Source organism: Phocoena sinus, chromosome 1, assembly GCF_008692025.1.
Source record: "Phocoena sinus isolate mPhoSin1 chromosome 1, mPhoSin1.pri, whole genome shotgun sequence".
Classification (NCBI taxonomy): Eukaryota; Metazoa; Chordata; class Mammalia; order Artiodactyla; family Phocoenidae; genus Phocoena; species Phocoena sinus.
Window position 1 is genome coordinate 99,036,753 of NC_045763.1, and position 126,156 is coordinate 99,162,908.

Consider the following 126,156-nt stretch of genomic DNA (forward strand, 5'->3'; position numbering starts at 1 on the left):
TTATAATTTGTCTTTCTGGCTGCTATTCTGATTGGATGATTTCCATTTTTTATCTTCCAGATAACTTTTTCATTCTTTTCACCATTTAGTCTGCTATTCATTGCTTCTAGATTGTTTTTTTCTCAGCAATTGAATTGAGTGATTTTGATTGGTTCATCTTTATAGTTTCTAGTCCCTTGTTACAGTGATCTGTATTTCTATCGATGATTTTTCTTAATTTCTTTAGCATTTTTATTACCTCCTTTTTGAACTTGGGGTCTAGTAGACTGGTGAGGTCTCTTTAATCATTTCTTCTTTCAGGGAATTTGTCTTGTCCTTTTAATTGAGAGTAGTTCCTCTGCATTTTCATTTTACAGAAGTTTCTCTTTATGAATTAGGAAAAATGGTTATCTAGTGTGGTCCTGACAGAGTGTTTTTATGTGGGAGTGTGCCTGTGTAGAGTGTGTGAGTCCAACATTTTTGGTGTGAAGGCTGGTTTTGGTATGGATGCCAGCTGCATCTTTCCTCAGAGTGTTCTGGCCATTATCCCCTTGATAGAGGGCGGAATTTGTGTTGTGGTATTCTGAGCATGTGCTGGATAAGGGATGGAACCTTCTCTTTGCTCTGTGGCTGTCAACATCCTATAGGTAAAAATGGCCATACTACTCAAAGCAATCTACAGATTTAATGCAGCCCCTATCAAAATACCCATGACATTTTTCACAGAGCTAGAATAAATAATCTTTTTAAACACAATTTTTAAAGGTTACTTTCATTTACAGTTACTACAAAATACTGGCTATAGTCCCTGTGTTGTACAATACATCCTTGAGCTTATCTTACACCCAACAATTTGTATCTTCCATTCCCCTAACCCTATATTGCCCCTACCCCATGACTGGTAACCACTATTTCTTCTCTGTATCTCTGAGTCTGCTTCTTTTATGTTATATTTACTAGTTTGCTGTATTTTTTAGATTCCACATATAAGCAATATCATAGAGTATTTACGTTTCTGTGTCTGACATTTCATTTAGCATGAGGCCCTCCAAGTTCATCCATGTTGCTGCGAAGGGCAAAATTTTGTTCTTTTCTATGGCTGAGTAGTATTCCATTGAATATATATGCTACATCTTCTTCATCCATACATCTGTTGATGAACACTTAGGTTGTTTCCATGACTTAGCAATTGTAAATAATGCTTCTATGAACACTGGGGTACATGTATTTTTTTGAATTACTGTTTTTGGATTTTTTGGTTACATACTCAGGAGTAGAATTGCTGGGTCATATGGTAGTTCTATTTTTAGTTTCTGGAGAAACCTCCCTACTATTTTCCACACTGGCTGGACCATAGAACAAATAATCATAATTTATATGGAACCACAAAAGACCCAGCACTGCCATAGCAATACTGAGGGAAAAGAACAAAGCTAGAGGCATAACCCTTCTGGACTTCAGTCTATATGACAAAGCTACAGTAATCAAAACAGCTTTGTACTGGCACAAAAGCAGACATGTGATCAATGGAACAGATTAGAAATCCCAGATATAAACCCACACACTTATAGTCAATTAATCTATGACAAAGGATGCAATTATCTACAGTAGAGAAAAAACAGTCTCTTTTACAAGTGGTGTTGGGAAAGCTGGAGAGCTACATTTAAATCAGTCGTAATTAGAACACTCCCTCACACCATATACAAAAATAAACAAAATTGTTTAAAAACCTAAATACAGGACGTGACTCCATAAAACTCCTAGAAGAGAACATAGGCAAAACATTCTCTGACATAAATTGTGGCAGTATTTTCCTAGATCAGTTTCCCAAGGCAAAAGAAATAAAAACAAAAATAAAAAAATGGGACCTAATTAAACTTAAAAACTTTTGCACAGAAAAGAAAATCATCAATAAAATGAAAAGACAACCTACAGAATGGGAGAAAATATCTGCAAATGATGTGACCAATAAGGGATTAATATCGAAAATATACAAACAGGTCAGGTAACTCAATACTGAAAAAACAAACAACCCAATCTAAAAATAGGCAGAAGACCCAAATAGACATTTCCCAAAGAAGATATACAGATGGCCAACAGGCACATGAAAAGATGCTCAACATCACTAATTATTAGAGAAATACAAATAAAACCCACAATGAGGTATCACCTCACAACTGTCAGAATGGCTATAATCAAAATGCTTACAAATAATAAATGCTGGAGAGGGTGTGGAGAAAAGGTAACCCTCCTACACTGTTGGTGGGGAAGTAAATTGGTGCAGCCACCATGGAAAACAATATGGAGGTTCCATTAAAAACTAAAAATAGAGCTACCATATGACCCAACAATCCCACTCTTGGGTATGTATTCAGAAAAGTCAAAAACTCTAACTAAAAAAGATACATGCACCCCAATGTTCATAGCAGCACTATTTACAGTAGCCAAGACATGGAAACAACCCACGTGCCCATCAACAGATGAGTGCCTTAAGAAAATGTGGTGGGCTTCCCTGGTGGCGCAGTGGTTGAGAGTCCACCTGCCGATGCAGGGGACACGGGTTCATGCCCCAGGCCAGGAAGATCCCACGTGCCGCAGAGCGGCTGGGCCCGTGAGCCGTGGCTGCTGAGCCTGTGCATCCGGAGCCTGTGCTCCGCAGCAGAAGAGGCCACAATAGTGAGAGTCCCGCATACCGGTAAAAGAAAAAAAAAAAGAAAGAAAGAAAATGTGGTATCTCTCTATTTACAATGGAATGTTACTCAGGCATAATAAAGAATGAAACATTGCTGTTTGCAGCAACACTGATGGACTTAGAAAGTGTCATAACAAGTGAAGTAAGCCAGACAAAGACAAATATTATATCACTTACATGTGGAATCTAAAATATAATACAAATGACTCTATATACAAAACAGAAGCAGGCTCACAGACATAGAAAATAAACATAGAAATGTTACAAAAGGGGAAAGAAAAGCGGGAGAGGGATTAATTTGGAGTATGGGATTAACAGATACCAACAACTATATATAAAACAGATAAACAAAAAGGATTTACTGTATAACACAGGGAATTATATTCAGTATCTTGTAATAACCTATAACGAAAAATAATCTGTAAACTATATATGTAATTGAATCACCTTGCTGTACAACTGAAACTCACACAGTACTGTAAATCAACTATACTTCAATTTTTTAAAATCTTAAGGAATGCACACAAACTGTCAGAAGTAATAAATAAGTTCAGCAACTTTACAGGATAAATTTATAAAAACAATTGTATTTTTATACTGTAGCAATAAATAGCATAACATGAAATTTAAAAAACCAGTTCCATTTATAATTGCATCAAAAATACTTAAGAATAAATTTAACAAAACAAGTGCAAGACTTGTGCACAGAAAACTACAAAACATTGCTCAAAGGAATGAAACAAAACCTAAATAAATGGAAATGTATCTTATGCTCATGGATTGTTAGTGTGGCAGTGCTCCTGAAATTGATACACAGATTCAACAGAGTCCTTATCAAAATCCCAACTGTTTGTTAGCATAAACTCACAATCTGATTCTAAAATTCATAAGTAAATGCAAGGGACTCAGAATAGTCAAAACAATCTTTAAAATAAAGAACATAGTTGGAAGACTCACACTTCTCAATTTTAAAGCTTACTACAAAGCTACAGTATTCAAGAAAGTATGGTACTTTCTTGCACCATATGGGGATTATCTATCTATCTATCTATCTATCTTTCTATCTACCTATCTGTCATCTATCTATCTCACTGGGAATAGAATTAAAAGTAGAGAAATAAACCCATACATGTATCATAAACTTATTTTCAATGGGGAAGCCATGACCACCCGATTAGAAAAGAGTAGTCTTATCAACAAATGGTGCTTAGACAACTGGATATTCACATGCAAAGGAATGAATTTGAACCTGTACCTCACATCATATACAAAACAATTATTAATTTTGCATGATAAAATTTAAGAGCTAAAATTATAAAATTCTTGGAAGAAAATTTAGAAATCAATCTCTGTAACTGGGTAAGGCATTGATTCCTTAGAAATGATACCAAAAGCATAAGTGACAAAAGAAAAATATAGATAAAATGGACTTCATAAAAATTAAAGACGTTGTGCATTGAAGAATACCATTAAGAAAATGAAAATAATACACTGAATGGTGAAGATATTTAAAAATCACATAACTAATAAAGGACTTGTATCTAGACTATATGAAGGATTTCTACTGCTCAACAATAATAAGAACAACTCAGTCTATAAATGGCCAAAGAATTGAAATAGACATTTCTCCAAAAGGATATACAGATGGACAATAACCTAATGATAAGATATAATACATCACTACTTATTAGGGAAATGCAAATAGGATACCACTTCACATTCACTAGAATGACTTTCTTAAAAAGGCAGATAATACAAGTGTTGAGGAGGATGTGGAAAAATTAAGATCCTAAGGGTGAGTTTTGACAGGGCGAGAGAGAGTCATGGACATATACACACTAACAAACGTAGTAAGGTAGATAGCTAGGGGGAAGCAGCCGCAAGGCACAGGGATATTAGCTCGGTGCTTTGTGACAGCCTGGAGGGGTGGGATGGGGAGAGTGGGAGGGAGGGAGATGCAAGAGGGAAGACATATGGGAACATATGTATATGTATAGCTGATTCACTTTGTTATAAAGCAGAAACTAACACACCATTGTAAAGCAATTATACCCCAATAAAGATGTTTAAAAAAAAAAAATTAAGATCCTAGTTTATTGTTAGTAGGATTGTAAAATAATGTAGCTACTTTGAAAAAAAATTTTGGAAGGCCTTAAATATATTAAACATGCTTACCACATAAACCAGCATACCTTAGTTGTACACCCGAACAAAGAAAACATACATCCACAAAAAAGTTGTATTCAAATGTTCATAGCAGCATTATTTATAATAGCTCTAACATGGAAACATAGATTTCCATCAAGTGATAAATGGATAAACAAATGTGTTATATCTATACAATGCAATATTATTTGGCCAAAAAATAAAGGAAAGAGATGAAGTAACGGGTCATGCTATGACAGGGGTCCCAAATTCTCCACAGCCTTATCAGCACTTTTTGTTTTTTTTTTGGTCGTGCAGTGTGGAGTCTTAACCACTGGACTGCCAGGGAAGTCCCAGCACGTTTTGTTTTCTGTTTTTTGTTAGTAGCCATTGTAATAGGTCTGAGGTGGTATCTCACTTAAATTTCCCTAATGATTAGTGGTGTTGAGCATTTTTTCATTGTTTATTGAAAATATCATATTTCTTCTTTTGAGAAATGTTTATTCACGTCCTTTACCCATTTTTGAATTGAGTTATTGGTTTTTGTTGTTGAGTTTTAGGAGTTCTCTATATATTCTGGATATAAACCCCTTATCAGATATATGACCTGCAAGTATTTTCTAATATTATGTGTGCTGTCTTTTTACTCTGTTGGTAGTGTCTTCTAATGCATCATTTTTTTGAAAAAAAAATTTAAGAAACCCAACTGGTCTGTTTTTTCTTTTGATACCTGTGCCTTTGCTGTCACATCCCAGAAATCATTGCCAAATCCAGTGCTGTGAAGGTTTTGTCCTGTTTTCTTCTAAGAATTTTATGTTTTAGGTCTTACATTTAGGTTCTTGATACATTGTAATTTTTTGATATGGTGTTAGTTAAGGGTCCAACGTTTTTCTTTAATATAGGGATATCCAGTATTCCCAGCACCATTCATTGAAAAGACTGAGATTTCCCCATTGAATGGTCTTAGCACACTGTCAAAAATCATTTGACCATATATATAAGGATTTATTTCTGGGCTCTCTCTTCTGTTCTATTGGTCTGTAAGTCTGTCCTTATGCCAACACAGCACTGTTTTGGATTACTGTCACTTTGTAAGCTTTGAAATCTCTGACTTTGACTTTGTTCTTATTTTTAAGGATTGTTTTGGCTCTTCAGGGTCCCTTGAGATTTCATATAAGTTTTAGAATCGCGTTTTCCTATTTCTAAAAAAAAAAAAGAAAGAAAAAGAAAAAAGCCATTGGCGTTTTGATAGGGATTACACTGAATCTGTAGATCACTTTGGGTGGTATCAACAATTTAGCATAGTTAAGTCTTCCAATCCATGGATATAGGATGTGTTTCCATTTATTGATGTCTCCTTTATTTCTTTCAGCAATGTTTCGTAGTTTTCAGTGTACAACTCTTTCATCTTTTTGACTACGTTATTTACTAAGTATTTCTTTAATGCAATTTCAAATGGAATTGCTTTTGTAGTATCCTTTACAGATTGTTCATTGTTAGTGTTTAGAAATGCAACTGGTTCTTAGGTGTTGGTTTGCACCCTGTTCCTTTGCTAAATTATTAGTTCTCAGTTTTTGTGGAATGTTTGGGGTTTTCTATACATTAGATCACGTAATATTCAAAGCAATAATTTTACTTTCTCCTTTCCAATTTGGATACCTTTTATTTTTTATCTTGCCTAATTACTCTGCTAGAACTCCCAGTACTATTTTGAATAGATGTGTTAAGAGGGCATCCTTGCCTTGTTCCTGACCTTAGAGGAAATGCTTGTAGTCTTTCACCAATGAGTATAATGTTCACTGTGAGTTTTTCATAAACGGCTTTTATTATGTTAAGGTAGATTCCGTCTACTCCTAGTTTGCTGAGTGGTTTTATCACGAAAGGGTGTTGAGGGACTTCCCTGGCAGTCCAGTGGTTAATATTTCTCTTTCCAATGCAGTGGGTGTGGGTTTGATCCCTGGTTGGGGATCTAAGATCCCACATGCCTTGAGGCCAAAGAAACAAAAAACCCAAAATATAAAACAGAAGCAATATTGTAACAAATTCAATAAAGACTTTAAAAATGGTCCACATCAGGGGCTTCCCTGGTGGCGCAGTTGTTGAGAGTCCGCCTGCCAATGCAGGGGACACGGGTTCGTGCCCCATTCCGGGAGGATCCCACATGCTGCGGAGCGGCTGGGCCCGTGAGCCATGGCCGCTGAGCCTGTGCTCCGCAACGGGAGAGGCCACAACAGTGAGAGGCCCGCGTATCGCAAAAAAAAAAAACAAAAAAAAACAAATGGTCCACGTCAAAAAAAATCTTTAAAAAAAAAAGGGAGGGGGTGTTGAATTTTGCCAAATGATTTTCCTGAATCAAATGAGATATTCATGTGGGCTTTTTCCCTTTCAGCCTGTTGATATTGTATATTACATTGATCAGTTTTCATATGTTGAACATCCTTGCTTTCCAGTAATAAATTCCATTTGGTCATGGTGTCTAATCCTTTAAATATGCTGCCAAATTCTGTTTCCTGGTATTTTGTTGAGGATTTCTGTATCAATGTTCATAAGGGATATTGGCCCATAGTTTTCTTGTAGTGTCTGTCTTTCTTTGATATAAGGGGAATGCTGGCCTCACAGAATAAGTTAGGACGTATAGTCTTCTATTTAATTTTTAAAATAAGACTGAGAAGAATTGCTGTTAGTTCTGTAAGTGTTTGATGAATTCACCAGTGAAGCCATCAGGTCCAGGGCTTTTCCTTTGTTGGGAGATTTTTTTTTTTTTTTTTTTTTTTTTGCGGTACGCGGGCCTCTCACCGCTGTGGCCTCTCCCGTTGTGGAGCACAGGCTCCGGACTCGCAGGCTCAGAGGCCATGGCTCACAGGCCTAGCCGTTCCGCGGCACGTGGGATCCTCCCGGACCAGGGCACGAACCCGCGTCCCCTGCATTGGCAGGCGGACTCTCAACCACTGCGCCACCAGGGAAGCCCCTTGTTGGGAGATTTTTGATTACTGATTCAATCTACTTATTACTTTTCGGTCTATCCAGATTTTCTGTTTCTTCATAATTTAGTCTTGGTAAGTTTTTTGTTTCAATGAATTTGTCCATTTCTTTTTTTAAAAAAAAATATTGGAACATAGTTAATTTACAATTCTGTGTTAACTTCAGGTGTACAGAAAACGGAATCAGTTATACATATACATATATTCACTCTTTTTTAGATTCTTTTCCCATATAGGCCGTTACAGAGTATTGAGTAGAGTTTCCTGTGCTATAAAATAGGTCCTTATTAGTTATCTATTTTATATATAGTGGTGTGTATATGTCAATCCCAATCTTCCAATTTATCCCTACACCTCCTTACTTTCTGGTAACCATAAGTTTGTTTTCTACATCTGTGACTCTATTTCTGTTTTATGGATAAGTTCATTTGTCCATTTCATTTAGGTTATCCAATTTGTTGGCATACAATTGCCCATAGTACTCTCTTATAATCCTTTTTGTTTCTGAATCAATAGTAATATCCCCATTTCTTTTCTGATTTTAGTAATTTTAATCTTCTCCGTTTTTTTCTCAGTCCATCAGGATAAAGGTCTGTCAATTTTGTTTTGATCTTTCCAAAGAACTGTTTTATTGATTTTCTCTATTGGTTTTCTATTCTCTATTTTGTTAAGCTCTGCTTAAATCTTATTTCCTTTATTTTGCTACTTTTGGATTTAGTTTTTTTCTAGTCTTCACATTGTAAAGTTAGATTGTTGACTTGTTTTAATAGAGTACTTTATTACATTTTATAATATAAACACAGGTATAAATTTCTGTTAGCACTTCTTTATCTGGGCCCCATAATTTTTTAAAAAATTATCTTTATGTGTTTTCTAATTTCCCCTGTTGACTTCTTTGTAGACCCATTTTTTTAGAATTATGATGCTTAATTTCCACCAATTTGCAAATTTTCATTTTCCATCTGCTATTAATTTCTAATATCACCCCATTGTGGTCAAAGATACTTTGGATGATCTCAGTCTGTGGTATGTTGTTATGTCAGCCCTAACAAACCAATACAGATTTTAGTACCAAGAAGTGGAGTATTTCTACAACAAATATATAAACAAAAAGTGGCTTCGGAACTAATTAGTGAGTGGAAGCTTGACGAGGTTTGAGATTCTTGTTAGAAAATGCCTAGATTGCTTTGAAAGGACTACTGATAGAAATATGGATATTAAAAGGATTTCTAAGGACTTCCCTGGTGGTGCAGTGGTTAAGAATCCGCCTGCCAATGTGGGGGACATGGGCTCGAGCCCTGGCTGGGAAGATCCCACATGCCACGGAGCAAGTAAGCCCATGCACCACAACTACTGAGCCCGCATGCCACAACTACTGAAGCCCGTGAGCCTAGAGCCTGTGCTCCATAACAAGAGAAGCCACTGCAATGAGAAGACAGTGCACTGCAATGAAGAGTAGCCCCCGCTCGCTGCAGCTAGAAAAAGCCCGCACGCAGCAACAAAGACCCAATGCAGCCAAAAATAAATGTGTGTATATATATATATATATATATATATATGTATATATATATATATATAAAGGTATTTCTGAGGAGACCTCTAATGGAAATAAGGAATGTTATTACACTGAAGAGGAAAGATGATTCTTGTTATAAAGTGACAAACATCTTGGCTAAACTGTTTTCTAGTGTTTTGTGGACAGTAGAATTTGTAAGGGATGAACTTGGCTATTTAACTGAGGAGATTTCCACTCAGAGTATTGAAATGGGCTGGTTCCTCCTTATGGCTTATGGTAAAATGTGAGAGGAGAGAAATAAATTGAAGATGATAAGCAAAAAGTAACCAGAACTTGATCATTTTGAATATCCTCAGCTCATCCATATTGCAAAAACAAAAAACAAAACAAAACAAAAAAAAAACCAAGCACGTTTTGAGAGAACTTTAAGGGTATGGCTGAACAGTCATTTGAGAAAGAGATTACAGGTGTGCTATAGAGTGTTTGTGTCACCCAAAATTTATATGCTGAATCCCCAACATGATGGTATTTGGAGTTAGGGCCTTTGGGAGGTGATTAGGTGATGAGGGTGGAGCCTTCATAATGGGATTGGTGTCGTAAAAAAGACAACCCAGAGAGCTCCCTTCCCCCTTCTGCCACGTGAGGACACAGCAAAAAGACAGTCAATTATTAATCAGGAAAATGGTCCTCACCAGACACCCAAACTGCTGGCACTTTGATTCTGTATGTCCCAGCCTCCAGAACTGTGAGAAATAATGTGTGTTATTTATAAACCACCCTATCTATGGTATTTCTGTAGCAGCCTAAATGGACTAACAGCACTAGTGTTATTCATGGATCCAATTAGCTGTCTCAGCAGAAGTCAGGAATAGAGATTGGGTTACACCCAGAAACACTGCTAGCTTGGACTAAGGGGGACAGAGATGGGACAAAATGAAGGCAGGCTATCAGACTTCTGGGATACTACAGAATCGGAACATGTTTTATCCTTCAAGTAAAGGGAAGAATGGCTCTGAAGGTAACTCAGAGATCAGTACAGGGCTGCCACTGCCACCACAGGATCATAGGGTACAGGTCCAGGTGCCAAGGCTGCTTCCTCTTTGATTACAAATGGCAGAGCCACCTCCAGGGTTTCAGTAGGTCAGACTGCTGCCCAGGGTTGTTAAGGGCAGGGCTGACAACTAAGGCCTCAGGCTGGACTACCTCCCCAGTGGGCCTGGAAGACAGAGCATTGAGACAAAAAAATTATTCTCTAGTCTTAAAAATCTAATGGAATGTTCCCTGCTAGGTTTTCAACTCCCTTGGAACCAATGACTCCTGTCTTCTGATTTCTCCCTTTTGGAATAGAAATGACTATCCTATGTCTGTTCCAGCACTGCATTTTGGAAGCAGATCTTATCTGATTTCACAGGTTCACAGCTGGATAAGAATTTTGCCTCAGGATGAATCATACTTTGACTCTTGCCCACCTGATTTAGATGATATTTAGATAAGACTTGGGACTTAGAGTTGATGATGGAATGGTTAAGACTTTGGGCAGTTGTGATGGGGATGAATGTATCTTGCCTATGAGAACATGATTTTCAGGGGTCCAAAGAATCGTGTGTTATGAGCTGAATTCTGTATCCTCAAAATTCATATGAAATCCTAATCCCCAGCTCCTCAGAACATGACTGTTTGGGGATATAGGTCCTTCCAAGAGGTGATTTAATTAAAATGAGGCTGTTAGTTTGGGCCCTAATCTATCTGACTGGTTTCCTTATAAGGAAATTTGGACACACTAAGAGACACCACTGATGTGAATGCATAGAGAACATGTGTGAAGACACAGCAAGAAGGCAACTAACTGGAAGCCAAGGACAGAACTCAGAAGAAACCAAACCTGCTGGCACTTTGATCATGGACTTCTAGCCTCCAGAATCGTTAGGAAAATAATTTGCTGTTCAAGCCACCTAATCTGTGGTATTTCGTTAAGGAAGCCCTAGCAAACTAATACAGGAGTGTATGTCTCTGTTATACCTCACACAAAATTTTGGTTATTTTATTTTTCTACCAAAAAAATTACACATAATGTTGAGGTTCTCTATTCTACGGAAATTGGTTGGTTTAAATTTTCTATTTAAAATAGATCAATTTTGATAAATTATATATTTTTGAGAACTGTTGAAAATATAAAATTTATTTCTATATTATGTATTCTCATTACTTAAAATTTTTGGTTTTTCAACTATTTCTCCTTAATAGTTCTCATTTTGTACACTTGTGCTTTATTTTAAAAAAGGTTAGCTAAAATTTTATCTATTTTACTTTCCCCCCAAATCATCAGCTAATTGTCTTATTTGTTGTTTTTCTATTTTCTTCTTTTATCTTTTCTTATTTAAAATAAAGGCATGTAGATCTTAAGTGTTCAGTATAATGAACTGAAAAGTGTATACACCTATCACACACATCTACTTCAAGATGGAGAATGTCTGCATCATCCCCAGTAAAATTATCATATTAGTTTGCTAGGGTTGCCATGACAAAGTACCACAGACTAGGTGGCTTAAACAAATTTATTTTTTCATAGTCTTGGACGTGAGAAGTATGAGATCAAGGTGTTGGTATGGTTGGTTTCTCCTAAGACCTCTCCTTGGCTTGTGGATGGCCATCTTCCTCCTTTGCCATCCTATGGCCTTCCCTCTGTATATGTCTTTGTTCTAATTTCTTCTTATAGAACACCAGTCGTACTGGATTAGGCACACCTTAATGACCTTATTTTAACTTAATCACCTACTTAAAGACACCCTCCACATATTCATATTCTGGGGTGCTAGGACTTAGAACTTCCAACATATAAATTTTGGAGGGATGTAACTCTGCCCATGACAATCTCTTATGCCCCTTTCCAGTAAATCTTTCCCATAAGGATCACTTTCTGACTTCTATCACCATAGTTTTTGCCGGCTCTCGTGCTTCAAATAAATAGAATTATACTTTATATATTTGTGTGTGTGTGTGTGTGTGTGTGTGTGGCTTCTTTTTCTCAATACAATGCTGTTCTGATTCATCCATGTTGTTGTGCATATCTGTAGCTTATTTCTTTTTACTGCCAAGCAGTAAGCCACTGCATAAATACACCTCAACTTGTTTATCCATTTTCATATTGATAGTCACTAAGGTTATTGTCACACTCAAACTATTATTAAGATTGCTGGAAAGATTCTTGTCCTTTTTTTTTTTTTTTTTTTTTGTGGTACGCGGGCCTCCCAGTGTTGTGGCCTCTCCCGTTGCGGAGCACAGGCTCCGGACGCGCAGGCTCAGCGGCCATGGCTCATGGGTCCAGCCGCTCCGCGGCACGTGGGATCTTCCTGGACTGGGGCACGAACCCGCGTCCCCTGCATCGGCAGGCGGACTCTCAACCACTGCGCCACCAGGGAAGCCTTCTTATTAGTCTTTTTGTGAACATGTTTTTATTTCTCTTAAGTAAATTCCTATGAATGGATTTTTCAGGGTCACTGGGTAGATGTAAGTTTAACTTTAGAAGAAACTACCAAACCATCCTCCAAACTGGTTTATCAGCAAGACAAAAGGTCCAGTTTCTCATAGTCTTATCAACATTTGGTGTTGTCAGTCTTTTATTATAACCATACTAGTGGGTATGTAGTGGTTGTGGCATTTATTTTCATTACTCTGATGTTGTACATCCTTTTCAACTCTATTCATGTATTTTATTTTGTGAAATATCTGTCCTTTGCACACTTAATTGAACATGGACTTTTTATTTTTGATTTGTTGATGTTCTTTATATATTCTGCATACAACTTCTTTATAAAATATACATACTGTGAATATGTTCACCCAGTCTGTGGTTTGCCTATTCAGATTCTTAGGGATATCTTTTGATAAACAGAAATCTGAAATTTTGAAAAAGTCCTTAATATCATTTTCTTTGGTGTTTCTAAGAAAGTTTTGTCTCCCCTGATATCACAAAGATATCCTCCCAGGTTTTCATCTAGAAGCTATATGGTTTGGGATCTTTCTTGTAGGGTTGTGATGAACCTCAGCATGTCTGTACAGGACTGAGATAAATGTTGCAGCTCATCGTTTGGATATTCTGGTGTAAGAGCATCAGCTGTTGAAGACTTTTTCTCATTGAATTTTCTTGGACCCTGGCTGAAAATAAATTGACTATGTATGTGCGGCCTATTTTAGGACTCAATCCCATTCCACTGGTGTATTTATCTATCTTTATGTCAATAACTACATTGTCTTGTTTAATATTATGATACATCTTCAAATCAGATAGTGTGCAACCTTTTCAAGACTGCTTTGACTATTCTGGATGCTGTGAGTTTCTAAATTTTACTATCAGCTTGTCAATTTCTTCAAAATATCCTGCTGGAAGTTTGTTAGGGGTTACATTAAACCCACAGATCAACAAATAGAGAGTGGGCATCTTAACTGTATTGAGTCTTCTGATATATGAACATGGCAAAAATGTTTCGGGATTTTAAAGTTCTTCACAGCAACTTTTGTAGTATTCAGTGTAAAGGTCTTATACATTGATCATTAGATTTATTCTGAGGTATGTGACTTTTATGTTATTGTAGATAGCATTCTTTTAATTTTCAAGTGTTCATTGTTAATATAGAACTGCAGTTTATCATTATTATTGAACTTCTAACCTGTGACCTTTCTAAATTCACCTATTAGTCCAAAATTAGTTTTGAATATTACATAGGATTTTGTAAATATACAACCATTTTTCCTTGTCTCTTAATCATTTTCTTGCCTTTTTGTATTAACTAGGGCTTCTATTGCAATGTCAAAAAAGATTGCCTTCTTGGGCTTCCCTGGTGGTGCAGTGGTTGAGAGTCTGCCTGCCGATGCAGGGGACACGGGTTTGCGCCCCGGTCCGGGAAGATCCCACATGCCGCGGAGAAGCTGGGTCTGTGAGCCATGGCTGCTGAGCCTGTTAGTCCGGAGCCTGTGCTCCGCAACGGGAGAGGCCACAACAGTGAGAGGCCCGCGTACCGCAAAAGAAAAAAAAAAAAGAAGATTGCCTTCTTTCCAATCCTAAGTGAAAAGGATTTAATATTAAACCATTAATTATGTTATTAGCTGTTAGATTTTCATAGATGTACTTTATCAAGTGGTGGAATTCTATTTCTAGTTTGCTGGAAATTTTTAATAAGAATGTTCAATTTTGTCAATTTTTTGTGTCTGTTTTTCTCCTTTATGTTAATGTGGCAAATTATATTGCTGGAATAAACCCCACTTAGTCATGCTATCTTTTTTTTCATTGCTAAGTTCTATTTCCTACTATTTCATTAAGTATTCTTAACATCTATATTCATGAGAGATAGTAATCTTTTTCTTTTCTCTTATTTGTCATTTTTTTACCAGGGCTATGCTGGCTTCATAAAACAAGTTGAAAAACACTCTATTTCTTGAAAGAATTTGTGAACTTAATATTATTTTTTTTTCTTTTTTTTTCTTTTTTTTTTTTTCGGTACGCGGGCCTCTCACTGTTGTGGCCTCTCCCGCTGCGGAGCACAGGCTCCGGACGCACAGGCTCAGCGGCCATGGCTCACGGGTCCAGCCGCTCCGCGGCATGTGGGATCTTCCCGGACCGGGGCACGAACCTGTGTCCCCTGCATCGGCAGGCGGACTCTCAACCACTGCGCCACCAGGGAAGCCCTTTAATATTATTTTTAACTTAAATATTTGACAGAATTCAACAGTGAAATAATCAAGGCCTGGAGTTTCTTTTGGGAAAGATATGTAATTATAAATTCAAAATTTTAATAAATATGGAGCTTTTTTTAGATTTTCTTTTTCTACTTGCATCACTTTTGACAAGTTACGGTTCAAGAGGCTTTTGTCCATTTCATAAGTTGTTGAATTTATTGGCATAAACTTGTCCATAACATGCTCTTCCCATCTTTAATGTCAATAGGCTATGTAGTGATGTCCTTTTCATTCCCAATATTAGTCATGTGTTTTCTGTTTTTTATTTTTTTTAAAGCCTCCTAGGATGTCATGACAAGTCACCATAAAGAGGGTGGCTTGAAACAAAAGAAATTTATTCTCTCATATTTCTGGAGGATAGAAATCCAAAATCAAGGCTCCCTCTAGAGGCTGTAGCGAAGGATCCTTCCTTGCCTCTTCCTAGTTTCTGGTTACTGGCAATCTTTGGCATTCTTTGGTTTGAGGCTGCATAACTCTAATCTCTGCCTCTGTCTTCATTTGGCCTTCTTTTCTGTTTCTTTGTTTCTATGCAGTCTTCTTATAAAAACACAAGTCACTGGATTTAGGGGCTCATTCTAATCTAGTATGATCTCATCACAACTAATTACATCTGCAAATGTCCTATTTCCAAATAAGGTCACATTCTGAATTTCTGGATGGACATGACTTTTGGGGGAATACTATTCAATGCAATGTATTAGTCTTGCTAGGTGTTTATCAATTTTATAATTTCCAACACTTCACTTTTGATTTTGTTGATTTTCTGTTAATTTCCATCAATTCTGCACAAGATCTCAGTCAGTATCTTTCAAACATTTCTTCAATACCATTCTATCCTCTTCTTCTGAAACACAATTATAAGATTAAGACCATTTAATTTTGTCTTCAAAACTCAGATAGTCAATTCCTTTTATTTTTTTCTGATTTCCAGTTTTTATACTTTCAATTACCCTGTCTTCAAGTTTATCAATCCTTTCCTCTGTGTAGTCATATTATATTCAATTCTAGAATTTTCTTTTTTGTTTTTCAAAATCTACATGTCTGCTGAAATTCTCCCTTTCATGCATGTTTTCCACTCTTTTTATCAGCTCCTTCAGCATTTTTATCATAGTTATCCACCTCTGATAACTGCAACACCTGGGCAATCTGAGTTTGCTTCTATTGACTATTTCCTGTCTGGATCAAACTTTTCTGCTCCTTTGCATGTCTTTATAATTTCTTACTGTATGCTGCACATTTTCTATAAAAGAACAGTAGGTGTAAAAATAATAGTTGCCTCTCAAAAGGGTCATGCCTGTTTTTTTGTCACGTTTATAGAATGGGAGGCTGAGTTAATATGATTTGCAGTTGAGGTGGAGATAAGCTTTGTTGTTGTTCTAGTTTGATTCACTTTATTACTTGCTTCAAACATTTGAAGTGAACAGGATTTCCTTTCAGCAGGGATTGGGATCTGGTCATTGTGAGATGCTACTGGAACCTTTGTGCTTTTCAGTTGAGCTGCCAGCTATCCAAACATGGGGAATTTCCCTCTGCACTACATTCCAACTGCATATTTTAGAATTTCTGAGGCATTCTCTTTATACTCCGATCAGGCCTTCTGAGTAGGTGAACTCCCAGGTGAACTCTATTTCAGATTACCATGCCTTTTGGAGGATACAACTGTTTACATTGTTAAGACCCATAATGCCTCAGAAAGAGTTTTCCTTTGTTTTAGGTCTATTCTACATTCTTGTCTTCTTAATAAATGAGCACGCTGTTTCTAAAACCAGCACTCTGGCTGGTTGAAAAAAGGCAAGATTAAAGACAGTAATCCAACATTTACTCAACTTCATTTCACAGTGAATCTGTACAGAACACTGCACAAGAGACAAGAAAAGTTGTCTTTCTCATTCATAAATCCATCGCGCATTTACAATATGACACTATCCTAGAAATATACAATATAATCTTAGGAATTAGGATAAACAAAAACAGAGTTCTTAAATTATGTTAGATCTTTAGTTTGGTATTCTAAAATCTGATCAAAAGTGGACTAGTTTGGGCTTCCCTGGTGGCGTAGTGGTTGAGAGTCTGCCTGCCGATGCAGGGGACACGGGTTCGTGCACCAGTCCGGGAAGATCCCACATGCTGCGGAGCAGCTAGGCCTGTGAGCCATGGCCGCTGCGCCTGCGCGTCTGGAGCCTGTGCTCCGCAACGGGAGAGGCCACAACAGTGAGAGGTCCGCGTACCACAAAAAAAAAAAAAAAAAAGTGGACTAGTTCAAGCTCCTACGTGTGATTCTGCCATTTCCTAAAAATCTTGTTGTCATCAATATACAAATGGTGTAAAGAGAAAAAACTGGGAAAGAGCATTCCTGTTTTTCAAAACCTTAATACGAAAATAGCAAACGCATCCATTTCATTTACATTTCACTGGCTAAAATTTGGTTTTATGCCTATACTTAATTAAGAGGGAAATGCAGTCTTGCTGTGTCTCCAAGGACATAGGAAATATCTGCTAATTTTGTCAGCTTAAAACCTCCTATTCTAAAGGCCAAACATTCAAAACAAAATTGATTGAATTGAACTACCTTAACCATTCATCCAAGCTACTATATCTGACAGTGGTGGCAAGGCATATTTTGAGGTAGGATATGGTTGTCTTCCACTAATTCAGCCTTAAGATGAGGGATGAAGGCACATTCAAAAATCTCTTTATTTATAATCCCTTTTTGAACTTATTCATATTTTCAGCCCATGCTATTTCTAAAAGTAAAAGTTAAATAATGGAATTAAAATACTATTCAAGTAATATTTTTTGTTTTAAAATAATTTAATGTTGTTAGTGTACCTCTAAGTCTAATATTCTAGTATGGATGTACAAGTCCATGTGCTTCCCTGTGCCATCTCCCCCACACATAATTTATAATCTTATCAACTTTGATTCTATCAATTTCCCTCTTACCATACCATGGTCCTTCACAACTTGGAATTACATTTCCTTGAGGGACAGCAATCAGGACTAGATGCTGTTTCCCACATGTGGTTGCACCATGATTTTCTGAGGCATGATAAAAATGTTTGATGGTTTGTACTGACAACTTTTTTCTAGTGATGCCAGATTTCAATCAATGTTTATTGAAATGTCTCCCATGTTCACTGTTGCTTGAAACAGCTAAACAGTATTTTATTCCATTTTCTCTCTTATGAGTCCAGAAGTCTTCAGAAATACTATTTAGAGTCCTATAACTAGCAACCTTTTCATAATTGAGATCTACGTTTTCACCATAAAACCATTTTTCCTAAAATTGCTCCCTCTCACACTTTAAACTTTTTCTTACTATCTTTTATTCTGGCTATGGACCCAATTCTTCTAAAAAGATAAAACTTGTTAATCTTCGTCAGAGATTCTTTTGCAAACCAGTTTGTCACTGGGCACTTCCAGATGAGCATTTTCTTCTTTTGAATTTTATCTGGCATCTATAAACCATTCTCTATCTGCACAGGTAAGGATCCAAGTAGAAGCTATCCAATCACTTGCATGACCAGAGAGAAAGAAAATTATTTTGGTAGATGCATGTATCACAATTATACTGTACCTAGTTTTTCTGGATTGCTGATATTGTCCTTTAGAATTTGGGTTGTATAATATAAAGATCACATCCCATTAAAAAAGTCTCACCATTTGCCTGTTCAAGGCTGCTTTTTCAAGTAATTATAATTTGCTATAAATGAAAATCTTCACTCTTGAGTGCAGTTTGAGGTGACTTTTATTTTAATTATACTTACTGTTATTCACAAACTTCTCAGACTTGTGTAGGAACACTAACCATTGTCTTATGCAAAACACAACTGGAGTAAATTTACTTATAGCTACTTTTCTCATTCATTAGTAATTAAAATCTCATATCAGAGACTAAGCTTCATAAAACTATCACAAGCATGGGTATACACCAGTTAGCATACTATCTGGCCTTGTGGCAGGAATCAAATCAATATCTACAGAATCTCTTGTGCAAAGCTTAAGCAATAAAAGTGCTCACATGAATTCAGGTCTGCTTCCCTTTAAAGTTGGATTCCAGACGAAATAAATTTTATAAAGACTATAAGAAATGTATTAATATGGTAAAACTATTACTTCAAAACCCAATTTTAAAGGAGCTGTTGAGCACTGCTGATTATTTGGGGTCCTGAAACATATCTCACATAAGTGCTCCAAACAAAATATGATTTGTAATGTTTTTTAAAATGTGAAAAGCTGGATTTTGCAGACTGCTTGGTGCACTTCTGGTTGTTTCTCTTAAAAAAGTAGAAAAAAATCTACAATTTTGTAGTCCTTTGGTTTTATTTTCTGGGATAAAAAAGTATAGGCATAAATGTTTTTTCACAGTCCTCTTGAAGATATCCTTTAAAACAACATCAAATGGCTTAATTCATGTCTCTTGATTATCAGGATTCTTTGATATCACTGTCAGCCTTGATTAACTGGTTGAAAATTTCAGAGCAGAATAAGTAACTTTCATGAATATTTCCCCAATCCCTGAGAATCATAATCACCATAGGTATATTTTGTCCTTTCATCATACATCTCTGGAAAGTAGCCGTGTTCGTTCATTGTTAATAGGGCAAGGAGCAGTGTCATAGAGGGTTAATCCATGTAAAGTGGCTTCTACCCGTAAAGAAATTTTCTGGAACAGAAAAGAACGTTACATACAGAAGTTTGCTCCTTAAAGAAAGATCACATGTTCAATATTTTCTGAGGAATACCTTTTGGGATTAGGAATGTAAATCAATTCTAATGAGTAACAAGAGAGAGACAGCTGTTGTACTGCTGTAGTACCAACAGAAATGGGAAAAATAAGCTTCTTTCCTCAGAAGTTCCTTGGTGTTCTTTGGTTTCTATGAGGAATCGGTAAAACTAAATGTTGAGGATGGCCTATGTAAATGTAGGCAGAGTTGATAAAAGTTCTCTGAATTTCTGCAAATTCAGTTGTTTTACAACCCTATTTTCAAGACTGGACCTTGCTAACAAAACACTATTTCTCGAAACACAGAAACAATTCACCTGAGAAGTTCCTCTTCCAGCATCACTGCTTAAGAAGTTAATTTTCGAAAAGGCAAGAGTTGCTATAGAAAGCTTTCTTATTCCACCTGAAGGAGGTTTGACTGCATAAATCTAATTCTACATTTTCTTACCTGAAAATCACGAATATAAGTCAGGAAAAAACCGAAGAAGGAAAGTGACATAGACCATTCTGCTGCAGTAGTGATCATGTGAAGCACATAACCCTTAAGTGACAACAAAAAAAGAATAATTCTATGAAATTTCATTCAAATGATCTATAATTTTTCTCAAATAAAAAACCTGTAATATTTATAAACCAATCTGCGTTCTGAATATCAACCCCTGGTTTATTTAACATATCTCTAGAATTAAAGGCAGACATTAGAAATAGTCCTAAATGATCTATCATAGTTTCATCCACAGCAAATAAAATTTTCATTCGAATAACTAAGACAGGAGAACTTCTACTCTACAACCAAGAAGTTACTACCTTTCCCAAAGCCACGAGTCATTAAATGCCACTAAAAAAAGTTTAAGTAAACGATGTTCATGATAAACTTAGTGCTATTTTTTGAGCATTAAATAATATATGGATTCTAATTAGGAGAACCTAGTAAATTATTTCATTTAGTCATTCTCACAAACATGTCCTATCTAGGGCTGATTCTTTAAAAATAATTTAAAATAAAATGCCACCTGAGTGGTTTGTGAAAACAGATGGACTCATCTTATTACCTATTCAAGCATATGTCCCACCTCGCTTTTTCTCAGTATCAGAGATGCTATGTCCATTCAGATATCCACTATATTGGAACCCAAATGCAGAGTCCATAATAATAAACTTCCAGATAACAAAAAGTAGGAAAAGAAATTTTTTTCAATTCAGAAAACAAGTATTCTACTAATAAAAGATTTCAGTCAGGTATACTGCATACTATATCCACCTTTAGAGGAGTCAATTTCTGAGAAAACTCTTTGCCATCACAATTCTCTTCAGATTTTGAAAATGTTCACAGACCACAAAGTGACAGGAGAATGTGGATGGTTCTACATAAACTCTATCATTTATAGAAAATAATCCTAAGACATCACCGATTTTTCTACTGAAAAACTTTTATTGTTAGTAGTGAAATGAAAAATACATCAAAATCAACCAAAACAGTCATCTTTACTATAAAACTAAGTTTTATAGACTCTCAGTTCTTACTTTGTCCTCAGGATTCCAATGGAGTTTCTGTACTATATCAGCGCCAAAACTGCCACTGTACAAAAGTGATGAACAAGTCAGCACTGTAAAAAAAGTAAGTCAAGGAAGAATCTCAGGGAAGACCTGTAAGTTTAATTTAAAACAAAACAAAAATCTCTTTAAAGATATAAAAGGATTACACATACATTTGTTTCCAAGGTCCAAACCCATTTCTTGAAGACATCATGTTACATGGCAGTAGTAAAATTTAAAATGTGCCCAGAAGATTACTATGATGCATAGTCAATCCCTCTTTGCTCAATAATTCATTAGTTCTATCATAAGCTTTTGCTACATAATTGTTCTCAAGGAGGGCACTAACTAATCCTTCCTGTCTTTGAAGTAAGTATGATTAGGCTAGACATCATCTTTGTTTCTAGCTCAGTCACTAGGTCCCATGTAAAAATTTGAATTTCACGTTTCAAATTCTTTAATTTAGGGTTTACTAAACCCAAGAATATCACCCACAAAAGGCCTACTTATGATATGCCAACAATGTTCACTTAAGTTTTGTTATTCAATTCCAAGTGTAGCCACATTCTACAGCAAAGGATACTGCTAAATGCACTTACTCCACACCAGATAACCAACAGTAGTCTGATCCAGAAGACTTGTTTGCTGTGAATTTTGGGCTGCATTTGGTAGGAAAGGATAGTCTGAACAAACATGTATAATGAGCCCATGCCAAAGGTGAGCACAGCTCCACATACATGTACAGCAAAAAAGGTGGTTTTCTGAGAAGTAAAAGGAAGAAATAAGTAAATAAAAGAAACCCCAAACGCATCGACAACACAATATTTAAAAGCACAAGCCCAGCGATTTCAATAGGACATTCACTGAATGGAAAAGCTCTGCAGATTCTACAAATTATTTCCTGAAGTAATTTTCCCTCAGTACTCAGCATAAGCCTGAGAATTACAGTAATCCATATTACTTCATATGCTACTACTGAAAACATGATAGTAATTATTCATTTACACATTAAATAATAAATTTTAGAAATAAGTAAATTCCATAGTATACTAAATGGTGATATGGGTTATAGAAAGAGTAGAACAAGTTAAAGAAGACTAGGATGCTTGGGAATGCAGAGGGTAGGGAGTCTCAACTTAAACCTAATTAAAATCTAAATGCAATTTAAAGGCTCAAGAAATTAAAACATCCCCCCTTGTCTCTAGTTTGATTGGTTTTGATAAATTATACAATGAGGGATTACCATAAATTGTAGTTATCTTCTCCTTTACCTTACTCTTTGTTTTCACTTTTTAATTTTTTTCCTTTGCCTTACTCTTATCAGTATCCATTTACATTTTACTCTATATGTCCCTGTTTAAAAGTGATGACAGTAGTTCACCAAAAATTCTACTATCAAAGGCCTTTGGTTGAACTGTATTTTTCTAAACTGATGCTGTCTGTATGTCATTTGCTTGAGAAGATACTATGCAGCACTTGGTAAAGAGGGTATGACGAAGGTAACAGGAGAAGACAGGTTAGGTTAGGGGTTGGTTCCCTCCTTCTACAATCAACTGTGCTAATTCACATAGAGTCCACTTTTTTAGTTGAAGGTGCAAGAAATTTCTAGTATAAAGAAATAAAAGGTTATAAAGCAGAAACTAACACACCATTGTAAAGCAATTATACCCCAATAAAGATGTTAAAAAAAAAAAAGAAAGAAAAGGTAACAATTTATTTGCCAATGGCATTGGTTTCCTTTTGGAGAGAGAAAGTGCTACTTTGATAAGGTTTGGGGTGTTTTAACTGGCAATAAGTTATGAGCATTGGGAAGGGGAAAAAAGTCATTGTTACTACCACTCTGGGTAACAAAGAAAAAAAAACATTCAGCACCCATAAAACATAATACAAAATGGTAATATCTTCTTGGTTCATGTGAATTTACCTATATATATAGATATATGGATAAAGGCTGCAAAAAATGAAACTGACTATTTTAGGGCTAAGAGCAAGAACATGGGTGAATTTTTCTCCTTAAAAATATTCTCGCATATATCTGTCGACTGAAGAGAAAAAAAAACACAACCTAGAAGTTGAGAATTATATTTTATTTGGCAGACTTTCTGAAGACTTCAAGCCCAAGAGGCAGCCTCTCACATGGCTCTAAGGGACTGCTTCAAGACAAAAGGGAGGAGCCAGGACATATAGGAGTTTTATAACAAAGAAGATTACTGTTAATTAAAGAAAACCAGGTATCTCAAATTAATTTTGTGCTTTTCTGTTTGGGAAGATGCAAGAGTCGGGGCTCACTGAAATCATTCCATTGATAAGCACCTTAGCTGTCTAGGGCCAGTATCCAGCCCCATCCTGAGTCCCCTCAGGGTGCACCGTTGGTGGGTGGCTGCAGGCCACCCATCTGTCTCCATCCTGAGTTTCCTCAGGGCTCACTGCCCGGGTGGCTGTAGTGGTTTGATGGCTGCAATACCCTTTGTTTACTGAAATGGCAGGCAATGTTTTTCATTCATATATTGATGAAGCTAAGTACAGATATAGCCTGACCAATGCCCACATGTGATCAGTACACAGTTCCATCAACAAAATCCTGTAGTTAAAAAGAAAAATAAAGAATGGAGAGCATTTACTACTGTATTTTTATAATCAAAAGAGAGGTATATAAAACTGGTTTTAACTGCCCAGCACTTCTGCTTAATCCACTCAATTTTGTCATTTTGGAGACTAGGAAAACAGCAAAAGATCTTGAAACGGGCAAGAGATTATTCTTTCAATGGAATATTAGAGCCTCTGGGAATGGTTCTACAGAAGTGTGAATTTTACTTGTCTTTGATTAGGCTATTTTGCAGAGAGACCTTGTACAATGATGGATATTATGTGTCTAGACAAAAGTTAACTTATTGAAAATGCATAATAACACAAATAATCCATATGAATAGAAATGCATATTGTGTCCTATTGAATGAAACTGACTATCACTCTGTGAATAATGACCAGTTTTGCTAGCTTTGCATCTATCTGTAAATTCATTTGAGCATTCATTATCTGACTATAAATGTGTGGTACTTTGATTTCTCTTTTGAAGTGGTTTGTATTACCTACTATTCCTCTCATTAATAAATTAAATACAATCTTTGACATGTACAAAAGTCACGATTTTATCTTCTTTAAAAATATATCATTTAACAAAGACAAAAATGTATTCTTTGACAAAGAGAAATTACAGAGATATGTGTGGTCAGGGGCAAATGTTTGCTATAGAACTTAAAAACTATGTATTGAGTGGCCTGTAATCTTCACCTAAAAGCAGTTAATGAAATTTAAGAACTAATCTTTATTCCTTCCAAAGTCTCCATGAGGATAAATTTTCTAGGAAGGGAGAATGCCATGTGACAACAGAGGCATAAATTATAGAGTTATGCTGCCACAAGCCAAGAAATGTCAAGAATTACTAGAAGCTGGGAGAGAGACATGGAATAGATTCTCCCTCTGAGCCCCCAAAAGGGAACCAACCCTACCAACACCTTGATATCAGATTTCTGGCCTCCTGGACTCTGAGAGAATAGATTTCTGTTATTTTTAAGCCACCCAAATTGTAGTATTTTGTTATGACAGCCCTAGAAAATTAACATAGATTTCTGCCTAGTTATCCCTTTCAAGTTTCCTTGAGGATGAATATCCTAGTGCCAACTAAAGAATGTCACTCGCCATCTGGCCCTACAAGGATTGAGTCATTAGCCACGGTAGTCATTGACCTTCAACATACTCTGAAAGGAGCTCAGGGCAGAGATCAGGAATGAGGCACTCTGCTCTGTGGAAAGTGGCAGAACAGGCCTTCAGACAGTTAGATGTTTTCAGGAGACAATTTTATGAACCCAATTTCTTGCATCTTCCCATACTTAGAAAAGCACTAAAATCATTAACTAAGATATCTGTGCCTTGTGACTAGCAGAGACCTTCTACTGAGATGTGTGTTTGACAGCACGTACCCTTTCTCCAATAACACATATATGCTGACCTCCCCCCTTAACCTCTTTGGACCAGTCTCTCAGAGCTATCTCAGAGGCTACCTCCGGGCTATCGTCCTCAGTAAGTCCCCAGATAAAACTGCAACTCACATCCCTCTCGTTGTACGTCTTTATTTCAGTAGACATTAGGAAGGGAAATATTCCTAGGCACTGAGGACACAGATTTGTTTTGCTGCATGTTTTTTTTCCTTGTGGCTGTGCGGCTTGCAGGATCTTAGTTCCCTGACCAGGGACTGAACCCGGGCCCTCAGCAGTGAAAGTGCGGAGTCATAACCACTGGGTCCCCAGGGAAGTCCCTTGCTGCGTGTTTTTATATACACTTGTTTTCAAAGAAATATGTATTTTTTTAAGTCAGTGTTTTTGTGCTAAGTACTATGTTAGGTGCTGGATATACAATGGTGAACAAAACCACTGAGCTATAATTAGTGGAAATATATCAACTAAAAATTTTTTAAATAAATCTAAAAAACATAGATAAAAAATTAGACTATAAGAAGTGCTGCACAGAATTAGTTTCCAGAGGCTTGGAGAACACAAAGAAAGAAAACCTGAAATATATAGGAGGAAATCTATTGACAAAAAAAGACGACTTCCCTGAGGAAATAGTCTGCCTACATCTATTTAGGCTTGGGGCTGTGGAATGTGCAACAGAAGAAACAATGTATGAAACAGAGTAAACCGGTCTTATTTAAGGAACACAGACCCGTGTTATGTACAATATTAGGAGGGGAATGATGTAGAATGAGGCCAGACAGTAGCCAGATCACAAAAGACCTCTGAGTTAATTAAGCAGTTTGGCAGTTTAACAAATTATTTTTTGCTCTCTTGATTCTATCTCTTTTCATGTGACCTTGGACCTGTGAGCTTTAAACAGCAGTACAAGGAAACAGAATGAGGTGTACATATATTTCCAAAAGATTACTTTGGCTGAGGCATCAAATTAAAGGGAGGTAACAGTGAATGCAGAGGAACTATTAGGGAGGCTAGGGCAGTAATCCAGAGGAGAGGTGATGAAATCTAAACTGGTTGAGAAGGAGATGGTAGAGACAATAGAAATGAAAATAGAGAGAAGCAGATGTTTTCAAGAAATATTTAAGAGATAAAACCAACAAGTCCCTACTTTAAAACAAAGTGCTTGCCTCTCTTCCAAGTTAAGCTCTCTAACTGTAAACCATTTATAGACCTGGTTTGTGTACAATTTTTCCATGTATGAATCAACTAGAGTTTGTCTCTGCAAGAGAGAAGTGGGGACAGGAGAAAGAGACAATGCATTCACCACTTTAAATAAGCAGTGAAAGTTTACATTAGAAAGGAAGGAAGGAGAACTGTTTGATATGTAGGTAATGCTACAGGGTCTGCTTATAAATAGGGTCCAGCAATAATTTGCAATGGGTGCTATTAGGAACTGCCATTGGAATTTACTGGACTGTGTAAAAAAGTATCAGTTACTAACAGGAGTAGTATGCTATATGTGGAGGTCACTTTGGAATCCATTTTTACCATACAGTCATGAGAGATATTGTTAAACTGATCAAGGGATAACTGGAGCAAAGAATCACTATGCATATACTAAAAACCTCCAAGTGCATTTTTTAAACACTGAGCTATACAAACTGATTAGGGAAGGCAGGGCCCTATTTGTGGTAGACAGCTAGCTAGTTGTCCACAAAAGTTTTTGTGTCCCTTCCATAGTATAGAGTTGCCCTGGGAACTGATGCCCAGCAAGATTACATTTCCCAGCCCCTCTTATATCTAGCAAAAAGGAATGTCAGTGGAATGATGCGAGTCATTTCCAGGTCCAAGTTTCTAAGAAGTAGGGGTGAATTGTGCATGTTCTCTTTGACTGTTTCAGGCAGCTAGATGCAGAAGACCACAGAGTTTTAGGGAATTGCAGGGCGCAAAGATGGACAGTGTCTGGGCCTTAAATCACCATGGGAGGAAGGCCATCTATCAACCAAAAATACCTGCACTGGATGCATGTATGTAAGAAATAAACTTCAATTGTGCTGTATGTGTATGGCTGATTCATTTTGTTGTGCAGTGGCGGCTAACACAACATTATAAAGCAACCATACTCCAATAAAAATTAAACAAACTTCAATTGTGTTAAGCCACTGAAATTTTGGACTTTGTTATAGCAGCAAGCATTACCCTAATATCCACTTGAATTATACTTATAGAGTTTACTAGTATTAACCATTACTAAAAAACTGAAAAAGAGGAGCATTCAATCAGAAGCATTATAGGAATGGAGAACCTTGAATAAAAAAGAGAGATGGAATATGCCTTTATACATGTATTTGTATGATGAGGGTGTGTCTGTATGTCTGGATAGTTACTAGATGTCGAAACAGGTTACCAAATGTACAGACTGAAACTCTAAAGGCTGCAGGGATTAATAAAAAAAGCACCATATGCTTAGGATGCAGCTGGTATTACCAAAGACTCCTCTGAAAGAACGTCAGTAGAAAGGAACGTGGAGACTTTACAAATATTTGCTGAAGGCTGACTGCTACCTTAACATAAAGAATTCCCTGAGAAAAAAACTGGAAAAGCTACAGCTCCTCCCTTGACTTCCTCATTTAAGTGGCTGGGCACCTAGGGATGCAGGCAATAAACAGGAACATCTAAACAAGAATATAAAAGAGGTAAATGAGTGTAACTTGTTAGGCATAATAAAAAAAGAGTTTAAGTCTGTAATTGTGTCACTTATAATTTATGTCAATTCTCTCTGGTCTTAGAGTAATCTCCAACTAAGTAGTAATAAAGAATCTAGTAAGTAAAGAGTCCCGAGGATCTTTAAAAAGTTATAATAATTTGTATTTGTTCAGAAGATTACTGAGAATGAATTTTTCTAATTTCTAAGAGGGTCAAGTAATTTAAAGGCAGTGGATTCCATTTTGTTAAGGCAAAAAACAATAACTACATGTAACTGAATCTTTCAGGTTTTCTTTCTTAGCATGTATTTTTATGTACTTCAGGAAAATACCTGTGCTGAGCTAAAACACAAACCTGGAAGTTTGCCACAATAGAAAGTCCTAAACAACTCAGTAATCCAAGTACAAGGCCAGCCTTGTTTAATTTGATGATACGACTCTCTTCAGGATTCAGAGCATGAACTTGCTTATAACGAACATAAATGGTCGCAATGCCTGGGAAGAGATAATTGGAAAAACAACAAAGTAATAAATAACTAAGGAATAAAGTTGCCAATAAAGAGCTCACAAAGGTCACGGCTATCCAGAAACATAGAGTTTCCTTTTAAAGCTAATCTGATAAAAGAAAAAACAATAAAAAACAAACAAACAAAAAAAAAAACGGCTGTAGATTTTAAAGAACTTTTAAGGTTGCATTGTGAAACTACTGCTACCTCTGTGTGACTGAGCAAGTCGTTTGCCTCCCGTAGCCCTCATATTAAAAATATTTAGGAAAGGGCTTCCCTGGCGGCACAGTGGTTAAGAATCTGCCTGCCAATGCAGGGGACACAGGTTGGAGCCCTGGTCTGGGAAGATCCCACATGCCACGGAGCAACTAAGCCTGTGTGCCACAACTACTGAGCCTGTGCTCTAGAACCCACGAGCCACAACTACTGAGCCCGCATGCCACAACTACCGAAGCCTGTGCACCTAGAGCCCATGCTCCTCAGCAAGAGAAGCCACCGCAATGAGAAGCCTGCGTACCACAACGAAGAGTAGCCTCCGCTCGCCGCAACTAGAGAAAGCCCACGCGCAGCAACGAAGACCCAATGCAGCCAAAAATAAATAAATAAATTTATTTATTTATTTTTTAAAAATTTAGCAAAAATTTAAGAGATTAAGTTTGATGTTTTCTGAAAATCTCTAGAAATAAATTTTACATAAAGCACAAAATATTCTATATGATTAGCATTAAAGTCTAAAGTAATTAGTTCTAGAACACGTATAAAATGAAAGGCAAAAAACACCAAAGGATTATTTGCCTTGCTCCCATTTCATTTTATTTCAAATTACTACAACTTGGCTCAATCAGATATAGCAGTCAGTTACACAGAAAAATAAAACCCACTTGACTGTCCTTAATGGTTAAGAATCATTTTTTTAACTTCAATGTTTGACCTGACCAAATAATAAACATCATATGGAAAAATGCAAACATTTTAAACAATCACGATTGATGGAAGAAGTATTATTTTAGTAAACCATTAATAAAAAAATTGGTTCAGGGACTTCCCTGGTGGTGCAGTGGTTAAGAATACACCTGCCAATGCAGGGGACACGGGTTCCATCCCTGGTCTGGGAAGATCTCACATTCCGTGGAGCAACTAAGCCTGTGTGCCACAACTATGGAGCCTGAGTGCCACAGCTACTGAAGCCCATGTGCCTCAAGCCCAGGCTCAGCAACAAGAGCAGCCACAGCAGTGAGAAGCCCGCGCACCGCAACAAAGAGTAGCCCCCACTAGCCGCAACTAGAGAAAGCCCGCGTGCAGCAACGAAGATCTAACACAGCCAAAATTAAATAAATAAATTAATTAATTTCAAAAAATAATGAACAGGAATGTAAAATACTGTAGTAGAACTCAATTTCTTTGGCATTAGAATATCACTCAAAAATCAAAACATGGTTCCACAGCTATTCTCAAACTTCTGAAGTGTTTATCTTAAAGGAATTTTGTTGGGGTCAGCTGTGGTCAGTGTGTTTACAGCTCTTTGTCCTTTATTGGTTGCTTAAGAAATCCACTTAGGGCCTCAAGGAATATTTGGTTATACTTTACAACCTCTATAAGCAAGTATATTTGGTTATACTTTACAAGTTCTATTTCTATAGTAGTCAAATAGCCTTATAGGTATTTTTAAAAGATTTCCATAATTTAGCATTTCTAGAAATTATTTTTACTTTAAAAGAAACATATCTGTGATCAATGATTTAGTGATAACATTCCTTCAATTGTAACTAGAAAGTAAAATAAATAACCCAACAGTGTTGAAAGAAGAAAAGGGCAGTTCAGCTATTAATTTTGATTGTTAAAACCACTCTCACTACTTACATAAAACTGCAGCAATATTTAACATTGCCCCAAACAAGCATTTTTCTGGAGCTACTGTACCAGTGTCACTGAAAGAAAAAAAAAAGGTATGAGGATTTCTCATATTAGATTTAGTATACACATGTATTTCTTCTAAGGGATAAGAAACAAAAGGGGTTATTTCAAATCCTTTATCTTTTTATAAATCTATGAGCTCAACTCTTACATAATTTTATAAGAACATGATAATTTGAGCTCGCAATACCTGCCTTGTTCACTTTTTTCTTATATCACTTAAGGTTATTTCTTTTTCACATAATAGAAATCACTGTGAATTGATAAAAAAGCTATCCTTATTATGTTAAGGCTGCGTTATTAACTTACACCAGTCAGGCGGCACGTTTACCTGTCTCACCTGAATATTCCCTAAACACCAAAGGACCTTTCATGATTCTTTTGGCATCTGTTATTTCTGCCTATAATTCAATTAACACCCAATCGTTTCCTGATTAATTTAAAAAAATATTTATCAAGCACCTACCAGCATTGTCAGACAGCATTTTAGGGACAGGAACACAGTGGTAAGTACAAGAGACCAAGCCCTTACCCTTCTAGAGATTCCACTCAAGACAGCCTTGCTGACTCACACAGCTCTCAGTCCAGACTTCTATGAAAATCACAGATCACGCTGTGCTGCAATGTGTCTGTTACATGCCTGTCTTTCAGCGCAGGGTGAAACGCATAGATCTTGATTAATAGCCCACCATTTACTACTAACTGGGGAACCTTGAGAACATTCTTTTATATACCTAAGATGGTTCCCTATCTATGAAATGGGGCTATCAATTCCCTCCCAGCCTCATCAGATCAACGTGAGGAAACAAAACTGCGGTCGTGCATGTGAAGTGTCTAGCACAGCAGCAGACACACAAGAGACACCCAGTAAATGTTAGTTCCTTCCCCTTCTCTCAAACTACTGAAAAGATTAAAAAGACAAAGTCTTTAGCCTCAAATTGAAGTACTATAGGAAAGAGGTAAGAAGGATCTCAACTCAGACAATGTAATAGGAATAAAAAAGAAATAGAAAGTCATATCCGCTAAGGAATCAATAAGATTTGGCGAACATTTGGATTAGGTTTGGGAAAAGTAAAGCATCAAATATGAATTCTAAGGATTGCTCCTTCCCACTCTAAAATGTTTCTTCAGACACAAAAGATTTTGTTACTCTTTGATCATCTTCAGGGAGTGGGGATTATGTTTCGTTGTTGTTGTTCCTTCTACCTTTCAAGTTTTCAAGAATAATGCCTATGTATTATTCTTATAATCAGAAAAAAAATCCATAATTTTAACAGTCATATTCCAAATGATGCTCCTGTTTTGGATTACCCCATAAGTAAATAACAGCACGCACTTCCAAGATGGCTGGCTAAGTGTGCTCTGGATCGGAATGACAAACTGGCCTATAAGTGAAAACACCCATCAGCATCGCACTTCAACCCAGTAGTCATCAAACTATTTTGATCACACACCGTCAAAAAAAAAATTGTCTGGCATCATTATATGTTATTTATCATATTATTATACATATATTAAATATAAGTTTAAATAGGTTTTTTTTTTTTTGGCCGCACCGAGTGGCTTGTGGGATTTTAGTTCCCTGACCAGGGATTGAACTCAGGCCCTCAGCAGTGAGAGTGTGGAGTCCTAACCACTAGACTGTCAGGGAATTCCCAAATGTAAGTTTAAATATTTTGAAATAAAAAATACATAGAAGTTCTAAAAAATTCTTCTTATGCCCCAGTGGCTAGCCTCATGCACCCTACTTGAGCATTCACTACTTGAACTAAGAGAACACCTGAAGCACACTTGCAGTGGAATTGTCTTTGAATTGTGAATTGTCTTTGAAGTGAAATTTATATTTGGTTATGTCTTTTGGGGACTTTAATAATTAAGCCTTTTAGGTAGGGTCTATGAACTGAAAGGAATTCTGCAGAGTATCTAGTCTAACTCAACCATTGAATTTAAATATATTAGAATGTTGGAGAAAGTTCCCCGTGCAACAATACTAAGTTCATTTGCAAAAAAGTTAAAAGGTAGAAGGACAGAGACAGAAAAGGAAGTGCCTGGGGTCATATCGATCAGAGAATCACATGCAGTACCATTAGAGAACTGAAAGTGAAAAAGAACTCAAACAGACAAGTTCTCTAAGGGGAAATAAAAATGCTGAAGGATGCTCAGGAATATGTATGCTCTCCTGGAGTTACTAAAGAATGAACTGGCTCCTTAAGCTGCATGTCCCTCTAGCAGAGTGGTAAACAGAGGTGACTACTTATCAAAATTATTCCTTGAACTGGAAACTTAAATTCTAAAATATCTTTGGATTTTGTAAATCTTCCCAAAGTGGACTCAATTTGTTGGTGTCCTTTGTGCTACGCCATACCATAGTGGTAACAACAAATGTAATGGCAATGCCCTGACCTCTTCTTGACATTTAAAAAAGATAAATTTAGCCTTTTGGTTTATCATCCTTTAAAAGTTCACTATTTTCTGTGTTGGAAAGGTTATTTTTCAGAAGGTAAACAAATAAATAAATGAAACAACTACAACAAACAACAAAACAAACCAAACTCTGGAAGGAAATCAACCAAACCATTTATCACCTCTGGAAGGGCAGGAACTAGAGGGAGGCTGGAAGAGTCTTTCACTTTTTATTTTTATAATCACTCTAATAGTGTTTAAAATTTGTTATAATAAGCACATATTGCCTTTATAATTGGGGGGGGAAGAGGGTTATGGACATAGCACATGCAATTGAGTACCCATACTTACATCATGAGTAGTTTTGAAATTTCAAAACTATTATCAATAAATTTAGATACTTAATGTGTCAGAAAGATCTAGGCAACATGTCATAGATCAGCTCGGTGCTTTGTGACCGCCAGGACGGGTGGGATAGGGAGGGTGGGAGGGAGGGAGATGCAAGAGGGAAGAGATATGGGAACATATGTATATGTATAACTGATTCACTTTGTTATAAAGCAGAAACTAACACACCATTGTAAAGCAATTATACTCCAATAAAGATGTTAAAAAAAAAAAAAAAAGAGTAAGAGCACAGTCTCTAGAATCTGAATCTTGGTTCCATTAATTACTGAGTCATGTGCCCTTGGACAAACAACTTCATCTCCCTGGACCTTATTTCCTCCTCTACCAACTGGGGGTGATAGTTCCTGCCTCAAAGGGTGGCTGTAAGGATTCAATTATTTAAGACCTGAAGAATGCTTAGAACATTACCTTGTACACAGTAAGTGGATCAATTAATGTTTGTCATTACCATTATTTTTTAATATTATTATCGTTGCTCTAGCATTTTTTAATGGTAAGGGGAGAATAATTCCAATTCTATCTTCTGAGACCTCAAATAGTTATTTGGAAGACAAGGCACTGAGGTGTCACAATTCACTAACTGAACCTTAGCCCTCTGTCTCCACATTTCTCTATCACATAGAAAGAGGCAAATACAACTTCCTTTTTATGTTCCTTTCACTGTTGTAATATCAAACATAAAAGTTGAATTTTAAAATGTTAAAATTGAATGTTGGGTTCAATGTTAAAATATGAATGAGACATACCATTCTCCATAAAAGAATACATTTCACTGACCTGATATAAGGCAAAACAGGGTCAACATGGTGAAGTGTTATAGCAGTGATATATGAAAATATGAAAGCAGCAGCCGTCCAAATTACAAGGGCTGAAGGAAGGAAACTGAGCCCTTGCTGAAACCACCACATCTCAAACACGTCTCCTGAAGCAGAGAAAAACAAATTAGAAAAGATTATTCACGCGTATTTCATCTATTCTACTTTAGCCATCCCATCCCACAACCTTGTACTTATCATCCTCAGCTGTTTCACTTCTCATCGGCCCCCACAACATCTACTGACACCTGCTCTCCTTCGGTTTCTCAGTTAATGGAACCAAGATTCACCCACTTGCCATATCTAGACACTATCTTTCTCCCCCATCTTTCCACACGTAACCAAGTACCAAAGACTGTTTATTCCACCTCCTAAATTTCCTCAAATCTACCCGTTCCCTCCATCTTCACTGCCACTACCCTACTTAAACCACCATCATTTCTTGACCAGATAATTATTATAACCACCTAGACTTGACTTTAAAATCAGAATGAACCTTCTAATTCTAAAATACCAACCTGACCACTTTATTCTCCTCCAGAGAACCTTTTAGTGCCTCCCGTATGCCCTTATAAATTGTCCTTCCTCCTTAACATGTCTATAAGGTCTTTTTTGTTGTCCAATCTCTATTTAACCTTTCTGTATTCCTCTCCCGCCAGTTCTGTCTGCTCCTAGTTCCTTGCCCTAGCTATCATCATCTTCATCATCATTACAAAAGCACAGTGTTTACTGTGTCAGCAACGCTACTAAACACCTTAAATACATGATCTCATTTACTCCTCACAACAGAATTATAGAGGTTAAGAGAATTGCCCAAGGTCATAGGGCTGCAGTAGAGACAAGACTCAAACTCAGGCAGTTCCAGTCTAACACCAATCACCATGCTATACTGCCGCAGAAAACTTCTTTCAGATCGTCAAGTGTGTCATGCCCTCTTGTGCACCTTTGAAACTTGGTGCACGTTGTTTTGCCTGGATGACTAGACTACTATGGTGTCACCCCTCCTGCCCCACTACCACCAGTTAACTGCTATACATTTTCAAGCCTCAGCTCTTCTAGCTTCCGCTGTGTACCTGCTTTGTTCCCAACAGCAGGCTCACTTTCCCAACCAGGTCATTCATCACACTTAACTGTTACTCGCTTGTTTGGTTTTATCTTCCTCAATAAACTTGAAAGGGCCTACATATACACATACCACTTATCACCATTTCCTCCCTTAAATTCCAGACTGACAATGTTAATAAGTAATAAGAGGTCAATAATATGAATTAGAAAATATTAATGTATTTTCATGCATTTAATTAAAAAGAATAAATACAGAAATATTTTCAAATTATAAGAAATTACTCCTACACATGTGAAAATAATTTCGTATTTGGAGGAGTATTTTTTCATAGTGTGATGGACTGAAATTTAGTATTTCCCAAGGACTCTGTAAAAACTTACAATTCTAATCTCCACAATCCTCCAATGTGCTCAGCTTCCTCATCTCAGACTGACCTTCCAGATAATAAAACCTCAGCCATTTGTGACTTGTTACTTGTCATTTACTCTGATCATCTGACTTGCTGCTAAAATATGAACATTTAAATCTTGCCAAATAAGTTTCTTTTCCTTTATCCCTAAAGTCACCATTATACACTTGATTTGAGTAATTTCCTGTCTGAATTGTCATAATCTCCTCTTTTCCGTTTTTTTTTTTTTTTCCTGTCAGCCCTTAACATTCCATCAATTTTACTCTTCTGTTTAGCTAATCATGACAGTTCCTTGCCAAGTTCCTATAGGACTTTCCCCAACATAAGTTTCTGGGACAATAATTCTCAATTTCAATAAATTTTGATTAACTTCTAAAATCTTTCATGTTTCTCCTTTCATCTCTTTAAATGTTATTTTGTTTTTGTTTGTTGTTGTTTTTGTTTTTGTTTTTGCAGTATGCGGGCCTCTCACTGCTGTGGCCTCTCTCATTGCGGAGCACAGGCTCCGCACGCGCAGGCTCAGCGGCCATGGCTCACGGGCCCAGCCGCTCTGTGGCATGTGGGATCTTCCCGGACCCGGGCACAAACCCGTGTCCCCTGCATCAGCAGGTGGACTCTCAACCACTGCGCCACCAGGGAAGCCCTGTTTCTGATAAATTCGATTCTAAAATCTTTAGGAGTCTAGTTCCTTATTTGTTGGTTCTGCCAGCCCTTGTACATGTGTTTTTCTGTTTTTGACTATGAGCTCCTGTTTGGATGATCTTAACTGGGAGTATTCTAAGAGGCTTAGATTAAGGGTGAATCATTCCAGGGAGGGTCTGTATTTACTTTTGCCAAGCACTCTGGCACATTATGAACCCGGGCCGACTTTTAATTTCTTGGCTTCCAGGCTCTTTAGACCATGTAGATAAGTAAATTTGAACCATGAATCTGAGTGATGACAGGCCCTGTAGTTTCAAGTTCTTATGTGGTATCTTTATTCCCCCACCTGGAGCTGTGGTGAAAATGAACAAATTTCTTTGTGATCCCCCTTTGCCAGGAAGGAGATATTTTTCCTAGCCCACCTTTCATTGAGTGTATAGATTTTTGAGCGTCCTGGCTTTGGGGGGAGGTGGTTCTCCAAGGCCATGAGTTGTACAATTTCAAGTAGAAATATTTACATTTTACTTTTTATGGAAAAGTCATCCCCTGACACACAGGCATCATCTACACAAACTGTATCATGTGAATAGTGTCTCTGGAAGTTGTACACCTGGGAGGTCAAAGGGGTATGAATTCTATCTCTCTACCTTGGGTGGTGAGCAGGGGGAGCTTATCATTTACCTTTGATTGTACTTTATTTCAAAGACTCCAAAAGAGACACACTACTGGTTTACTACTCTGGTGTCAGCTCTCTTCGACTTATTAGTCCTGAGAATTTGTTTCTTTCCTACGTGAACTGCTATGCATTTACAAGGCTAATATATTCAGCATTTCGGTGTTTTGGCAAAAGGGATTTTCAAGACATTTTGTCCACCCCATTGCTAGAAGTATGACCTCTTTTTTTTAAAACAAAGAAACAAACACTACAACTCCCAGAATTCTGTGGGTCGCATTAGTCTCAGGTATGTTGGAAGGAATGGTCCCAGCCAGGTTCCAGAATAGTAGATAATGTCAGAGAAGAGAGTAGGAGTGGTAGAGATAGATGTCGGAGGATTTCACTGGAGGGACAAGTAGGCGATGGTTCATTTCAAAGTTGGGGGAAAGCACTGTCTTCCTCTAGGGAGAATGGGAGAGCCTATTTTATTTTATTTTACTTTTTTTGGCCACCCCACACAGCTCACGGGGATCTCAGTTCCCCGACCAGGGATTGAACCTGGCCACAGCAGTGAAAGCCGGGTATTCTAACCATGAGGCAACCAGGGAATTCCCACATGACCTCTTCCTTTAATTGTTTTTTCATGTCCAAATCCTTCCTATTCTTCAAAATCAAGCTGAAATACCATCTTCCACACACAACCTTCCCTAATCCCTTTGCATCTGGAAATAAACACCCCTTCCTCTGAGAACATTTGATTTGCACATCTCTTACAGCTCAATATCTTCTAGAGTATAAAAGTTTGGGAGGGTGTCTGAAGTGGATAAAATCCTTGGTGAGGGATTTCACTTCTCTGCCCAAGCAGAGAAGAGGGCCTTGCTCACAAAAATTACTCAATAACCCGAACCAAGTTCTCATAAACCCCAAAAAGGTTCATTATTTTTCCATTTCAGTACAGGAGACCCCCAACTTAACGACAGTTCAACTTAGAATTTTTCCACTTTATGATGATGCAAAAGCAATAAACATTTAATCGAAATCTTACTTTGAATTTTGACCTTTTCCCAGGCTAGTGATATGCAGTACAATATTCTTGTGACAGCGAGATGCAGCTCCCAGGCAGACACAAAAATCACAAGGGTAAACAACCGATACACTTACCACCATTCTGTACCCAGACAACCATTCTGTTTTTCACTTTCAGTACAGAATTCAATAAATTACATGAGATATTCAGCACCTTATTATAAAATGGGCTTTGTATTAGATGATTTTGCCCAACTGTAGACTAATGTGTTTTGAGCAAGTTTAAGGAGGGCTAGGCTAAGCTACCATGTTCCTGTAGGTTCTATGTATTAAATGCATTTTCAACTTATGATGTTTTCAGCGTACAATGGGTTTATTGAGACATAATCCCATTGTAAGTGGAGGAAGATCTGTTCGTACTACCGTTTTTCCAGGCTATCCAGATTCTAAGGCCTCAGAGTAACCTTAGGTTTTCTCATCCAAAGCCCTCACATGTTGTCACTAAATGACGGCATTTCTACCTTCAGTCATTGGCAACCATTCTTCCTAGTTGCCAGTGTAAACACTCAAATCAGATTCTCAATTCTCTTGGCCTATTTTTTTCTTCCCATTCATCCATTCTATGTGCACTGCCAAATTAACAGTCCTAAAACATTTTTCTGCTCAAAAACGTTTTTTTAAATAAAATTGTGCAAACTTGGGCAAACTTCATTAATTTCTCTGAACCAGTTTCTCCTTTGAAAAATGGCAATAATATTATTGGTAAAAGCTGCACTGTCTGATATAGTCACCACTAGCCACATGTGGCTATTTAAATTAAAATTTCAATTGATTAAAATAAAATAAAATTTAAAATTTCAGTTCCTCAGTTGTACTAGACACATTTCAAGTGCTCAAAAGCCACAGGTGTCTAGTGGCTACCATATAGGATGGTGAAAATATGGTACATTTCCATCATCGTGGAAAAGTTCTATTGGACTAAGCTGGATAATTATTGCAGGAATTACACTGACATAGCACAAGTAAAGAACCTAAACACATTGCTGATACCGGTAACTTTCAGTAAATGGTCTAAAATAATACCCGCTTCAGAGAGGTTTATTCAAGAACTAAATAAGATAATATATGTAAAGATGCTCTCATAGGTGGTCAATAAATGTTTGTTCCTCTTTTAGAATGTAAAAGACAAATTACCTGTTTTACAAGTTCTCAAAATACCAGTCTTCAAATCTGCCCAAAACTGCACCTTTTGTAAATCCTGAAATCCACACACAAAGAAAATAGAGGTTGTTTCGACCCACAGGCTTTTAAAACGTAAAATTTCAAGTCAATGCACCAATATTGTTCATGGATAGAACACTATGCTATAGCATTATTAACGTTTTCTCTTTTTCTTTAAAGAGTTGACACTTGTGTATTTTATAATGATGTACCATCTGGAATTAAATAATATTTTAAATCTGGGATATCAATTTTCTCATCCTTTCTCACATTAGACATCTTTCGCTGATCTCAAAAAGGATAAAATAGAATGAAAAACACTGAGTTCCTTCCCACAGAAGGAAAGACAATAATGAGGAAAGAATGATAGCTTATTATTAAGCCAAATAAAGCACTGACTAGTCCCTGTGATGCAATGGAAGGAACACAGCTGTAAGATCAGATTTATCTAAGTGCAAATCCTAGCTTTATCACATCCCAGCTGTATGATTTCTGGCAAGTTACTTAGCTTCTCTGAGTTTCAGTATTCTGATTTGTAAGGTAGCTCTGTTCCTTAGAGTAGTACAGAGTAAGCATACAATATAATAATGAAAGGTGATTTGTACAACCACAATTAGCCACAGGGATGGGGAATGACAACACTTCATTCTTTGTATATATGAATCATCTTGGATTCCTATCTCCTTAGGCTTTGAGGGTTCTAGTTATCTAAACTGACAATTTAGAGGAAAAGCAGGGCTTGAAATAGTTTACCAGTTTGCTAAGGACTACTGAGAAATTTAAGTGCACCGACTAGGTGAGGAAGACTACTATTGCCTATGTATCATCACACAGGAAAGCTGGAAGCTTGGCTGGCAAACTGCCAGCCAAGCAAAATTAGAATTTTAATGGTTAACAATTTAAGAAACCTTTCAAGATACTTGAAAATATGCAGGAATAACCTTCATATAGTAGTGAAAGTGTTTAACAAAATGTTCTTGCATCTCTCACCTATCTCTGCTTTCCTTGAAGATCCGTGAATCAGAACTGTAGTTACAATTTTCGAATTTCACAAATATTTAAATGCCACCAGTGAAAAGATGAATTCCTTACGCTGTCTCCTCTAAGTGGTGACTGCTTAGGAACAATAAAAAAGTAAATTCTGGATATTCCAAGTGAAGAAATAAAGCCCTAGGTACACAGAATCATGCCCAATGCAAAGCATAATAGTAAACGGTTATTTTTCTAAACTCTAATTTGGCCTTCTAACAAATGTAATATTCTCGTAACGGTTAAAAATTAAATAGTCTAGAAAATTAAGTAACTGTTTTACAAGTTGGATCAAATGTTACAGGGAGAGAAGTCGGGGAGAATCTGATGATGCACGGCAAATTAGAGCTGCATTTGGGTACTGATTTACAAATTTAAATTGGGAGAACTAGGAAAATGTGGTGTTTTGTAAATGTATCCTAATGTAAGCACGGTTGTGAGGATACAAAGGACCAGCCATTTACCTTTCTGTATTGGGCTTCCCGCGACAAAACTCCGCGTAGACTTGAGCTTCGAGTAAACACAAGGTCACCACATATCTCAATTTCAAACCTTCCTCCCCCTTCTCCCCCCCACCCCGCAAAACGTTATCTGAGCCCAGGAGTGACAAAGGGAATGCATACTCAACCACAGTGTTTCGTGGGACTGGGGCTAAGGTTCTCAGTAACCGCTTAAAACAAATAAAACCAAAGAATTATTTACACTCACCGCTACCTTCTTCCGGAAGCGCGAAGCACTTGGACGAAGAGCTGGATTAACGCGTTGTTTGGTGCCGGGAAAAGATGCGAGAGGCAGAGCTCGGTCGGGCTTGGGGCAAACGGGGCGCGGAGAGGAGGGCAGCTGGGGGGAGAGAGCAAGAACCCGGACGTAAAGGTGAGTAGCGGAGACCTGAGCCCAGCCTACACCCACTCCCGCCCCCCCCCCCCCAAGGCCCCCTCGCAGCCCGCCCGCGGCTCCGGCCAGCACCTGGTCCCTCTCCCGCGCGTCGCACAGCGTAGTCTTTGGAGGCAGGGCGAGCTGGCACGCGACTCGCGCGCCCACCGCGGGGGTGGAGGGCTCCCGGCAGCGTCCGCGTCCCTACTCGCCCGATCCCATTCTCTGATACACACCTCTTAGTGGGAACTAGGGCCGGTCCTCATCCCCTTTTTGGCCTACCTTGCTTGGATGTCTGCTCGTACGGACTGCCGGCTCCGGAGCTGCCGGCAGGACAGAGGCCCCGAAGCGCGTACCCGAGCAGCTAAGTCGGCCCCGGGGCGCGCTCACCACTAGGGGGTGCGCGCTCGCGCCGCCGCCTGTTCCGACCCTATATCCCTTTACGGCAATCGCGAAAGTGTCGTGAACGTGCTGCCGCGGATCAGAGTCACTCAGTCGGCTGGAGGCGGAGGTCTGTTTCCAGGGTTGTGCTTTTGGGGGCCGGTGTAAGGCTGCGGGGCTCGGTCTTTGGAAAACGGCCAGGGTGTGAAGGGTATGTCCGGGGACACGACTCTCAAGAGGGCTGGAGAGATGGCTGCAAGCTCTGGGGTGGGGCATTGGAATATAGCTGTGTATGGACTCGCGCGAGGCAAACGCAGTCCTGCCTCGCGCGCGCTTGTGGGGAGGGCGAGGGGCGACTGCTCCTATGGCCCCGGATGGAGAGATTGATATGGGGCATTGCCAGCGGTAGAGTCCGGGGGCTGCTGTGCTGGGAGTCAGGGTGGGGAAAACCTCGGCGGCCCGGACTGGGCGGGCCGAGGGCGCTGCCCGCGCGGAACCGACCTTGGCTCTCAGGTCCACACCCTCCTGCTCAGGTGCTGCCAGGTCCACAAACGTATTACATCCTGTGCCGGATTTGCCTTCCCTTTAGCATACGGTGCTGGTGATTCGTGGCTAGGGCCGCACTTCTTGGTCAGCAACTTTTCTAGAAATTTCAGGATATATTGACAAGCTCTGAGGTTGCCAGCTAGGGCTTATTTCAGCAGTATTCTTGGAAGGAGAAAGGACAGGAGGGTTTGCTAGTCTTTGCCGGTATTCCAAGAATACTGGATGAATGAGATCTTTACGTTTAACTTGTTTTTTCTCCAATTCGGTGCTTGGCGTTTTTATGTCATTTTTGACGTTTTGCATCATTGGTATTAATATATAATTTTGCTTGAAGTCTCAGTTCATTGATGAATCCTTGTTACGGTAGTAGGCAAATTCATAATTATCTTTAAACAAATGTTAGTGTCTTGTATGTGAACAAAGAATAAAGATTCGGTTTCTACTCTCATACTAGTAGGCATGTGTTCAGTGGAGGTGTTGAATTGACTAACAACCCAAGTAAGACTGGTGAAGGCATTTAGGGCGTAAGGACTTTAGAACCATTGGCATTCACGTAAAATTCCAGAAATTGAAGTTCTAAAAGCAGTTTGCTACATATTCGTTTTGTGCTGAGCAAAAGCTAGTCAGAAGCCCCTTATACAACTTGTCTTTACAACCCTGCCATTTAAGAAATAAGCTAGATAAATATGCCTCTTGTATTAACCTGTTCTGACAGAGGTGTCTTTATTTGTTGTCCAGGTAATAGATTATTATTGAATATTTACAATTGTGGTTTCATAACTTCATTCTTCTTCCTCTCCCACACCCAGTCTCTTGAAATTTACGTTATGAACACTATTATATATTTGATATTTAACTGTAAACTTGTTTTATAACCCCAGTTATATTTTATTGCATAGTCAATGTGTTTTCTAGGCAGCAGTAGACTTCTTTAAGCTGGCTAAAGTGCTGGTGATGTTCTTTTTGAGGGTCACGCTGTGCTGTCTCTTTCAAGGGAATAGGAAAATAATCCACAAAATGCTAGGCTTTGGCTTTGTTTGTTTGTTTCTGGAGGAAGTTGCTTCCTTTTTTTTTTAAGGAATGCAAGATTTCACTTCAGCAAAACAGTAGATCTAAATTGTGTTACACAGTACTGTTTTAGCTTCCAAGTCCGCTGAAAAGGCTTTTGTTTTTGCTAACTTGTTCTATGTATCACTTGTTAGATAATGCTGAATGTAATCCTGTGATCCTATTAGTTTTTTTTTAACTTGCTTTTTATAATTTGCTCTGCCTCCCAAATATTGTTCGCCATTAGTATTTTCCTCTAGTTGTGCCATAAAAGTGGAAAGAGCTGTGTAGTCACCAATTCCTGTGAGAGGACTATAAACATACTGCTGAATCAGCACAGCTCAAAACTTGGAACCCTTAGACATGGGAGGATGGGAATTCTGGAATTTCACACTACAGGTTGGATATTGTGTAAGTTTACCTTATGCTCTGCTGAGCAGTTGGAGATTCCTTTTTTAGTGTGATACTTGTCAGGTGTTCCCCAGTGCTGAACGCAGGAATAATGTAGGCAGCATGCTATTATCCTCAGCTGCTATAAGCACAGATATTCTACATCATAGATTTAAGGTCCACGAATTTTGTATAATTTTAGTAAAGGTATTCATTAAATATCTCTGATTTTATTTTTTGTACCTTTGTTGGACTTTTCATATAAATATTCGTGCCTGCACAAAGAAGAATTTGGGTAGACCATATGTGCCCCCTCCTCTGGACTCCCACAACAGTTTGTTCACAGTATAACTTAGCTGTTTACAAGACTCCCCACCACTACTTTGAGCTTGAGAGCATGGATGGCATATTTCAATCCTTCTGTTTCCTCAAGGGTCTAGAGCAACTAGGTGTTCATTAAATACTAGATGAACCATATTTGTTCATTGTTCCACAAATAAGTACTGATTACCTACCTAATGTTAGGTATGGTCTGAGATTCTGGGAAAAGAATATTAAGACATGCAAGGCCCCTGCACTCCTGTGTCTTACATACCAGTGTGGGGAAAAGACCAAAAAACAACAACATCTAGCAAAAAAGTTCAAGATGTGGTAAGTGCTATGAAAGGAGTATCACGTTTGAGCCAGGTTATAGCAGAGGAGGGGAATTTGCTGACTACAAGTGGAAAGGTTACAGTAGGTATAGGACAGTACAATAGGTATAGGATCAGTATTAACATAAACTGAATTCCAGGTGATGAGAATTTTTAAACGTTTAAAATACTCACTTTTACTGTTACAATTTATCAGAACATTTCCTCAGTTAACAAATAGGCTGTGCTACAAAATTATAGGAATCTTTTCAAGCTAATTGATGGCTTTCTGTAACATCAGAATAAAATCTTAACTCCTTGCCAAAGTCTATAAACCTCTGCATTGTCTGGCTTTTCAAACTTTATTTTATCCCACTCTTTCATATGGTTTACTGCTGCCCAGCCATAGTGATCCCAGAGGTATGAATAAGAAAGATAAGCTCACTCTTGGGTCAGGGCCTGTTCTCCCTTTCTTGGACTGTTCTTCCCCTTGCTCTTGGAATGGCTAGCTCCTTCTCTTCCTCTGAATTTGGTATAAATGCTTCGTCTTCATCGTCTTCAACCACCTTATCTAATAAAATGTGCACCCTCAACTATTTCCTGGCTCCATACCTTGTTTTCTCCATAGCGCCCATCACAGTGTGTAATGTTAGTTGCTTGTTTACCTTCTTTTAGTTATTTTCCCATTGGACATGGGAGCTGGGACCATGTCTATCTTGTTTACTGCACTCAGATATTGGTTGAATGCGTTTGAAACTTGGAATCCATTTTATCATAAAAACTCAGGACTGGTGGCTAGGTTTCTAGGCTAACCAGCAATAATTTTAATTTCTTGCATTAATTTTTTAGTTCCTTATAGTGTGGGTAGAAAAATGACATTTTCTCCTCAACCTTTTGGGCATAAGGTTGACGTTAGATAAAAATCTCAAGTGGCTAAAGTAATTTTTGTAATGTTTGTACCTCCTTTCCATATTCCCATCTCACATCCTTTTCCTCTTTCTCTCCATAGAGTCTGCTCTTCTATTGTAGCAACCTACACTGTCCTGCTTCCTTGGTATGCTTGCTTTTCACTTGCTGAAATTCAGAAATGCCTCTTTTCTCCTGATACATTTTTCGTGGCAATAGCCTCCTGGTCTCAGGTGATGGGAGGAAGGAGGAGTGGAGATGGATCTGTGGTAGTGACAGCAACCTCTGTGGCTACCTGTTGAAAGAAAAGTAGCTAACTATATATGTCAGTGGCAACATGTATCTGAATTTTTATTTGAAATCTTGTTACTAATAAGCTTCATGGAGACAGTGTTCCAAATTGAAATATTCTTTTTTTTTTAATGTGTGAATTATATAATGACTAGATCTAGAAAGGTTTGTCAAAATGTAGATTTTTCTGAAAGAGAAATAGAAGGAAAAAAAAAATCTAGGTCAGAAGGGGAAAACACTTAGAAGGAAGGTATCAGTTTATCAAATAGTCCTGCCAAATGCTCAAACTTAAAACCATTAGGATCAGTTGCTTGTAGCTGTTTAGTGCCAAAAGCAGGCCAGCATCCTCAATATGTCACTTTTTAACTATAAGAGAATGGAACACTGCAATAATAAAATATAAATTGAGTTGGCTAAACATTTTATTACCATTTTAAGTGGAAATCCATAAGAGCTGATTGATTATAGCTCACCAAATATGAAAATACATCATTCAATTTGACTTTTGAAAATTTGGCTGCTTTATAGTACAGTATTTTGGTGGTTATCAGTCTGTCATTTCATCTAAAATGATTTTGTAACCAGTTGTTTGACATTGTATAAATATTACTTTAAAACAGTTTTAATCAGTTGCTTTTGGTACAGTTGGGTGTGTGGAAGAATTCTTTGAAATAGTAGGAAATTAGCTTTCATTTGACTTGGCTTGAAAATTATTACAATATTTTTATTTCAGAGCACTTCAGTTAGTTAAATTGGGGTACTGATGATTTTTTATAGATTTTTGAAAATTTATTTAAGTCAGTTAATGACTACAATAACTATTCCCTAAACCAATTATTGAGCTACATGATTGACTGAGGTTTGGGATGCCACTTTAGATCATTCATGACGTTGAAATTTTGGAATCTGTTGTTTTGGGAATAGAGAGAAGGCATGGGCATGTTTTGCTACCAGGTCCATTGTTGAGATGTCCTAGACCCTGTATCACATTCTGTGTTCCCACAGTGCAGCATTTCTGGGAATTTCATATTGCATTCTGGATAGCTTTCTGCCAGGACATCAGAGTACACCTGTGTTGGTTCAATGCCACTACCCTTTTAGTTCCATTAAGATTTTCTTTTTTTTTTTTTCTTTTTTAATCCTTTTATGGCTTCTCTTCCTGCTCACTAACCATGAGTTTCCCACAAGGTTCTTTATTCTTTTCCTTTTCTCTTCATACTTAATGCCTTCAAGAAATTATCTACTTTCTAGTCTTTAACTAGACTTTAGCTTCCAAGTTGAAAACTTGAAATTTCTATCTCTTACCCAAACTCCAGTCATTTGATTTTGTCTAAAACATCTCTACTTAAAAGTTGCATGTATGTCTTTCCTACTCTCATCCCAAGATCCCCTCTCACCCACATCCGCCAAAAGCCAAAATAACAAACTGATTTTCCTTCCAAACTCTCCTTTTTGACAGTAGTACCACTAGTCTTTGACTGTTGATTTCTTTTTTCTTCTACTTATTTACCCCTCATATCTAATTCCTAAGTACCTCCTCTTGATTCTTCCTTCTAAGTAGAAATTACTTATAGATTTGACTGTCTTTCATATTTCCATTTTTACCACCCTACTCTAGGCCCTCACCACTTCATACCTTGGATATCACCATACTGATTTTTAAGTGTTAAACTTGTCATTGTTTTCTTACATTGGTTAATGACTTATGATAATTATGTTATTTCTGATCTTTTTGAAGTCAAGTGCAAGTACTTCAGGGATTTAAGGTTTTTTATGAACAGTCATCACTTAATGCAGTTACAGTTTTTTCTTACTACTTCAATTTATCAGGTCACTGCTAACACATAAATAGTGTCCTCTTAAAGTTAATTTTTTTCATTGTTGTTTATCCCCTCCTGGAATATCATTTATATCCCTTTCCACTAATAAGTCTTATCTTTTAATTTAAACAGAAACCTTGTGTTTGTTTGAACCTTACTTACCAGCTGTGTGAGTTTGGACAAGTTAATTAGCCTCTCCGTGCCTTAGTGTCACTTTCTGTAAAAATAGGGATAATTAATAGTCTTTACCTTCTTTGGTTGTTGAGAGGATTAGATGAGTTAATATATAAAGCTTGCTTAACGTGTTTAGTACATAGTAAGTGCTCAATAAATATTAGCTATTCACATTAAATAAATATCTAGTTTAAGACCCATTTGATTCAAGTCATTCCTCCACTATTAAGACTAATTCGCTAGCTGTCTTTGGGTATGCCTTGGACCTCAGTTTCCATATATGTGAAATGATTAGGTCATTTCTAGGATTTTTTTTCGATTTATACTACTGAAAGCAGTGTGAGATAGAAACAAGAAGATCATGAGCTTCGAAGTCAGGTAAACTATAAGGTAACAGGAAGCATATTACTATTAAAATTCTTAATATTTTTCACTTAAAGGTGAGGTTATATGACTTCTTTTGGCTTACATCATCAATAAGAATTAGAGCTAAAAACAGATCCCTGGTGTTCTGATCCCTGTTTAATATGCAATATTCTGTTACCAGTTTGATTTTTTGTTTAATTTACTGACATTGATATAAATAGTGACTGATGAATATATCTTTTTTTTTCCTCAGGTAAAGACTATCCACAAAAAGCTATAAAACAAGATAAATTATACTCCCTAAATTAAAAAAAGGCAAGATCCATGAGTGGGCATCGGTCAACAAGGAGACGATGTGGAGATTCTCACCCGGAGTCCCCTTTGGGCTTCGGGCATATGAGTACTCCAGGGTGTGTATTAAATAAATTGTTTCAGTTACCTACACCACCATTGTCAAGACACCAACTTAAGCGGCTAGAAGAACACAGGTATCAGAGTGCTGGACGGTCCCTGCTTGAGCCCTTAATGCAAGGGTATTGGGAATGGCTAGTTGGAAGAGTTCCCTCCTGGATTGCCCCAAATCTCATCACGATCATTGGATTGTCAATAAACATCTGTACAACTGTTTTATTAGTCTTCTACTGTCCTACAGCTACAGAGCAGGTAAGAGGAATTTCTTTAATAACAGATATAAACATTTATTGCATGCCAGAAACCCTGTAATTGGGATTTTTAGGTCATTTAACTAAAGGTAAGATAATCTGACAGCTATTTGTCAACTGTTTTAAAGTATCCTATCATATATATCGTTAATAAAGCTCATAGCTACAACCTACTTTATATACACTATGCTTATGAGAAACCAGAAGCAAAGTGTGGACTCTGATCCCAGTAGATAAATTAATGTTAGTTGAGACTAACATGTAAAATATTCCTTTAAAATCAGTAAGTCTTAATTCTTTAAAAAAGAGTTTTATCCCATTTTTTTAAAAATGGCTAGTAAAGTCTTAGCAAAGTTTAAAATGATCAGAGAGGAAAGTCTGTGGTAGTAAGATGGCACAGCTATAAATCAGTCTTATCAAAAGTATTCTCTTGGTTCCAGTAAGAGTTATTGAATATCCCTTTTACCTTCCTGTAAACATATGTGGCTGATAACCTCAGGAGTATCTCTCTTTTTCTAAGAAGGCAAAAGAAGTGTAAGAAAGAAACAGTATAATGTATTTCCTGCTGCAGTATCCTGCTATGGCTGCCATTAAAAAAAGGGAAGCATGGTATTGCTTACAAAGACTCTCTCCACTGCTATTCCCTCTTACTTTCTCTACTCACTTCCTAAAACCAAAACTGAAACTAGAGCCCTTCATCTGAATGGGTAAATTGATGTTTAATTGATTTTAAAATGTTCTTGTCAAAAAGTGAACTGGGTAAATTGATGTTTAATTGATTTTAAAATATTCTTGTCAAAAAGCGAACTAAGGTAGTTAGGTAGATGAAGGAGAATCAAAAACATTTATTGCTCCTGTATTAATCAGAATGATCAGCCACGGGTAAACCAAGAAGATAGAAGGTGATCCTCAACTAAAGCTGTTGAAAGTGACTGAACCATGTAAATCATAATGGCCACAACATTCCTTGTCTTGTTTTAAGCTTGAAGTAATTTTTTTTCAATGTAGTCTTTTCAGATGATTTTTTGAGATAAAATTATCACCATTCAATCCTTTATACCTTTCTATTTTCATTAATTCATTTGTTACCACATATAGCTCTTAAAGTAGCTATTGATGGTCACAGTTACCTGTAAAACATACTTTATTTTTTGTCTTTTGCCAGATGTTTATTTTCCCCTCACAATTGAATACCTTTATCTTAATTCCTCTTTTACTATACAGGTACAGTTTATACAGATTGTATGGATAAATTTCTGGTTTCCCCTCATTTTCTTAACGTCTTGCTTTACATCAATCAATAAACTTAAAAATAAACACCAGTACAATTGTTTAAATATGTCCTGGGATTCTTTATCACATTCTTCGAGCTGTTTTACTCATGGCTTACTTGAGGACCTGACATATACTTCCAGAGGAATCTGGTCCAGATCTCGCACATCTTTAGAGGTATAGAAGAACAGGGAACTGGATTGGTTCCAGTTGAAGCCTTCTAAGTCCTAAACTAGTTCCAGGATGGGGATCAGGGAATGAGAGCAGGGTGGAGGGTAGCTTGGCCACGAATAGTCATTTATTCAACACCCAGAGTATACCAGGCACCATGTTCCCGATAGTACTTTTCCTCATCCTCTCTTCTTAAGTGATTTGGAATTATTAGAGTAACCTTAGAATTAGTTAAGTCTTTGGGGAAACTTCCAGAATAGGAACTACACTAATCACAGAGAACTTTTCAGAATGCTGCTGGGAGGACTCAAGGTGGAATATGACTGTACAGTAATAATTCCCTGATTGATACATTCAGTGTATCAGGCTCTTAATCCAGCTGAGACCAGACTGGCTCCTGAATGAGAAGGCTTTCTTCTTAAAACACCTATGAGAGTTGTGAAATAATGGAAACAAGGAAGAAATATATAAATATTAGTTTAGCGTTCTACAGATTCACCGGAAAAAAGAAAAGTCCAAAGATAAGAAGGCTTTGCTCTCTCATATATGTAATAACCATCTTGCTGTTTTCTAGGATTATGTATATACTAATACTTGAAGTTGTCTCTGTTCCAGAGTAACACTTTTCCCCATTAAAATCCTAAAACCCCCAAGAAGTTCCTTGTTTTCTAGTCCCCTAAAGCAGTACTGATCAATAGAAATTTCTGTGATGATGGTAGTGTTCTGTGTCTGTGTTGTCTGATACGGAGGCCATAGATACTTCTGGCTATTGAACACTTGAAATGTACCTAGCAACTGAGGAACTGAGTTTTGGGTTTTATTTAATTTTAATGAATTTAAACTAAAATAATCACAGATGGCTGGCTAATGGCCATTATATAGGACAGTGCAGCTCTAGAGAGTTACTGGATTCCTCTAAGAGTAAGAAGCAGTAGACCCAAAGTCTAGAAAAGTTCTTAGTCACATAAGATAAATCACTTAGTCCAGTGTGCTGGCATGTAAACCGTGGTTACATAACCACAGTTATTGTTTTCCAGGTTTGTAACTCGAGCCTGGGGGAGGTATGTACAATGATCCTTTTAGCAACCTCAGTGTTTTAAAATATGAGATTCCAAGAAAACGTTTAAGAGAAGATCTTTACCTTTAATAACTGAGATCTAAATAGACCTCTGTCAGAGAGATACCTCTTTGCAGTGCAGAATATACTGAATATTTTTTGCAGCTCTGAGTAGTTTTAATTTGCAGCCCTGAGCATTTAATACAGTTAACTTGATAACCAATATCTGAGAAATATCTTGTGGTTATAAAATTTTTTTCATGGCCTGGGCATGGGAAAATAGTAAAAAGTGATACAAAACACTCTGACACATTCTTACGGAGAACAGACCAAATAGAAGCTCTCCTTTTTTAATTATTTATTTATTTATTTTATTTGTTTTTGGCTGCATTGGGTCTCTTGCTGCACACAGGCTTTCTCTAGTTGCAGCAAGCGGGGGGCTACTCTTCATTGTGGTGCGCGGGCTTCTCGTTGTGGTGGCTTCTCTTGTTCAGTACAGGCTCTAGGCGCACGGGCTTCAGTAGTTGTGGCAGGCGGGCTCAGTAGTTGTGGCTTGCGGGCTCTAGAGCGCAGACTCAGTAGTTGTGGTGCATGGGCTTAGTTGTTGCTCCGCGGCATGTGGGCTCTTCCCAGACCAGGGCTCGAATCCATGTCCCCTGCATTGGCAGGCAGATTCTTTACCACTGCACCACTAGGGAAGTCCCAAAGCTCTCCTTTTTTAATTCACTACATTTAAATTCAATATTAGTGGTTCAATTTCTGTCTGGGAAAAGAGAAACCATTCCTTGAAAATGTGACCATAAATATTTGAAAAATAATATAAGCACTCTGTCTAGTAAGTAGATCATTATTTTCCTAGTGTTGTTTCATGGAACATTGAAGAGAGGCCTAGAGCCCGTGCTCCGTGACAAGGGAAGCCACCGCAATGAGAAGCCTGCACACCACAACAAAGAGTAGTCCCCGCTCGCCGCAACTAGGGAAAGCCCACCCACAGCAACGAAGACCCAACACAGCCAAAAATTAAAAAAATAAAAATAAATAAAATAAATAAATTTATAAAAAATAATAAACAAGTTACATGCTCAAATAAGTTTGGGAAATGGTAGCATGTTGTATCCCCCTTGAATATGCACAGTATGCATTAGTGAATAATCTCAATATGCATTAGCAGTCTTAAGGGCTGGAAGAAGTCCAGCAATTAAGAAATCTGTTTAACATTGTTTAATCCAATGTTTCCCAAGTGAGTTTAGCATGGAAATTTTATTTTCGTGTAATACCTATAAGCGTCTTGAAAGATACAATTTGGGAAAAACTGTACTGGGTTATTCATTAATTGATTCTTAGAATCTAAATGTTAGGAGAGATCTTATAGAAGTTACCTAGCCTAATCTCTCATGGGATTTCTGTATTATCCCTGTGAAGTAGTTATCCAGCATCTGTTTGAGTACTCCTACAAAGCAAGGAATTTTAATTCTCTTATAATTCTGATTGTTTACAGAAGTTTTTCATTATGTAGCACCTGGATCTTCTCTCCCATAGCCTCCAACTTCTCTGAAAAACGAAGATAAAATATCTGCAAGTAAAAATATATTAGCCAGATATAGTAATTAATATGTCTTATTACTCTTGCTTTTCTTATTTTATTTCACAGGCACCTCTGTGGGCATATATTGCTTGTGCATGTGGCCTTTTCATTTACCAGTCTTTGGATGCTATAGATGGGAAACAGGCAAGAAGAACCAATAGCAGTTCTCCTTTGGGAGAACTTTTTGATCATGGGTGTGATTCACTATCAACAGGTATTGTTGATTTTTTAATATTAATGATTAGCAGAGTTAAAAGGAATATGATAAACAGTGATAATAAGATAAATAAGAGGTTCCTGGTGTTATAATAGTTATCAGAGTAAGTGGTTTTTTGTATTACAAGTTTTAGTATTTTCAAAAATATAAATCTGGTTAATATTTGTTCATGATTTGGTGGTATTGGGAAATTTAGAAATTAATTTCTACTTAAGTTATTTTTAACCCTAAATATTATTGTTTTGACACCTGTTGTTTTGAAATTCTAAGGGCATAATTGTTATCATGGAAAAATCTCATAAATTATAGATGAGAGTTCAATAATGCGAGACTAGGAATTTGTAGTCTTTATATTTAAATGGATGTTATGTAGACATGTAAAATTACGTTGTAGACTTGGAGTATAACTGTGATAATGGGCTTGGATGAAAAGACTAGAAAAAAAATACAGTAAGGTGCTAGCAATAGATAAGTTACTATAATTAGATTATATGTGTTATGTCTTTATTTGTACCATTTAAAAAATAATATTTTGGTAGTTTTTTACAGGGGAAAAAGAAATTTAGAAATTAAATGACAGTTTCTAACTAGTCTTCCTTTGAAGAAATCCCCTCACCCTGACTTCCCACCCACCCCCGACACACACACACTTATTTTTTATTTAGCAGCTCAACTGGTTTCTTATCATTTGGCACAGCATTTAAAATATTTTAAAAGACGCAAACAAAAACCCTTGATGGTTTTACCTTGTGAACTCAGATTCACATACGTAGGTGTATGTTAAAATCATTGTTTCAGTGTATCCTGACAGCAGCTTGCTTAGTAGAGGGGAAGGAACAGCTAAGCTCTTATAAAGGCTAGTTGGGCATCTTGAAAGGCTATTATAATTTAATTAGTTGGCAGCAGAATGATAGGTGTCCTGTTTTTTAAGTGGTAGTCATTTTTGCATTAGTAGTTTGAGTTCCAGACTTTTATAGGAAGTCCTTTTTTTTTAATGTGTATTACCCATAATGAAATCTGCTAAATAAGAAAAGACAACTATCTATCTAAAGCTAGTAGGTCCCTTTGTGAATTATCTAGGCCTTTTGTTTTTCTTTCTTTTTGACCTTCTGCCTTGTAATTTTTCACTGCTAACTGGTATTATAGAGTTGGGGGAATACAGACATACCTCAGAGATACTGTGGGTTCGGTTCCAGACCACTGCAATAAATATTGCAATAAAGCGAGACACACAAATTTTTTTGGTTTCCAATGTATATAAATGATATTTTTACACTATACTTTAGTCTGTTAACTGTGCCAGTAGCATTATGTCTGAAAAAACAATGTACATACCTTAATTAAAAAATACTTTATTGCTAAAAGAATGCTATCATCTGAGCCTTCGGCAAGTTGTAATCTTTTTGCAGTAGTAACATCAAAGATCACTGATCAGAAATCATCATGACAAATATAATAATAATGAAAAAAGTTTGAAATATTTTAAGAATTACCAAAATGTGACACAGAGATAACTAAGTGAACAAATGCTGTTGGAAAAAAATAGACACTGATAGACTTGCTCAATGCAGGGTTGCCATAAACATTTAACTGGTAAAAAAAAAAAAAAAAAATGACAGTATCTGGAAGCATATTATCTGCAAAGTGTAATAAAATGAGATATACCTGTACTCCAAAAAATGCTAAAGTATTTTAGTTGCTTTCAAGAAGTTTGGTTACACTAAGTGGTGTAGTGAAAGAACAGATCGAAATTACAGGGTAAATGATGATGTAAAAGATGATATCCTACTTTCCTGTTTGCTTAGATAACTGAGAGAAGATTGTACGTTCACAGCATGTTTTCTTTTTGCCTCATATAAAATCATTTCCAGCTCAGTTAATGTTTGTTATTCAGATTTTTCAGTTTTCATTGTGATCTTTCTTTTTCAGTTTTCGTGGTTCTTGGAACTTGTATTGCAGTGCAACTGGGGACAAACCCTGACTGGATGTTTTTTTGTTGTTTTGCTGGGACATTCATGTTCTATTGTGCACATTGGCAAACATATGTTTCTGGAACATTGCGATTTGGAATGTAAGTAACACTTAATGGTGATTTTGTTTTCTCTTTCAAATATGTAGAATGTTGCTTATAGGTATTTGAGTATTAGGACTTGATTAAATCACTAGTTCAGTAAATAAAAGACGTTTAAAACTCTCATTGTTTTAGCTACTATGTAGCGGTCTCAATCATGTGTCCTTCTGTCACACTTTTTAAAAGGAAATATTAGAACCTCCCAACCAATATTTTTAAAGTAACAGGAAAAACAGTAGGCCCTTCACTCATATCCACTGTATTTCCCTCAGACAAATTCATTTTTCTTTTTCCCCACTGTTATTCACCTTAACACTATGTTTTACTTTGACACATGAAAATGTATTTTCAGGAAAGAAAAGATAGTTTATGAAAGCAAAGAGCAACTCTTATCTCCAAATATCATAGCTTAATTAGATTTTATTCTTTTCACATCGTTTTATTTATGAATCTATAAATATCTAAGCTCTTAATAATTTAGTGGATATGAGCACACCATATAGATTACTACTGCCAACAAAATGCCTAACAATTTAAAAAATGAAATAGAAACTTTCTTCAAACTCCGAAGTGAATAGTTCCTACCTGGTGATTAGTACTTTTCCGTAAATATTAATGAGTAAACCAGTTTTGGAACAATGTTAAGGATGGAATTCACCAACTGGTGTTTAATTAAGTATCACAGATCCTATTTACACTGCTTAAGTTAGTCTTTTATTTTTTTCACGGTGTAGGATTAAAAGATAACTTGAGAAAAGACTCTGAAAACTTCATGGAATATCAAAATAAAAATCTTGATGTCAAATGATAGGAGAATATCTTAACCTAATTTCTCATTAAGGCAAATAATTAATGAATTTTAAAATTTTAGATCACTGATAAACTTAGTTTTCTAGGCCTTGAAAAAGCCAGAATGCATAGAAATTTTTAGCTGTTCCCTACAAGTTCACTTCAGGTGATTTTTGCTAACCTTATTTAAATAGAATTTAAGATTTTCTTATGACAGTAAATGAATAATTATTAATACTTTGGATGTTAACTAAAAGACATGTCTTGGAAGAATTTAAAGATAAAAGGATTTAGAGAACATGTTTAAGGCACATCTCAAGTGACAATAGTGGACATGAGTGTCCAGTTGAAAACTGTATGCCTGTGCATTCATCAGCAGTTTATAAAATGATCTATGCTCAGAAAATATTGAAGATATCTGATATTAGAAAAGAGCAGTAATCGAAAATATTATATGCAGATGTTTTTCCTCAATATTTTCATAGCCTTTACATTATCTCAGTAATGTTTTCATAGTTTTTTTCTGCTTTAGGTAAAAACCACAAATTACGGTAGACTTCTAGGATCACTTGGTTTGTCCTAATTCAGTTTTAATTGTTTGTGATGTTACTGTTTTCAAAAATAGCAGAATTTGTAGTACCTGTTTTTCACATAGTTTATGTTTCATTGGTTATTATCTCACAGTTAACTTTCAAACCCTTATTTTGAAAGCTTATCTAGCCCTAATTTATTTTCTTTCCCTTTCAAGTAAAGCAGCACCAGCTACATGGTGTAGGAACTGAAGGAAGGAAAGAAAATGAACCGTGGAAGCAAGGGAAGAGTTAAATAGACAGTGTTTTTAGCAGTGATTTGCTATCACAACTTTATTTTTGCCAGTCTTAAAATTTTTTCTTGCAGTGTATTCCTTTGATGAAATATATACTTGAAGAACTGAAAGCAGTTCTATATTGTTAAATCATAAGATGCTTATAGGGGTGTGGCAGGAGATAAGGCTGGAGAAGATCCAGAAAATTGAGGGCCTTCTATGTCCTGCCAAGAACTGAGGGCTTTTTATCCTGAATCTATTGAGAACCTTTGCAGGACCTAAAGCAGGGAAATGACAAAAGTACCTTTTGGAAATATCAGTCTGGCAACAATTTGGAGGGTGAATTGGAGTGGGCTGTGACAGAAGTAAGAAGATCCCTTAGGAGGCATCAGCATAATTAAATGTGAGGAACAATGAAATCTGAACTAGCACAATGACAGTGCTATCGAAGAGAAAGGGATAGGTTGGAGAGAGACTTAAGAGGTAGAAACTGTAGGACATAGTCTGTATTTGGTTATGGAGAATGAATGAGAGAGCAGAGACTGGAATGACTCCCAGTTCCCCTCCTTGGATGGTTGGATGGAAGGTGGAGAAAGGCCCTGCAGGGAGAGGAACCTATTCAAAGGAATAGTTTTATCTAGAACACGTTTGTGAGGGATTTTAGACATCCAAATAGAATGAGAATAGCAGAAAACATAGAGAGCAAGCCTAGAAAGAAGCCCATGAAAATTATTGAACAGCCAGAGTAGGAGGAGGCATACCAGAATGAAAAGCCAGTAGAGGGATGAATTTCAAAAGAGAACAATGCTAAGTGCTGCCAAGACTCAAAATGAGGCCAGACTGTAGGGAACAGAAGTGAACAAAATAAATAAGCACACAGTTAATATAGGTTACTTATAAAATGTGTAGCTGGGATGGGAAGGAGCAAGGTATCAGAGGAGCAAACATGGGCTCAAAGGAAGAAGGGGTTTGTATTTTTAATGGGAAAATTTTGAACATAGCTCATACTATGGTAGCTATGAACATTTTGAAACTGACTTAGAAAAGAGATTGAAGACACCTGAAGAAAGGGGGGGGGGGTGATTTATCGAGCTTAGACTGCTAAAAATGCAGGACCTAAAGGAGTAGAGTATCAGGCAGTTGGGACTAGATTAGGAGCACACTCTCCCTCTGAAACTGTAGTGCTTCCTTATAATGGTGTGAAAAAATATCTAGAAATATTGAGATCAGTTGGACTTAATTTCTCAGTTTAAATTAAATATTTGTATTGTAAAGGATTTTTTAAAAATCGACTTTATTTATTTATTTAAATTGGCTGCAGCTTGTGGAATCTTAGTTCCCCGACAAGGGATCGAACATGCGCCCTTGGCAGTGAAAGCATGGAGTCTTAACCACTGGACCTCCAAGGAATTCCCTAAGGGATTGGTTTTGATTTGGGAAAACTGTATACAATTTTCTGAAATCTTGCATCCACATTAAAGCAACACCGAATTTAGTTATTTTTAAAATTAAAAGCAAGCTACAACCTTCATAGAAATATACTGCAAGTGCTTTACATTTAAGGAAATATTTATCAGAATACCAATGTAATGGACGCATATGGAATAATAATAGATATTTCTAAAGTAGTTTTAGATATTTCTAAAGATATTTTTAAAGTAGTTTAAAGTAGTTTAAATTTTAGATTTCACTTTTTTTTTTTTTTTTTTTTTTTTTTTTTGTGGTAGGCGGGCCTCTCACTGTTGTGGCCTCTCCCGTTGCGGAGCACAGGCTCCAGACAAGCAGGCTCAGCGGCCATGGCTCAGGCCCAGCCGCTCTGTGGCATGTGGGATCTTCCCGGACCGGGGCATGAACCCATGTCCCCTGCATCGGCAGGCAGACTCTCTACCACTGTGCCACCAGGAAGCCCCAGATTTCACATATTTTTTTTTAAGAGCAGATATAATAGGCAGATATATAGTAGCTTAAATATTGAAGTAAAGTTTATATGTGTGGAAGAGAAAGTCCAAATTTTATTTATTTAATTAGGAAAGGTCAATTCTCAAATATAATTTGAGAAAAGAAATTTTTAAAAATCACTTGTGTTTTCTTCCTCCTTAGGGGAAAGCAGCCTTAGGCATCTTGGGAATTTTATTTTAAAACATTTTTATTTTAATTGTTTTATTTTGATATTTATACACGAGTGACAAAAAAATCATGAGGTTTATTTAATATATATATAATAAATCCAGGTTGTTATATGTTTAATAACCTTATAAAATAGTATATTTACCAAAGAAGAAATTTTGTTTGTTTTTCTTAGTCTCCTAGGGTCCCTATTTTTAGTTTTTAAGTGTGCTTGCACAAAAATTGGCATAATAATTTATCCATAACTAAATAATTTTCATTCACAGTCAGGTATTGTGAAAAAACCATTGTGATTTGAATACTTCTTCCCTGAAAGTATGAGCTATATCTTTGTTCTGATCACTAAAATCTGATTTGCTAAGAGCTGCCTTGCACAGAGAATTTCAGTACCTGTCACAGCTAGACAGACCTCTGTCCTGACAGTGCTTCTGGACTGAGTAAGTAGAGAGCTGATGGAGATGGGTACTGCTCATGGGGACCTTCCAGACCCAGCTTAGACCTTTAGGATTTTTACTAGCCTGGATATGAAAAACTGAGGGAGGGATATGGGCTTAGAGGCTAGAACTGCATAGAAGGATTGGGGTAGTGGAAGAAGAGAAGAATTATGAGTTGAAACTCATTTGTAAACATTTGTAAAATATTCTCTTAATGTTTATGGATTATATTAAATGGAAGAGTTCACATTTCTTAAGACCTAAACCTTCTATATCCAGATACTTTTAAATATATAACTTGTATATATAGAATCATTTTTATAAATTAAATGCTTAGAAACCCTAAACAATCTATAATAAGACTATATTTCTGTAAGACATAGGTCTTAAAAATTCTTACACACTGTGAAAGGTAAAACTCTTAAATTATCGTTTCAGAAAAAAAAATACTCTTGTTATCTTTTTGGGAGAGAATAAAAGAAAGGAATTATAATAGATTAAACTCAGGCCGGTGTGTCTTGCCTCAAGTGTTATCTCCAGATTATCTGTATATCAGTTTGGGCAAGGCCCATGACTTTTGTGGGCCTCATTTCCCAATTTGTAACATAAGAGTTTTGGATTACATGATATCTAAGGTTCCTTCTGAGAATCTATTCCTTTTATAGATATTATTTCTAGTGTGCTTATTATTTATAGTTATAGCAGGCAGAGTATCTTCACTTTATGACATTTTTCAATTCATGCATCTAGGGTTTCACATTTACATTAGCTAAAAAGCCTGCCACCAACATTTATTCCTATGTAAGTAAATAACTTCTGGCTTTTTCTTTTCTGTAGTTAATTGAAAAAAGTTAATAGGCTGTGTATTTACTAGTAGTGTGACAAATCCAGTTCATCTTCATATCCAAATAACCTCTAAAGAATAAGTATTCAAAGACCTCCTACTTCCAAGTAGTTAAAAACTGTTGTCTGTTACATTGGGTTGGCCAAAAAGTTTGTTCGAGTTTTTCCGTAAGATGTTATAGAAGACCCCGAATGAACTTTTTGGCCAACCCAATACGTAATCCACTTTCTGTGGATTAAGAATTAGGAAATTTCCTATATATAAACTAGATAAACAATAAGGTCCTACTGTATAGCACAGGAAACTGTATTCAATATCCTGTAATAAACCATAATGGAAAAGAATATGAAAAAGAATATATGTTATATAACTTATCTATTTATAAAGTATGTTATATAACATATCCATACTATATATACATATTATGTTATTTTATATGTACATATTATATTTTATTAACTGAATCACTTTGCTACACACCAGAAACTAACACAACATTGTAAATCAACTATACTTCAATAAAAAATAAAAGAATTAGGAAGCTTCCTACTAAATTCCTGTATAGGATCTGCCTATCTTTAAATGTTTAAGATTTATCACATGAATTATTAAATACCAGAGATTTTCCTTTTAGTTTCTAGTTTACCTGTTTTGTTTTTTTCCTCAGCAATGATTCATTCATTTGGACTCGGCCCATTTAAATTTTATCCAATTATTATAGATAATATCCTAAAACAACTACAGCATTTGTATTAATGTAAAACCTAGATTGTAGTTTGAACTCTCAGATCATCGGGTAAAATCATGGACCTCTTTCTATCTCATTAGCATTCCTCAGTTCTTAATCTTGATTATGTAGTTTTTATTTGAAGCGTGTTCTATACTGCTACTCTATTTCTGTCACCATTGAATTGGATGTTTTAACTATTTTTACGACTAATAAACTAATCCAATATAGTAGAGTTATAATGCTGATGGGGAATTAAGGGAAGAGAAAGGAAAAATGATAAGATTCTTAGACTAGAAACAGGAAACAGGATAAGGAAATGACCAGTTTGATTTTTGCTGTGGCCATATCAAAAGAAGTCATACTTTCACTTTCCCTCTTGCCCCTTCCACATCCATGTGGTAATTTTACTGAAATAGCAGAGGTAGGAGCAGGATGAGGTGTGGAGAAGTGAAGGGTATAAGATGATTAGCGGTTTTTCAAGCACATAGATAGATGACTGTCCACTGGGGCTTCTGGGAAGCATTTCTATCCACAGGGAAGTCTGGCACTGAGGGGACCTATGTCACAGACAGTGTGATTATTTGGCAAGTAGTATTCACCATTCCTAGGTAATTAAGAATTGACTGCATTTTTAGTTCCAGTGTTTCCAGCTGCCTATTTATAAGTCATTTATTCAGTGTATTACAGTTTTAAATTTTAAACTTTTATACTGTTTTGATTTGGGTAAGAAGTATACCTGTATGCATAAGGATAGTAATTGTACTGTGTAAATTGTTTCATTGAATCTTTAGATGTCTTTATAAGGAGAATGCTACATTTTAAATCTATTTTTGCTACCTTGTTTTAGTAGGGCTCTTTAGCAAAAGCTCTGAGTAAAGTTATTTTGAAATGTTTGTTTCCTTATGCATAGATTCGATGTTACAGAGTCCCAGATCATAATTATAATATGCCAGCTTCTCACAGGAACCCTGGGTCCTTGGTTCTGGAACTTCACGGTAACTGCTAGAATATTCATGCTGTCCAGTGAACAATGGCGTGAACTCAATAAAGACAGCACCTTTGTCATGCACAGAGTAATTTAAAAACAAAAATTCAAAAGTCTTCTTGTGGTATTTCACAGACAAACAGGTTATTAGAAAACAAATAATTTTAAGATATAGGGCAATAAAAATCCACCCTATTAAACAAAATTTTTTGAAATATAATATTTCTGGTGATTTGATGCTAAAAACAATTCTCTCTCCCATTTACCTACTGTACCTTGTAACATTTTTGCTCTATGAAATATTTTTGAAACAAATACCTTTCCACCATTAAACAGAACTTTTTGGTATTTACATTTTTAACAAAATAAAGCAAGCAGAGTTTTCCTTAGATAGGTAAGTTGAGAGGACTCTTTATAGTAATGTAGGAAAAATTCTGTTTATTCTCTTTTAATATTCTTTAAGAAACCTGGTACTAGTTTTTCTGCTTCTATTAAATGATCTTGGTTTTAAAAAAATAAAAAATTTAATGTTAGAAGCTATTCTCACTTCTATTTGTTTTGTTTACTGTTTTCCTCTCTTAGTTGTGCTTTAAAAACTAAGTATTCTTAGCTTTTCATGTTACTGTAGTTATTCTTTGAATACCCTCCTTTTTCTGTTTTGTTTTGGTAAATACCTATTTCCTTAATTAATGCTAAGAGAGGAAGTAATAGTATCTTTTTTTCTTTCATATTAGAATTGTAATTTTGGCCTTATGACTTTTGAAAGTTCAAAAAGATTTATTAAGAAATGGTTTCCCAGTGGAATTTTCCAGAATCCTTCACACTTTAGTATGATACGGTTTATTTACAAGAAAAATAGATTTTTTAAAAAATTTTGCAGTTTAGGGAGTATTGGGGAACTGTTCATATTACAGATCATTCTATCAGTACAAGGCAGCATTAGATTTTGTGCATTGAGTCCCCATACCCAAACATGCTTCAATAATATGATAGAAATAGTGAGTCTCTGATAGCAGTTCTTTCTGAAAGGTATCTTGTAGCATTATAAATCCAGTTATTCAATGGTAGTAATGATGGCTTTGGGGACAAATCAGTAGTGAGGGATATCCTACATCATGTTTTCAAATAAACTTGGAATATGGAGTATACTAAAAAGTACTATAGGCATGTTTTAGGAGCAAAACTAAAGCCATTTTCAATTGAATTTACAATGTATTGGCATAATTATTTGTGAGATTCCCACCTAGAGTAGAATAATATGCATAGCTCAGGATGTGTCATTCTTTAGCACTCCTTTACACTTAACCTGTTTCTGGTACTTTCTCCAAAGACCTGAAGCTTTATGCTCACTGCAGTTGTCTAGATTTATAATTTTTGATAGCTCACTTATTAATATTAATTAAACTTACAAAAGGTTTTTTTCCACCAATGTTCTTAATGAAATTAATAGTCAGGATACTATTATTTACCTTCACCTTGTCTGTCTATGATAACAAAGTACCCTCTGTTTATAGAACCCTTCCTATTAAAATGTTTCTAGAACTAAAGCATTTTAACATCTTGAAAAATGTTTTGGAAATACACTTTTTCTTCAGATATATTGTCTTCACTTTTATCAGTTGCTAACTTGCAGAGATTTTCCTTTGCTTTTAATGTGTGTTGCTTTAACTGATTTGGTCATTGAAATGAAATTGTCAGATGTACTTTCTTTTTTCTTTACAAAGTCAGAGGAAAATACAAGCTTCAGAAAGAGTTGTTCTTTGTAATGTCTCCAAATTATTTTAATTTATTAGCATCTAAACTTCCTGTGTTAGCTATTGCCTGTGGTATTCTGCCATTTTAGGGAAAACTGTGTTAGAATGCAAGAACCTTCATCCTGAAACATACAGACATCTTAGCGATAACAAGTTAAAAACGTATGACAAATGTTTGTCCCAGTTGATTAGCAGAGTAAAAATTAGAAGAGTTTCAGCACTGTGTAGGAACAACACTAATTCCTTTCAAGGCTCTGCCACTTATCATTTCTGTAACCTTTGAAAAGTCACTTACCCTATCTGACCAGATTTCCTCATCTATAAAATGGTGGTAATATTTCCTAGGATAGTTGTAAAGATTAAAAGAGTAAAACATGTTATGTGCTGACTACAGTGCTTGTCATAGTGTTTATTATCATTATTATTATATTTTAAGACCTGTGTTAGTAATTCCCAGTAATTTCCAGATTTCTTTCAAAATTGATTGTGCTATTTTGAGAGGAAGAATATGTCCATGATCCCTTTATTTAACTCTGAGATTACTACTAAATGAGGTGAGAGGACTGTCTTCTAATTTTTCTGTTGCCAAAGGTGATAAGGATAGGCTGCCCCCTTAAATTTGAGACCTAAACTTTAGTTCCTCTTAGAGGACTTGTTCTATTCTAGCTTTTGCCTATTTTTCTCTTATTCAAAGTCACTGGGTGAGTTGTTGTTTTATTTTAGTCTTCTCAGATAGTCTAAAGATCTGTATAGTCACTCATGTGGTAGATAATACTGTTTTAAATAATTCAGCTTATCTCAAAAATAGATGCTTAGACTTTCTCTATATATAACACTTGACTTTAAAATACTCGTAGCTGTCACTCAGCTGTATAGTTAATGTTATTAACATTAAGCTTGTCATGCCCAGTTTGCCCCTTATGAAGGGTAGGAAGTAAAATGTTGGAAGTCAGTATGTTGAATTTCTAGGTCAATCTTCATTCCGGTCTACTAGTACTTCACCCACCCTGGTAAAATATATAATGAGTGCCATATTCTGCTTATGTATAAGTTCCCTAGAACATCAGATCCATTTACAAATAATTGCAAATCTGTAGTTAACAGCAATCTAATCCTTTACTAGGACTCCAGCTCCCTTCAGTGACTTCCTAAGCAAAATGCTTCTTTTAAAATAGTAGCTAACAAGTCAAATTGTACAAATCAGAATTTCTGTGACATTGCGAATCTAGCCCTAGTGCGTATTCTCTATTAAAACCAAGCTGGTAGCCAACCCAGTTACAACGAAATTATATTTATTATGTATAGTTTAATTTAAAAAATTATGTTTCCAAATTAAATGCAAGTATATCTTTGAAATGCATATGCCATATGTAGATGAAAACTAGATTAAATTGTCTTATTTCTGATATTTAAAATGCTAGGAAATGACGATTACATGCTTATCAACACTCACAGAATGTCAGTTAAATCCCTTCACATTCCTCAGTTAATGCTGAGTCTTGTTGGAATTCAAACCAAATGCATTTGTTAGGAATCTCTCTGAACACTAAGAAATAAAAATGAGACATTCAAAATAGAAATTTTCTTTATAGTTAGCTAACTTAGATGGTTTGGAGTTGTTGCACCCCTTAATCACTTTTAAAAGCTGTACTTCTCATGTAATAGCTGTCCTGATCAGGGAACTTTTTAAGCTGTCTTTCTCTGGTGATGAAGCCTCCCTAGGATCCGCACTGCAACTAGAAAGCTTTTATTTCTTTTTAGTTAAACAAGTTGAAGTTAAAATTACTCATATTTATTTAGGACGCCTTGATATCTTTACCTCTTAATTAATTGACCATTAGGATGTTTTAAGGAGTGATGGGCCCAAGGGATTTGTTATGAGTGTTGAAGGTTATTTTCACTCTGGACTGCCACACTTACAGCTTCCCTGTCAGAAAAATGGGAGAGCTCAATCTCCACAACTGGTTTGCTTTTCTCCATCTTTCTTCTGTGACAACCATTAGAATTGGTTGTTTGTTGCTGGCTTGTAGTAATTTAAGTGTGTTCTGACCAGAGTACTCATGGATTATCCACAGCAGTTGGGGAAGTTCTTTTTATCCTTTGACAAAATCTATACTAAAATAAAGTAGAAATAAGAAATTATTTAAGCAATACCAGTCAAGATATTTAAATACTTTCATGGTTATAGAAAATTATGTTTATTATCGTCTAATTTCCCCCCTCTGAAACTTTTAGGCTGTGAAAATCTAATGCTATAGTTAAGAGATTTGTTTTCCCATGTCTTTTTTTAAAAAGTCACTCTGGTGGTTTTCTACCACATAGCCCTTGTCCCTTGAAGGGCTTATTTTTGGTATAGTTGTGGAGGTTGATTTTTTTGTTTGTTTTTGTTTTAGAGAAATAGTTCCAACACTTGGAAATATTATCACCCATGTTATTTTGAAAATAACAAGTGACTACAGAAATGCCAAATTCCTGCCTTATATAATATTCTGTAGATAATTATGTCTTTCCTGCATAGCCAAAAAGCGTAAAATGAGCCCCCTCCTAATATGTGTTACAGTAAATTCAACCTATATTGAGAGACTTCTTAGTGGGAGGGTGGAAAAATGGACTGTCAGGTAACCACTTCTCTTCTAAACAGAATCATTAACTCTTGTTCGCTGTTAATCATTTCTGCCACCTGTCCCACTTAGCTTGCTTAGTTTCTCTCTTTTGGGACGGCCTCGCACTGCACGTTTTTTCATTGACAGTCAAGATTAGAGCCACACATCCAGAAGTGGTGATAGGCAATTCTCATGATTCAGAGCAGGAGGGCTTTATCCTGGAGTACAGAGTATTCCGCTAAATCAGATAATCACACAGGAAAAAATGTTCTTAACTAACTACCAACTGGTAAGTAAGTTTTCCCTGACTCTCCCTCCTAACATTAAGGCATTGTTGATCTAAATTCAGTGATAATATCTGAACGGTTTACAGAATTCTGTCTTCCAAAATTTCCAAACAGGCTAATCCATAAAAATTTCCCAGGAATCCCAATTTGGGCTTTGTAAAGATCTTTCATGTGTCCTAATCTCTTTTACTTACATTCATCCAAGGTACAAAGATTAATTGCATGAGGTTCCCTCCATTTTTATTTTGTAATTCTATACTTCTGGCCCTTCCCCTCCCAAAAGGCTACTTCACATATCCAGCAAAATGTTGTAAGATGTCTACCCTCCTCCACCCAAGACAGAGTCGATCATCTTTGACACCTGCTTAGTCTCCTGAGTCTGCTACTGAGTGTAATTCCCCTTATTGGCAACATCACTCACCAGGTCAGCTCTACAGATTCTTTTGAGCCTAATTCAGTCCATTTTTTTTTCAATAAATGTGTATATCAAGATAACTACATCACTATATGTTTGCAGCTTAATATGCTTCTATTTAAAAAACATTCTTGAGCAATCAAAGATAATTTTTTTTAGTTGTGAGAGATTGGTCTCAATCTGGTTATTTATTATGAGCATAAAACTTACATGTCTTAAGCTCACATGAACATGATAGATTGTCTGCTTGAAGTATCAATTTTAGAAATGGGGGCTCTATTCTGCTCTGGGATTTGAACCCCCTTGCTGTTGTTGCTATCAGTTTTCTTAGACTGACTTTTTTTTTTAAGTTTACCTTCTTAATAGATAAATTATTCACTTTGTTTAAAAACTAACATTATAAAAAAGGTGTGCAGTGAATAGTCTCCTTCTCATCCTCATCTCCAGCTGTCCAGTTCCCACACTGTCCTCTCCAATAGGTACCCACTGTTCTTAGTTTGTAATGTATCTTTCCAGAAATTTGTTATGTAATTATCGGCAAAAATTAAAATGTAATATTATTTTTCTTCTTTTTTATGCAAAAAGTTCATATACACATTCTGCAGCATTTTTCTTCACCCAATATAACTTTGATATTTTTCCATGTCACCACTAGAGAGCTACCCCACTCTTTTTTTAAAAGCTACCCAATAGTTCACTGTATGGAAGTACCATAATTTCTATAACTACTCCCTCATTGAGAGATATTTTTAAAGTTTTGCAACTATTAATAATGCTGTAATAACCTTGTACAGACATTTTGTGCAAGCATATGTGTAGGGTAAATCAGTAAAAAAATTAAAAGGCATTTGGATCCAGTAATCTGAGAATGACAATCTCAAGATTATAAAAAGTGCTAGTTTACAGAGGGAAAGGAACACCAGTTTTTGCTTTGCTCCTCAGTCTTCAGAATATGCCCATATTCTTTTTTCAGACTTTCAGGCTTCTAATTTCTACTGCCCTGTTTTTGTACCAGGTTTGTCTCTTCTTGACTGTAAGATCGTTTTCAGCAAGCTCAAAGCTAATTCTTGGCTGCTTTCAGTATCTTCTTTCTAGATGTCTTAGAGTAGTTGACCTAATAAGCATAAGAATTTGATTGAGAATGGGGTGAATTTTTTTTTTCACACCCACATCATGGAAGGCATTAAATGAATATATCTAAAGGGCAGTAAGTTTTGCCAAGGTATCAGAGATTTATGTTACTTTAGTAAAAGCTCACCATTTCTTCCATTTGATACTACAAAGCACTTATTTCAAGATCTCATATTATATAGCAGTACAATGCAATCCTCTGCTTGAGCTTCAAAATTTAATACACACACACTTTTTTTCTTTTCTTTTCTTTTCTTTTTTTTTTATTTTTTTTTTTTGGTGAGAAAGGTTAAGCTGTAGTTTCAGCCCAACTTCAATGAGTCAGAAATTTTCTTTAGAAAGGAGGGGTTTTTATTGCTCTGTGAAATTCATCAAATGAAATTAAAACGCTCTGGATTTTATTTGATTTTGCTCATAACAAATTTTTGACACCTCCTTCTCCCCTTTCCTCAATATTTGAGATTTTTTTCTATTGTGCATGATAGAGGAATGCTGCTAAGCTTGCAAGTAATTAACTTGAAATTGTTTTGAGTAATTCTGCTTTTTTGGATTTTTTGTACCTAATCAGAATTGATGTGACTGAAGTGCAAATCTTCATAATAATCATGCATTTGCTGGCAGTGATTGGAGGACCACCTTTTTGGCAATCTATGGTAACTCTGCACATTGTGTATCCCATATAATGCATGTTGTCTTTTGCTTGTGTTTTTCTAATATGGTATAATCCAGTTAAAGGATGATATGTAAAATTATTTTATTCTTTCTGAAAACAAAAAGTCACAGCAATGATAGGACACAAACTTCTCTTTAGGGCATAGTGAATTTTACTACTTGGGGTTATGTTGTACAGTAGGTCCATTTCAGGGTTATTTTTGAAGGCTATCAGAATTATTATTTGTCGTCCTATTTTACAGCTGAGGAAACAGCAGGTAGTGTATCAAGTTAACCAATGACAAGATTAAACCAAATATTTTATTCTCTTTCTGAGCTACATGAGTCTACTGATTTCTCCATTATATGCTTAAAGCTGAGTAACAAATCTTGGTAGTAAATTAACTCTGGCCCCAGAACAGAATAAGTGCTTATTGAAATCAGTGCCTTAGGATTGTTTTCACAAGCCAGGACCTTGATTTTCAACTTGACTTGAAATACAGTCACCCCTACAAACACAAGTTCTTTTCCACAAACTTCTGAAAAAGCGAATATAATATATATAATACGGGGGCCAAGAACACAGTCTCAGGAACCAGACTGCCTGAGTTTGGTCCTGGCTCCACTGCCTACTGTATGAACTTGATCTGTTATTCAACTCTTGTGGCTTAGTTTTCTTCTCTGTAAAATGAAGACAATAATAGTACCTGTCTTATAAGGTTATTTTGTGTATTAAATGAGTATGTGTAAAGCAGTCAGACCAGTGCCTATCAAATAATGAGCCCTCAATAGAAGTTGTTGCTGCTTTTACAGTTGGCATGTTTGCTACTCCTAAACAAACACAGTTCATAAAAATCAGATTAATTTTAAAGTATAAGGGAAATTTACTGAGCAAGATTTTTCCCTTACCTAACTCACTTTATGATAGTAAATTAGATACTTAAGGAAGTGTAATTAACATGCTTCCCTAAGTATCTATTACCAGAAATTGTTTAATGCCTTTTGTTGGGAGGATAGTGTTGTGAGGAGGGAGAAGATGAAGGAATAAAGAAAATCCATAGTCAACCAGGAAAATTCTGAAACTGTTCATTCATGTACATAATATCATTCAAAATCACATCTTTTTTTACACATTAATCTCAAAAGTCAATACTGTCTCTAGTGGCATCTGAGGTCTACAGATACATACACACTGTATACATATAGATCTATATCTATAGATCTTGGAATTCACTAGAATGTTATTACTTTTGCTCTTGTGTAGGTTAAATAGCAGTTATAAATAGCTATAAAACTATTAAATAGTTAATAGTTTTAAACAATTTGGCTGTAGAAGAAGGAAAGAAAAGATTTTCTTTTCCTGAAACTAGGTAATAAAGCCTAAAGCCTACCTCCCACTTAATTTTTTTTTAATTTCTTCATTATATTGATTATTATTTTCATAGGCTTTGTGTTTTATACCAAGATCTCTCCCCCTCCAAAATTATACATATATATATAAATTACCTTTAATGTTTCAGCATATCAGTAACAAAAAAAATGGGATTTCTGGCTTAATCATCCAAAATCAAGTCAGCATCAGGTATATATCCCTAATTATCTGTATCAGTATGGAGGTACAGAAAGCATTGTTTTCACTGCAGTTATGTATTCACGCAGGCTATACACATATCCATAATTTTTAGGTGGTGCCTGGTAGTAAATTTGCTTCAGGTAAACTTGTCACCTTTCTTTATTAGAATTTATATGCACAATCTATACATGAACATAACAGATGTAATTTTTTTCTTTTAAAAGGATCAAATATTTTGTCCTATATTGGCAATTAAGATAATCATTCTTTTTTATTATATGTTTTTAAAAAGTAATCTGAGGAACTCTCAGATCCAAGACTGAAATGGAGGTTGCAGTAGGGAAAGAGATTCACGGGCCACTGTCTTATTATTAGCATCGTTGGTTCTACTGTTACCATCATTAAAATAAAAGGAAAGGACTGGACTTCTCTGGTGATATTCAGAGGCTTAGAGAAATACTCTGGGTTCTTTGAGCAGATTTCAGTACAGATTCCCATAATTGACTTCAAACCCACTGTATTTCTTTTTTTCTTTATCCTCGGCCCTATGGGCTCATTGCTGAATATGCTGTTTTGAATTGCATTGTGTTAGTTCAGGAAAGACTACTACATGCAGTGCTCTGATTTGTGTGCCAAAATGGAGAGAAGATATTTAGGGCCTAGCTGTGAAATTTTTATCTCTTTTGAGGTTGAGGCCATGAAATGGAAATTGCCTTCCAAATCCTCATTAAAAGACTTTTACTGATATTTAAGAAAGCAACTTTATAGTAAAAACAAACAAAAACAGTGCAAATGTCTTCTTAAAGCTGATTTTAGAAAATCAGCTGTTTTGCAAAGGTAAGTGATTTCTATCTACTGCTTATTGATTACCTATTTCTTGCCTTTTTTTTTAATTCAAAGAGGTTTTTTTTTTTGCGGTACACGGGCCTCTCACTGTTGTGGCCTCTCCCATTGTGGAGCACAGGCTCCGGACACGCAGGCTCAGCGGCCATGGCTCACAGGCCCAGCCGCTCCGCGGCATGCGGGATCTTCCCGGACCGGGGCACAAACCCGTGTCCCCTGCATCGGCAGGCGGACTCTTAACCACTGCGCCACCAGGGAAGCCCAAAGAGATGGTTTTTTTACCAAAGGTTGTAGTTAGTTTTTGTTGGTTTTGGTTGGTTGGGTTTTTTGTGTGTGCCTGGTTTGTGTTTTGGTTCCCCCGCCCTTTTTTACGGAAAGAAATTATTTTCATGCACAAAAGTTAGTATATGGTTTACACATTGCAAAAAACAAGACTTTTTTTGTGTATTGCTTCCCTAAAAGAATATATCCTTTTGGGATGTCTTGGAACTATCTTCTATCATATATATAACTCTTTAAAAAAAGAATGTCATCACTTTGGAAGGGACCCATAAAATCCCCTCACAGTTACTTTCACTGACGTTTGATTCTTTTAAAAGTAGTAGCTGAGGACTTCCCTGATGGCGCAGTGGTTAAGAATCCACCTGCCAATGCAGGGGACACAGGTTTGATCCCTGGTCCGGGAAGATCCCACATGCCACAGAGCAACTAAGCCCGTGCGCCGTAACTACTGAGCTTGCGCTCTAGAGCCCGCAAGCCACAACTACTGAGCCCGTGTGCTGCAACTACTGAAGCCAGCGTGCCTAGAGCTTATGCTCCACAACAAGAGAAGCCACCGCAATGAGAAGCCCACACACCACAACAAAGTAGCCCCCGCTCGCCACAGCTAGAGAAAGACCATGTGCAGCAACAAAGACCCAATGCAGCCAAAGATAAAAATTAAAAAAAAAAAAAAAGTAGTAGTAGATTAAATGTGTAATAAACCAGGAGACACCTTCTGGAATCCAGTTAAGGCAAATGGTGGGTGTTACTACAGGTGAAGTTTCAGAATTCATTAGGTAGAACTGAAGACTTGCTATATAATGTAATTTATTTGTATCTCATTCTTAAACTAAAAGACTTAAGTAGTGGCTTTATACTTAACTAAATCAGACATTATAAACAGGCAGTCCCACATTCTTTGGAAGGAAGTATCTAATCTCAAAATGATACTTTCTGTTTCTGCTGAAATTTACAAAGCCTGTAAGAATATTTTATTATGCTCATAAGAAAACTTGTCTAACAGCTTAGTAACTGATACTCTGCATTAATCCAAACGATTAACCCAAAATCTGTGTCCATTTAATCTGGTACACCTGAGAATTTAAGATTTTTTTTTAATCTCTGAAAAATGAACTACATTAAACTGATATTATTTGGCTACATAATTTTATGGCATGAATCCAGAGGATTTTACCCTAGCTGTAGAGCAGACACCATGACCCAAGGGAGTTCTTATTCTTCCCAGTCTCAAAGACCATTGACATTCTGGGTAGGCCTGAGATAAAAGTGTTTTTAGTACAGCTTTCTGGCTGTTTCTATGGAGTGGATGCACTTAGATCACCCTGGATATGTTCCAGGAGGATGAGGACAGAAAGAAAGGTTGGAAAGGACAATGTGTCCACCCTCCTTGATCTTGAGTGTGAGGTGAAAATGGCAATACTTTTAATACTTTTTAAAAGTGATTGATCAGTGCTGATTTTTAAGTGATCACCTGGTGAGACTTGGGGTTGCTCTGACTTCCGCTTTCCCTTCATGTTGCCTCATTTTGTTGTAGCTAACTTCCTTTTTTCTTCTTAACATTACGGCAAGGTGTGTCACGTATTTTGAAATACGGTAGTATTTCAAAAAAAGACATTCTACGTAGAGAGAAAAAGGGAGAACATCTTAATCTATTTGATAAGTTTATACTGAGCACCTACAATATCCAGGGTTCTAAAAATCAATTCAAACGTAAACCTACATTCAGGAGCTTATGTTTTGGTGTATGTAGCTATCATATATGACAGAAGTGAAGAGGGCCCTAAGAATGTTTATGATTCTTTGCCCCTACGTCTATAGCTTGCTTACTTGGTTTGTGGTCCAAGCCATTTACTAATTTGCCTGGCTTTTGTAATGTTGCTGTTTATCCTTTGTTCTTTCAGAGAGCAAAAATTTCCATGATCCTAAAGCATTTTCACCAAATTTTAAACACAGTTGTGATGCAATGCAGTTCAATTGTGGCACAGATTACTGCTACACTAGAGTTGGCACTTGTTTAGTGCCCTGGCCTTAATACAGGCATGCCCCTGTAATGGATTAATGCTTCACTTCTTTTGAAATCTAAGTGAGTGTAGTATTTCCTCCTTTGCCAGACAGGTCCTTTGTCTTTGGAGGGAAAAGGAAACTAGACAGAATATTGAATTTCAGCCAGGTGCATCAGACTTAGATTGTAATATCCTTAGTTTTCTGAACTGGAGCAAAAAAATCTCTTGGAGTTCAAAGCAACCATGGTGTTGATTTTCTCCTTTATTGAAAACAAGCCCTGAATTTGGACTGTAGGGTTTGGAGATCAGTTAGAGAAGGAAGGAGACAATTTAAGATGCTCCGTGAAGTTCTGGGCTTAATTTTTAAGTTGACCTATTTTCATTTTAGAAAATTAAACACTGCCACAGTACAACTTGAAATTTGAATAGTTGATTTCCCTGTTTTTTTAGACTGCAGTTTTGCAAGAGGTCATAGAGTTGTGTAAATAAACTAAGTTCTTGAGAGTTTTAAAGAAATAGAGTAGCTAAACATTAAATTTTATATCTTTCAATTTTACCGGGGTTTTATACATACAAAAAATAGGAAGTGTCACATTCTTATTTGATTTTAAAAGTGTAAGCAGATGGCATCCCTAAAAAGTGTAGACAGCCCTGATTAAAATGTCTTCATTGTAAGAACTCATTGCCTGTTAAACTACTGTGGGCTTTTGGAATCTTATTCCTAGGGTCATTTGTTTCACTTAATAGAATATATCATTTTACTATTCCTTTCTTTTCAGTCCATATTGGACAAAATTGGAGACTTCAGAAAAGCTAAAAAGAGATGTGCAGAAAGAAAGAAAATCTTAAATGATTTTTAGAATTTAGTATTATACAAGTGTATTTAATTTTAAGTGAGGCATATTGTGTTCACAAGGTTAGATACATGATCTCAAAGCACTCAGCCTCCCTTTAGGTAAATCAATTCATATTTTCAGTATAGTGTAAAAATTTATTATTTACTTCTTCTGAAAAGTAAACTTATATGTTAAAGTTTCGGATTCACGATTATAGAGCTGTACCTGCTTGGGTGTGCTTCACATATTTTTCGTCCTGTCCCTGAGTTTGCTCTGCTCCAGTCAGAATCTCTTGACATCAACATGGGAGCTGTTTTTACTCTTATGTGAAGCTACAATTTGAGATTACAGAAGCTCCTTGAATATGAATGCCTTCTTAGTTGCTTTCTACTTTTACTAGCTGCCTGTATTCTAACAGTTTGGAATTGGGAATTCTCTAGTTTGCAGATTTTTTAAATCTAGTTGCAAATATTTCTAGTCCTTTATGCTCCATGCTTTCTCTCATAACAATTAGTAACAAATTACAGATTTAGCAGTAGAGTTCAAAAAATGCACAAAGATAAAGGAAAAGTACACTTCTTTTATTAAAAGGCCAGAAGATAGCCTGGTTCATTATTGCCAGATTTCTGGGATGCATTAGGTGAACCTTATTTAGCTATGACACGAGCTAATAAAGTTGGATGAGTTATTTTTTTTAAGTTGGTATCAGAAGTCAGATTAATTTTTATGTAGTCTCTCATTTCTTGAGACTTTATATTGTTTATAATGGAAAGGTTAGGGAAACTTCCATCAATTTAAGTATTTACTAGACTAGAAGGAATGGAGAATATATCAGAATATGAATCAAATGTTTGCTTTGTTTTCTTATTTTGATTTATATATATATATTAATTGTTTTCTCTCTCTACCCATTAAAGATTCCAGTGCTGAATATTCAAATGAAAATTTTTCCTGCGCTTTGTACTGTAGCAGGCACCATATTTTCCTGTACAAATTACTTCCGTGTAATCTTCACAGGTGGTGTTGGAAAAAATGGATCAACGATAGCAGTAAGTATTTCTTAAGATTTCCAGTGATTGTGCTAGGACTTAGTTTTGTAGTCACTTTGTTTTTCATTTGAATTGTTATTTGAATTAATTAAAATCATTGTTAATTGAGAGTTTCCACTTAGTCTTAAAAAAAACCCTGAAACATCTCAGTTTTATTTACACATGTATACATTTATATGCTTTTATTTGCATATTTTTTGTGCATGCACACACTTTTATACACATATATATATAGTTTTTTTTAAGTGCGATCTGCTTTGTAAAATGTCTGCCCTCTTAAGTAAAATCCTCAGTTTGTGCCTAACTAATCCATGCTGCTGCTTTTCCTTAGCTGTTCTGGTATTCAGTTATAAAAACTGCTGACTCTCAGACACCGTGAGGTTCTTAGAAGTTCAAGTTGATCTGTCTTCCATCAAGCAAATTGGTATAGAATACCACTAACTCCTCACTTCTCTTTACTCTGTACAGGGAACAAGTGTCCTTTCTCCTTTTCTCCATATTGGATCAGTAATCACGTTAGCTGCAATGATCTACAAGAAATCAGCAGTTCAGCTTTTTGAAAAGCATCCCTGTCTTTATATATTGACATTTGGTTTTGTATCTGCCAAAATCACCAATAAGCTTGTGGTAAGCACCAGAGTTTTTGTCTGTTTTCTTTTTAACTTTCATCTTATTTTGGTTTTATGGCCATAGTTTTCATTTCATAATTTCCTAAGCAGTTCTAGAGTTTGCTGTCCTCTAATCAAAATCTCTTGATGTCAATATGGGAGCCATTTTTACTCTTACATGAAGCTACAATTTGAGATTACCAGAAGCTCCTTAAACCTCTACGACTCTTCTTTCTATCCACATTCTTCATTCTCATTCTGTACACTCAAGGCTCCTTGTGAAAAGCGTATTTAGGGGGACTTAGTTGGCGTGGTATATACCTTCGGTGTATAGCTTTCACACCCACTTTTTGTTGTTGTTTTAGTTTTGAAAATTCAACAGGTATTGCTAAAGAATTCTTGAAACTTGATATTTGATCACAATACTGATTTACTGTGTAGTTCACAATTGCTTTAATGTGGAAATGCCTGCCTACATCACCGATTCTCTTTATTCATAGGTGGCACACATGACTAAAAGTGAAATGCATTTGCATGACACAGCATTCATAGGTCCAGCACTTTTGTTTCTGGACCAATATTTTAACAGCTTTATTGATGAATATATTGTACTTTGGATAGCCCTGGTAAGTTTTGTACTGTGTTCTATTTCATGATTTGAAGGTTACTTGTTTTCTGTTTCAGTGGGCCAGTCCTGAGAGATGGATCGTATAATTGTAATGATCTAGAATACTAGAAAACCACATTTATGGGACTTCTTGGGAGTTCCTCATGGCTTCATCTTTGAGTCATTTTTTGTATTATTCTTATTAGTCCTGCCTACATCCTGGCTCATAAATTCCATATTTCTAACTGTAAAGCAGGAGTTGGCAGACTACAGCTTGTGGGCCAATGGCCAGTTTTTGTAAATAGTTTTATTGGAACACAGTCATGGCCATTCATTTATGTATTGTCTGTGGCTGCTTTCATGCTACAGTGGCAGAGTTGAGCAGTTGTGACAAAGAGAGTATGGTCCACAAAGCCTAAAATATTCACTAAGTTTGTTGCTCCTTGGTGTAAAGGAAAAATCTTTGAGGAAATTGAGTTATTAAATTTTATGGAATTGAAGGTGAATTTCAAAATAAGAGAAGAAAGAAGCCTCTCCTCTTGGCTTTCAGGAATCTTAGGGATGGCCTAAGCAGATTCCTGAGAATCTAATAGTATCTCTCTTTTTTTTTTTAGGTCTTCTCTTTCTTTGATTTGATTCGCTACTGTGTCAGTGTTTGCAATCAGATTGCATCTCACCTGCACATACATGTCTTCAGAATCAAGGTCTCTACAGCTCATTCTAATCATCATTAATGATGTAATTGATGTTATAGGAAACTCATGTTTTCTGCCGGAAAGAATCTGAACATATTAAGGAGAACGGGGTGGTTAAGAGCAAATATAATTTATAGTAACCAACGTTATATATAACTTTTATTCTTTGTTATTGGTAACACTCCTTAACTATCCCTGTGTGAGAATGGGAGTTTCAAGTTCCATCCCGTAAATTGTACATGTTGTCAAACAGGGTTGGCCCAAGAAAGCATGCAAGAAAAAAATGCTATGTGTTTGTAATTATCCTGGATTCATAGTAAAATTGTCATGGGGAGCAGATCCGCAGTGGTGGAGATTTCTAATGTAGAATATTTGCAGGCCAAAAGATGGTTGCTTTATAATTTTAACAAATCATCATCTTTTAGTGACGTCCTTGTTTAGTATCTTCTCAAGCTTTCTTTACTGAGGAGCTCAGCTTGTGGCACAGATATATTTTGTGAGGTGGAACCTAGTGATAAAGATCTTGAATTTGGATTGAAAGGTTTCCTATCTTTACATTATTGAGGAAGTCATTTTTTTTATTGCTCAAGAAATGGTATCTCATGGGCTTGGGAAATCCTGTTAGCATGCATAATAATGTGGTAACTTTGTCGATCCATTTTATTTTTTTAAATAAATATATGATCTGAAAGCCAGTCTTCTTCTCAGTTTTATTCAGTGGAAAGATAAACTAAGTTTTAATGTCGTTTTTAAAATTTTTAAGCAAAATTTATTTCTATTCTTTAATAAATGAGGAAATTCAGTCAGCTGCATCATCATTATGTGTCCTGTGACCTTTCTATTTTGTATAAAACTGTTTAACTTAAAACACAGGAGTGCTGGGCCTCCCTGGTGGTGCAGTGGTTGAGTGTCCGCCTGCCGATGCAGGGGACACGGGTTCGTGCCCCAGTCTGGGAAGATCCCACATGCCGCGGAACGGCTAGGCCCGTGAGCCGTGGCCGCTGAGCCTGCGCATCCGGAGCCTGTGCTCTGCAACAGGAGAGGCCACAACAGCGAGAGGCCCGCGTACCGCAAAGAAAAACAAAACAAAACACAGGAGTGCTATGTTCATTTTCCCTCTTGGTAGATTTTTTTGGTTGTGGTTGTCACCCTTGATATTATAAATCTTTTTTTCCCTTTGAGAAAACAGAATCATAATCTTAAAAGTCCAGAGGGGTTTAATAGTCACCTGGTCTAGGAATCTCAAACCCTTCCCCCAGATTTTTAATTAGAGAGGCTTGGGCCTCTCTAGGCAATTATTGAAAATTTGCACTCTCCTTTTCTGGCTACTCAGTATCTGTACAACAGTTTGAATTGAAAACCAGGTGTCCTCAGCAACTATAAACCAGATCTGTTTCCATTGTATATAGTTTAGTTTCTTGAATGAAGAGGGAGACAAGCAGAAAAGGTTTAAGCTATTGACTAAAATGAGGTATCTTACTATTGATTTTTATTTATACCCTGTTTCCATAATCATGGATACACAATAGCTGTGCTGCCTTGCCTGGCAACCAGAACTCTTCCTTGCACTTTTAATGATTTCATCAATTCCATGTAATCTTGATTAGCAATGACTGTGAAACCTTTCATTTCTTTGCTGGAATGTAGCAGGAAGGGGAAGTTTCTCACTGCCTTTGCTTGCTAGCAACTTCTCCAGCATCTGGGGTAGAGAAGTACATACAGGAAAATGCTAGGGTGGATCAAATGTTGCAAGCTAGGACAAAGGAAAAAGAAGGAGGGATAATTAACTAAAGTTACCTCATTGTCTTACTATATTAGATAGAGCAAATGTTAATTCCCTACAGTGGAAATTGAGGTCTGGAGAAGCTCAATGGCATACCAGTGTCACAACAGTTACTCCTTTTCCAAACGGGGACTAGAATCCAGATCTTCTGAATCCTAATCCATTGTTCTCTCCTACACCACACTAGGTTTTAGTGGGCTGAAGCTACCAACTTGAGATTCTAGAATCTTTTTCAGCGTAAAGGAAATCTGGAAGACGTTCAGGTATTTGGTGTGCTCTTCCTTCAGCTCTAGATAACCATCCGCATCATATCAAGGGTATGATTATAGTAAACCTCAGCTGGTCCTAATTCTTCTTGTGATCATATTATATATGATTTTGATACCTGGTTAGGTATCAAAATCATCTGAAGAATTTTAAAAAATACAGGTTCCCAGGTCCTATTGCTAGAGATATTTGGTAGGTTTGAGATGGGGCCTCATATTTTCATAAGCTCCCCAGGATTCCAGTCCTTGTTAAACCTTTTGAGTTACAACTAGGCTTAGTAACCACTGTCATAAACTACCTAAAAAGGTGCAATGACTCTTGGAAGCTGTGAAGAGTAGCAGCATAGTTAGGGGTGGCATGTGGACAGAAGAACATGTGCCACCTGCAGTAGGTCTCTGTGACCCTAAAATAAAATTATATTGGCTTTCACTTCAATTTGGTAACCCTAGTCCCCATCCCACCCTCCAACAACATTTGTGTTCTTTGTACAGAATGCAGGGGCCTCTGAGGGCCACACTCACATACACACATTGAAAAGATGGAATTTTTGAAAAACAAGATGCTTCTAAAAGTTTCCCATCCCTTACAGTGTTTGAACAGAAACCGTCCCTAGAGATACAGAGGGAAGATGGACCAGGTGACTACTAAACTTGTTTGAACTTCTAAGATTTTGATTCTCTTTTCTCAAAGAGAAAAAACGTCAATGCGGGGATCCCTCTTCCTTTAGCTAAAGAGTTGAACTGGGCTTCTCAACATATTGAAGTTGGAAGTAGGATGTCTAACATGGAAAGTTCCAAACTGGAAGTGATGGGCACACAGACCTACTGATGGAAACAATGTAGTGTTCTTCACTGGCTTCTGTCAACTGAAATTCCTACCCTCAAGTTACTCGACTGCAAATGCTTCACTCTGGCTAGCAGCCTTTCCTCCCAAGATTCTGGAAAGCACACCGAACTAGAACCAAGAACTGCTGCTGTGTCCCCAGCGCGGTTGCTGCTTTTACCAGTATCCCTCACCCTTCGTATTAGAAGGCTCTGCCGACCCCTGTAATCCCACCACTCCAAACACAGTCCCAGAGTTCTGGGCACTATTGCCAGGTCCTCTACTTCTAGCGCAGTTTATTCTCACATCTATTGCCTTGTTTTCCTGGTTTTCTCTCCATAGTGGAAGCCAGAGATACACATTTAAAGAACAAGAAGATTTTCATCTTTATTCTTATCCTCACATGTCCACAGACCTCTTCTTTTATGTGGAGAAACTGAGCCTTTGGGCCACAACTGCTTTCTCTGTTGAGGGTTTTGTAAGAGGTTCCTGGAAGAGGGCAGTTACAGCAACTTGTAAGACTCTACAACACCTCTACTACGGTCTCCTGCCCGGTGTCACCTCTGCAGGAAAGGCAGCTTTGTGCCCAGCTCTGTGAGCACAGAGGTCAGAGCCTTCCAAAGTCTTGAGAAAGCTGATTCCAGGGATCCCAAACTCAGGACACCAACTTGAAGCAAGACCTGGTTACCAGGACTCGGAAGAAGGCTGTGGATTCTGGGGGCTGAGAGCTTCACATCCTACCATGCTGGCAGGGGCCAAAGTCCACAAATGGCCTATAGGTCTAGTCACTGCTGTTCACCACAGCTCTTATTTCAAAGTCTTTTCCTTTGGTTTCTTCTGTTTCTTCCGTTCCTCGTATTCAAGTATTTTCTGTTGGAAATAGCCTGTGGGTTCAGATACATGGGTTAGAGACATCTAATCTGGCCAGGCAGACTTAAGATGAGCTCAGGAGTGAGGGTCAGGAATATCCTCTCTGCTGCCCACGCTCCCTGACTACACCCACATTCCTGCCAGGATGCCCAAGCCCTCACAGGCCTTTGGAGATACAGGTATTTGATTTGGCCCCAGAGGGGACCTAAAACAAATAATAATTAGTAGGAATTAGCTCCAGACTAAAACAAAGAGCATACGGCCTCCTGTTGGCTGATGAACAGAGCAACTTCTGCAAAGTATCAGCCCAGGAGGCATTTTCTTAGGCTTCAGGTTCTTTCCTTCCAGCCCCACTTGGTAAGATTACAGCTATTTTTGTGGGCCTCTAGAGAGAAATGCTCTTTCCTCCCCTCCTCTTGATCGTAGGGCCACACCTGACTTGGAGGCAGTGACCCTCCGGGCTTGGATTGATAGGGGCCTGTCACCATATACCTGCAGGAGGGTTCTTGCTCTTCTCAGCTTCCTGGATGAAAAGGGAAAAGAGCTGTGTCTTCACAAACTTCTTCACAAATCGGCGGTTGGCCTTGGAGGTCAGAGCCTTATAGAAGGCCCGTTCTTGGAAGTGGCCTTGCCCATTTGCTTCCCGCTTGATGTAGGAAGCGTAGTGGCCCACAGTCTTGACAAAGAACTGCACAAAAGGGCCTGAAACATGCTCATTGATTTGTTCAGAAGCTGCAGGGAACAGAGACCATCTCAGGATAGTGGAAGGATGAAACTACCCACTCTTACCATCAGTGGCTTTCATTGCAAGCTGAAAGCTCTTGGAGAAGGGGTGAGGTAGGGTTCATAACTACTGATTGACTGATTAAAATGGGAGACTAGATATGGGTTCACCATTGCTTAGGAAGAATAAAATCTCATACTCGCCCTAGAATCAAGGCCTCTGGGACTAGCCCAGGACTGCTGAGTGAATTTGTTTTAGTTCTGGAAGGGAATTACTGGGAATCATGCCCCCAAGCTCTTAGGAGAAAGCCAAAATAAGAGGAGCCTAGGACTTACTCTGTGACCCCTTGATCCCCTGACCAAGAGATTCTAAGATGTCCTCCTGAAGCTTGGGTGGTAGGATGTCTTTTTCATCACCAACCTAGGAGACGACAGAGGCAGCTCAGAGGTTAAGCAGTCAGGGGGGAGGTGTGGAGTGAAGTGTTGGCAGAGAGTGTGAGGTGGGGATGAATTCTACACCCAACTCTTCCCCCCGCCCCCACCCAGATAATTGGCCACAGAGAAGAGAAGCAACAGAAGCTTTGACTCTAAACACTAGTAAGTTTCTCTATCCCTCTGGTACTTGGTTTATATCCTTGCCCTAAAGGCACTAACAGGGACTGCCTTGTGAAGTCATCTGTCTTTGTCATGGGCTCCCTGAGAGAGGAGAGATCTTGTTAGCATGGATTCTCACTCAACAAAAGTACTTAAAGTTTGTTAAAGTAAGTGGAACATCAATGAGACTAGAGCAATTGAATTGGTGGTGGGTCTGCAGGGGATCTGAACCCAGACACTTACTGACATTAAGAAGGTTCCTTCACAAAGATTCACCAACAGGACCTGAAAAAAACACAAAACAGCTTGATCTCTTCCCCTTTCTCCATTTCTGCCTGTGGTTATAACTTTCAGCCCAAGTAGCAATAAAATCAGCACCTTCACTTCTCATTTCCTGTCTGATACTCTCTTCTCTCACCACCCCCTCTTTCCTGGGAAAACGGTGTGAGGGTGTAGGAAGCAGGCAACAGGTGAGAGCTAAGGAAAATGGGACAGACAATATGGGTAAACCATAGCCGGTCACTCCCTTAATAAAACATTGATCATGGTAATGGCTTCTACATATGCAACATTTAGTACATGGCACACATGGTGCTTTGCACATTTTATCTCATTTAATCTGCCCAATGCTCCTGTAGAGGCAGGTACTGTGCCTGTTTTGCAGATGAGGGAAGAGACCCAAAGAAGCTAAGCTGCCTGAGGTGATACTGCTAACAAATAGGACAGTTTCCAAGCCGAGGTTGTGCTGTCCTTGGGACTACGTCTTTCTCCCGACAACTCTCCTTCAACTCCCTTCCCTCTGGTCAGCTTTAGGACAGGGATGGACATCTTTTGATTTTTTTAATGCTCACAACAACTTTATGTACAATTGCCCGGAGTTCCATTTTTAAAACTCCCACAGAGCTTTGGGCCTTCCAGCAGGAAACAGCGAGAGGAGGAAATGAGCCCAGGGTCAACAGGAAGAGGGAAGGAAAGGCAGTAACCTGTGTCTATAGGCTGCAGGTAGGACAAGCACAGGGCTGGAACTTGGGAGACCCGAGCTCTAGTATCAGCTCCATCATTGCCTGAGAGGCCTTCAGTCCAGACTAGAGATGACAAATAGGCATCCTGCTGGTTGGATTCCAACCTACAGATCTGTTTCTTTTTGCCTCAGAGAATTTTTAAATAATTGAATTTAGTTTCCAATATTTAAATCGGAAAATCTCACATAAAATTTGGATTTGGGGCTTCTCCTGAAAAGTCAGGAGCTCTAACACTGATCCACATACAGATGGAACTGAGTTATAGCTGCCCCCTTTAGTCAAGGCCTGTGCTCAGCAGTTTGTCATAATCCCCCAAAGCCTGTGTTGGCCATTTAAATGCCTGCTGGCTCCCTCTTTTCAGTTTGTGACCCTTGGTCTCGACAGGTGGGTGAGTGATCCCTGCATGCTCCCTTCTCCCAAATAAAAAGAAAGAGAGGAACTAGGAAGTGTGCCAAGAGACAGAGCAACCACTGTAATTATCCATCATCAAGGGAGAAAAGTTGAACTAGTTCAGGCCTGAAACCACTTGTATACATAGGCTCAGATGCCTTCACTCAGGGCAGGCTGTTTACTTCGGGGGCTGGGAGGTAAGAGTGTGTGAAGAAATTTTTTGTGAAGTTGTTCCCAGAAGTCTTTCCAGTACTTGGAAAGACTGTCTGTCAAGCGTTCCCTTCCAGAGAGTGGACGTGGGGAGTCAGGGAATCCCCCTCCCCTTCCGTGGCCCCTAGCCCTCTCCCTTCCTCACCCCCTGCCCATTTCACGGGGCAGCTGCAGAGGAATAAAATAGGCCAAGGCTCTTAGAGAGCGGGAGCTGGAGTCTGAGTAGCCTTCGGGTGTCTTCCCGCCAGGCCAGTGGAGGAAGAGCCACAGCTTCTGAGGAGATAGAGCTGTAGCATCAGGAAGTTTCATAACTTCTGGGTATGGGGCATTTTAAGTCATTGCTAAACATGGGGCTGATACTCTGTCCCAGTTAGTCACAAGGCAAATACCGGCTCAAAGGGCATGTGTACTCAGCAGGCCTGAGGAGGGTTGAGCGGGCCAGCAAAGCAAGGAAGGGAAACAGAGCCTGCTTCTTTACCTCCCAGCAGCACTCAGTGGAAGAAAGGCTTTGGTTCTATCTGTGCTAGATTCCATCCTTGCCTGTGTGGCTTCAGATAACTGAGTTATCTGGACCTCAGATGCTTCTTATGTAAATGGAGGAAGTCCTCCCACTAGGGTGGGTTGCAAGCCTTCAATAGCTAACTGCTAGGCCCTGCCTCTCCCCTTGGTAGGCCCTTTGTCTACACAGAGGGAGTCAGTGGTTAGCCCGTGCAGACAAACCTAAGTAGCTCTTCTGGCTTGAAATTATAATCACGTGCTATCTCTTGAAAGTTCCTATTGACAACTCAAGCAAAGCACATGTTTTGAGTTCTTCTTCCAACACTGGAGATAGATTTATGTTATTAATGCCTATTCTCACCACTCATCTTTCTGGTGTATCTGGAGGCACTGCCAAGAAATAAGAAGCTGACAGAGATCAAAGGGAATTTGGACCTATATCCTCATTAGCCAACTGAGCTCTGAGCTAATCAGAAAGATGACCCTTGCTACAAAAAAAAAAAAAAAAAAAAAATCTGCATTTTCAAGGCTCATTGTTTGCAGGAAGGCTGTGTCAGTTCACTTCTAAGCACCGCACCGTGAACAGCCCCCGGCGGGGTGTGTGTTGTATAGACCAGCTGTGCTCATCCATTCAGAAGAAAAATGGGACACCTGGGGCCTGCTCATTAGGACTAGCTGGACTAGGACAGTTGGGTGAGCCCTGAATAAGCCACGTGCCGCCCCTTAAGCCCAGGGAAATCGTTCAGGAGGAGGGAGCAGACACTTATTGAGTATCAGCTATGTCAGGCACCAGGCTAGGTGCTTTATGCAGAATTTTTCCCCCTAGGATCCCTAGGAACTGAACACTGTCATTCCGATATTACAGATGAGGGAGCTCAGGCTTAAAGAGGTTAAACGACTTGCGGCAAAATCACCCAGCTGTTAGTAGCAGAGCTGGGATCGGGATTCAGGTCTGCCTGGCTCCAAATCATGCCCTCCGCTTGCGGCATCATACCTCTTCCATGGGGCTCTCCATAACCTCCTGCCGAAAGCGCATTTGGACTCCAACCATGAAGGGAGTGGGGCAGCAGACAGTGGCCAGAAGGCTCTCGGGGACAACAGGGATGTAGGTGTGGGCCCAGCTGAAGGGGTAGAGCAGCGCCGCAGCAGCATGGATGCACTGAGACAGTGTGCTGGGGACAGGGCACAGAGAGTGAGAGTCAGAGGGGCCTCCCTGCGCCTCCACCCCCAGGGACCCACCCCTACAGCCCACCACTGACAGCAGCTGCTCACGCTGCCTGTAAAAGCAAGTCTGGGAGCCATGCCAGTCACAGAGCTTGTGACTACTTGTAGCTGGGAGGAAAGGTACAGAAACCGGGAGGCTGAGGCTCCCCTCATCAAGGACGGGGCCTCTGTTTGATCCTTCTTTTCCCAGTTAAGTCTTCTCAACTCACTTCCGGGGGTTGGGGGGGCCAGGGGAGTGACTCTAAAGAGGGGAGGGAAGAAGAAATGGCTTCATTGTTCGAGTCCCTTCTCTGTGCTTACCACTGTGCTAAGGATGTGGATACCAGGAAGCATAAGGCTGGCTCTGCTTTTAAGGAACTCAGTGTAGTTAAGGAGACAAACGTGTAAACATTGGGGTGCAGCAGAGAGGTCAAGCCTGTTTCCTCCTTATGTCTCATCCTGAGTCTTTAACTCTCACAGCTCCCTCTGGCCACTAGTGGTTATTTCAAGTTACCGGGTTGGTGCCTGAGTTTGCTTGGGAAATTCCTGGATTCCAGGAACTTCTGACCAGCAATTCCTACCTGGAAAGTCCCACAGAAGTGGCTCCTCCACCCTTCCCAACGAAGCATTCCCTGTGTAATTACTGCCTAAGTCACAACTCGGGCCCAGCTCCTCCCAATCCCTCCCCTGTTTGCCCCTCCAACACACACACACAAACCCCCTTTCTGTCTTCTCTATTCTCCACTGGCTTTCATGGCTCTTCATTTCTCCAAATTACCCCAAAGCCAAAGCCAATCAAAACACAGATGCAGAAACCTTGTTTCAGCTCTTGGTATGGAGCTAGCTAGCACTTCCTGAGTTAGAAAGATGGAGTCTCTGAGAGTCTCGCCAAGGCTTAGGCTGACTGGAAGTCCCCTTCCTGCCTGAGTTGCAGAGATCTGAAACACTCAGTGTAGGAAGGAAGTGGGGAGTGGTAGAGTCTTCCTGAAGAAAGTTAACGCCTGAGAGATGAGTCTTGCCGGCCTTTGCCCATGTCCAGGCCAGAGTCCCCTTCACTTCCTAAACACTGATCTTAGGGGGAAAAGGCCAGAATCCCAGCTCCAGCTGTGACAGAAACTTCTCAGTCCCCTACAGGGCAGAGAGTGGAAGAGCTACTTCCAAAGCAAAAGATTACACCACTTTCCACAAGGATTGGCCTACTACTGGTGCCTTTTTGGTTATCACTGATTTTTACAGAATTTTCAACCCACAGACCCCCATTGCCTGCCCAAGCTTCCTTTCCTCTAAAACCCATGACATTCACCTGGCCCTCTGGCCTAACATTTGGGTCCCTAATATCCTTTTCTTCTTCTTCCCTAAAAGATAAAACCAGGGTTGTCAGCCCAACATAAGCAGCTTTCTCCATCCCAAGACATAAATAGGTCAACCTTCTACTGTCTTACGATTTTTCTCCCTTCTCTATTCTGTCACACATCTCCCCGTGTCTTTCTCAGACTTGAAGCCCCTAAGAGGTAGAGACCAAGACATGATATTATTCTGCTTCAACTATACACAGGGATATAGTCAACTATGAACTTATTATTAAGAAAAACAGCTAGCACTTACCAGTGTGTGCCTGGCAGAGTGCTAGTTACCTAATGTGCATTACTTCATTTAATCCTTACCACACCCTTATGAAGTAGCTACAGATCTCCATTTTACAGATAAGGAGATCACGACTTCAAGAAGTTAAGAACCTAACCTAAGGAACACCCATGTAGCTAAAGGTAGAGGAAAAGAACTTGAACTTTGTTCTGTTGATTTCAATACCTGTGCTTTCTTTTCAAATGGGGATAATTCTACATTCCCTTAAGGTCTAGGACCATGTCTTATTTGTCTGTATCTTCCTGATGTTTGGCATCTGGTAAACAGTTGACACACAATAAGTGTTTGTTGAATGAGTGAATAAACGGACAGATGACATGTGTTTGCCACTAAGGATAGTGTGCTGGACCTCCCTACCACTATATGACTTCCTGCCCTGTCCTCCCTCAGCTTCTCAAGCGCAGAATCATGTCTGCATCCACCCTAACTGGTCTCCTCCAGGGCTGTCACGGGAATACTTCATGTACTTCTCAGAGTTAAATCACAAACCTCCTTCAGGCTTAGGCAGTGATCAAGTTTGGAGGCAGAAACAGGGAATTATCACAGCTATTTTCTAGGCTTAGTGCAGATCAAGGCAGGGTGGCAGGAGGGTGGGGAGTACACAGGTCCTACAGCCTGATTTCCTTCGAGAACCCCCCGGTCTATTCCTTGGAGCCCAGGGATGCCAGTCAGTTCAGGTGACCCCGCTCAGTGGCTGGACCAACCTGAGACCTTCTGCCAGGAAGATGATTCTTCTCTCCAGCACTGCAGAGGCAAAGATCTGAAGAATCTGCTCAAAACTGAGACAGCGCAACAGAGAACTAAAATCCACGTGCTCTAGGTGGGAGTCAAGGGGCCGCGTCAGCGAAATGAACTGTGGGGAAACCAGAGAGAGGGGGAGTCACCACACTGAAAAAATCACACAAACCCCTGAAAGCTGGGTCTCTACCAGCCTCCACCCTATCTTCCCCAAAGGAGTACATCTGACCGTGCCTCCCCACCGCTAAAAACCCACCCATGGTTTCCCTACGCTCTGAGAATGACACTGATGTAATCCCCTACGTGGCCCACAAGGCCCGCCTCTCTCACCACCTGCCTCACCTCGCTTCCCCGCATCAACTCCTTTCCGTTCCTTGAGCATGTCACGCTCTTTCTTGCCGGAGGTTCTTCCCTCCCCTGGCTTGCCTTTCACTCTTTTTCAAAAAAACTGACTTATTGGTTTTTCATTGAAGTGTAGTTGGTTTACAATATTCTCTCTCTTCATTCTTACCCTCCTTTATGTCTCAGAGGCCTTCATTGGCCACCTAATGCAAGGTGTCAACCTGTGATTCTCATCATTTTCCCATGTAGCATCCTGTTTTCTTTTCATCACAATCATACAATTTTTAATTATTTATTTGTGTGTTTACTTATTTAAGTCTTTAGACTTTTAGCTCCATGAAGTCAGGGACCACGTTCATTTTATTTACCGCTTCGTAGCCAGAAAATAGTCTAACTCGGTGCATAGCTAGCCTGCCACACTTATTTTTTGGATAAGTGAACAATCCTAGCCCCTCCCCTTATTCTGATCTGGGGAAGCAGAGGACACACAGGTTATCCAGAGTACCAGGGGTCAGGACTGGAATTCTTAAAACAACGTTCTACTTGCTGCTTTGTATGCTTAGCGTCTTAAAACAATAGCATCCCCACTGTGGCATGGGTGGGGACTCAGGGGTGGGGATGTGTGATAAGAAAAAGACAGGTGGAGGCCATAAGGTAGAGATATAGGACAGACACTGGAAGATAAGTGAGGTAATGGGGAAAAGTGGCAGTTTGGCGGCCGGGGGCAAAGGCCATTCTAGGACCAGGAGCCTCAGCTTACATGATTTATTTATTATAAATAAAAGTCTTGGTGGCTTAAACAGTAAGTAGGTCCTTGTGAGCATCAGGTTGGGAGGATCAGAACATTGGGGTTTGACTTTCAGCTCTGCCGCCAATAATTCGAGCCAAGCCCCAGTGCCTGCCTGGCTCAGTTTCTGGTGAATGGGAGCACTGTGACGAGAGGTGCCCCAGGAACACGCCGCCTGCAGTCAGGGAGAGTCTTGTCCATTTTGCTCACCCACCTCAGTGCCTGAGTCGGGGATGAAGCTCTTGAGGGTGACGGTCTTCCCAGGAGCAGGGAAGGCTGCCTCTCGGAGGCCCTGCATGAATGGGTAGATGACTGCCATGGAGATCTGATGCCTCTTTTCCACTTCATCCAGGATCTGTATGGAAGAGGACCACGGGAAACATGACTCAAAGGGACGCTCCCAGGCTGGTAGCTGAGATCTCGTGTGTGAGGCTGGTCCTGCCAATCCTTAACTGGTTCTTTCCTCCCTGGCAGAAACCAGTCTGCTGTTTATCTCCTGCGCAAGACCCGCTTTTGCTCCTAGCCTTCTTCTTTTCATCTTCTCTCTACCGATCCGTATTCCTTCCTTCTCCTAACCTCAGCACGAGCTACCTTCCCCAGGAAGTCATTCTAGAGTAAACTCGTCATCCCTGATGGTACCATGTTCATTTGTGCTAGATGGAGTGGGAGACTAGAAGCTGGGCCTCTTGCGTGCCACTCTGCCCTCCAACTTCCACCAGAGGCTCCCCAGGTCGACGGATGGCCTTCATCCACAGAACCCTGCACAGATGAACCATCCACCCAAGCCAAGGCTGATGGAGTATATTACCTTCATCCTTCAAGGGGCCTGCCTGGGGCAGCGCGCACTGATGCCCTTTTCTGGCCACTAAGACATGCCGCATCCATTCGGAAGGACTCCTCTCTGATCCCAACTCAGGTGTACTAGCACTCAAATTAGCTCCAGCAGAAGTCCTGGAGACCTCAACTTCCCCCTCTACCCTGGAAGGAGTCAGAGGGAGTCCCCCAAGCCCCACTGTATAATTGTCTTTATATCTGTTTAGTATTCTGTCTTCTTCATGTATCGTGTCATCTGAGCCTCACACCAACACATGAGATAGGAAGGTGAGGGATCATTACATGCATTTGACGGATGAGGAACTGGAACTCCCCACTCCTAACCTGGAGCTGTACCCATGTCCCTCTCCAGCTGCATTCTTACCTGACTAGACGGGGAGCAGTGGGCTTTCTGCAGGGGAGACAGTCCTCTAGCTTCAGTTCCTACTTTTCCCTAAAGCCCAATCACCTGTCTGCCTGAATCTCCCCAGGGTGCCTCGCCTGACCCCGGCTGTGGGGGAGGAGCACAGGGGGCTCAGGCAGGGCAGGCAGCCAGGTGGACCTGGAGGCTCAACAGGCCCAACAGGCCCCGAGGAATCCCGTTCCACCCCTACCTTGGAGAACAAGCCGAAGCAGCCGATGCAGCTGATGATGCAGTACACCCTGGGGAGGCGAGGACCACGGCCGGCGGGCTAGGGAGGGACGGACAGCCTCCTTCAGTGCTGCAGCCTCCCCAGGGCCTCTATGCAACTGGGGCTGATGGGGCACAGGGCTGGTGGCTGAGGCTGGGGGATCCATGGTGAATGGTGGGCTGGAGGGAGAAAGACCTGGCTGTGCAGAGGTCCCACTCATGGGAGAGGCAGCAGGGAGGCCAGAACGGTCACCGAAATCCAAAGAAAGTGGCCTTGAGGGGGCTGGTTGGCTCAAGGGCGAACACTGCCTGCATCAGCACCAACACTATCAGGGGTGAGCAAAGAGGGAGCAAGTGTGTTGTAGAGACGAGGGAACAGCTAGGCAGGAGAGCGCTATGAAAGTGACTTGAGAGCCCAAGGACTGAGCTGCGTTGTCCAAATCCCAGGCCAGGCTGTGGGAGGCAGGGGCCAAGTCAATGAGGCCTGGATAGAGAGGGCGGGGAGCGGGTTAGAATGAAGCTTTCCCCTGAGCTGGGGAGAGTAGAGACCAAAGCATGGCAGCAAAGGTGATCTGGGTGGGTGAGGAGGGGTGTGTGTCCCCATTCTTGCGAGGTGGCACAGGGCACTAACATGGCAGCAGGTACCGGGCTGTGCTCTCTCTACAACCACCTCTGCCAGGGAGCCTTGGCTTTTGCAACTGAGGCCTGAGCAAACCCAGCTGTGGAGCAGAACAGGTTGCAGAGAGGAGGGGCCAGTTCTGAGCTGCACAAACCAAGAGGCGCCTGCAGTATCCAATCTTCCTGCTGCCATCCACGTTGGTCAGAACGAACGAGAAGGTCTCCCTGAGGAAGAGCAGACAAGACTGGTTTACATTTGCTCACTAGGTTCTTTTTATTCCTTAAGATTTATTTATGATTTATTTATTTATTTTTGGCTGCATCAGGTCTTCGAAGAGGCGTGCAGCCTCTTCGTTGTGGTGAGAGGGCTTCTCTCTAGTTGTGGCGGGTGGGCTTTCTCTCTCTAGCTGTGGCACGCAAGCTCCAGGGTGAGTGGTCTCTGTAGTTGTGGTGCGAAGGTTCCAGAGCACGTGGGCTCTAGTTGAGGCATGCGAGCTCAGTAGTTGTGTCTTGGGCTTAGCTGCCCTGCGACATGTGGGATCTTAGTTCCCTGACCAGGGATCGACCCCGTGTCCCCTTCATTGTGAGGCGGATTCTTTACCACTGGACCACCAGGGAAGTCCCTGCTCACTACATTCTAAAGCAGGAAGGCAGTCAGCATCAGAGCAGGGCTGAGGGGGCTGGAGAGGGTAAAGGGGAGCTGCTGATTAATCCTGAGAGTAACCGTAACATCAGTAATTTATTTAAAGTGCTTATTGGTGACAAGCTCTAAATGTAACATCACATTTAGTTCTCAAAACAACCCTTTGAAGTAGGTTCAATCACTATGCCCACTTTACAAATAAAGGAACTGAGACTCTGGGGGAGTGTTTCTCATCCATGGTCATTCAACTCATAAGTGCTAAAGCCAAAACTTGAGCTCAGGCAGTCAAATTCCAGGACTCATGGCGTAAAAGGCTCTGGCATATAAGGGACTCCTTAGAGGCCAAAGGACTTCTTCTAAGTCCATCTTCTGCCAGAGGCCGTCAAAACAGAGTGACTAGCTCCTAGGACAAGTGAAAGAGCCTCGCCCTTCTGTTAGATGTTTAGAAATGAATCAACTCCAGCCCCTCCCCATCAGGAAGGAAGCAGTTGATGGTGGGGGGGGGGTTGGCTGCTGGTGGTGGTGGTGGTGGTGCAAGAACCCCGTGGTTCGTCCTTCTCCTGCAATCCCAGATTCCCCCGTCCCAGGGCTGAGCGATTACCTGGGATACTCAGTGAGTGGGGCCCACTCATTCCCATCTGGGAAGCAAAACAAGGGGATGGCTCCGAGCAGCCGTTCCTCCTCCTCCTGTTGTCCCCGAAGCAAGTTCTCTCGCTACAAGGAATGGGAAAAGAGACAGGTAGATGTGGAGGTAGGAGCAGGTGGAGAGGGCTTGGGGGCTGGCAGGCTACTCTGTGCCCATCACTGCATAGAGACTTTGTTCTGGGTCTGGCTGGAAGAACCCCAACGCTGAAACAGTCCCTCCCGGGCCAAGTCTACATGAACCTGAGTTGGACTTCAGTATCCTAAGGATCTACATAGTCAGGAAGGGGGCCAGGACCATGCTGAGTGCAGAAAGGCCCAGAGACCTCCTGGCTTCCTGGGAGGACCACATCAGAGAGATACCGCATCTGAGAAGAGAAGCAGCCAGCTCAGTAGCCTCACTGTCAGGGTTAATGAGAAAGATGCCCTAACCCCACCCCTTCACCCACTGCGGGACCAGACAAGAAGGAGTCTGATGCTTGAGCTGTGGCCACCAGCTACGTGCCTGCCCCACCCTTTCCCTCCCACCCACCCCAGGGAGGGGATTCCTGCAAGGACCTCTGGCAGAAGGTAAGCTTCTCTACAGAGAAGGGTGGCTGAGCATAGAATTTGGAAGAATTAGGAGGTCCCCCAAACAGCAGAAGAACTAGCCTAGTTTCCCAGCTAGGGAGCCTAGGTCAGTTCATTACAGACCTAGATTCTGCGGGTGATAAGAGAAAACAGGGCTGGACCTGAAGGAAACAGGAGCAGTGAGCTCAGGGCAGCTCTAGACGAGCCCCCGCAGGGTGGGGGGCTGGGGGTGGGGAGACGGCACCCCACCCCCGCCGATCGCCTCTCAAACACCCAAACCCTCTGCCCCCCATTGCCCCTTCCTTCAATCCTTACCTTGGGGAACTGGTAGGTGATTGTGGGCTCATAATCATCCCCCGAAGGCTTTTTTTTGAGAGAAACGACGAGGAGGTATTCAAAGAAGTGCTGCCCTCCAGCAAAGTTGGGTAGACAGTGCTCCTGGGCCCTTTCTGGTTCCTTTACAACTTCCCCCAGATTATCCTGGGGAGGTCCTGAAACCAAGACACCAGGGCCTACTGGTATCTCATTGATCCAGGCCCCGAGTGGAGGATGTGAGGCTCCAGTATCTTTGGCATTTTTAGGCCGTCATACCGACACCGAGGTCCCTGGAGCCTGCCCAGCACCTCAGGTCCAGGCACGGGATCAGAGCCAACTGGGCAGTTTCCGTGCTTGCCTGGGAGATTTGGAACCACCGGGGGTGGGGGGGCAAGAGGAGGAAAGAAGTCACTGATTCGGAAGCCAAGGAAATATACTGGGGAGGTCACCTGGGAGGCCCGAGGCCCCTGGGTAGCAGAAACTCTGCCTAAGTGAAACAGTACACCCCGAGTTGACTTGGACTCAAGAAATCGGAACAGGCCAAGGGCCACGTGACTGTGACCACAGGGCATGACCGGCTCTAAAAACCAACAGGGGAAACCTCCTGGCCCGGTCACATGGGGAACCAGGGAGAGGATGAGATATAAAAGAAGAAGAAAAAGAAGTATTTCAAGGAAGAAACAGCCCCATCGAAGAGGGTCACCCTGGAAAAAAGAAGTAGCTAATCCAGTCCAGACCTGCTCCGTGTCGAGGCAGCCAGTTGCAGAAGCGCCTGAGTATCCCGCCTACCACTTGTCTTTCCATCTTCTTGGGCCTGTAAGGCATGGAGTGCTTGCCTTTCCTCTAACAGACTGGCTACAGAAAGCCTGAGAAAGCGGCTGCCGTTTCAGTCTCCAGCCACAACTCTATGAAGCCAAGCCACGTGCTGTCTTCCAAATAGGGGAGAGCAGTTTCCATCCTATGCACCCAAAAGTTGAGCAAGAAGCCTGTGTGACAGGACCCAGAAAGGCAGCAGAATGCCTGCACTGACAGAGGCAGCATCCTGGCACTGCAGCTCAGACCTCAGCTCCTCCCAAGAGCCCCAGGGTGTGGTGAGAGAAAAGGTCATAGGCAAACACCTCCAGAGCCCAGCTGCTTCTGGGCTAAGGGCTTTTAATTCTGGGCTGAAGGTTGTGCAATGGGTTTATTTACAACCCCTTGACAGTGGAGAATGCCTTGTCAGTCCCAGGACAGGGATCTTATATCTCCATAACTGATTCCCAACCTTTCACTTCCTAACTCAGTTAATGGCAGCAGATAACCTCTGCATGGCCCCCTGCTGCACTCTGGGACTTCCAGGACTTCAAGGCTGCAAGCAAGAGCACAGGACCAAAAACTCGTCACAGCAAGGTTGCCCCTGCCTCCCCTGATTAAAATCAATAGACTTGACCTCATTCATTATTTAAGTGGAGAAATTGTTCTAGCAAGAGGAATTCCTGGATATCAAAATGAACCTAATCCTCTCCTGGTGGTGAAATAAAGAGCAAAGTCCATCTCTGGGTTGGAGAGTTCCTGATATCTCAGCACAATCTACAATGGTGCATCTTTCATCCCCTGCAATATGTCCTAAGGCAAACTTGTCTCACTGGGACCTGTTCCAGGGCTCCAGCAAAGAATCCCTCCTCCCAGATAGGAAGCACTGACTTAGGACAGTCTCCCTGGCCTACAGTAGGGGACTGGTTGCATCAGTAGCCTGAGGGGCACTCAGTGGAGTGGAAAGCATCTAGGTGATCTCCACCCCACCCCCACTCCTGCTCAGTCTTTTTTCCTGGTTTGTCTAGGTCAACAGTTCTGCACAAGCTAAGAGCAGAGCAGCTGGGCCCTGGGGCTCCAGTGGTGCTGTGTCTGGAGGCTGGGGAAGAGAGACAGAATAGCAGTAAATCACCTGGGATTCTCACATAAACCCTTGAGTGTGTAAATGCACGTGGTAAGAGATAAAGACTTTTGCCAGGAGGCTGCCCCTAAGAGGAGCTAGAAGGCAAAAGGGTTTGGTGCCAGTGTCTGCCACTCCTGCAAAGAATTAATAGACCTTTGGAAGAATGTGTGGTGCTGAAATAGGGGGCACAGCTGCTTGCTCTTAATAGTTCCAGACCTGGCTTCTGTGGACTAGTAAAAGCCAGTACTCAGTGGCCCAGCCATGACTCCTGGGGAGATCAAGGATCACAGTAAATGAGAACGTTTCAATCACTGTAGGGACTTCCCTGGTGGTGCAGTGGTTAAGAATCCGTTTGCCAATGCAGAGGACATGGGTTCGAGCCCTGGTCTGGGAAGATCCCACATGCCACGGAGCAACTAAGCCCGTGCACCACAACTACTGAAGCCCGTGTGCCTACAGCCCATGCTCCGCAACAAGAGAAGCCACCGCAATGAGAAGCCTGTGCTCTGCCATGAAGAGTAGCCCCCGCTCACTTGCCTGCAACTAGAGAAAGCCTGCATGCAGCAACAAAGACCCAGTGCAGCCAAAAAAAAAAAAAAAAAGGGAATGTTACATTCACTGCAACGGTGAGAACAGTGACCTGGAACACTCGGATCTGTCACCACACCTTATCTGCAACCTGCGCAGACTGGCTGCACAATCCTTGCCACCAATCTGAGAAACAAGCACCATCTCCGGATACAGATGGGGAAACCGAGGCACAGAGCAATTCAGGGACTATTTGGGGAATACAAAAGAATCTGTCGGGGGTGGGAATGATGAGCGTTTCACGCTGATGCTCCTGCCTTCTGGGTGCAGTACACACCAAACATCCCACAAATGTGGATGCCTCCTGTTTGCAAAAGACCTTGAGAAGCAAAATCTTTTCCCTGGGCATTCCAGAACCTCAGGAAAGGATTTCTTTCCCTAAATCCTTTGGGTTGCATTTTCAGCCCATTTCTTCCTGCTTTATCAGAAGAGCCAAGAGAACAGCAAAACTTACAATCGCAAACAAAAGGAGTTACTGGACTTTGGGACTGAGGACCAAGAAATCCAGAAAAAAGTCTTCCCCCTTTCAAAGGAGGTTATCAACAGAAGAGAAAACCTCCATCAAACACATGTTTAATATGGGTCTTCTCGGTTAATCCCCAGTGCCCTAGGAAGGAATTATTATCCTGAATTTTCAGTTTAGGAGGGAGACGCCCTTTCTAGGGAAGTCAGGAGTCTGGTTGCACGTGTTCCTCCACCAGGAAGTGCCTCCCACAGCCCTCTGACAAAAGTCCCAGAACTAGCTGGAATATAGGTGAAGGTGAAGGGACTTTCTGGAACCTTGATCCGGAAAGCTGGCCCTTCCTCTTCTAGCTCAGCTGCTCTTGACCCAGGACCACCACCACTGCCAACCCTCCCATCAGGATGATTTATACCCATGCATGTGTGTATACACACACACACACACACACACACACACACACACACATCCTCCTACCACACAGTTGCCTTGGGACCAAAAGGACAAAAGAGGGAGGGGGAAATTCCGGGAAAGGTGGAGGATAGTATGGAAGATGAGGAAGGCACACTCTCCTGCCCGGTAGGTGCCAGACCTCAGGACAGGTAATACTGGCTGCACATCTTACAGTCCCTCACTGTCATCAGGCACAGTCATCAGCCCTGTTTTGGGAACACTGGAATGTTTCCTCTGGGCTGCGGGGAGCAGATCCCTTCCATTCACACAGGCTTCTGAGGGTCGAGGGAGACCGTGAAAGACCAAGCCAGTGCTCTCCAGAGAAAAGATGCCACAGCCCCACCCTGCATCTCCTCCTGCCACGGCACGCTCCCAGGCATCTGTCCCAACCCATGGTCTCTGACCTCTCCACCTCAGTACAGGTGGAATGACCAGATAGATACTGGAAACCTGTGTTCAGGGAGAACAGCAAGGGCTAGGGGTGGGGGACAGGGGTAATGGCAGAAGGAGCACTGATTCCCCCCTCCCAGGTCTCCCCAGCTCTGGGACTTGGAGTAAGAGGGGGGTCTCATTCAATCTTTTGATCACCAATGTTAGAAGGGGTGGACTGTCTTGGTATGACCCCTGCTTACTTTCCAATCGGTTCCCTTCTTCTCAGAAGGTGGGACCTCTGGACAAAGTATCTAAGAGTTGTGGCTGCTTAGCCATCGGGCTGGTCAGTGGTAAGCAGCAATAAATATATGTTGAATGAATGAAAAAAAGAATGAATGAATTCCTAATTCCCTTCCTTCCAAAGCCCAGCGCCCCTGCTGAGAAGAAAGGAAGCGAATATTGACTTCTAATTTAATCCGTACAACCCTGTATGGCAGGAATCATTCTTCCTTCTGTAATGGGGGACCAAGGGATAAGGGAGGCTTGCCTTGCCGGGTTCGCACACTCTAAGGAAGCAGCTGAGCAGGCTCTATCCCAGCTCTGCTGGAGGCCACACTCTCCAGGGCTCCTCGCCGCCCCTGGGGGAGGGAGGGGGGTGACGTCGCAGGGGAAGGTCAGTGATGTGGCCGGCGGCTGTGTGCGGGGCAAAGTCGCTGGCTCCCACGAGTGGAGTCCGGGGGCGGGGAGGCGGGGCAGCGCGGGGAGGCGGGGCAGCGCGGGGAGGCGGGCGGCCGGGGGCTGAGGCTGTGTCTCCCGGGCGGGCGCCGGGCCCGGGAGCTGCAGGCACCCTGCGGTTGCCCCACAAACTTCCTGGCTGGTAGGACACGTGGCCCCGGGGCCCCACAACGGTTTCCTTTGGTTGGCGACCTCCCCTTTGCCCCTGCTGGCGTGGCTTCTCCTCTGACCTCCGACCCCTGCCCCACCACCCCGTTTCCACCTCTACCTGCGCCCTTTCTCTCCAGCTCACCTGACCCCTGCCCAGCACCCCCGGCATGCCCCCTCAGACTGCTCCTCGATCGATCGCGACCCTCCGCACCGCCCTGCCTTGGCCCCTTGTCCCCGTCACCGCCTGTCCTGGCCCGCGGTCCCCCCGCTGTGCCCGCGCCCTCGTCCCGGCGCGCCCCGGCCCGGCACTAACCCCCACGGCCGCGCTTCAGTCTCAGGCTGGCTCGGAGGCGGCGGCCGAGCCCATCCATGGCCCCTGGAACACCCGGCGCCCGCTCCCAGGTCCGCGCCGTCCCCGCCCCCCCAATGCGCGACCTCGGCTGGCAGACACTTTCACTTTTCCGCGGGGGAGAGGCAGAGGGGGACGAGCCGGGACGCGACGGCACACCTTCCGGAGTCCGGCCCAACCCCCGGCGCACCTGGGCGGGCCCGCTCTTCCCTGGGCGCCGGGCAGGGCTGCGTGGGGTGACAGAGGGCGCTCAACGCGCGTCCGGGAGGGGCGGTGCCACCTGGCTCCCACCCTCTGTGGGGCGTCCCGGGAAGCTTGACTTTCCGAGCCCCGCGGTCCGCAAATGTTCGGGGTCGCCACGAAGTCACCCTCCGCCTCCGCGGCAAGCGCGGGTTGTGCCCTCCCGGTGGGCATCCCTACACCTTCCAGGTGGCTCGGGGACTTATGCCAGAAGGAGACAGAGTTTTCAGAGTCGGCACAGCTTTCCAACCTCTCCACTTCGCCCCCTGCAACTGCGTTAGCCTCTGGCCATTTCCAGATCTCTTGCTATATTTGTCCTTCTCCTCCGTGGGGCCCGTGTCCCTGCGTTGCTCTTTTCCCTATTCCACTCCCCCGACGAAAGGACCTGGCCCTGTGAGCTCTTGAGGAGGGACTGGAGATGCAGGTTAGGGCCTTGACCCTGCCTTCCATCCAGCCGGCTCTTGGGCAGTTCAGCAAAATGAGAGTAATCCCTGCCCTGCCACCCTGCAAAGACGTGGAAGTCAAGGATTAGACAGCTCTTTGTAAACTCTTAGGTGATACAAATTTAAGGGATGACGATAATAATGATGACAGTAGTGATGATGACAGTTGCAGCTAGCCACACTCCCCTTCTAATCCCAAATCCCCATAGAGCCATTCAGCTTTTCTTCTGCCCTTCTCACCTTCAATGGCTTCCTTACACTCCCACATTTCAAGCTTCCTTTGTCAGAAATGAAAATTTGCATTTGATAAGCCCCTCTTGCTCCTGGGGGATCCGCCCTGGCTCTCCTCTGCCTCCCAGGACCTGTAGGGTGGAAAGGATAGAGGAATTGCAGAGTCCGTCTGAAATTTCTCCATTCACAGAGGTTTTAGCCTCTGTTTCAGATATGGGTGGCAGAGGGAAGAAGACACTGTGGCAGAAATATGTCTAGGATCTATAGAAATGACCCCCAGACCTACACCCCCTTCCTCTCCCATGCATGGCCTCCAGGTGACTCTTGTGTCACAGACTATGGGTGAGCAACAGTGAGGAATCCAGCCCTGGTATTAAACTGTCTAGTCTTAGCCCAGAGGTTCTAAAAGTTGCCTCTACTCTGGGCCTATGCAATTTTGTACTTAATTACACAGTCTGTTTCTGTTCCCTATTCTCTGTGAATTTCCACACACGAGGACACGTCTCTTTCTCAAGTACCTTCTCTTGGCTCTGCATTCATGTCTTCTGCATCTCCGTGTAAGTACAGTAGTTGTTCATGATAAACTTGTCCCACTGGTTGAACATAATTGGGCCTTAATTTTCCCAACCTATTTTGTGGCGGCCTTAACCAAACTACTTCCTTCCTGTAAAAACAGATGAAGAAATATGTGTACAGGTACAGCAAAAAGATATGTACAAGACTGTTCATGTTGAATCTTATTTGAAATAACCTCAAACGTCCATAAACAATGACATGGATGAGTTGCAGCCTATTCTTACAATGGAGTACTATACAGCAGTAGGAATGAATACACCATGACTACATGCAATAGCATGGCGACACCATACAAATATAATGTTGAGCAAGACAGTCAGACACAAAAGACGACATAATGTAAGTTTCCATTTATGTAAAGTTAAAAACAAGCAAAACTAATAGATGGAATGAGAAGTCAGGATGATGCCACGTTAGGGAGGAGGGAGGAAGTAGTGATTGGGAGAACACCACAGGGCTTCTGGGGTGCTAGTAGTGTCCTATTTCTTTTTTTTTCTTTAATTAACATCAGGCCACTTACTTTCATTTATCTGTCACTTTTTTTTAAAGCATTTCATGATGATGTATGTTTCCTAAAGTTTAGGTGTGAATCAAAATGAGCCTTTGTGTTTAAAAATATATACAATACATCTTTTAGATGGTTATTGTCCACCTTTGATTATGAACTATTACAATGAAAATGAAAAATTGGGCAACGTTGGTACAAGCTGTGGCTTTTGCATGCCTTACCTTGCTTCTTTTTATCCCTGTCTTCTCTTCATTTATTTGATGTTTTCTGCCTCACCACGACCATTTCAGTTGGTGATACCGTGATAGTGAAGTTATTTGCCAGTTGGAAATATAAACCTTGCTCCCGTCACAATTTGTTTCGCTGCCGAAGGGCTTAATAATTTTTCTCCACCCAACTTTTTCTGTCTGTGGCAACCAAGGTAGTGTTATGAGAAATTCTCTCATGAATAAAGCTTAACTTCTGAATCTGGGGGCAGGGAGTAGAGTCCTGTCCTGTTACTGATTTCAAGTTACTGATTTCTCTAGTTTATCTTTTTTGGTAACTAGAGCCCTCAGAACAAAATGGTAGCCAACAGACATTTCCCAGAGAAGAGGAAGTCAAAAAGGAGTTCTCCACGGTGTAGTAAGGACTCTTAGGAATTCATAGGACTTTTATAGTCAGTATTGTCTCTCCTCTCTCACCATGACCCTTGCATATAAGGACAATATTGGGCCATCAATGTCCTATTTCTTAACCTGGTGGCAGATACATAGGTGTGGTCATTCTTTGCACTGTATGCTTACATGTACTTCTTTCTATGTATGTGAAACTAAATAGTTTTTTTTTTTTAAGTATCCATTAGGACATTAGGATGACATAAATGGAGGCATAAGCTAGTTGAGAATGAATTGAGAAGTTATTGGGATGTAAGTAAGCAAGTATAAATCTACATTTTTGAGAAGTGTGGATAACAATAGGAAAAATTGGTCCATAGTTAGAGGGAGATTTGGGTTTAAAGTGGTGGGTTAAGATGGGAAAGATGAGAGCATATTTATGGGCGTAGGGGCAGGAACCAGCGGGAAGGAGATGAAGAGTACAAGAGAGTGGCAGGTTGAACAAGATCTGAGAGGGGGGAGAAGGTAGAAGTTGGAGGCTCTGGCAGAAGACTGGCTTTAAATGGGAAAAAGAGCTTTATTTGTGGGAAATGGGTATAGATGTTGATTAATTTCTAGATGAAGAAGTGGGAAGTTAAAAGGATAAAATAAGAGGCCTCAGTTTCTACTAGAAGAAAAGTTTTTTCCTCCTTTTCTTCTTGTAGTTGTGTTACTGAGTCCAAGCTCGCTCTGCTCGCCACACGACAGGCCAATAAATCAGAGACGAGGTGTTGAGGCAGGGAATACGACTTTATTCGGAAAGCCAGCAGACCAAGAAGGTGGCAGACTAATGTCTCAAAGTAACTGTCTTATCTGGCTTTGGATCCCAGTTTCTTTTATAGCACAGAGACGGGGAGGAGATAAGGAAGTAAGTAAAAAGGCCATAAGATTTGCAACTGTCCCCTGGAATGGCCAACCTCGGGAAGGGGATGTGTTCATTTCTTCTTTCTTGCAGCCATCCACAGGTGGACAGGGTCAGGATGTTTCCCTGAACAAAGGCACTCTGGCTTAACATTCAGGCAGAGGGGCAGGGTTCCCCAAGGCAGGCCATTATGTATAGACAGTATCCTTTTAGTGAACAAAAGCAGCGGGAAGCAAAGGTTAAAGGAAAAGAAACAGATCCAACATGTAGTCAGACTTGGCGCTTCCTCCCTCTCTATCCCTCTGCCTGTTCTCCCAGAGTCTGACTGTGGAGTGGGAGAAAATGAGCCAGCCTTCTTTTCTTGAAGGTCTTGAAAGGAAGCCCCCAGGTAAGTTTTATTCAGGGAGGCAGCATGGCACAACAGAATGACCTTGGGTGCATGGACTTAGCCCCAGGATGACGCTTACTTGCCCAGCAGCCTTGGGTTAGGCATTTCCTATACCTTACTCTCCTAAAATAAATAAATCACTTTCAGGGTGCTTGTGAAAACTAGAAAGAATAGATTTGTAATCCAAATGTCCAAACTTCACATATCTCTTTAATGCCCCAAACACTGTAGTCTCAAATCATCTCTTTTAATTATAGAAGTACTGTCTATTACCAGGCTTCTCCTTCTGGGGATTTCCGGGCAACCTTTAAGAAGTGTTTACACATTCCACAAACCAATTCTGGTAGTTGCTTGTCATCAGAGTCCATAGTAGGGATCCAAGCTATTACTTCCTCCTTCCTCAGTTATGCGTTTGTCTCCCCTGTGCCATTTTGCCCAATTTGGACATTGGCCCTGTCTCCAACTCAGGACGGTGATAGCTGAGGTCAGGAAATAAGATTTGTTAGGATTTTGCTGACGGCTTTGATAAGAAAGGATATTACAAAACAGAGAACTTAAAAACAAAGTATCGCTGCTCTTGGGGTCCACAGAGGGGTCCTGTCCTGGCACTTCTCTGCCTGCCCCTAGGGCTGCCCCCATGTTGCAGGGACCAGCAGACTTGACCTCAGTGGAAATGCCCTTGAGTCTAGCCTTGTCTCTGTGTTCACATATTCCAGAATGATCTACGGTGGCAAGGTTTATTACATTCGGGGGGAGCCCTGCCCCTGAATGCGATCCTGTCCTTTGGCACAACGCATCAGAACAAAACAACGACAAACTCCACAAAACACCTCCAAAGAATGGGTCCTTCAGTACAGAATAACACTGTCCATAGTCCTGTACAGTTCTTCTTCACAGCTTCAGGTGCACTTCAGAAGCTCAACTGTCTGTCCTTCAAGCCACCTTGGAGTCTTGGTTTCTAATCTCCTGTGAGCAACAACTTGAACAGTGACCCACGCCTCTGCTAGGAATAATCAACAATAGCCAGGATTAGCAAAGGACCTCTGAGTACTAGGAACAAAGACTACCTTTTTTTTTTTTTTTTAATATTTATTTATTTATTTGGCTGTGCCGGGTCTTAGTTGTGGCATGTGCCTCCTTTAGTTGCGGCCTGCATGCGGGATCTAGTTCCCTGACCAGGGATTGAACCAGGCCCCCTGCATTGGGACCGCACAGTCTTAACCACCGGACCGCCAGGGAAGTCCCACAAAGACTACCTTTTACATTCCCGCAAAGAGATCCTGGAGCCAAAGTTCTCAAACCTCTCTGCTGGACAAGGGTCTCTGCTCTATATTTGGATAATTTTGACCAAACCTTGACCCCTCTCCTCCCCATTTAAATTAGAGCCTCCTGTTACAACCTCAGATCACACTCTTTCCTTTGTTTTCTTAAAAACACTTAACGATTTATAGTTAAACACGGATTTCTGAAATTAGTTGTTCAGCTATTCTCTGCCTTTCTAGAGTCACCCCAGGGGGCATGGATCGTGTCTCTTTTGCTCATCCCTGTGTCCCCAGTGCCTAGCACAGTGCTGGGCACACATTAGATAATCAGTAAACACTTCTCCATTGAATAAATAAGTGAATGACTAGGGGGGTAGTCTACCCTTAGCGTCCACCTCTAAGGAGACAGAAAATTACTTGAAACATTTTTGGTCTTCCAAGTTCTATCAGGGCTAACACTTAGATTGCTTAACGCTCATTCTGACTCTTTCTTTGCTGGATGAGTCTTTGATCAGAGGTGTATCAGATCAGTAGGATCTGATCATGGCGGTCCCAGTCTCCTTTCTTGAGAATGATTTGTAGTGGCCAGGTGACTCAGCTCTGGCCCAGTAAAAGGTAAGGAGGTGTCTGTCCTAGTCAAGGGGAAATCTGCTGGGGACTTCTGGTATAGGTTTCTCTAGAAGGGATGGTATTTTTCTGCCTCTGGACATCACTGAGTTTGGATATGATGACAGGAACTGCCGAGATGAAGCCAGGACATGCAGCAGAACAGGGCAGACCAGCTCTCAGAGTAAGGGGACCAGAGCCAGCTACAGCTGGGCTGGCAGGAGCCTGGAGCTGCCTCAGCTCTGCGCTTCTTGTTACCCAAGGTATCAACTCTTCCTACAGATTAAGGTGGTGAGCTTTCTAAGTACATTTTACATGGCATCCGACACAATACACACACAGGTAATATACAAAAAACACAAACTTCACAAAACAATACCACTCCTACCATATGCAATGTATTTCTGCTTTTTTTCTTCCGTTCTATTATTGCATTAAAAAATATCTTTTTGAAGGCACCCTAAAATGATTTCATCACCCCAAATGTGTGTAACCTGCAGTTCAAAACACTTTGGAGTTTTCTGGTACTTTTAACTGCAGACTCTGGGGCCAGACTACCTGGGTTGGTATCCCAGCTCTGCTAATTACTAGTTTTGTTACATTGGACAAGTTTCTTAACCTCTCTGTGATTCGATTTTCTCATATTTGATGGGAATAAGACTGACCTACCCCATAGGGTTGCTTAAGGATGCATAAATGAGTTAATGCACCCAAAGCACATGGTAAGGGAAGGCATTGGGAGGTCTGAAGAGAAGACTGACATGATCTCACAAAGATGAATAAGCTACGGTCCCTGTCCTCACAGAGTTTACATTCTTGTGGGAAAGATATAACATAGAGGCGCTGAGATTAAGAGAAATACAGAACAGTCAAGAAATATGAAGGAGAAGCATGCATTCTAGCTGTGGAATCAAATCTAATCTCCAGGAGGTAGGACTGGGAGATAAAATGAGTTGTGAAAATTCTACTTACTTAAAAAACAATAGGGCTTCCCTGGTGGCACAGTGGTTGAGAGTCCGCCTGCCAATGCAGGGGACACGGGTTCGTGCCCCAGTCCGGGAAGATCCCACGTGCCACAGAGTGGCTGGGCCCGTGAGCCATGGCCGCTGAGCCTGCGTGTCCGGAGCCTGTGCTCCACAACGGGAGAGGCCGCAACAGTGAGAGGCCCGCGTACCGCAAAAAAAAAAACAAAAATAGACTAATTTTTAGAGCAATTTTAGGTTTATAGAAAAATTGAATGGAAAGTATGGACAATTCCTACATATATCCTTCACTCCCACCCTCACACACAGTTTTCCCTATTATCAATATGTAGTACGTTTGTTACAGTTGATGAGCCAATATCGATACACTATTATTAACTAAATTCCATAGTTTATATTAGGGTTCACTCTAGGTCTTGTAAATTCTGTGGGTTTTGACAAATGTATAATGACATGTCTCCACCATTACAGTATCATATGGAGTAGTTTCACTGCCCTAAAATCCCCTGTGTTCCCACCTATTCATGCCTCCTTCCCTCCCTGGCATCCCTGGCAACCTCTGGTCCTTTTACTGTCTCCATAGTTTTGCCTTTTTCCAGAATGTCATAGAATTGGAATCGTACAGCAAGTAGCATTTTCAGATTGGCTTCTTTCACTTAACAATATCTACTTACATTTTAAAAACCTCTCTGAATACAGAATACATTCAGAAGAAAAAGAACAAAGAGTAAGAATTTGAAAGTATCTTTCATCACTATTCAGGGCTCTGAGCAACCAATAGGCATAACCAATGTCCTCGACAATCATCTGCTTAATAAATATTTGTTGAATAAATATGAATAAGTTCCCAGTGCTATGACTGCAACATTAGTACATGGTTAGTACATATCTGCTGAGGGGAACTACAGTCCTAACACCTTTGATTTTAACTTAGGAGCTTCCCGGTTCTCCTTGGCCATTCACTTAATAGGAACAGACAGTTCTCATGGTTTGAGCTCTTTATATGTTCCAGGAACGATGCTAAGCATTTTACAAATATTATTTCAAATCAGCATTACTAATAATCCTTTGAGCTAGGTGTTACTATCTCTGCTTTATAGATGAAGAAACAGGTTCAGAGACGCAAGGTCACACATCAAGGTAAAGTGAACCTTTCATTCACACTCAGATGGGAACGTTATCTCCAGGTTCTTGAGCCACTGCCAATGAGTCCACCAGCAGTTGCTGTGGAGTCTTCTATGGAGCTGACAAGTGGTCTGGCCCTCAAAGCCTTCCCTGATGTCCTCAGACAGATATCCTGTGTGATTACAGTCAGGTCAGTCTGCTCAGTGCTCCTAAACTGCCCTACCTTCCACACTGAGGAATTCCCCAAAGTCTATGTGGGTTTCATTGTTGTTGTTGCTTTTTCTTTTTTGGGACAGAGGCTCATCATTATCGGTGTCACAGCTACTAAAAGTCCTCAGAGATGCGAATGATCCCCTAGAGATAAGGCAGACAGTTCTACTGAAATGCTAGGAAAATAAGCCCACCATTCACCATTGTATGGGGAGAGAAGGGGCCCTGAGGATCATGTATGGCTTTGTAATTCATCGAGGAGCCTTAGACATTTCTGCATTTAGAAATTTTAAATGACTGAGTTCTCCAATGCTTCAAACTTCTGGCGGGGAAGACATATTAACCCAATGAGCAAATCTTCTAAACATGTAAATGAGTCTTGCAAATCGAACATATCGACCTGCTAAATGTGGCAAGCAGACAGAAGATAACCAAAGCCACACCGTGAAGATAAGTCACTTTACCTGAATGAACACAATTTACCAAAAGTACTGATCCCACTGTCATCTATTTATTGTCTCCTTGCTTATCTGTACATTTTCCCAGAACTACATTTTTTTCTCAGCCAACCAAGAGAAACTTAAAAACACTCAGTCCCATGACTACAGTAACTGACATTTCAGAATCAGAGTTTGGTCTGCGACTCTGGATAACTAAACAAGGCTTACACAGTGATTCTAAGATCATTGTAGATGAGCCATAAATAGGCTGAACTCTTAAGTCTTTTCAATCCTGTACATTTTCTTACAATATAGTGCATCTTCTAACACCTTTTTGATATTTTGAACAGTAACCTTTTATAACACTTTTACTGAGATATCTTCCATGTGAATTTTGATTGACTAATTTGAACTTCTCTTCTCCTTGTCTAGTTTTCAATGAAATGCCTTTATTGCCTGCAGTGAAATCTCTTTGTTCCATACCTTCTTTGTTTCTCTACATCTCATTTGTCTCATTAACCATATTCTGGGCATTTATTGACAGAAAGAACCTAGACTTGTAAAATGTCCAGTTAGAAGGAACTGGATCAGAGGCATTCCTACGCCCCAGGCTGGCCCTGTCAAGGGCTGCTACCTCTGCGGGCACAGTCTCAGCAATAGGAAAATCCCTGCCTTGAGAACTTAGAGTCTGCCAGTCCATGGCCTCCCGGGCCATGTGTGTGCGTGCATGCGTGCGTGCATGTGTGTGTGTGTGTGTGTGTGTGTGTAGCCTTGTCATCATACAGCTATTTAGTGGCTGTCTAAGGACAGGCTCTGTCCAAGCCCTTATCTTCAGCCCAGTGAAGGGATCTGATGGATAACTGTCTTCATTTTTCCCCCCCTTTTCCCTTAATGAGCAAATACCACAGAAAGCAGTGAGCACTCAGCACAGCCCTAGAACACAGAGATCAGTAAATACTTGTTCATTGACTGATTAATGACACTGACCCCCAGCTGTCCACATTCACCCTAACAACGGAGCCTAAGAATATATGAGCCCCACACCCCCATGGGTCTCTTCCTCTCCCCTTACGCCTGCCCAGTTCAGAAAGGAGCTGTGCTGAACAGCCTTGACCATGGCCATCCTGTAGTGGAAGCTAAGGAAAGGATGAAAGGCTTTGAAAGACAAGTATGTGAAGAAAGGGGGAAGGTCACAGTGAGCAGGGACCTGGAGGGAAGAGAGAAAGGTGGCTGGGTAGAGAGGCCGGGGGCAGGACTGTCATCCCCCTAAAAACCAAGGCTGTCCACTTGGGTCTCAGAGACTGCTCTCCTTTCCTTCCCTTTGGCTCCTGCAGAAAATATTATTTTGTCTTATGTCTCGGTCATATTTAACTAGATGGATGCATATAGGTGTATGTATGTACACATACATATACTCACATAGGTGCCCACATGTCTATTTAGCTATACATACCAAATTGACACCTGTTCCCAAACTGGACTCTGCTGAATACAGCCACTCAAACTCAGTGCCCTCGGGGAGCTTGCACTCTTGGGATGACACATCAACTCAAGGATAAGGGCCCGCCTCCCCTTGGGTGGATGCCTATATCAGACTTCTCTAAGAGCTGAAATAAACCACAGCCTACTTCATCATTTCTCCACTTCTCTCCTCACTTTACATCTCACTCCAACATTTCTTCATGCAGCTGTCATTTCCTGAGTGTCTCCTGTGTCCCAGGCACACTTCTGGGTGCTGTGGATTGAACCACACAAACTTGAACCTGGTTCCAAGGAGGTACCCCCCCAGCACTCAGAGGAGTTTCCACAACCAATGCAAATTGCTGGCTTCTTGTGAGGACCAAGGGAGATTGTAGTTATGGAAATGCTTCGAGTAATTGGAACACCCGAGTTAATATTTTTGCCATATACTTCAGTGGTATGTATAACAGAGCTCACTAGTGTTCTTGAAGCTGAGAGGAAGCAGAAGGGAACAGTACTCAGCACCTTCATGGACCACATGAAGGGTGTGAGGTCTGAGCAGCAGTCAGGCTGTGAGTATGTGAGAACCCAGGAGCATCCGGTTCCCATAGTGAATGGGGCCGTGCACTTAAAAAGCACTTTGTTTTATTTTTGCTTTCTTTTTTTTCCTTTTTGTAATATACAAAGGAAACTAAATGCAAATTGGTACTTATTTTATAGGGGCCCAGATACCAGTCCCCCGCTTATCAGGAAATGGGAAGTATCGGTTGCCCTAGCAACAGAGTCCTGGTGGCAACAGACCTGGGGGCAGGAGGAGGGGCTATGGTTGTTTACCAGCTTGTTCTGGGGAAGGAGGTGGAACCCTCACCCACTGCACTAACCAGAGGAAACTGTCTGTTTCCCAAGGTCATTATGGGCTTCCTGCCAGAGCACCTGAAATTTCAAGTCACGAATGAGGTGGGCCTTCACCTCAAAGTCTTTCCATAGATGGAGGTGGAAGTGTGGGTTTGTGAATGACCAACCAGCCGCCTCCCAGCTCAAACTTGAACTCCTTCGTGCTGACTGGGGGAAACTCTAGGTAGAAGGAGCACCAGGCTTTTGAATTCTGCGTTTCAATCCTGGCTCTGCCATTTGAAAGCTGTGTGGGGAGAGGGTATAAAGTCCATTGGCTACGAGGTTTACATAACTATCTCCCAACCTTTTTTTTTTTTTTTGCGGTACGTGGGCCTCTCACTATTGTGGCCTCTCCCGTTGCGGAGCACAGGTTCCGGACGCGCAGGCTCAGCGGCCATGGCTCACAGGCCCAGCCGCTCCGCGGCATGTGGGATCTTCCAGGACCGGGGCACAAACCCGTGTCCCCTGCATCGGCAGGCGGACTCTCAACCACTGCGCCACCAGGGAAGCCCCTCCCATCCATTTTAATTTTTCCCCTTTCCTTCCCAGTTCTCAGGATCCCTTTATCTCTCCTCTTGTGCAGCCAGTCAGAACTCAAAATTCTTCTTACTTTATTGTGCAAAGCAATTTTGTTTACTTTGTTTCATTTTGTGCTCTCTAAACCAGATCCTGAGACCTAATTTTTCAGAATAGAGTGACTATGTAAGTGTTATGCTAACAGCAACAATAAAATTCTTCTCCAAAAGGAATTCTGTCTCCAGCTTTAATATAACATTGATTTTTTTTTTTCCCTCATGGCTACTCTGGTGGTTCTTCACTCGACACTTCCCTACATCCCTTGCTCCTCAAGATAACCTAAAATGAATGAGAGGGCCAAACTGGCATGCCATCTCTACAGACTTTTCCCTGCAGATAATGTATGACTTTGTAATTCCTTGAAGATCCTTAGATATTTCTACATTTAGAAATCTAAAATGACTGATTTCGGGCTTCCCTGCTGGCACAGTGGTTAAGAATCCACCTGCCAATGCAGGGACACGGGTTCGAGCCCTGGTCCAGGAAAATACACATGCCGCGGAGCAGCTAAGCTTGGGCGCCACAACTTCTGAGTCTGCGCTCTAGAGCCCGTGAACCACAACTACTGAGCCTATGTGCCACAATTACTGAGCCTATGTGCCACAATTACTGAAGCCCGCGTGCCTAGAGCCCGTGCTCTGCAACAAGAGAACCACCGCAATGAGAAGCCCACGCACCACAACAAAGACCCAATGCAGCCAAAAATAAATAAATAAATAAATAAATTAATTAATTAATTAAAATGACTGATTTCTCCAGTGCTTCAAACTTCTGGCAGGAAAGACATATTAATCCAAGTCCCCAGGGGTGGAATACTCCTCACAGGCCATTTTTCAAACAATCTGAAACCAAACATGCCCACCCTTCTCCCCTCCATCTCCCCCCTGTGTCTTTCTTTCAATCAGCTTGTTAATGAAGTCTTCTAAAATCAGTCTGCCATCTTACCAACATCATAGCAATACATATTTATTATATACATCTGCCAAACACTGGCGGGGGCTGGGGGGAAGGGGTGGTTTTGTAACAAAATTGCCAAAAGCAATCTATGATAGAAATTGTCCGTCACCAACTTAACATTCTTCCTGCAGCATGCCCCTTCTACTCTGCCAATAGAACCTTGATGTGTTTAGCTACCAGTAGAAATCTTTTGACTTTAGGGAGAGAAGATCTCTTACTCTGGCCATAAGGAATGAATTGCAATTTGCCTGGACCACGCATAGTAATCTCATTCTCCTAAGGTTGGCTACATGAACCAATGAGATATGAGGGGAAGTTTGCTGGATGGGGTTTCCAAGAAAGTTTTTGCTTTCTTGGGTAAAAAGGGACAAACTCAACTGGCAGGGTCCCTTTTGTCCCTTTGTCATTGCTTCTTTCCTGGAATACTGACATCATGCCTGGAAGTACAGCAGCCATCTTGGGACCATGAGACACAGGAAAAAGGACAAAGATGCAATCTTTTATGTATGGTTTAAGAGAAAGATAGCAAGACCCTGGGATACTAATGGTAACCTTGAGTAGCTGACCATCCCTGGTCTAATCAGTTATGTGAAACAAGCCTCCATTTGTTTATGTCCTTAGGTTTTCTGTCATATGTATCTAAATGCAGTCCTAACTGATATATACTTCTTGCTCTCAAGAAACATTTAATGGCTCTTGAGAGCCATTAATGTATATGCATCTTGACATCAATCTTGATTCCAAATTCAGTGCATGGAAAAAAATCCCATCTGCCCTACTATCAAAATATATCCCAGATTTCAACCACTTCCCATTGCCCCTGCTGCTACCTGGTTTAAGCCACCCTCCTCTCTCAGAATAATGTAGTATTCTCTTGACAGAACACCTGTGTCTGCTCTTTTGCCTCTTCAGTCTATTCTCAACACAGCAGCCAAAGTGATTCCATAAAATGTAAGTCAGACGGTATCACTCCTCTCATCAAAACCCTCCAATGGTGTCCATGTTACTCAGCTTAGAAGCCAAACTCCTTAGAATGACCTACAGGGCACCTGCATGATTTCACCCCTGCTTTTAGATAGTTTCTGTTACGCCACCTTCAAGTTCACTGTTATTTTCTTCTTCAGGATCTAATCTACTTTTTTGTCCATCCAGTGAATTTATCATTTTGAATATTGTATTTTTCAGCTCTTGAGGTTCCATTTTTCTTTACAGTTTCTATCTCTCCCTTCATTACATCGACTGAAATAAAAACACACAATATGAGAGATGTGAGTTTCAGTCTTATTTGGGGACTTACTGAAGACTATAAGCCTGGAGACAGTGTCTCAGATGGCTTTGAGGAACTGCTTGAAAGAGGTAGGGGGGAGGCCAGCATATATGTGATTTTGCAGGAGGGGTACATGCAGTCAAGCACACATCTTGGTAGAAGGTTGCTACTAGTCAAGAGGAACAGCTATGATTAGTGCTTTTCTAAGTATGGAAAGATGCAAGAATCCAGGTTCATAAAATTTCCTCCTGAAAGTGTCTGACTCTCTGAAGGCCTGTTCTGCCCATTTTCCCAGAGCACAGTGTGCCTTGTTCCTGATCTCTGCCCTAAACTCCTTTCAGGGTGTGTTGAAGGTCAGTGACTACAGTGGCTAATGACTCAATCATCGTGGAGCCGGATGGTGAGTAAAATTCTTTAGTTGTCAATTATATTTATGTTTCCCTTTAAGTCCTTGAATATACTTATTATAGCTGCTTTAAGGCCTTTGCATGTCAATCTCCATTTTCTAGGTTTGTTTTTATTTACACATTTTCATCCTGGTTATTAGTCATCCTTCCTGTATTTTGGCATATCTAGTAATTTTTTATTGGGTGCTGAGCACTGTAACTGTTATGTCATTGAATCTGTAGATTTTGTTGGCAGGCAGTCAATTTACTGGCAGATTGGCTTGAGTGTTTTGCAACTTGTGTTCAGGCTTTGCTAGGGATGGTCTCGAGTGGTTGTTTAGCTTTCAGCTCTCTAGTGGCGTTTTTTTCCTCAGTGATGGATCTTCACCCTTTGTACGTACAGCTTGGCATTCAGCAAAGATTCAGGGGAAACACACAGATTTCTGAAGCTCTCTTTCTGTATTGCTCCCTTGTCTCTGGGACGCTATTGCACAACTTCCATACATCCCAGCCTCTTCCAACTCCAGTCTTTGTCCTCTCAGCTCAGTGAGACCACCATGCTCTTCATAGGCCCCCCTTCCTTGTGCTACAATCTGGAAATGGCCCCAAGGCAGAAATCTGGGGGAGCAGTAGGGTTCACCTCATTTGCTTTCCTTCTGTCTGGGTTCACAGTCCTGCACTGCACGTTGCCTACTGCCTGCAAATAATGGTTTCACATATTTAAACTGGTTCTCTAGTTTATGGCACGAGGGTTACTCAGTCATAACTGGAAGTGGTCACAAACCCTTTCTAAATGTGTACTGCATTTCAGCCTCTGTGCTAGTTACTAGGATACGAAGTTGAGTATAAGTACATTGGCACGTGGTAGAGGAAATGAAACTCAGAGCAGGGAGATAATTTGCCTAAGACAAAGCTGTCGTTGGTACCAGGAGGAGTGTCCAGGCGTTTTACATTCTCAGGCTGTTCTTTATGCACAAGCCATATCATTTTTCCCTCAGCTTAGCTCCTCTGAGCACTTTCTCCCCCTCAGTCCCTGTCTTCTAACATTTGGAATACTGACTCCTTCAACCAGCTCCTCTCCAACACCTCCCCAACCCCTCTTTCAGACTAGCTGGGAAAGTTTTCTCAGGCCCACATGTAACAGACCATTTAGAAGGATTGAGACCCATGCCATCACGAGCCAGTGGGTTGAGCTTTGTGATTCTCTCCACTTGGGCATCTGCTTCAGATTTTCCCCAAAGTCTCTTCACGCCAACATGCAACAAGATGAGCCCATGTTGAGGAAATTGTGCCCAAAATAGCAACATCTAAGCAAATGGGATCCATCAAAAACTAAGCAGAGTAATAAACACCTGCCTCTGTGCGTCAGGCCCCAAGGGGCTGAGGGTCACAAATAAAAGGCCTCTTTTCTCCAGGAGCATTCATTCGAGGGACTGGCGTCAGCAGACACCTTCTGCTGCTGGTTTTTCAGGGTCTGCCTCAGATACAGATGTCCCCCTTTCCCAAGGTCATGCCCTTACCAGGGTGGCCCACATCTGGGGACAAAATTGGGTGGGAGGATAAAGGTCCAGGTATTTTAGTCTGAAGCAGGACGACTCAGATGGACACCACTTGTTCTAGAGCTCCTGGCCAGGTTGGCCGAAGATTTGTCAAGGCTGCGTCATGACTCAGCTTCTCCCTCTGCCCAGTCCTGCCCCGTCTCCCTTCCTTTCACAGGTGATGATTCCTGATAAACGACTTGTGCCCAAGCTCTGACTCCACATCTGTAACCAGACTACCTACACTGTGACGTAGGAAGCCACCACTGGGCTTTGGCAGCTACATAGAGTCCAGGTTCCCTGCAGCCAGGGCCTCAAGGTCAGGCAGTGGGTGTTGACCCCCCAGGAAAGTCACCCTGATGCACAGGTTCTGGCCCCTCACAACTCTCCACCTCCCTTTTTTACCAGTGGGACAGAAAATTGACATGAACACCCAGAATATATCGGAAAATGACATTAGATATTTACTGAGTGTACATTCGGATCCAGGCAGTATACTCAGTGCTTCCCATGTGTGATCAAATTTAATCCCCACAGGCAATCCCACACGGGAGGTCATCTTATTGTCCCTATTCTCTAAAGGACTTTCCTCTTCCCTGGCCTGTGTCTGCAAAACGTTGGGGCAGGTCCATGGGCAGGTGATGTATGATTATCTCAGGCCCCCTCCAGGAATCTGGCCCCAACTTCTAGGGCATGAGACCCTCACAACAGCTTCCTTTCATGTCTGGCTTGTGCTTACGTCCTTCTTTTCCTCGTTCCTCCCCCAACTTTCAATTCTTCAGATCTGGCAGATCCCCGCAAGGGGCCCACTGACAAATCAGAGGCACTTTCAGAGCTCCACCCCCACCCTCAAAACTAGGAAGGCGAGAGGTGCGCAGCCCACATCCTGTATTTGAGCCCAATTCCCACAAGTGGTTCAACCTAGGCAAGTCTTTATGCAACAGCTTTCAGCTTCCCTCCAGCTTAGCAAACACCCACTTGGGGTCCCAAGAGGTCACTCATTCACTCATTCATTTATCAATGATGCACTACCAGTGGTGAACCTACTGTGGACAGGGGCCGGCTGGAAGGACACAGATGAATGACCTGTTCGTTTATTCTTACACTTGTTTATTTAATAATGACTTACTTTATTTATTTATTTATTTTTGGCTGTGTTGGGTCTTCGTTTCTGTGCGAGGGCTTTCTCTAGTTGCGGCGAGCGGGGGCCACTCTTCATCGCGGTGCGCGGGCCTCTCACTGTCGCGGCCTCTCTTGTTGCGGAGCACAGGCTCCAGACGCGCAGGCTCAGTAGTTGTGGCTCACGCGCCCAGTTGCTCCGCGGCATGTGGTATCCTCCCAGACCAGGGCTTGAACCTGTGTCCCCTGCATTGACAGGCAGACTGTCAACCACTGCACCACCAGGGAAGCCCTGAGGTCCTATTCTGTTTGAAGCACAAGTCCTAGAAATATGTGGGGGGAGAGCGGGGAAGCAAGAAACAGTCTTTATTTATTATCGAAGCAGAGTTGATTTACAATGTTGTGTTACTTTCTGCTGTACAGCAAAGTGATTCAGTTATACATACATATACATTCATTTTTATATCCTTTTCCATTATGGTTTATCACAGGCTATTGAATATAGTTCCCTGTGCTATACAGTAGGACCTTGTTGTTTATCCGTTCTATATATACTAGTTTGTATCTGCTAATCCCAAACTCCCACTCCATCCCTAACTCCCCCTCACCCTTGGCAACCACAGGTCTGTTCTCTATGTCTGTGAGTCTCTTTCTGTAACAAACAGTCTTGACCTTACACTCCACTTAGTGGAAGGGAGAAGGACTAGAGTCCATGATTAAACTACTTTACCATAGTCCCGTCTCACACACAAAGTCCAGAAGAATGGGCAAGACATTTTTAGTTCAAGTTTAACAGCAAAAGGCGTTCTCAGAGAGGTGGGTAGTTCTTTTGGGGGGCTGAGTCTTTCTATTTAGATCCTCTGGGTGTGTCACAGGCCAGTTCCTCTCACCAAGGAGCAAATACCTCTGTCTGAACCTGCTCTCTCCCCTCCCCCTCATGGACACTTGGCCTCATTTAGCCTCCCTCCCAGCGTCCTGCCCCGTCGTTGGGCCTCTCTCAGCACACATCCCATGTGTCTCCAGGCTGAAGTGATGAAAGAGCCTGTCTCTTCCTCTGACTTGAGGTACATTAACAAAAGCCCCTTCTGTTACACCAAGTGTAGTCCTGAACTAGGTCCCAGAAAGCAAGGTGGGAGGTGCCAAGCCTCAGGAATGTGTGCAAGTTGGGACAAACAAGAAAAACCCATTTTGCCATATTTAGAACACAGCATTTCTTTATCCTTTTTCTGCATTTTTCCCTTCTAACTTCCCTGGCATTCTGCCTCTGCTTCGTCCATTTTTTCAGTCCATACCTATTTCCACAGGGAGCTGGGTCACAGACTCATTCCTATATCCCTATTCCTATCCCCATTCACCCTCCCAGCTTTTAGGAGACATCCTCTATCCCAGCAAGAGACTGAGGGGTTGGGGGACACAGCACCTTCTCAGGCCACAAGCCCAGGTATTGAGCCACTCACCAACCACCACCAGAGGGCGCTACTGCCCCTTGCCTCCTGCTGCCAAGGCACTCTCCAAGTCCAGGCTGGTGGTGGTTCAGCCCAAGTGCAAGGGCCTGGAACCAGAACTCTACCTGGACCAGTGACAGTGCCTCACTTTCTTCACTGGCTAATAAAAAGCCGCATTTGTTGTTGTTTTTCTCAATAAAAACATATGTATTGCCCATTCCACTTGTTTTCCACTTCTTTTTTTTTTTTAACATCTTTCTTGGAGTATAATTGCTTTACAATGTTGTGTTAGTTTCTGCTGTATAACAAAGTGAATCAGCTATACATATACATATATCCCCATATCTCCTCCCTCTTGCGTCTCCCTCCCTCCCACCCTTCCTATCCCACCCCTCTAGGTGGTCACAAAGAACCGAGCTGATCTCCCTGTGCTATGCGGCTGCTCCCACTAGCTATCTATTTTACATTTGGTAGTGTATATACGTCTATGCCACTCTCTCACTTCGTTCCTGCTTACCCTTCCCCACTCCCCGTGTCCTCAAGTCCATTCTCTATGTCTGCATCTTTATTCCTGTCCTGGCCCTAGGTTCTTCATAACCTTTTTTTTTATTTTTAGATTCCATATATATGTGTTAGCATACGGTATTTGTTTTCCTCCTTCTGACTTACTTCACTCTGTAGGACAGACTCTAGGTCCATCCACCTCACTACAAATAACTCAATTTTGTTTCTTTTTATGGCTGAGTAAAATTCTGTTTTCTATATGTGCCACATCTTCTTTATCCATTCATCTGTCGATGGACACTTAGGTTGATTCTATGTCCTGGCTATCGTAAATAGTCCTGCAGTGAACATTGTGGTACATGACTATTCTTGAATTATGGTTTTCTCAGGGTATATGCCCAGTAGTGAGATTGCTGGGTCGTATGGTAGCTCTATTTTTAGTTTTTTAAGGAACCTCCATACTGTTCTCCATAGTAGCTGCATCCATTTACATTCCCACCAACAGTGCAAGAGGATTTCCTTTTCTCCACACCCTCTCTAGCATTTATTGATTGTAGGTTTTTTGATGATGGCCATTCTGAACAGTGTGAGGTGATACCTCATTGTAGTTTTGATTTGCATTTCTCTAATGATTAGTGATGTTGAGCATTCTTTCATGTGTTTGTTGTCAGTCTGTATATCTTCTTTGGAGAAATGTCTATTTAGGCCTTCTGCCCATTTTTGGACTGGGTTGTTTGTTTTTTGGGTATTGAGCCGCATGAGCTACTTGTAAATTTTGGAGATTAAACTTTTGTCAGTTACTTCATTTGCAAATATTTTCTCCCATTCTGAGGGTTGTTTTTTCATCTTGTTTATGGTTTCCTTTGCTGTGCAAAAGCTTTTAGGTTTCATTAGGCCTCATTTGTTTATTTTTGGTTTTATTTCCATTTCTCTAGGAGGTGGGTCACAAAGGATCTTGCTGTGATTTATGTCATAGAGTGGTCTGCCTATGTTTTCCTCTAAGAGTTTTATAGTGTCTGGCCTTACATTTAGGTCTTTAATCTATTTTGAGTTTATTTTTGTATGTGGTGTTAGTGAGTGTTCTAATTTCATTCTTTTACATGTAACTGTCCAGTTTTCCCAGCACCACTTATTGAAGAGGCTGTCTTTTCTCCATTGTATATTCTTGCCTTCTTTATCAAAAATAAGGTGACCATATGTGCATGGGTTTATCTCTGGGATTTCTATCTTGTTCCATTGATCTATATTTCTGTTTTTGTGCCAGTACCATACTGTCTTGATTACTGTAGCTTTGTAGTATAGTCTGAAGTCTGGGAGCCTGATTCCTCCAGCTCCATTTTTATTTCTCAAGATTGCTTTGGCTATTCAGGGTATTTTGTGTTTCCATGCAAATTGTGGAATTTTTTGTTCTATTTCTGTGAAAAATGCCATTGGTAGTTTGATACATCCTTCATTTTTATTTCCTCCTGTGGCTGTACTGAGTTCTGAATTTCCTCCTCAAGCAAATCCCTGAAAAACATATTTCTGACCAACCTTAGGTTAATAAGTATAGTTTTTTCCACCTTTAGGGATTCAGGTCTTCCCTGGGGTTTGAAACAGAGCTAGATCTTCCCTTCCTAGGTCCCTGTTAATCAAGCTGACCCACAGTTGGCATTGAAATCTGGCCTTATAACCAAAATGGACATCCTCACACTCCCCCCATCTGGTGATTCTCAGTTTCTACGATGCTCATAAAGTCTCTCAGTCACTCTTGTTCCTACCTGGAGACTTGCTTGAGATTTGGCTGCAGTGTATGTTTCTGACTCTTCTCTGCACCCTAGGTCAATGTCCTCTTTCTAATCCTGTCTGAAAGCTTGCTTTCTGAAGGAAGCCAGCCCGGTTCCTCCCAGCGCACTGCAGCCATTCTCTAGCCACAGTCCTCCATTCCATTTGCACTGCTGTTCTATGTGTATTTTATTCCCTATTCCTTCATCCTGCGTCTGACACAGGTCTCACCTACGTCCCCTTTCCTGGGTTAAATTCCTGTGTTAGATTCAGAAGCTATAAATAAAGATCGATAGATCAGACTTCAAAAAAATATTTTTAACTGCACAAAGAAAATATAAACAAAATATAAAGTGAAGAAAATGGGAAAAATATAAAATAAATATGAGAGAGAAAAGATTAATGTATACATAATAGAGAGGAAACTCCTAAAAAGCAATACCAAAAAGAAGGATAATCCAGTAGGAATGGGCAGGCAATAGTATTGGCTAATAAACAAATAACATAATTGCTCAATGTTTAATTTTAACATAAATTAAAAATAAGGCATCATTGTTTAATATAAAGGATATAAAAGACTGATAATAACTATTATTTGTTACAATGGGGGTGATGGGCCCACTCCACATATTGTTGGAGGGAGTATAAACTGAGGAACATTTTGAAGACTAATATAGAAGTAGTAAATGCATTTTTTTTGGTACAAACTCATGTCATTGCAGTATTTACTGTAATTGTGAAATATGGAAACTAAAACATCCGTCAGTGGGTAATTGTAGCTGTTGAAAAAGGCATATAAATCGATATATCTTCATTGGTGACACATAAGGATGTTTTATCACAAATTGTTGAGTGCACATATGTGCATGTATGTGTGTATGTGTGTGTGTGTGTGTGTGTGTGTGTGTGTGTGGAGAGAGAAAGAGGAGAGTTAAGAATGATATATCCTATAGGCACTATGGAGAACAGTATGGAGGTTTCTTACAAAACTAAAAATAAAACTACCATATGACCCAGCAATCCCACTCCTAGGCATATACCTGGTGAAAACAATAATTTGAAGAGATACATGCACCTTAATGTTCATTGCAGCACTATTTACAATAACCAGGGCATGGAAGCAACCTAAATGCCCATTGAGGGATGAATGATAAAGAAGATGTGGTACATATATACAATGGAATACTACTCAGCCGTAAAAAGAATGAAATAATGCATTTGCAGCTACATGTATGGACCTAGGCATTGTCAAACTGAGTGAAGTAAGTTAGACAAAGATAAATATCATATGATATTGCTTATATGTGGAGCCTAAAAAAAAATGGAACAAATGAACTTATTTACGAAACAGAAATAGAGTCATAGATGTAGGAAACAAACTTATGGTTACCAAGGGGGAAAGGAGAGGGAGGGATAAATTGGGAGATTGGGATTGACATATACACACTACTATATATAAAACAGATAACTAATAAGAACCTACTGTATAGCACAGGGAACTCTACTCAAAGATCTGTAATAACCTATATGGGAAAAGAATCTAAAAAAGAGTAGATACATGTCTATGTATAACTGATTCACTTTGCTGCACAACAGAAACTAACACAACATTGTAAATGAACTATTCTCTAATAAAAATTAATTTAAAAAAGAATGATATATACTAAATTGTTACAGTGGTTTCTTTAGAGAATGACTAAGTACTTTCATTTTCTGCTTTATATACTTTCTTATATACTTTCATATTCTTTAGGGTTTTGGTGCAGGGTACATTTGCTACAATTATAATTTTTTTTCACATTTTCAGTTTTGGGTACAAAGGAACAATTCATTTATGAATTTGTCTCCACCGCTAAGGACCTAAGTTATTGGAAAGCTGGAACCATATCATATTAATATTTATAAAGTAGATGACATAAATATTCCATTAATCTATTTTGAATTGGTTTTCTTTTATACAGTTTAAAAGCTGATGTTCTGTTTAGGATGTACAGCATTCCCCCCTTAACCACGGGGTATAAGTTCCAAGACCACCAGAATGACAGAAACAGTGGATAGCACTGAACCCTATATATACTATGTTTGTTTGTTTGTTTCCTATACAGATATACCTATTGTAAAGTTTAGTTTATAAGTTAGGTACGGTAAGATAATATCCTAATCGCCAGCATCATTACTCTTGCACTTTGGGACTCTTATTAAGTAAAATAAGGGTTACTTGAACACAAGCCCTGCAATACCAGGACAGTTGATCTGATATCCAAGAAGGGTACTAAGTGACTAAATGGGTGGAAGCGGATACAACACAGATATGCTGAACAAAGTAATGATTCACTCACCAGGTGGGCTGGAGAGGGATGGCCTAAGATTTTATCATGATCCTCAGAACAGCTCTCAATTTTAAACTTATGAGTTGTTTATTTCTGGAATTTTCCATTTAATATTTTCAGACACTGGTTGACCACAGGTAACTGAAACCACGGAAAATGAAACCAGGGAAAACAAAACCATGGATGAGAAGGGACTACTGTACTTCATTTCCCATAGTATTATACTTAGCTGTATAGTTGACCTTTAAATAACTTGGGGGTCAGGGATGCCAGCCCTCTGCACAGTAAAAACTCTACATGAAACCTTACAATTGGCCCTCTGTATCCATGGTTTTACATCCGAAGATTCAACCACAGATTGCGTAGCACTGTAGTATGTATTTATTGAAAAAAATTTGCATATAAGTGGACCCATACAGTTCAAACCTGTGTTGTTCAAGGGTCAACTGTATTTACAAATCTGTCTTCTTAAGTACAAGTTCCTTGAGGCAGACCACATGCATCCCCTATAGGCCTCTAGAAGTTCATTGCAAAGTGTTGACTTTGCATAAAGTTTGCTGAACTTGTTGGATGGTGAGCGACTGCAAAACTTACTCGCTGCTCAGGCCTCAACCCTTCCACTCATATTCTCCTTCTCTTCCACAGTGGAGCTTTGAGTTTAGAACATACTGATGTATCTTGTGAGATCATGAATCTAGTAAGGAATGTCTCTAATTTAGGCTTTGAGTCAAAATAGACAATGGAGCAGAAGACACTGCTTGGGACAGAATCCACAGCTTGGACCTGGAAGGAGACTTGTTTAAGCAGAAGGTTTGCACACAAATGTCATGACCTTGATAATGAAAACCAAAATATGATGGCTCTTTTAGTCTTGGGGGCAAATTTATTATTTTCCAGAATTAAAATAAAGGGAGAAAAAAGATACATCTCTTCTACCAACATAATAAAGCATAATAGCAGGAAAGAAGAAATGAATCCTGAATTACTTTCTTTAGGATACCGTCCATGAGCCTGGCCATCTGATTAAAATACTGAGATGAACATGGGCAAAGAAATGCAAGCCAGTGTGCAACTCACAGGTATACTCACAAAATGCTACGGTTACCTTTTCTAGCAAGGCAGGAAATACTCACCATAGGATGGGAAGACTTCAGTTCAAACTGAATAAATTATTAGTCAAATAAACTAGATTAGGTGATGTGATCTTGTGGAAATATCAAAGATACCAAACTAGGGGCTTCCCTGGTGGTGCAGTGGTTGAGAGTCCGCCTGCCGATGCAGGGGACACGGGTTCGTGCCCCGGTCCGGGAAGATCCCACATGCTGCGGAGCAGCTAGGTCCATCAGCCATGGCCGCTGAGCCTGCGCGTCTGGAGCCTGTGCTCCGCAATGGGAGAGGCCACAACAGTGACAGGCCTGCGTACAGCAAAAAAAAAAATGAAAAAGAAAAAAAAAGATACCAAATTGAAATTAGGAGGTTGGGGGTTTGATTTCAGGTTCTGTCTTTAACTAGGTGTAGGATCTTGGACCTGTAATTAAACATTTCTGGGCCATGATTTTCTCTTCTCTAAAATGAGGAAATTAAAATTGATAAGTAGTTTTCAAAATTTTTGTTGTTGTTTTGAAAATTCCAGAACACTTTCTTCAAATGTAAGTTTAGAGAAGCTCCATGTATACAAACATAAAAATGAAACTACTCTCATTGAAGCTGGTATGGGTGCCTGGAACCATTTGTTCCCACAAGGCTGCCTTTGGTTGGAACCCAGGGAACTCCAGACTCCACAAAGCTCAGTGTAAAAGTTGCTGGACAGGATAATCTTTGGAATCACTTTCATTTCTGACTGGCTACAACTCAAGGCCCCTAATAAAATTAATTGCTAAAATCCAGACATTATGTTAAGCATAGATTTTAGCCTGGGAAACATGGCACCAACATCCAGTGATGACATGGTTAGTTATTTTTCACACCTTGGTTGCCCTTTGTCAGAAAATCTTCTATAAGTACTAGAAAATTTCTATAAGAAATTTTCTATAAGTCAAATCTAGCTTATTGGACTAATTATAAGCAACTGAAAAGGTCCTAAGAGATCTTTTTCTACTGAAACTATTGAAACCTAATTCTGATTTTTATAGCAAGTCCCCTACTTTACCAAGTTCTAACTAAGCAAATGTGATTATCTTAGAATAAACTCAAATTTATCTTTTCCCAGGCTACCTATCTCTGACTGTAGCTAGCTCAGCACTCGTCCAATGACAACTACTTGGGAACCATTGATCTACCCTAGTTTCAAAATTATGAAGCTCTGTATTCACCCAAGAAACAAGCACACTGGTTTTCTATATAAATCCTCAGATCTCCATACTGCTTTCTCCTAAACAAATAGATGAACGAATAAACAAAAATGCTTTCCAAAGCCTCATTTTAATTTGCAAGGAGAATGAACTCTTTTGTATGCATGATGTTAATATTATACACAATAATAATATTTTTCTCTGCTGTGTTTTGTAAACCTCACTGAAGAAACCAGAAGAAAGTTAAAGCTTTCCACACCATTTTCTTGACCCCCTCTCAGTGGGCTGAGCTGAGTGATTTTCATATTGACTCAGGTTCTGTAGGCTTCTGGAGCCATGGAGAATCAGAGTAGGTAAGAATGAACTCCTGACAGATCAAGTTCCATGGTAAATGTTAATAAATATGGCTGAGTCAGCAAAATGGTGGAATAGAAGGTTTCAGCCCTCATCCCCCCACAGAAACATGGATGTGACAAATCATTCGTGGATGAAAATACCTGCATACGGGCTCCAGAATCCAGGTGAGAGATTACAGAACCCGGGTAGAACACAGAAATGAAAAAAAGACACATTGAAGAGGGTAGGGGGGACAGTTTTATTTTACCTGTGCCACCTCTCTCCCAAGCCTACACAGCACCAAGGGCGATGCCTCACCTCACACTTAAGATGGCTTTTATTACAAAACCCAAAAGATAACAAATGTTGATGAAGATGTGCTTGTACAATGTTGGTGGGAATACAAATTGATGCAGCCACTATGGAAAACAGTATGGAGTTTCCTCAAAAAATTAAAAACAGAACTACTATATGATCCAACAATTCCACTTCTAGATATATATCCAAAGGAAATGAAGTCAAGATCTGAAGATCCTGAAATTACATATTCATTGGAATATTATTCACAATAGCCGAGACAAGGAAGTGACATTCATCAACAGATAAATAGGTAAAGAAATGTGGACTATACATACAATGAAATATTATTCAGCCTTAAAAAAAGGGAAACCTCACCATTTGTGACAACATGGATGAACCTGGAGGACATTATGCTAAGTTAAGTAAGTCAGACACAGAAGAACAAATTCTGCATGATACCACTTATAAAATGAATCTAAAATAGTCAAACTCATAGAAACAGAGACTGGAATGGTAGTTGCCAGGGACTGGGGGGAGGGGGGGGAAAAGAAGGTATTAGTCAAGTGTACAAAGTTTTCATTACACAGATGAGTATGTCCTAGATACCTATTGTACAGTATATATAGTTAACAATATCGTAGACTTAATTTGTTATGAGAATAAATCTTATGTTAAGTGTTCTTATCACAATATAATAATAATAATAGGGCTGGAGGAAACTTTTGGAGATGATGGATAGGTTTAAGGCATTGATTGTGGTGATGGTTTCATGGGTGTATACTTATCTCCAAACTCATCAAGTTGTATATATTAATTATGCACAGCTTTTTATATGTAAAAATGAAATAAAATACAACAGAAAAACATGACCAAGCCCAAGTTCTCCTCTAATTCACAGATACATTTTTAAAAGTGTTATCTTGTTCCAGGGCACATCCAAGCACTTTAAAAAGTGACAATGATTGTGTTTTCTTCCTGATCACGAAAGTGCTGTGTGATCATTAAGGAAAACATGGAAATTACAAGGCTTCTGGATTCTTTGATTGAACCAAAGAGAAAGCCAAGCATCCTTCTCCATTCTGTCCTGTTATCAGGATCCAAGTCATATCCTTCTCCATCCTGACCCCCCCCTCTTCATCCAGGGATGGCTTCAAGAGCTCATTTAACCTATTGGTCAATTAGTATCTTAAAGGTCAACTCAATATTAACTCCTCCAAAATTAAAACTATTGCTTTTGGTGTACACTTTTCCCCTCTACAGCATGGCGTGATGAATGTTAGCTTTAATAGTCTATGATTTGGTAACCATAAAAAATGACTCCAGTTCACATTTTGTTTTATTTTACTATCTTGGGGAAGATATTACTATATTTCACATCTAACTCATCTGAGAGGGTCCCTTTAGATGTGGACCCATGCAAAAGAAAACGTTCTCAAGAAACGCATGTGGCATAATATAATGTTATATATTTTAAAAAGCAGAAACCGAAGTGTATATGAGATGTGCTACAATATTAAACGGCACAGATTCATCAATGAACAGAGTATAGGGGCAGAGAATAAAGAAATTTACCTAGTAAATTCGCTACCGGAAAGTGGCATTTCAAATCAGTTAAGAAAAGATGAATTTTTAATAAATAATATTAAAACATGTAGCTAACTATTTGGGAAAAAAGCTCCATCCACAGGCATTAAAGAAAAAATTAACTCCATATAGGTCAAAGATCAAAATGTAAAAAATAAATGACACAGTGTTAGAAGAAAACATAAGTAATTTTTAAAAATATAATCTTGGGTTTAAAAGGCCCGTTTGCTTAAGCAAGATACCAAAGCCAGAACTCATAAAAAAAAAAAAAGATTGATTTTAACTACATATAAATTAAAAACACTGTGGGCAAAAGCACCACAAACAAAATTAAAACCAAAAAAAATCTAAGAAAATATATTTGCAACATATTTGACAAAGCTCTAACACACTTTATATATAAAGTCAGGGCTAATTTATTTATGGTATAGAGTTCTTTCAAATAAAAAGGAAAATCCAATAGAAAAATAGACAAAAAAATATATAGGCAGTGCTCTGACAATGAAATGCAAATGATTCATAAATGTAAACAATAACACTCATTTAAAAGAGTGCAAATTAAAACAATGAGGTAACATCTATCACCTATGAAACTGGCAGAGATAACAAAGTTGAAAGACGTGCAAAGTCTTTGGAAGGCAGTTTTACAATAACTCTCAAAATTAAAAAATTCAAATGCCCTTTGACCTATCAATTCTACTGCTAGGGATTTCTCCTAGAGATAGATTCCTACACATATGAAGAATAGATATTTTCATGGATGTTCATTTTAGCTTTGTTTTAAATAACAAAAGTATCTAGAGATAAGCTAAATGTTGATCAATAGGAAGTGATTAAGTAAATGAAGGTATAGCCATACAATGGAATGTGGTGAAGCCAGTAAAAAGACTGAGTTAGAGACTGATTTGGAAGGATATCTAGGTATATTAAGTGGGAAAAATGTAAAGAAAATGAATATTTTATGCTCCTATTTAGACATAACACTAGATTTCTTAAAAGGTGAACAAGTATGGCTGGTACAGTGAAGTAGCAGGACATACCAGTTAGAATCATAAAAGCAACTTTACTTTTGGCTCCGGTCCCTTTAAGTTTGCTGCTCAGCGCAGATGGTTCTACCCTCTTCCTGGATTTTTCTTCTGACTTGCAGGTAATAAAATT

The 126,156-nt window shown here is 40.0% G+C and overlaps 3 protein-coding genes across 19 annotated transcripts; 1 reads left to right on the forward strand and 2 right to left on the reverse strand.

The window, feature by feature from the left end:
* Positions 1-18,726: 18,726 nt before the first annotated feature.
* On the reverse strand, positions 18,727-41,346 carry DRAM2 (DNA damage regulated autophagy modulator 2). 13 transcript variants are annotated; one of them, XM_032628216.1, is made up of 12 exons: positions 41,234-41,346; positions 40,787-40,918; positions 40,543-40,588; positions 40,040-40,165; positions 39,023-39,086; positions 33,993-34,137; positions 30,351-30,418; positions 28,340-28,479; positions 21,892-22,069; positions 21,297-21,379; positions 20,221-20,313; positions 18,727-19,712 (listed from the first exon to the last, which is right to left on the reverse strand). In XM_032628216.1, the coding sequence occupies exons 6-12, from the start codon at positions 34,121-34,123 to the stop codon at positions 19,605-19,607; spliced, it is 801 nt and encodes a 266-aa protein (XP_032484107.1). In that variant the 5' UTR covers positions 34,124-34,137; positions 39,023-39,086; positions 40,040-40,165; positions 40,543-40,588; positions 40,787-40,918; positions 41,234-41,346; the 3' UTR covers positions 18,727-19,604. The 13 variants fall into 13 exon arrangements, with proteins under 13 accessions (XP_032484107.1, XP_032484160.1, XP_032484133.1 ...); XM_032628269.1 differs by lacking the exon at positions 41,234-41,346 and adding an exon at positions 41,045-41,126; XM_032628242.1 differs by lacking the exon at positions 40,543-40,588 and having other exon boundaries at positions 40,040-40,162.
* Positions 40,852-77,402, forward strand: CEPT1 (choline/ethanolamine phosphotransferase 1). Of its 4 annotated transcripts, none has more exons than XM_032628195.1 (9): positions 40,852-40,951; positions 47,758-48,167; positions 52,318-52,465; positions 54,398-54,539; positions 68,012-68,096; positions 74,549-74,680; positions 75,149-75,307; positions 75,789-75,914; positions 76,510-77,402. In XM_032628195.1, the coding sequence occupies exons 2-9, from the start codon at positions 47,829-47,831 to the stop codon at positions 76,627-76,629; spliced, it is 1,251 nt and encodes a 416-aa protein (XP_032484086.1). In that variant the 5' UTR covers positions 40,852-40,951; positions 47,758-47,828; the 3' UTR covers positions 76,630-77,402. The 4 variants fall into 4 exon arrangements, with proteins under 4 accessions (XP_032484086.1, XP_032484076.1, XP_032484066.1 ...); XM_032628185.1 differs by lacking the exon at positions 40,852-40,951 and adding an exon at positions 41,346-41,462; XM_032628175.1 differs by lacking the exon at positions 40,852-40,951 and adding an exon at positions 41,419-41,543.
* Positions 77,403-79,823: 2,421 nt separating this feature from the next.
* On the reverse strand, positions 79,824-97,969 carry DENND2D (DENN domain containing 2D). 2 transcript variants are annotated; one of them, XM_032650561.1, is made up of 12 exons: positions 93,453-95,043; positions 92,716-92,891; positions 91,790-91,902; positions 90,701-90,770; positions 89,911-89,988; positions 88,698-88,838; positions 87,321-87,469; positions 84,764-84,941; positions 81,893-81,934; positions 81,392-81,476; positions 80,825-81,064; positions 79,824-80,346 (listed from the first exon to the last, which is right to left on the reverse strand). In XM_032650561.1, exons 1-12 carry the CDS (start codon positions 93,538-93,540, stop codon positions 80,270-80,272), a joined length of 1,437 nt encoding a protein of 478 aa, XP_032506452.1. In that variant the 5' UTR covers positions 93,541-95,043; the 3' UTR covers positions 79,824-80,269. The 2 variants fall into 2 exon arrangements, with proteins under 2 accessions (XP_032506452.1, XP_032506453.1); XM_032650562.1 differs by lacking the exon at positions 93,453-95,043 and adding an exon at positions 97,702-97,969 and having other exon boundaries at positions 79,832-80,346.
* Positions 97,970-126,156: the final 28,187 nt, after the last annotated feature.

What these genes read in the sequence shown, in the direction of transcription:
- DRAM2 (XM_032628314.1), bottom strand. Translation starts at nt 34,123, where the DNA reads ATGTGGTGGTTTCAGCAAGGGCTCAGTTTCCTTCCTTCAGCCCTTGTA. An exon ending in CTATTGTGGCAAACTTCCAG is followed by an intron (nt 22,070 to 28,339) that starts GTTTGTGTTTTA and finishes TTTACTTCTCAG; the next exon opens with AAAACCACCTTTTTTGCTGT. An exon ending in CTTATATTCGTGATTTTCAG is followed by an intron (nt 19,713 to 20,220) that starts GTAAGAAAATGT and finishes TTTCTGTTCCAG; the next exon opens with AAAATTTCTTTACGGGTAGA.
- CEPT1 (XM_032628195.1), top strand. Translation starts at nt 47,829, where the DNA reads ATGAGTGGGCATCGGTCAACAAGGAGACGATGTGGAGATTCTCACCCG. An exon ending in GGAACATTGCGATTTGGAAT is followed by an intron (nt 54,540 to 68,011) that starts GTAAGTAACACT and finishes GTACCTAATCAG; the next exon opens with AATTGATGTGACTGAAGTGC. An exon ending in AAAATGGATCAACGATAGCA is followed by an intron (nt 74,681 to 75,148) that starts GTAAGTATTTCT and finishes TACTCTGTACAG; the next exon opens with GGAACAAGTGTCCTTTCTCC.
- DENND2D (XM_032650561.1), bottom strand. Translation starts at nt 93,540, where the DNA reads ATGCCTTACAGGCCCAAGAAGATGGAAAGACAAGTGGTAGGCGGGATA. An exon ending in TGGAGAGCCCCATGGAAGAG is followed by an intron (nt 81,935 to 84,763) that starts GTATGATGCCGC and finishes TGTTTTTTTCAG; the next exon opens with GTCCTGTTGGTGAATCTTTG. An exon ending in GGGGATCAAGGGGTCACAGA is followed by an intron (nt 81,065 to 81,391) that starts GTAAGTCCTAGG and finishes TGTTCCCTGCAG; the next exon opens with CTTCTGAACAAATCAATGAG.